Source organism: Pan paniscus, chromosome 13 (assembly GCF_029289425.2).
Source record: "Pan paniscus chromosome 13, NHGRI_mPanPan1-v2.0_pri, whole genome shotgun sequence".
Taxonomy (NCBI): domain Eukaryota; kingdom Metazoa; phylum Chordata; class Mammalia; order Primates; family Hominidae; genus Pan; species Pan paniscus.
The window spans coordinates 144,661,411-144,805,589 of NC_073262.2; the positions used below are offsets into that span (position 1 = coordinate 144,661,411).

General features: G+C 44.0%; 2 protein-coding genes, 2 long non-coding RNA genes and 2 pseudogenes across 6 annotated transcripts; 3 read left to right on the forward strand and 3 right to left on the reverse strand.

Annotated features, from left to right (window-relative positions):
- The first annotated feature begins 3,428 nt into the window (after window positions 1–3,428).
- Window positions 3,429–11,799, forward strand: LOC129397323 (putative uncharacterized protein FLJ45355; annotated as a pseudogene).
- A 420-nt stretch (window positions 11,800–12,219) lies between these two features.
- On the forward strand, window positions 12,220–19,823 carry LOC129397324 (uncharacterized). Of its 3 annotated transcripts, XR_008624630.2 has the most exons (6): window positions 12,613–13,298; window positions 14,167–14,390; window positions 15,392–17,121; window positions 17,966–18,076; window positions 18,276–18,344; window positions 19,513–19,823. It is a non-coding gene; the product is annotated as an uncharacterized LOC129397324 (long non-coding RNA). The 3 variants fall into 3 exon arrangements; XR_008624628.2 differs by having other exon boundaries at window positions 12,220–13,298; window positions 15,392–18,076; XR_008624627.2 differs by lacking the exon at window positions 14,167–14,390 and having other exon boundaries at window positions 12,765–13,298; window positions 17,016–17,121.
- Window positions 19,824–42,746: 22,923 nt separating this feature from the next.
- On the reverse strand, window positions 42,747–44,535 carry LOC117981438 (heterogeneous nuclear ribonucleoprotein A1-like; annotated as a pseudogene).
- A 1,506-nt stretch (window positions 44,536–46,041) lies between these two features.
- On the reverse strand, window positions 46,042–49,394 carry LOC134728770 (uncharacterized). Its single transcript, XR_010109567.1, has 2 exons — window positions 48,901–49,394; window positions 46,042–46,765 (listed from the first exon to the last, which is right to left on the reverse strand). It is a non-coding gene; the product is annotated as an uncharacterized LOC134728770 (long non-coding RNA).
- On the forward strand, window positions 48,189–108,749 carry LOC129397322 (tubulin beta-8 chain-like). The gene is given in 5 exon segments (XM_055109338.2): window positions 48,189–48,566; window positions 102,966–103,074; window positions 103,153–103,263; window positions 103,758–103,838; window positions 103,841–108,749. Coding segments are annotated over 3 exon segments (1,134 nt in total). The 5' UTR covers window positions 48,189–48,566; window positions 102,966–103,074; window positions 103,153–103,202; the 3' UTR covers window positions 104,833–108,749.
- On the reverse strand, window positions 63,826–65,627 carry LOC129397325 (histone-lysine N-methyltransferase PRDM7-like). The gene is made up of 2 exons (XM_063595671.1): window positions 65,000–65,627; window positions 63,826–64,598 (listed from the first exon to the last, which is right to left on the reverse strand). The coding sequence occupies exons 1-2, from the start codon at window positions 65,261–65,263 to the stop codon at window positions 64,527–64,529; spliced, it is 336 nt and encodes a 111-aa protein (XP_063451741.1). The 5' UTR covers window positions 65,264–65,627; the 3' UTR covers window positions 63,826–64,526.
- Window positions 108,750–144,179: the final 35,430 nt, after the last annotated feature.

Consider the following 144,179-nt stretch of genomic DNA (forward strand, 5'->3'; position numbering starts at 1 on the left):
ATATCAGCCTTTTCCCGCTGGATATTAGGAAGTATATCACAGGTGTGTGTGCACCTTCTGCGATATTGGGAGTAATATCAGCCTCTACCCCGCTGCATATTAGGAACAATATACGGGGGGCGTGGGGGTTACGCTCCCTGCGATATTGAGAGTAATGTTATTCTCTTCTCCCTGTACGTTAGGAACTATATCACGGGGTCTCTACACCTTCTGCCATGTTGGGATTAATGTAATCCTCTCCCCCCATTGAATATCAAAAACAATATCACAGAAGGGCGTACACCCTCTGCGATATGGCCAGTAATATCATCGTCTCTACCTTTGGATACCAGGAACAACATCACAGAGGGTGTGTACACCCCCTGCGATATTGGGCATAATGTTAGCCTCTCTTCCCCTGGATATGAGGAACAATATCCCTGGTCGGGGGAGGTGGAGTACATTAAGAACAATATCTGAAGGAGGTGGGTGTACACCCCCTGAGATATTGGGTGTAGTATCACCCTCTCTTTCCTAGGATATTAAGAACAATATCACAGGAGGGGTGTACAGCCCCTGCGATATTGGGAGTAATATCATCCCCTCCCCCTCTCTATATAAGGAACAATATCCCCGGGTGGGTGTACATTCCCTGCGATACTGGGCATAATGTCATCATCTCCCAACGTGGATATTGGGAATAATGTCCCAGGGGGGTGTACACCTTCTTCGATATTGGGAGTAGTATCATCCTCTCCCCTCGGGATTGTAGGCAAAATATGGAAGGGGTTTTACAGCTCATGCGATGTGGGCAGTAATATCATCCTCTCTCCACCTAGATATTAGGAACTATATCACAGGCGGCTGTACACTTGTTACGATATTGGGAGGAATATCATCCTCTCCCATCATGGATATTAAGAACAATATTACCAAAGAGGTGTACACCCCCTGCGATATTGACAGTAATATTTGGCTCTCCCCTTCGGGTTATTAGGAACAATGTCGCAGGAGGTGTGCACAACCCCTGCGATATTGGGAGTCATATCATCTTCTCCCCCTGAATATAAGAAACAATATCACAGTGGGTGCGTACAGCCGCTGCGACGTTGCCACCAGTATCATCCTCTCCCTCCCAGGATATAAGGAACAATGTCACAAGGGGGCGCACACCCCCTGCGATATTGGGGGTAATATCTTCCTCTGCCCCGCTGGCTATTAGGAACAATGTCACAGAAGGGGTGTCCACTCCCTGCTATATTGGGAGTGAGATCTTCCTCTCCATCCCTGAATATTAGGAACAATATCCCTAGGGAGTGTACACCTCCTGCAATAGTGAGACTAAGATCATCCTCTCGCCCCCTGGATATTAGGATCAATATCATAGGGGTGGTGTACACCCCCTGCGAAATTGGAAGAAATATCATCCTCTCCACCTTTGGACGTTAGGGACAGTATCACGGGGGAGGTCTACGCCCCCTGCGATATTGGGAGTCATATCATCCGCTCCCACCCAGGACATTAGGAACAAGATGACTGAACGGAGGTACACCCGCAGCGATATTTTCAATCATGTCATCCTCTACGCCCTGGCAATTAGGAGAAACATCATAGAGGGGTGTACACTTTCAGCGACATCGGGAGTAATATCCTCTCCCCCACAGATATCGGGAACAGTTATATTAATTATTAATATTAATAAATATATTAATTAATAGTAATCATCGATATTAATTATTGCAATAGAGATAGTAAAAGTTAATACGGATTAAAAATATTAACAATTACTATTAATAATAACAAATCACTATTAATAATAAAATAATGATATTAATCAATGTTACATAAATCAGTCATAAGTGATGTTGGTAATAAAACAATATTAAGATTAATAACTAATATTGAAAAATGACATTAATACAGATAATTTTAATCATGCAATCGTACATTTAAAATAATCATTAATGATTAATAACGTTATACTATTAATTAATATTACCATTGATAATTATTAAGACTGATGTTTAACAATTAATATTATTAAGATTGATGCTTAATAATTAATCATATTATTTCTCCTAATACCGCAGGGGGTGTACACCTACCCGAGATATTGTTCCTAATATCCAGGGATGGAGAGCATGATATTAGTTTTAATATCTCAGTAGGTGTACACTCACCCTGTGACACTGATCCTAATATCCAGGGAGTAGAGTATGACATGACTCCCAACATAGCAATGAATGTACAGCCACCCGGTGATATTGCTCCTAATATTCACGGAAGAAGCGTAGGATATTACTTCCAAAATCGCAGGGAGTGTACACCTCTTCTGTGACATTGTTCCTGGTATCCCGAGGGGGAGAGGATGATAATAATTCCAGTATCGCAGGCTGTGATCACCCACCCTGTGATATTGTTATTAACATCCTGAAAGGGAGAGGATGATATTACTCCCCGTAATAGATAGATATTACTCCCCATAACAGAGCAGGAGGTGTACACCTACCCTGTGATATTGTTCCTAATATTCAGAGGCCGAGAGGTCGATATTACTCCCAATATGGCAGGAAGTGTACACCCCCGTGTGAGATGGTCCTTAATAATATTCCAAGGCAGAGGGGGAGATATTACTCCCAATATCGCAGAAAGTGTACCCCCCCAGGGATATTGTTCTCATGATCCTGGAGGGAAGAGGATGATGTCACTTTAAATATCACAGAAAATGTGCACGCCCCCACTGATATCGGTTCTAATTTCAGTGTGGGAGAGGAGGATGTGACGCCCAATCACACCTGCAGTAGAAACACAGCTATGATACTGTTCTTAATATTCAGGGAGGAAGACAATGATATTACTCCCAAAACAGACGGCTGTACACCCTCTGCACACCGAGGGTGTACCCCCATCTGTGAAATAGTTTATAATTTCCAGAGGGGGAGATGATATCACTCCGAATACCGTAAACAGGCTGTGAGTCCACCGCGGATCCTAAAAACCAGGGAGGGAAGAGGGGCTGGCAATTACTCCCCGCATCGTGGGGGGTGTCTCACCCCCTTGCGATGGGGGTCCTAAGAGCCAGTGGGGGATGAGGGGCTGGCTCTCAGTCACTGCCTTGCGGGTGGTCCTTCCCCCCGCTGCGATGGGGGTCCTAAGAGCCAGGGGGGGAAGAGGGGCTGGCTCTTACACCCTGCATCAAGGGGGGTCCCGGCGATGGGGGTCCTAAGAGCCACGGGGGAAGAGGGGCTGCCTCTCAGTCCCCGCCTTGTGGGGGGTGCCTCCTCCCCCTGCGATGGGGGTCCTAAGAGCCAGGGGGGGAAAGGAGCTGGCTGTCAGTCCCTGTCTCGCGGGGGTGCCTCCCCGCTCCGGGATGGGGGTCCTAAGAGCCAGTGGGGGATGAGGGGCTGGTTCTCAGTCCCAGCCTCGCGGGGGTGCCTTCCCCCCAGGCGATGGGGATCCAAAGAGCCAGGGGGGTAAGAGGGGCAGGCTCTCATTCCCCGCCTCGCGGGGGGTGGCTACCTCCCCTGCGATGGGGGTCCTTAGAGCAAGGAAGGGAAGAGGGGCTGGCTCTCAGTCCCCACCTCGCCAGGGGTGCCTCTCCCCCCCTGCGATAGGTGTCCTAATAGCCAGGAGGGGAAGAGGGGCTGGCTCTCAGTCGCCGGCTGGCGGGGGATGCCTCCCCGTGCTGCAATGGGGGTCCTAAAAGCCAGGGGGTGAAGAGGGGCTGGCTCTCAGTCCCTGCCTCACGGGTGGTCCTTCCCCCCGCTGCGATGGGGGTCCTAAGAGCAAGGGGGGGAAGTGGGGCTGGCTCTCTGTCCCCGCCTCGCGGGGAGTGCCTCGCACCCTTGCGATGGGGGTCCTAAGAGCCAGGGGGGGAAGTGGGGCTGGCTCTCTGTCCCCGCCTCGCGGGGAGTGCCTCGCACCCTTGCGATGGGGGTCCTAAGAGCCAGGGGGGGAAGCGGGGCTGGCTCTCAGTCACCACAGCATGGGGGGCCTTTCTGTTCTGGTTTTGCCCAAGAGTAAGCTTATTTGCATCTGGTTCTAGCAGGGCAGTTGCTGCGAAGGCCCTCAAAAAGGGGGGCCATCCTTTAGAAACCCTGTCTAGCTGTTTAGAGAGGTAGGCCACCGGTCTCAGCCAGGGCCCCACAGTTTGGGTTTAAAGTCCAGCTGCCATCTTTTCTCTGACGCATACAGTGGAAAAGGCTTTGTGAGATCGGGTACCCCGTCGGCTGGGGCTTTCAGAAGTTTTTCCTTTAAGTCATGAAAGACTTGCTGTTGTTGGAATCCCCATTCCAAAAGTTCCCGGTCCCCGCCCCCTTTGTGACATCATACAAAGGCATGGCTAATACTGCAAAGTTGGGCTCCGCAGTCTACAAAACCCCACAGCTCCTAGGAATTCTCTCACCAGCCTTCTGCCCTTAGGCTCCGGAAGATTGCAAATGACCTGCTTTCTTTCGGATCCCGGGCTGCTTTCGCACACCTGTCGAATAGTAAATCCCAAGTAAGCTACCTGCGGTCGTCCGCAGATCTGAGTTTTCTTCTTGGACACCTAATACCCACAGCCCTCCAGGTCGGTCCTAAGGATCTTAGAATCCGCGATGGGGGTCCTAAGCCACGGGAGGAAGAGGGACTGGCTCTCAGTCCCCGCCTCGCAGGGTGTGCCTCCCCCGTGTGATGGGGATCCTCAGAGTTGGGCGAGGAAGAAGGGCTGGCTCTCAGTCACCGCCTCGCGGGGGGTGCCTCCTCCCCCTGCGACGGGGGTCCTAAAGGCCAGTGGGGGAAGAGGGGCTGGCTCTGAGACCACGCCTCACTGGGGGTGCCTCCCCCCACTGCGATGGGGGACCTAAGGGCCAGTGGGGGAAGAGGGGCTGGCTCTGAGACCCCGCCTCGCTGGGGGTGCCTCCTCCCCCTGCGATGGGGGTCCTAAGAGCCAGGGGGGGAAGAGGGGCTGGCTCTCAGTCCCCGCCTCGCGGGGGGTGCCTTCCCCCCTGCGATGGGGGTCCTCACAGCCAGAGGGGGAAGAGGGGTTGGCTCTCAGTCCCCGCCTCGCCGGGGGTGCCTCCTCCCCCTGCGATGGGGGTCCTAAGGGCCCAGGAGGAAGAGGGGCTGTTTCTCAGTCCCCCGCTTGCGGGGGGTGCCTCCCCTCCCTGCGATGGGGCTCCTAAGAGCCAGGGGGGAAAGAGCGGCTGGCTCTCAGTCCCCTCCTCGCGGGGGGTGCCTCGCCCTCCTGCGATGGGGATCCTGAGAGCCAGGGGCAAAAGAGCGGCTGGCTCTCAGTACACGCCTCGCGGGGGGTGCCTCCCCCTCCTGCGATGGGGGTCCTAAGAGTCTCCGGGGTAAGAGGGTCTGGATCTCAGTCACCGCCTCGCGGGGGGTGCCTCCCCTCCCTGCGATGGGGGTCCTAAGAGCCAGGGGGGAAAGAGCGGCTGGCCCTCAGTCCCCGCCTCGCAGGGGGTGCCTCCCCCTCCTGCGATGGGGGTCCTAAGAGTCTCGGGGGTAAGAGGGTCTGGATCTCAGTCCCCGCCTCGCGGGGAGAGCCATGCTACCCTGCGATGGGGGTCTTAAGAGCCAGGCAGGGAAGAGGAGTTGGCTCCCAGTCCCCGCCGCGCCGGGGGTGCCTCCCCCCCACAGCGATGGGGGTCCTAAGAGCCATGGGGGGAAGAGGGGCTGGCTTTCAGTCCGGGGTGCCTCCCCCCCCTCGCGATACGGATCCTAAGAGCCGGGGGGGAACAGGGGTTGGCTCAGTCCCCGCCTCGCGGGGGGTGGCTCGCTCCGCTGAGATGGGCATCCTAAGAGCCAGGGGAGGAAGAGGGGGAGAGGATGATGATAATTTCAGCATCGCAGGCTGTGTTCACCCAGCCTGTTAAATTGTTATTAGTATCCTGAAAGGGAGAGGATGATATTACTCCCCATAACAGACAGATATGACTCCCCATCGTAGAGCACGAGGTGTACACCCGCCCTGTGATTTTCTTCCTCATATTCAGAGACCGAGAGGTTGATGTCACTCCCAATATCGGAGGAAGTATACAGCCCCATGTGAGATGTTCCTTAATGATATTCCACGGCGGAGGGGGTGATATGACTACATACATGGCAGAAAGTGGAAACCCCCCAGGGATATTATTTCCACGATCCTGGAGGGAAGAAGATGATGTTACTTTCAATAAGACAGAAGGTGGATGAAGTGGTGGACTGCCCCTCCACACCTGTGAGTATTTCTAGTTGGGACGAGAGACTGAGAAAAGAAATAAGACACAGAGAGAAAGTGTAAAGATACAACAGTGGGTCCAGGGGACCGGCGCTCAGCACACCAAGGACCTGCACCGGCACCAGCCTCTGAGTTCCCTCAGTTGTTATTGATTATGATTTTCATGATTTTAGCAGAAAGGAATGTAGTAGGAGAGCAGGGTGATGATAAGGAGAGAGTCAGCAGAAGACATGTGAGCAAAAGAATCCATGTCATAATTAGGTTCAAGGGAAGGTACTATGACTGGACGTGCACGTAAGCCAGATTTGTTTCTCTGCACCCAAACATCTCAGTGGAGTAAAGAAGAACAAGGCAGTGTTACTGCAAACATGTCTCGCCTCCCGCCACAGGGCAGCTTTTCTCCTATCTCAGAGTTGAACGAATGTACAATCGGGTTTTACACCGAGACATTCAGTTCCCAGGGGCAAGCAGGAGATAGTGGCCTTCCTCCATCTCAGCTGCAAGAGGCTTTCCTCTTTCACTAATCCACCTCAGCACAGACCCATTACGGGTGTCGGGCTGGGGGACAGTCAGGTCTTTCTCATCCCATGAGGCTATATTTCAGACTATCAGATGGGGAGAGAGCTTGGACCATACCCTGCTTTCAAGGTCAGAGGTCCCTGCGGCTTTCCACAGTGCATTGTGTCCCCGGTTTATTGAGACTAGAGAATGGCGATGACTTTTACCAAGTATACTGCTGGTAAACATTTCGTTAACAAGGCACGTCCTGCACAGCCCTACATCCCTTGAACTTTGATTTTATACAACACATGTTTTTGTGAGCTCCAGGTTGGGTCAAAGTGGCTGGGGCCAAGCGGCTAGGGCAAAGCTACAAATTAACAACATCTCAGCAAAGCAATTGTTTAAAGGACAGGTCTTTTTCAAAATGGAGTCTCTTATGTCTTTCCTTTCTACATGGACACAGTGACAGTCTGATCTCTCTTTCTTTTCCCTACAGGTGGACACGCCCCCACTGATATTCCTTCTAATTGCAACGTGGGAGAGGAGGATATGACACGCGATATCGCAGGGAGTAGAAACACCCCTGTGATACTGTTCTTCATATTCAGGGAGGAAGAGGATGATATTACTCCCAATACAGAGGGGTGTACACCCTCTGTACACCGAGGGTGTACACCCGTCTGTGAAAGAGTTCTTAATCTCCAGAGGGGGAGATGATATTACTCACAATATGGTAAAGAGGCTGTGAGTCCACGGAGGATCCTCAGAGCCAGCGGGGGAAGAGGGGCTGGCTCTCAGTCCCCGCCTCGCGGGGGTGCCTCCCCCCACTGCGATGGGGGTCCTAAGAGCCAGTGGGGGAAGAGGGGCTGGCTCTGAGACCCCGCCTCGCGGGGGGTGCCTCCCCCCCCTGCGATGGGGGTCCTAAGGGCCAGTGGGGGAAGAGGGGCTGGCTCTGAGACCCCGCCTCGCGGGGGGTGCCTCCCCCCCCTGCGACGGGGGTCCTAAGAGCCAGCGGGGGAAGAGGGGCTGGCTCTGAGACCCCGCCTCGCGGGGGTGCCTCCCCCACCTGCGACGGGGGTCCTAAGAGCCAGCGGGGGAAGAGGGGCTGGCTCTGAGACCCCGCCTCGCGGGGGGTGCCTCCCCCCCTGCGACGGGGGTCCTAAGGGCCAGCGGGGGAAGAGGGGCTGGCTCTGAGACCCCGCCTCACGGGGGGTGCCTCCCCCCCCTGCGACGGGGGTCCTAAGGGCCAGTGGGGGAAGAGGGGCTGGCTCTGAGACCCCGCCTCACGGGGGGTGCCTCCCCCCCTGCGATGGGGGTCCTAAGGGCCAGTGGGGGAAGAGGGGCTGGCTCTGAGACCCTGCCTCACGGGGGGTGCCTCCCCCCCTGCGATGGGGGTCCTAAGGGCCAGTGGGGGAAGAGGGGCTGGCTCTGAGACCCCGCCTCGTGGGGGTTGCCTCCCCCCCCTGCGATGGGGGTCCTAAGGGCCAGTGGGGAAGAGGGGCTGGCTCTCTGTACCCGCCTCGCGGGGGGTGCCTCCCCCCCCGTGATGGGGGTCCTTAGAGCCAGGAGCAGAAGAGGGCCTGGCTCTCTGTACCCGCCTCGCGGGGGGTGCCTCCCCCCCCGCGATGGGGGTCCGAAGAGCCAGAAGGCTTAGAGGGGCTGGCTCTGAGTCCCCGCCTCGTGGGGGGTGCCTCCTCTCCCTGCGACGGGGTTCCTAAAGGCCAGTGGGGGAAGAGGGTCTGGCTCTGAGACCACGCCTCGCTGGGGTGCCTCCCCCCACTGCGATGGGGGTCCTAAGGGCCAGTGGTTGAAGAGGGGCTGGCTCTGAGACCCCGCCTCGCTGGGGGTGCCTCCTCCCCCTGCGACGGGGGTCCTAAGAGCCAGGGGGGGAAGAGGGGCTGGCTCTCAGTCCCCGCCTCGCGGGGAGTGCCTCCCCTTCCTGCGATGGGGGTCCTAAGAGCCAGGTGGGGAAGAGGGGCTGGCTTTCAGTCACCACAGCTTGGGGGGCCTTTATGTTCTGGTTTTACCCAAGAGTCAGCTGATTTGCTTCTTGTACTAGCAGGGCAGTTGCTGCCAAGGCCCTCAAACAGGGGGGCCATCCTTTAGAAACCCTGTCTAGCTGTTTAGAGAGGTAGGCCACCGGCCTCAGCCAGGGCCCCACAGTTTGGGTTTAAAGTCCAGCTGCCATCTTTTCTCTGACGCATACAGTGGAAAAGGCTTTGTGAGATCCGCTAGCCCCTGGGCTGGGGCTTTCAGAAGTTTTTCCTTTAAGTCATGAAAGACTTGCTGTTGTTGGAATCCCCATTCCAAAAGTTGCCGGTCCCCGCCCCCCTTTGTGACGTCATACAAAGGCGTGGCTAAGACTGCAAAGTTGGGCTCCGCAGTCTACAAAACCCCACAGCTCCTAGGAATTCTCTCACCAGCCTTCTGCCCTTAGGCTCCGGAAGATTGCAAATAACCTGCTTTCTTTCGGATCCCGGGCTGCTTTCGGACACCTGTCGAATAGTAAATCCCAAGTAAGCTACCTGCGGTCGTCGGCAGATCTGAGTTTTCTTCTTGGACACCTAATACCCACAGCCCTCCAGGTCAGTCCTAAGGATCTTAGAATCCTCGATGGGGGTCATAAGCCGGGGGGGAAGAGGGACTGGCTCTCAGTCCCCGCCTCACGGGGTGTGCCTCCCCCGTGTGATGGGGATCCTGAGAGTTGGGCGAGGAAGAAGGGCTGGCTGTCAGTCACCGCCTCGCGGGGGGTGCCTCCCCTCCCTGCGATGGGGGTCCTAAGAGCCAGGGGGGAAAGAGCGGCTGGCTCTCAGTCCCCGCCTCGCGGGGGGTGCCTCCCCCCCTGCGATGGGGGTCCTAAGAGAAATGGAGGGAAGAGGGGCTGGCTCTCAGTCCCCGCCACGAGGGGGTGCCTCCCCCCCTGCGATGGGGGTCCCAAGAGCCAGGGGGGGCAGAGCGGCTGGCTCTAAGTCCGCGCCTCGCCAAGGGTGCATCCCCCCACTGCGATGGGGTTCCTAAGAGCCAGGGGGGGAAGAAGGGCTGACTCTCAGTCCCCGCCTCGCGGGGCGTGCCTTGCTACCCTGAGATGGGGGTCCTAAGAGCCAGGCAGGGAAGAGGGGTTGGCTCCCAGTCCCCGCCGCGCGGGGGGTGCCTCCCCCCCTCGCGATACGGATCCTAAGGGCCAGGGGGGGAACAGGGGCTGGCTCAGTCCCCGCCTCGCGGGGGGTGGCTCGCTCCGCTGAGATGGGCATCCTAAGAGCCAGGGGAGGAAGAGGGGGAGAGGATGATAATAATTTCAGCATCGCAGGCTGTGTTCACCCAGCCTGTTAAACTGTTATTAGTATCCTGAAAGGGAGAGGATGATATTACTCCCCATAACAGACAGATATGACTCCCCATCGTAGAGCACGAGGTGTACACCCGCCCTGTGATTTTCTTCCTCATATTCAGAGACCGAGAGGTTGATGTCACTCCCAATATCGGAGGAAGTATACACCCCCGTGTGAGATGTTCCTTAATGATATTCCACGGCGGAGGGGGTGATATGACTACATACATGGCAGAAAGTGGAAACCCCCCAGGGATATTATTCCCACGATCCTGGAGGGAAGAAGATGATGTTACTTTCAATATGACAGAAGGTGGATGAAGTGGTGGACTGCCCCTCCACACCTGTGAGTATTTCTAGTTGGGTGGGACGAGAGACTGAGAAAAGAAATAAGACACAGAGAGAAAGTGTAAAGATACAACAGTGGGTCCAGGGGACCGGCGCTCAGCACACCAAGGACCTGCACCGGCACCAGCCTCTGAGTTCCCTCAGTTTTTACTGATTATGATTTTCATGATTTTAGCAGAAAGGAATGTAGTAGGAGAGCAGGGTGATGATAAGGAGAGAGTCAGCAGAAGACATGTGAGCAAAAGAATCCATGTCATAATTAGGTTCAAGGGAAGGTACTATGACTGGACGTGCACGTAAGCCAGATTTGTTTCTCTGCACCCAAACATCTCAGTGGAGTAAAGAAGAACAAGGCAGTGTTACTGCAAACATGTCTGGCCTCCCGCCACAGGGCAGCTTTTCTCCTATCTCAGAGTTGAACGAATGTACAATCGGGTTTTACACCGAGACATTCAGTTCCCAGGGGCAAGCAGGAGACAGTGGCCTTCCTCCATCTCAGCTGCAAGAGGCTTTCCTCTTTTACTAATCCACCTCAGCACAGACCCATTACGGGTGTCGGGCTGGGGGACAGTCAGGTCTTTCTCATCCCATGAGGCTATATTTCAGACTATCAGATGGGGAGAGAGCTTGGACCATACCCTGCTTTCAAGGGCAGAGGTCCCTGCGGCTTTCCACAGTGCATTGTGTCCCCGGTTTATTGAGACTAGAGAATGGCGATGACTTTTACCAAGTATACTGCTGGTAAACATTTCGTTAACAAGGCACGTCCTGCACAGCCCTACATCCCTTGAACTTTGATTTTATACAACACATGTTTTTGTGAGCTCCAGGTTGGGTCAAAGTGGCTGGGGCCAAGCGGCTAGGGCAAAGCTACAAATTAACAACATCTCAGCAAAGCAATTGTTTAAAGGACAGGTCTTTTTCAAAATGGAGTCTCTTATGTCTTTCCTTTCTACATGGACACAGTGACAGTCTGATCTCTCTGTCTTTTCCCTACAGGTGGACACGCCCCCACTGATATTCCTTCTAATTGCAACGTGGGAGAGGAGGATATGACACGCGATATCGCAGGGAGTAGAAACACCCCTGTGATACTGTTCTTCATATTCAGGGAGGAAGAGGATGATATTACTCCCAATACAGAGGGGTGTACACCCTCTGTACACCGAGGGTGTACACCCGTCTGTGAAAGAGTTCTTAATCTCCAGAGGGGGAGATGATATTACTCACAATATGGTAAAGAGGCTGTGAGTCCACGGAGGATCCTCAGAGCCAGCGGGGGAAGAGGGGCTGGCTCTCAGTCCCCGCCTCGCGGGGGTGCCTCCCCCCACTGCGATGGGGGTCCTAAGAGCCAGTGGGGGAAGAGGGGCTGGCTCTGAGACCCCGCCTCGCGGGGGGTGCCTCCCCCCCCTGCGATGGGGTTCCTAAGAGCCAGTGGGGGAAGAGGGGCTGGCTCTGAGACCCCGCCTCGCGGGGGGTGCCTCCCCCCCCTGCGATGGGGTTCCTAAGAGCCAGTGGGGGAAGAGGGGCTGGCTCTGAGACCCCGCCTCGCGGGGGGTGCCTCCCCCCCCTGCGAAGGGGTTCCTAAGAGCCAGTGGGGGAAGAGGGGCTGGCTCTGAGACCCCGCCTCGCTGGGGGTGCCTCCCCCCCCTTCGATGGGGGTCCTAAGGGCCAGTGGGGGAAGAGGGGCTGGCTCTGAGACCCCGCCTCGCGGGGGGTGCCTCCCCCCCTGCGATGGGGGTCCTAAGGGCCAGTGGGGGAAGAGGGGCTGGCTCTGAGACCCCGCCTCGCGGGGGGTGCCTCCCCCCTCGCGATGGGGTTCCTAAGGGCCAGTGGGGGAAGAGGGGCTGGCTCTGAGACCCTGCCTCGCGGGGGGTGCCTCCCCCCCCTGTGATGGGGGTCCTTAGAGCCAGGAGCAGAAGAGGGGCTGGCTCTCTGTACCCGCCTCGCGGGGGGTGCCTCCCCCCCCGCGATGGGGGTCCTAAGAGCCAGAAGGCTTAGAGGGGCTGGCTCTCAGTCCCCGCCTCGTGGGGGGTGCCTCCTCTCCCTGCGACGGGGGTCCTAAAGGCCAGTGGGGGAAGAGGGGCTGGCTCTGAGACCACGCCTCGCTGGGGTGCCTCCCCCCACTGCGATGGGGGTCCTAAGGGCCAGTGGGGGAAGAGGGGCTGGCTCTGAGACCCCGCCTCGCTGGGGGTGCCTCCTCCCCCTGCGACGGGGGTCCTAAGAGCCAGTGGGGGAAGAGGGGCTGGCTCTCAGTCCCCGCCTCGCGGGGAGTGCCTCCCCTTCCTGCGATGGGGGTCCTAAGAGCCAGGAGGGGAAGAGGGGCTGGCTTTCAGTCACCACAGCTTGGGGGGCCTTTATGTTCTGGTTTTACCCAAGAGTCAGCTGATTTGCTTCTTGTACTAGCAGGGCAGTTGCTGCCAAGGCCCTCAAACAGGGGGGCCATCCTTTAGAAACCCTGTCTAGCTGTTTAGAGAGGTAGGCCACCGGCCTCAGCCAGGGCCCCACAGTTTGGGTTTAAAGTCCAGCTGCCATCTTTTCTCTGACGCATACAGTGGAAAAGGCTTTGTGAGATCCGCTAGCCCCTGGGCTGGGGCTTTCAGAAGTTTTTCCTTTAAGTCATGAAAGACTTGCTGTTGTTGGAATCCCCATTCCAAATGTTGCCGGTCCCCGCCCCCTTTGTGACGTCATACAAAGGCGTGGCTAATACTGCAAAGTTGGGCTCCGCAGTCTACAAAACCCCACAGCTCCTAGGAATTCTCTCACCAGCCTTCTGCCCTTAGGCTCCGGAAGATTGCAAATGACCTGCTTTCTTTCGGATCCCGGGCTGCTTTCGGACACCTGTCGAATAGTAAATCCCAAGTAAGCTACCTGCGGTCGTCGGCAGATCTGAGTTTTCTTCTTGGACACCTAATACCCACAGCCCTCCAGGTCAGTCCTAAGGATCTTAGAATCCTCGATGGGGGTCATAAGCCAGTGGGGGAAGAGGGACTGGCTCTCAGTCCCCGCCTCACGGGGTGTGCCTCACCCGTGTGATGGGGATCCTCAGAGTTGGGCGAGGAAGAAGGGCTGGCTCTCAGTCACCGCCTCGCGGGGGGTGCCTCCCCCCCTGCGATGGGGGTCCTAAGAGAAATGGAGGGAAGAGGGGCTGGCTCTCAGTCCCCGCCACGAGGGGGTGCCTCCCCCCCTGCGATGGGGGTCCCAAGAGCCAGGGGGGGAAGAGCGGCTGGCTCTAAGTCCGCGCTTCGCCAGGGGTGCATCCCCCCACTGCGATGGGGTTCCTAAGAGCCAGGGGGGGGAAGAAGGGCTGACTCTCAGTCCCCGCCTCGCGGGGCGTGCCTTGCTACCCTGCGATGGGGGTCCTAAGAGCCAGGCAGGGAAGAGGGGTTGTCTCCCAGTCCCCGCCGCGCGGGGGGTGCCTCCCCCCCACAGCGATGGGGGTCCTAAGAGCCATGGGGGGAAGAGGGGCTGGCTCTCAGTCCCCGCCGCGCGGGGGGTGCCTCCCCCCCTCGCGATACGGATCCTAAGAGCCAGGGGGGGAACAGGGGCTGGCTCAGTCCCCGCCTCGCGGGGGGTGGCTCGCTCCGCTGAGATGGGCATCCTAAGAGCCAGGGGAGGAAGAGGGGGAGAGGATGATGATAATTTCAGCATCGCAGGCTGTGTTCACCCAGCCTGTTAAACTGTTATTAGTATCCTGAAAGGGAGAGGATGATATTACTCCCCATAACAGACAGATATGACTCCCCATCGTAGAGCACGAGGTGTACACCCGCCCTGTGATTTTCTTCCTCATATTCAGAGACCGAGAGGTTGATGTCACTCCCAATATCGGAGGAAGTATACAGCCCCGTGTGAGATGTTCCTTAATGATATTCCACGGCGGAGGGGGTGATATGACTACATACATGGCAGAAAGTGGAAACCCCCCAGGGATATTATTTCCACGATCCTGGAGGGAAGAAGATGATGTTACTTTCAATAAGACAGAAGGTGGATGAAGTGGTGGACTGCCCCTCCACACCTGTGAGTATTTCTAGTTGGGTGGGACGAGAGACTGAGAAAAGAAATAAGACACAGAGAGAAAGTGTAAAGATACAACAGTGGGTCCAGGGGACCGGCGCTCAGCACACCAAGGACCTGCACCGGCACCAGCCTCTGAGTTCCCTCAGTTGTTATTGATTATGATTTTCATGATTTTAGCAGAAAGGAATGTAGTAGGAGAGCAGGGTGATGATAAGGAGAGAGTCAGCAGAAGACATGTGAGCAAAAGAATCTATGTCATAATTAGGTTCAAGGGAAGGTACTATGACTGGACGTGCACGTAAGCCAGATTTGTTTCTCTGCACCCAAACATCTCAGTGGAGTAAAGAAGAACAAGGCAGTGTTACTGCAAACATGTCTCGCCTCCCGCCACAGGGCAGCTTTTCTCGTATCTCAGAGTTGAACGAATGTACAATCGGGTTTTACACCGAGACATTCAGTTCCCAGGGGCAAGCAGGAGATAGTGGCCTTCCTCCATCTCAGCTGCAAGAGGCTTTCCTCTTTTACTAATCCACCTCAGCACAGACCCATTACGGGTGTCGGGCTGGGGGACAGTCAGGTCTTTCTCATCCCATGAGGCTATATTTCAGACTATCAGATGGGGAGAGAGCTTGGACCATACCCTGCTTTCAAGGGCAGAGGTCCCTGCGGCTTTCCACAGTGCATTGTGTCCCCGGTTTATTGAGACTAGAGAATGGCGATGACTTTTACCAAGTATACTGCTGGTAAACATTTTGTTAACAAGGCACGTCCTGCACAGCCCTACATCCCTTAAACTTTGATTTTATACAACACATGTTTTTGTGAGCTCCAGGTTGGGTCAAAGTGGCTGGGGCCAAGCGGCTAGGGCAAAGATACAAATTAACAACATCTCAGCAAAGCAATTGTTTAAAGGACAGGTCTTTTTCAAAATGGAGTCTCTTATGTCTTTCCTTTCTACATGGACACAGTGACAGTCTGATCTCTCTCTCTTTTCCCTACAGGTGGACACGCCCCCACTGATATTCCTTCTAATTGCAACGTGGGAGAGGAGGATATGACACGCGATATCGCAGGGAGCAGAAACACCCCTGTGATACTGTTCTTCATATTCAGGGAGGAAGAGGATGATATTACTCCCAATACAGACGGGTGTACACCCTCTGTACACCGAGGGTGTACACCCGTCTGTGAAAGAGTTCGTAATCTCCAGAGGGGGAGATGATATTACTCACAATATGGTAAAGAGGCTGTGAGTCCACGGAGGATCCTCAGAGCCAGCGGGGGAAGAGGGGCTGGCTCTGAGACCCCGCCTCGCTGGGGGTGCCTCCCCCCACTGCGATGGGGGTCCTAAGAGCCAGTGGGGGAAGAGGGGCTGGCTCTGAGACCCCGCCTCGCTGGGGGTGCCTCCCCCCCCTGCGATGGGGGTCCTAAGGGCCAGTGGGGGAAGAGGGGCTGGCTCTGAGACCCCGCCTCGTGGGGGGTGCCTCCCCCCCCTGCGATGGGGGTCCTAAGGGCCAGTGGGGGAAGAGGGGCTGGCTCTGAGAACCCGCCTCACGGGGGGTGCCTCCCCCCCTGTGATGGGGTTCCTAAGGGCCAGTGGGGGAAGAGGGGCTGGCTCTCTGTACCCGCCTTGCGGGGGGTGCCTCCCCCCCTGTGATGGGGGTCCTAAGAGCCAGGAGCAGAAGAGGGGCTGGCTCTCTATACCCGCCTCACGGGGTGTGCCTCCGCCCCCGTGATGGGGGTCCTAAGAGCCAGAAGGCTTAGAGGGGCTGGCTCTCTGTATCCGCCTCGCGGGGGGTGCCTCCCCCCCCCGTGATGGGGGTCCTAAGAGCCAGAAGGCTTAGTTGGGCTGGCTCTCAGTCTCCGCCTCGTGGGGGGTGCCTCCCCCCCTGCGATGGGGTTCCTAAGGGCCAGTGGGGGAAGAGAGGCTGGCTCTGAGACCCCGCCTCATGGGGGGTGCCTCCCCCCCGCTGCGATGGGGGTCCTAAGAGCCAGTGGGACAAGAGTGGCTGTCTCTCAGTCACCGCCTCGTGGGGCGTGCCTCCTCCGCCTGCGATGCGGTTCCTAAGAGCCAGGGGGGGAAGAGAGGTTGGGTCTGAGTCCCCGCCTCACCGGGGGTGCCTCTCCCCCCTGCGATGGGTTTCCTAAGAGCCAGGATCAGAAGAGGGGCTGGCTCTCTGTGCCCGCCTCGCGGGGGGTGCCTCCGCCCCCTGTGATGGGGGTCCTAAGAGCCAGAAGTCTTAGAGGGGCTGGCTCTGAGACCACGCCTCGCGAGGTGCCTCCCCACCTTGCGATCGGGGTCCCAAGAGCCAGGGGGGAAGAGGGTCTGGATCTCTTTGTGCATGATTCTTTTCCATTCTCAGGCAGTTTTCTTTTTTCTTTCTTTTTTTTTTTTTTTTTGGGACTGAGTCTTGCTCTGTTGCCCATGCTTTCCTGGATCTCGGGTGACTGCAACCACTGCCTCCCAGGTTCAAGAGATTCTCCTGCCTCAGCCTCCTGAGTAGCTGGGACTAGAGGCGTGTGTCACCACACCCAGCTAATTTTTGTATTTTTAGTAGAGATGGGGTTTCACCATGTTTGCCAGGATGGTCTCTATCTCCTGACCTTGTGATCCACCCACCTCAGCCTCCCAAAGTGCTGGGATTGCAGGTGCGAGCCACCGGGTCCACCCTCTCAGGCGATTTTCATACCTGCATACTCTGATCACTACTCTGTTAAACAGTCAACGAGGGTAAGTATTATCTTCAGATTTCCAGAGCTCTGTCTCTGTACAGCCCTCTCCTCCTCAATATTCTGCCCTATGAATTCTAGCCACATTGGCCTTCCCAGACTCAGAGTTCTGTCCTCTCAACTCAGGAAGATCTCTGAGCTCCATCTGCATTCTTTCTTCCTGTGCTGTGGCCTGGAAAGTTTTCTAAGGTGTTTGGGAGGTCAATTGTGGGGCTAGCCTCATTTGTTTCTCATTTCTTGAGGATCACTGCCTTTTGATGCTTGATTCCAGTGATTGATTCCCTTTGCTGCTTGAGGGCCATAGTTTCATATATTTTGTCCAGTATTTTTGTTGTTTTAGGTCAGAAAGTAATTTTGGTCTCTGTTACTCCATCTTGGCCAGAAGTGTAAGACCTAAGCATTTACACATCAAAATACTGCACACATAATTTTAGTTTAAGCTACTTTAAAAAAAATCTCCTTCATTTTCCATTTAGCATTCTATTTAAGGTATTACATTGGTTTTTTTTGAAATTCTGTTATTGGCAGTTTCTATTGCCTATCAATCCCATTTAAAGATAGTGCATAGGGTATTCTAAAATAGCTGTTAAGCAGAGAGAAAATTGGGCCTGATAGGGTGAGAATCACAGCTCTAATACCTAGAGTGACCTTATAATGTATTGTCCAAAGGAGATATTTTTGACAGTGAAAGAGGGTGTTGTTAGTAATTATATCAGGACCATGGCCTAAACCAGGACTATCCCAGGCAGCCTGGGACATATTTGTACCCCATCTCTATTTAATGCCTTCATACAATTCTTTACTTAATTCTACCAGCCTTTATTGAGCCTGCTTTCTTTGTCTAGCTGAGTGCCACGTGCTGACATCACTAAGATCAATACAGCAAACTCTGAAAGATGGACAGAGAGACAGGAGATGGTCCTTTATAATGCAGTGTGATCTGTGCTGCAATAGAGGTGAGCACAAGGGCCTTACGAAGGCTCAATGAAGAGCATGCTTGACTGCAGGGGAGGGTACTTAGGTTAGAAAAGATGAGTCGAAGTATGTTCATAGGGAGCATGGGGTGAGAGGTGGTGGGAAAGGTGTTCCAGACAGTGTGTGTCAAGGCCAAGAGCCAGGGGAACACAGGTGGGGCTTCTTTTTTTTTCTTCTAAGATGGAAGAGTGTTCTGATCGGCTGGAAAACAACGCACATGGGAAGCTGTACAGAAATGAGTGGGGAAAGGTAATACTTAACAGCAACAGCAGTTAATATTTAGTGCCCACTTACGACATGCTGGACACAGTTCCGGGTACTCTGAACATATTCGCTCATTTAATCTTTACAACAACCCTATGAGGTAGGTACTATTATTATCCCCATTTTCAGGTGAGGAATCTGAGGCACAGAGAGAGTAAGTATGTTGCCCAGGGCCACGCACCAAGTATGTGGTAGGTCCTGGAGTTGAATGCAGAGCCCCTCCACTCTAAAGTCCTGAAAGCCAGATGCTACAAGGCATTGTTATTCCAAGTGGAGGAATGCTAAGGACAGCATCCTGCAGGTGACCAGGAAACCCTGAAGCATTCAAAGCAGGGGAATGGCTTAAAACAAGGTGGTATAAGAAAGTGCTCCCAGAGCAGCATGAAAGTCTGGTGTAGTGGAGGTCTCCGCTAGCCACAAGAGGTGGTAAGAGGCTGAGCTGAAGCAGCTGCAGCAGGGATGCAGAGGATACATTCCCCAAACCCTTATGGGCAGAGTCCTTTGGCTTCAGTGACCACGGCCAAGGGTGCAGAGGAGAAGCCCAAGAAGATGCCAGGTGTCTGGCTTATGCCCCTGTGTGAACGTGAAGCCTCTCATTGACATGCAGGTTACAGGAGGAAAAGCAGGTTTATTTGGGAAGGAGGCTTCTAGACCATGACTTCCATTTTAGCCATGTAGTTTTTGAAGTGCTTGTACAAGTTCTAGGTGGAAATGTCCAGGAGGCAGTAGGGAACTCAAAGTAGATCTCAGGAGAGAGGCTTAGGCCAGAGGGCTTGGGGAATCATCAGCATGGGGGTGGGAGGAGAGCTGGTATTTGGATGAGATTGCAGTGGAGCATGAACAGAGTGGGAAAAGGTGGTGATGAACCCAGGGACTCCAGTATGCGGTAGCTGGCTGTGAGATTAGGAAGCAATGAAGGAGGCCGAGAAGGATGTGGGGGAGAAGCATCAATAAGGAATAAATGAGTTGCACGTGCTCCAGAGAGGCCAAATAAAGACTGGATTTGGCTCTCGCAGGTCATACACGAAAGAATCTTGGAACCAAAAGGAAAACGGTGGTGGTTTAAAGGGTATATTCAGTTTCTAGGTCTGCTGTCACAAAATACCAGAAACTGGGTGTCTTGTTAAAACAACAGAAATTTTTTCTCTCACAGTTTTGGAAGCTAGAAGTTCAAAATGAGGTGTTGGCAGCACCATGCTCTCTCTGAAGATGCTAGGAAGAATCTGCTCCATGCCTTTCCATTCGCTTCTGGGGTTTCCTGCAAGCCCTGACATTCCTTGGCTTGTAGATGCATCACCCCAGTTTCCGCCCCCATCATCACATGGCCTCCTCTCTGTGTGTGCCTCTGCGTTCCCTCTATTCTTCTTCTAAGGACACCGACACCAGTCATAGTGGATTAAGGGTCCACTCCTAACTAATTACATCTGCAACAACCCTATTTCCAAATAAAGTCACATTCTAAGATTCCTAGGGAGAACATGAATTTTTGGGGGTGTGTGGATACTGTTCAACCTGGGACATGGAGTAAATAAATGGCAAGGAAGATTACAGATGACTTTAAGCTAAAGAGGGAGATAGGGTTAAATGTAGGACTTTTTTTTTTTTTTCCAGGATGGGAGAGGTTTAAACATGTTACTACATTGAACAAATGAAATAACCATGAACATGGAGTGGCTAAAGATTCTGAACTAAGTGCAAGTAATTGATAGCGCAAGCTCCCAAGGGGCTGGGGCCTGGAGCGCAGATGGATGGATCCACTGTGGGCAGAACTGGGGCGTGGGAGGGGTGTGCCGATGCAGATGTGTTTGAGTGTGGGAGGCCAGAAGCTGATTGGGGTGAAGCGTGACAGTGCAGCTCCAAGCCCGCTGGAGGTGTTCACCAAGCAACTCAAGAGCAGATGGCAGAACGAGCAGCTGAAATAACAGCTTGTGAAATCAACCCTACTTTGTGGGGAGAGGATTGGTTAAGGATTCTAGCCATGAGAACCAAGAAGAGGAGGACAATCTGTTCATGCCTATTATGGGGCTTTGGGGGAGCAGTTTCAGCCTCAACCTGGAGAATGTTTTAGAAGGCCAGAGAAAGGAACCCTGCAAATCACGTGAGCTGGCCCCTCACTTTGAGATGAAGTGTCCATACAGCAGTAACGCCACCCTCTGTAGTGGTTCTAGAGTGTGGCAATCTGGAGGGGTCATTATGGAAAAGGGCTGAAGCATAAGAATGTAGGCCCAATACTGAGATAGAGGATTCTCTGAGATGACTTAGGCAGGGTGATGGTGGTGGAGGTGGGTGTAAGAAGCCCTCTGCTGCCTCAGTCTGAGCATGGAATTCAATTGGTCAAGAGCAGAGCCAATCACCATTTAGGCCCCCTTGTTAGCCTTAATTTATTCCTCAGGTATGGAGAATACTCCTCAAGATGCATTCAGAGTGTAAGCTACCTCTTCCTCAGCAGAGGACTGCCCTGCAGGTTTGCAGTTCTGTCATTTGGAAACTCCCTGATGTGTCCCTTGGCTCTTCCCATTCTTTTGCTTCAACACGTTTCAAGACCAGGCACCTTAACTGCAGAAACAGCATGAAAAACAAGTAGGTTTCAGGAAAAATTATCCCAAGTGGAGTCTCTACTGTGCTCTGTTTATCAGATGTAAAGCTTAAAACAGTGTAAGAGTTTTTACAGAGTGTATTCATATCACACCAGTTTTGGGTCCATAGACAGGGGCTTTTTCTAGATCAAACCGTTCAATTGTCCTGTTGATCCTGGCCTAAAATCTGAGTGGATAAAAAATATTTTAGGAGAGATGAGATTCTAACCCTCAATGGCAAAAAGCAGGGCTGAGCCCTAAGCCCACGTTTTTACACATATTTTACAATTGAATGTGTTGCACTACCGCTAGAACACTAGTTCTCAACCAGGGGCGATTTTGCTTTCCAGGGGACATTGGCAATGTCTGGAGACATTTTTTTTTCCATTTTCAAAAATTGTGGCAAAGCACAAACATAAAATTAGCCATTTGAACCATTTTCATGTGTATAGTTCAGTGGCACTAAGCACCTTCACACTGATGTGCAACCATCACCACCATCCATCCATAGAACTCTTTTCATTTTGCAAAACTGCAACTCTGTACCCATTAAACACTAACTCGCCATTTCCCTCTTCTCCCAGCCCCTGACAACCATCATTTGACTTTCTGTCTCCATGATTTTGACTACTCTAGGTACCTCAAATAAGTAGAATCATACTGTTGAGGGATTTTTGATGGTCACAACTTGGGATGGGGTGCTGCTGGTGTCTAGTGGGTAAAGGCTAGGGAGGCCACTTAACATCCTGCAATGCACAGGATGGTCCCCACAAGAAAGCAATAACTAACCCCAAACGTCAATCCTACCAAAATTGAGAAACTCTGAGCTAGAAAAATCCCATGAGTAATCTTACACCATGGAGTATCAGTCAATAGAGACTAGTTATGTTGCAATAAGAAACCACCTCCAAATTTCTGTGGTTTAAAACAACTTATATTTTTGCTCTAACATGGAGCATCCTTAATCAGCAATCCAGGCTGGTGGGAGTTCCATCCTGACCTGGGCTTCTACGATGACTGAAGCAGAACAAGGATCAGTGATAAATTGTGCACTGGCTTTTAAAGCTCCCATTGGAAGTGTCCAGGTCATTTTCGGTCACACTTTCTTGGCCAGATCAAATCACAGGTCCACATCTCACTTCAAAGGGAGGAAGGAAGTGCATTTTTACTCTGAGGAAATACAACCACCACACCTAGCAATTAAAAATAAACCTCATAGTGTTAACACCTGCTTGAAGTGCTGATATCAGAGCAAGCCTACCAGTAGGAGTGGGGCAGGCTGCAGGTTTTTGGTTTTGTCTTGTTTTGTTTTGTTTTGTTTTTGGAGACTGCACTCCAGCCTTAGTCTGTCATGCAGGCTGGAGTACAGTGGTGTCATCACAGCTTATTGCAGCCTTGACCTCCCCACACAAGCGATCCTCCCACTTCAGCCTCCTGAATAGTTGAGACTACAGGCCCGTGCCACCACGCCCGGTTAATTTTTTGTATTTTTTTGTAGAGATGGGGTTTCACTATGTTGCCTAGACTGGTCTTGAACTCCTGAATGCAAGTGATCCACTTGCCTCGGCCTCCCAAAGTGCTGGGATTACAGGCGTGAGCCGCCATGCCTGGCCTAGAAGCTCATTCTTATTGGCCAGAAGCTAGAGAGTGATCTAAAGGCTCCAAGCCAGGCCAGACTGGTTTCAAGCCTTAGGGCTAGTGTATTAATGAATGAGGTTCGAGCTTCTATGGCATGGGAACTGAGGGGCACCACAACACTCAGCTTACTCAAGCGACCAATTCTAGCAGCCTTCGAAGGAGTCTGAAAAAGGTAGACTTGAATTAGTTTCCGGGTGAAAAATATTTGTCCCAATTGAAGCAAGTACTACTAGTGACTGCCTCTGCTATGGAAGCAGGGGTTACCTGCTTACCTGTGAGCAATAGGATTTCTTGGGGTTGATTTTGCAGGAACATGTACCTCCATGTGGCCAAACAAGCAGGCTTGCTTAGATTTGCACCACAGGATATTAAAGTGGAAAGGAATCTTAAACATCTAATTGAGGGATGGCAAATTGGGTTCATTGTAAGGGTCACCTCTGACCCTTTGGTTGTGGCTGCTAGGAGCACTGGGTGGGAAGAATTCTGTAGTTTTTTCCAGAGAGAGACAGCCACGCTTCATTAGAGAGTCTAGTGGGCATGGAAGGGAGGGGGTGAGTTGTTGTGCCTGTAACAGGATTTTGCCATCCCTAGTTCTAATCTAACACTTTGAGAGCTGAGGCTCAGCTCCACGAGTGATTTATAGAGGTCCTTCCTTTATTGCTTTTATGTCACCACATCTAGAATTAGGTCTTCTGCTTCCAAGAAAGTCAGCTGCCTCATTACCATGTAGCATAGTTAGATTCCCCATTTCACCTAGAAAATAAATATTTATTGAGGGCTGGCCAAGTGCGGTGGCTCACGCCTGTAATCCCCGCATTTTGGGAGGCCAAGGTGGATGGATCATTTGAGGTCAGGAGTTCGAGACCAGCCTGGCCAACATGGTGAAACCCTGTTTCTACTAAAAATACAAAAATTAGCCAGAAATCCCTTGAACCCAGGAGACGGAGGTTGCAGCGAGCCAAGATCGCACCACTGCACTCCAGCCTGGGTGGAAGAAAGAGATTCCGTCTCAAAAAATAAAATAAATAAATAAATAAATTCACAAAAATATTTATTGAGGGCCCACTTGGTTTTTAGCACTGAAATACGAGCCGAACATAGAGCAGTGAATGAATAGGCCAAGTCCCTGCTCTTCTTGGCCTTACATTTTGGGGGAGGAGACAGATTAGTAATTATTAGGAGAATTATTAGTAATTATTAGGAGAAAGCAGGAAATTTCTGCTTTCATGGGTGGGATACCAGAAGGTAAATCATTATGCAAGGATATTTTGGGACAAGTTTCTATAGCATAGATGTATTTTAGGATGATTGGGGCTGTGTGTTGTGAGCACGGGATCTCTGAGGCAGTCAAAGGGCACCAGGAACCTCATCTCTTAAGACATGCATGCACCGTAGGCTGCCGTTTGTGTCCCTCACTCTGGCCAAGCTCCCTTCTTCATCATGGCCTTTGCACTTGCTGTTCTCTGTCTGGGGAAGAATGCTCTTTCCCTAGAGATCCAAATGGCTCACTCCTTCAGTGTCTTCAAATCTCTGTCAAATATCACCTAAACAGAGAGGCTTTCCCTGGCCTCTAGAGGACAAAGTAGCACATTTTCTCACCCACGTACCCTGCTTATCCTTCTTTATAGCACCTCTCACCACCTGCTGTATTATTTGTTTATCGTTCAGCTTTCTCTCTAAAATGGAAGATCTATGAGAACAAGAACCTGTCTGCTCATTGAGGTGTTACTCTAGAAAAATGTCTGGCCCATAGCAGGTGCTTAATCAACAATTTTTGAAGGAAAAGTGGAGGAAAAAAGATAGGAGAAAGCAAACTCATGAAGAAGAGTGCTTGGGTGGGGTGGGAGGAGAAGAGGGCAATGGATCCAGGCCCTACAGGGATTCACTGTTCAAGCAGAAAGTCCAGGGAAAGCCACATGGCCTCCTTCAATCGGATGAGCTGGAGCTGCTGACATCCCCTGCAACCTGGGAGCCAGTGCATGCAATGCTCCAGCTGGGTCTAAGGACAGAAGGAGGCTAATGAACAGCCACCTTTGGAGCAACAGGGTCACTTCAGTCCTCCCTGTTTACTTCCAAGCTGCTGGGAGTCTTATGCACATTTCCTCTTCTCACTTGCCTCTTCACATCCCTAGCTGCCGCAGGAATTTATGGCTTAATTAAAGTGGGAAGCAGGGTTTATACATGTTTATATAAAGTTATATTTTCCTCCACCTCTTTGTTGGAAGAAAACTCAAATGTTAAAATTCTTAGGAGCCCAGGAGTTCGAGACTAGCCTGGGAAACATTGCAACCCCATGTCTACAAAGAATAAAAAAATTAGCTGGGAGTGGTGGTCCCAGCTACTTGGGAGGCTGAGGCAGGAGAATCATTTGAGCCCAGGAGGTTGAGGCTGCAGTGAGCCATGTTAGTGCCATTGCACTCCAGCCTGGGTGAGAGAGTGAGATCTTGTTTAAAAATAAATAAAGAAAGAAACACCTAGAAAGGACACTAGAGATAAATCTAGTTCATGCTCCTTGTTTTCTATGGGAGGACACTGAGGTCCAGGGTCACACAACTCACAAATGGCCAGCCTACGGAAACCCTGTAAGAGGCAGAGTGTGAGGAAAAGGCAGGCACTTGTGATAACCCCACTGGTGGGCAGGAGCTAAGCCTCCATAGGTGGGGAAGGGAATTAACCCCAGGACACAGGCTGCAGTCTGGGGGCTTGAGATGCTCAGGGGACACCAGTTAGAACTAAGGCAGGAGGCCAAGGCAGAAGCTGTGCTCCTCTGCCTGGATGTATGAGGGCAGCAGAGGAAGAAGAGTTGGCAAAGCAGCCCAGAAACACATGAAGAGGAGGAGTGAATGTAAGTAGAGCATGCCAGAGATGGCAGATCAAGGCAGGGAGTTAAATTGAAGGAGGAGGCGGCCGCAGCCAAGGGTGCACAGTGATTCAAAGTTACAGTTGGTTATGGGCTGAGGAAACAGCTTTCTGTTTCACTGCTGTGAGAGGCAACCAGGTTGCAAGGAAAGGAGGGGAAGAGGGAGGCGTTAACATGGAGGAGTGAATGTAGACAGAACCTTCCAGATGTTGGCTGAAGATAGAAAGGAGAGGGAGGAGGGGTTCTGGAGGGAGAAAGAAGTTAAAGAGTATTTTTTTATATGGGGAGATATGGGAGTTTTGGGTTTTATTTTTGGCTTGTGAGAATGAGCTAATCTTGTATAAAGGGATTAAAGATTTTTAAAAAAATTTATCTCTGAGCCTTAGGTCTTTCAACTTTAAAACGAAGATAAAAAATCTATGTCTTTAGCTTATGAGGATTAAAATGTGAAAACACATTACTCCAGTGCCTGGCACATTATAAACACATAATACATGGTAGCTATTTTAAACATTTGATTATAAACTTATGTAGTGCTCATCTGGAGGCCTAGGAAAGTGTTATTGAAAGTATTTTAAATCTTAGTATCTTATATTTATCATTTATAGGGTATAGCAAATTAAGAAATACTTCACGTATTTTGAAAGATTGGGCTGGAAACATACCCGAAGAAGCATTCTTTTTATCTCTCATGTACATGTGGACATTATACATTTTAATTAAGTGTTATTATATGAGCCAAATTCCCTCCTCATGGGTGTTAGTAGGAGTTGACCTCGAAGGAGGGAGGATTTGGTTGTGGATTTATGACTCACATCTGCGAAAGGAGTAAGGGCGAATAAGAACAGGAAACTCTCTGATAAGCAATTTTACTATGTTTTCATTTTTATCTGAAACTCTGTAATCCAAGACTGGGGTAACTTTTCATATTTTTTAAAAATACTTTTTCATAGGCTGGAGTGATCTTGTGTAAGCAAGGATAAATCATAGACGTTAGAGAGACGTTTTTCTCTGTGCTGTTTGGTGCAAATTCCATGAAAAAGAGCCAAGGCAGGGGGTGGGGGTGGTTGTCAGGAAACCAAGGGATGAGATGTTTTTCTTTTTCAAAGATGACACCTGTGATGCCAACTAGTGAGTATGGGCGAACAGAGCGGAAAGGAATTCGTTACAGTCCTAAAGAGGGATAAATGCATCTGGTGTCAGATTAACTCCAGCCAACAGCCTCACTCAGTCCTAAATACTGACTCAAAAGCATGTTGATTTCAGTGTGAGAAACAGATGTGTAAAGGTGACTTCTCATGAGGTAAAATATAAAGCAACATGCCTGGGTCTTAAAATCATGATGTTGAGTGCAACTATAAGAAAAAAATGGACTTACTGATATAATGTTATTATGTAATTTAAAGCCACATTTGCATATCAAACAACCTTGCCTATTTCTACAGAGATAGTTGTTTTTTCTTTTTTTTTTTCTTGTGACAGGGTCTCACTCTGTTGCCCAGCCTGGAGTGCAGTGGCGCCATCTCAGCTTACTGCAGTCTTGACCTCCCAGGCCCAAGTGATCCTCCCGCCTCAGCCTCCCGAGTAGCTAGGATTACAGGCACAGGCCACCATACCTGGCTAAATTTTTTTGTTTTTTATTTTTAGTAAAGATGAAATCTTACTATGTTGCCCAGGCTGATCTCAAACTCCTGGGCTCAAGTGATAGACCCCCCTCCATCTCCCAAAGTGCTGAGATTACAGCCACCGCGCCCCCGGCCAAGATAGAAAGTTTAAGGGCACATATCAAACATACTAGAGAGGTTGCTGATGGGATAGGGAGGATGAGTGTGAGCATCACAGATGAGGGAAAAAGCAAAATGAGATAGCGGCTTTGCCCAGATGGACAATGAAAATGTGCTATGAGTTAAAGAGCATGATTTTTAAAAGGAGAGAAATCTTTTAGTCATTGGTCTTCTCTTTGTTCTGGCTTAATGAATCTGCTGCAAAGGCCAATAGCTTTCAGGCACACTTGCTGTCCTAGTGGTAACATTGGCTTCAAGGACTCCTCGAGCGGTTTGGGATGGCTTCCTGAGGGTGACAAAGAGGAGCTGTGTTTTCAGCCAAATATCAGAACCAGGGCCACTGCCTGCCGCCAAACCCCAGCGGGCACCCCTACTTTGTGTTTATCTGTGGTGGCTACGCTTGCCCACCTGGGTGGGAACCCCGAGAATGACTCCAGACTTTTCCAGGGACTGCATGCCAGGGTATTTTTACAATTTATGTGTAGACTTTGTTCGGGTGGAAAAGTTATTTTATGAAGACGAAACAAGCAATTGGGGTACCTACCTTATGGCATTTTTTACATTGAGAGTGTTAAAAATACCCCTCCCCTAACCAAAACCCTGACAAATAGAGCCAGGGAAGGCCATGCAAAAAAGGATTCTTGGGCTTGTATGCCTGATAACAAAAACTTATCACAGAAGACTGCAAAAAACACAATCTTGCACAAAGCCCATTGCAACTTTGCACACAACAATGCTTCTGAAGGATATTTGCCCAACAACTGCCTGTCCAACCTGGGCCTGGCATCACCTTTGTTATTGATCTTTGTAGCCAAGGATAATCATTTCCAAATGATCATATAATCTTCCTCATTTTTTCTTTTGTCTTCCTTTACCTCCGTGAATATGCGTATAGTTTACTCTGGCTTGCCTATTTCTATTGCAAGGCTCTGTTTCCAAACGAATATCTTTTTCTTGTGGAGAGCCTCTCTCTGTTTGTTATTTAGGTTGATAAGAGAAATGTGAACATTTGAGAGATCAGGTAAAAGGCCTTAGTCTACAGTAAAACTTTTTTGCACCCTTAGATGCTTACTTCCACTACAACTTGCAGGTAGGCCTTGAAAAGTTCTTGGAATAAATTTGAGCTTTGATCTTGTCCGGTTCATTTAGCATAGATTCTCAAAATGTGGTCCCTGGACCCACAGCATCAGCATCGCCTGGAGATTGTTAGAAATGCAAATCATCGGGCCTCATTCCAGACCCTCAGCTGGAAACTCTAGGGGCATGGCCAGACCCTCTGTAGCTGAACAAGCCATCCAGGTGGTTTTGATGCAGCTAAAGTTCTGGAACAACTAATGTAGCCCCATTTGGAAAACTTGGCTGTACAGGCCTCCCTAGCTGGTAAGCTGCTAGCATTTTTTGTTTGTTTGTTTGTTTGTTTTGATACAGGGTCTTGCTCTGTTGACCAGACTGTTACCTCCTGGGTTCAAGCGAGGACTCAGCCTCCTGAGTAGCCGGGACTACAGGTATGTGCCACCACCAACTACTTTTTGTATTTTTTTTTTGTAGGGATGGGGTTTTAGCCCAGGCTAGTCTCAAACTCCTGGACTCAAGCAATCTGCCCACTTTGGCCCACGAAGTGCTGGGATTATAGGCATGAGCCACTGTGCCCGGCCCTGCCAGCTTTGTATAAGCTGAGGAGTTTTTAAAAATACCTAGACTCAGGGCAAACCCCAGACACTTAAATCAGATTCTCTGGGAGGTGAAGCCCAGGCACTGGTATTTTTAAAGTCTCTACAGATGGTTCTAATGTGCTGCTAAGTTAGAGAACTGCTGATCTAGACCAGGCCTTTTCAAACTTAATGTGCACGTGAATTGCCTGGACCTTGTTAAAATGCAGATTCAGTCTGCATAGGCCTGGGGTGGAGCCTGAGCTTCTGCATTTTTAACAAGTCTCTAGAGGATGCTGCTGCATCTGGGCTGCTAACTACACTTGGAGATAGGAAGTTCTGGAGAGCAGAGGAAAGAGCATGAACCATAACCTAGGGGCTGGTAGTCCTGACTTCTGAGCCAAGGTTTGCCTTTATGTGGCTGGCAACTTGCTTGGACTCCTACCTCAATTCTTTGGGCCCAAGGTTTGTCCTGCCTCAGAAGGATGTCAAGAAAATTGAGTGAGTAATGCAGAATTGTTTCTTAAAGTGTGTGCAGATGCTCCATGAATTTAGAGAGTATGTGGATGCACATTACTAAATTTTAATAGTTGTGAACATGTTGTTATGAGTACTTAGAACAAGTAATAATGGCTTTTGATGTATAGTAGTAAGAAAGCTTCCTTTTAAAAGGCATGTATTTAAGTTTCAAAAGTGGGGCTATTTAAAAATATATGAAATAAATAATAGTAGAGGTAATTGACAGAGCAAAATTATGAAGGCAGGATGAGAATGACTCAAGTTTGGGAAATACTGAGAAAGCAGATGCCCAAGGGCTATGAAAACTTAAAAAAATAGGTAGCACTTGATTTTGATTGGCTGAATGAGATGATGTGTTTGATCATTTATGGGGTTGGCATTTGGCAACATGCACTGGGTGGCTGGGATCACTGTTTATTAAAAAATATTTGAGTCTCTACTTTGCACTAGATACTCTTTTAGTCTCTTGGAAAAGGGATTGGGGGGGCAGGCAGGATAAAAACAAATCATTTATGCCCACAAGAAAATTGCAGGAAGATAAAAGTCATGAAATAAACTCTGTGCTTCTAATTTAATATTTTTTTATAGATTATGAGGAAAAAGTTTTGCTCACTATCAGCTAGGAAAGCTGTCTTAGCACAACCATTCATTCTTGCACAAATCAAAATCAAGATGAGCCAGATTTAATTTAATATTTTTTTACAGATTATGAGCAAAAAGTTCTAATTTAATTTTTTTATAGATTATGAGAAAAAAGTTTTGCTCACTATCAGCTAGGAAAGCTGTCTTAGCACAACCATTCATTCTTGCACAAATCAAAATCAAGATGAGCCAGAAGGCTCCATTCTGACAGCTTCTAATGGAGAAGCTACATTTACTGGACATGGGGAAAGTTGCTGGGCTCTAAGGACTGTGCTCATTTCTTGAACTAGATAAATGGTCTTGGTGTAGCATAATACCAAAACTTCTTGTCGCGGCCCGTAAGGACAGAACTCAATCAGCCTGAAAAGGAAGTCAGTGACTCCGACTCAACACAGGAATGTTCTGTGATTCCTAAAGAAGGATGTAGGAGTGTGGCACAATTCAACCACAGTCTGTGGCCCTGTGCCTCTGCCTTGACATGAGTGGGATTTCCCAGCTGGTCATTTTCTTCTTATCTAAGACATTGGGAACAAATTACTTGACCTCCTCTGGGCTTCAGTACTCCCACTCATCAAATTAGAGGACTGGGCAGTCGCTAGGCTCTCTTTAGGCATCATATTTTAGTTTCTGTGATTTTAAATTTGAGAAGGGGTGTCTAAGGGAGAATACATAGGGGAGGGGGAAAGGCTTATTAAAAGTGTAGTTAGACACTGCATTTTTAAGAATTGCATTTTGTAATAATACCTTTACCTAATCAGGACTGACAATCTTACCTGATGATAGCACCTGGAGGAATGGCTGCATTCAAAAATAAAAATGAAATAAAACAAGACCTTATTTGAACTTAGCAATAATGCTGATTCCTCTTTTTGATTTGAGGAGGTTATAGCTGTTGTAAATGCTTGAATTGGGTCTGCCCAGGCAAAACGGAGTCAAGAGTCCATGTCTGATGAATTTTAACAATGTAGACAATAGAAAGGGTTGCTTAAACTGCCCCTCTTTTACCAAAACACATTTACAAATGAAAGAACAACACTTCCATTTTTTAAAAACATTTTTTGAGATGAAGTCTTGCTTTGTCACCCAGAGTGGAGTGCAGTGGTGCGATCTTGGCTCATTGCAAACTTTGCCTCCCAGGTTCAAGTGATTCTCCTGCCTCATCCTCCCGAGTAGCTGGGACTACAGGCGCCCACCACCATTCCTAGCTAATTTTTGTATTTTTAGTAGAGACAGGGTTTCACCATGTTGGCCGGGCTGGTCTCGAACTCCTGACCCCAGGTGATCCGCCGACCTCGGCCTCCGAAAGTGCTGGGATTACAGGCGTGAGCCAACACGCGTGGCCAAAAAATTTCCATTTTTAATTGCAGGGTCTGGGGAATTAAAATGCATCCATAATTTCTTGCATCTCTCCGCTCGGGCTTGCATGAATGCAGAGGGATGGGGAGGACTTCTTGAGGCAAGCATCCCCCTCTTGTCGTCTGCCATCTGGAGAGAGAGGGCTGTGATTTATCTCACTTTAATCAGGAAGGACCCGATGGGTGGATGGAGAGGTCGGATGGCTTTGTTGCTCCATGTGGGAAAGAAACGGACAGAGTGAATTTGTGTATGATCCCTAAGGAGAAAGCGTCTTTGTGCTCTATTTCTTTTTGACCTGGAGCCCCTGAAAGCAAGCTAGTTACAAGTTGAAATAGGCCGTTTCTAAAGTGTGATTTTGTTTGTGTATGAGCCTTGATTACAAAGGGGAAAAAAACCCGCTTAATTTACATACAGCAGATGTAGTGCAGGATCCCCCGGGCTGTCTTTTCAGGTATCAGGAAACTTTGATGAAAGTCGCTTGTCTCATCTAGGAGTCATTTCATATTGTTTAGCAGAGCCTGGTATTAACATTTCCTTCCAACTGTTTACTGGAATCTGTGTGTTCCCTTCAAGTGATGCATACTAGGTGCACAGGCTTCCTGCCACTGTCATCCTAATCTTTCTGTGCAGACAGGAGCAGAGGGGACAGCGCTGAGCCAGGCCCCAGCTTGCTTTTCTTACCTGACTCAGCCTGGCTCCGCTGCACTTCTGAGCTCTTGCTGTAGGTGGTGCTGTTTGACCATTTTCCTCATGTGACCCTCCACTTGGTAATATAAATTCATTCGGAGGATGACCTGATATCAAAAAAAATTCCTTTTGATTAGTAGAATCAACTTGTTTCTTCACACGATACTCTTCCCACTGAGACACATGGAGACAATTCTGACTCCAGGTTTGCAACCTTGAGATTTCTCTCAGATGCAATAAAAAAAACAAAAAAGCATTTTGAGTGGCACAGTGATGCCTAGTGCATGATCATGTTTGTCTGCTCAAACATCAAAGGGAAACTGGTGGGTTTGAGGATGCCCAGCAGCACGACAGCTGCCAATGTAAATGAACGGTGTAGAGACAGAGGGGGCGGGAGGGGACTACAAACTTCAGAATATGAGCTGATCGTTTATAAGTTTAAAAAAAAAAAACAAGTCAAAAGGGAGCCCAGGATGGTGCAGGAAAAAGGAGAAAGGAAGATTTTCCTTGCAGCTAATCAGGAGAGTTCATAAGGGCTGATTACATGTGTGGAAGCCTTAAGTTCTTTTTTTTAAAAAATGTGAAAGTTTGCATGTATGTATGTATGTATGTATGTATAGCTTCGTGTATTACCATTATTATTGCAATCAGCAAATGGATTTACTTCCTTTATCTCATGGGCTCCTTCCCACTCACTTCTGGCAGCACATTTTCCTTTCTCCTTCATCCCAGAACACCAAAGAACAGATGCGCTTCCTAACCCTGGCTCCAGGGGACTTTATACAATGTAAACAGTGCACCTCTAACGTGGTTCACCGCTTAGAGAACGTGTGTCCCATTTTAAAACTGTGACTCCTGTATATTTTGCAGTGCTTATTTTAATAAGAGACATTGGACTTGTGACTTATTTTTCATGGAGGAGTGAGCTTAATGGTTGAAAGTAATCGATAAACTTGTTTTTCCTCTGATGCCATCAGCCAAGATCCTATGGCAATAGTAAGAGGATGACACTGGGCTGGCACCCCCTCCGTAACATATTTGGACCATTTTTTCCCCCCAGAATGCACATGCAATAGCTTTGGTTTGGTAAGAGAGAGATGGTGTACTTGGTTTCCTTCTGTCACACTTTTGGTGAAATGAATTAGACTTTTAAATCAGGAAATTCAGCGAGATGAGTTAGATTTTTACACAAGAGCAGTGGAGGACTTCCAGCTGGTTGGGGGAATGATACGGAAATATCTTGCTAAATCAGGGTCTGGTGGAATGCTGCTCCCCTGGCAGGCTCCTCTTCACAGGGAGCAATCTCTGGGTTGCTTATAGAACAGAGCGAGCAGGAGGCATAGCATGGTCTTGCTCGTGGGAAGACCTGGTGTTCAGATGTTTGTCATTAGGAACTGGGTGTGGGCTTTTTCAAGCTAAACTGAAGCAGCAGTTCTATTAGGAAGAGCCTCCCAGATCAGCATCTTCTGTTTCTGAATACTCTCCCTTTGAAAAGCCAGATTTCAGCAAAAAGCTTTGCTAATGGTGAAATTGCACAACTGAAACCCTATGGGAGCAATGGGAAAGATGGAGAAAGAGGTGGTTATATCATGTACTTCAACAGTTTATTTAGAGGCTGTTGATGTTAGAATAACAAGCCAAGACAAACAAAAATACTCATTTTGGATGAAAATATTGTCTTTTCATGTTATTATAGATAGCTGAGTCCTAAGACTTATACAGAAACACATTTTCCTAATGAGTGGCTGATTTTTCTGGTTGTGCAAGTAATATCCAAATTATTGTACAAATTTTTGGCTCAGGAGCAAACATTGTATTGCATAGTGAGCTAATCACTTGCCCTTTCTAAGGTAAGCCCTTACCTCTGCTTTCCCTTCATCTTGTCATTTCTGTTTGTTGGGTACAGGTTTCCTGTTGGTTCTTTCTGTTGGCTCTGATGTAACATGAATGAAGTTCTTAACATCCTTTCAGACATAAACACAACTTAGCTCATTGTTTCTGAGTTCCTATAGAGGTTTTCTTGCCCCTGAGACTTTCGTGTCAGACAGCTGGATGTTGCTGTGTTCAAGGCTCTATATGTTGATTTTGTATCCTACAACTTTACTGATTTCACCTATCAGTTCAGTTCTAACAGTTTTCAAATTTTATTTATTTGTTTTTGTTTTTTAAATATTGTATGTTTCATTTTAGAGTCAGGAGGGTAGATGTACAGGTTTCTTACACAGGTATATTGCATGGTGCTGAGGTTTGGGCTTCTAATGATCCCACCACCCAAGCAGTGAGCATAGTAATCGATAGGTAGTTTTTCAACCCTTGCTCCCACCATCCTTCCCTCCCACCTTTGGAGTCCCCCAGTGTCTATTGTTCCCTTCTTTGTGTTGAGTTCTAACCTTTTTTTAGTGAAGTTTGTAGGGTTTTCTATATATAACAAGATCATGCTGTCAGTAGAGACAATTTCACTTCTTCCTTTCCTATTAGGATGCCTTTTAATTCTTTCTATTGCCTAATTACCCTGAGAAGTGGTGTCTGTGGGCATCCTTGTCTTGTTCCTGATGGTAGAGGAAAAGTTTCAACTTTTCACCATTGATTATGGTGTTAGCTATGGGTTCGTCATATATGGCCTTTATTTTGTTGGGATACAGTCCCTCAATACGTGATCTGTTGGGTGTTTTTTTTTTTAACCATGAAAGGGTTTCGAATTTTGTCAAAAGCTTTTTCTATATCTATTGAGATGGCCATATAGTTTCTATCCTTTATTTTTCTAATATGGTATATTATATGTATTGATTTGCTTATGTTGAACCATGACATGATCATGGTGAATGGTTCTTTCAATGTGCTATTGAATTTGGTTTGCTAGGATTTTGTTGAGGATTTTTGCATCTATGTAGATCAAGGATATTGGCCTGTCATTTTCCTTTCTTGTAGTGTTCTTGTCTGGCTTTGGAATCAGGGTAATGCTGGCCCTGTAAGATGAGTTTGGAAGTATTCCCTCCACTTCAGCTTTTTGGAAGAGTTTGAGAAGGACTGGTATTAGTTCTTCTTAAAATATTTGGTAGAATTAATCTGGGAAGCCATCTGGTTTTGGGTTTTTCATTGATAGGAGACATTTTCTTACTGATTCAACCTCCTTGCTTGCTATTAGTCTGTTCAGATTTTTTAATTTCTTCATGAGTCAATCTTGGTAGGTTTTATGTGTCTGGGAATTTATCCATTTCTTCTAGATGATCCAGTTAGTTAGTGTGTAATTATACCTAGCAGTTTCTTAGGATCCTTTGTATTTCTGTGATATTGGCTATGATGTTTCATCTTTCATTTCTGATTTTATGCTATATTGAAAACATGAGGCATAGCAGGTAGGGGGCACTGGTCAGGACTTGGGGTATAAACTGGCAGATGTTAAGGTGGGTGATTCTGGTTAACTCAGAAACTCCGAAGTCCCGTGTGGAAGAATTAACTGCCTGTACTCACCTAGTAATGTATATCCTTGGTCAAAAAAAGATCCAGCTGAGAATGTTGGATGAAGGGACCAAATCAATATTCATCATTATATTGAAAACAAGTCAGATTGGCTGTGGTCTTTTGACAGCAGGTCAGTGGCTAAGTCTATTTGAACAAAGTTAGGGCAGGTTCAAGGGAGAATCCTGAGATCGGTATTCTTTGTTCCATACAACCTTGCCTTTCAGTTTCTTCTCCCCATGCCTCCAGGATGTCCCTGCACAGCCCGTAGGGGCCCCTCCTTCAGTACCTTGCCTTACAAAGGGGAGAAAATGAGTTTTCCAATGTTAGCATATATTTAGCCTTCCAAAATTTCTATTTCTATTTTAGGGGAGCTCTAGGAAAACAGCAGATTACTCTAAATCCCCAGGTAAAAATCTGAAATGGTGGAATTTCATATGACCAGGAGACATATTTTGGGGCAAGTGGGCTTTTCACAATCACTTGGACATGAAGGCATCTGCTTCTTCTATGCCTAAAATATTCCTTCAATTTAGTAGTTTAATTCCTCTTCCTCTTTTTCAAATTTCAAGACAATACATGTAGTGACTGAACAATTTGGATCCAAGTTTCACTATTTAACTGCCAGTGTGACCTTGGGTGAGTCACTTAATCTTTTCAAGGCTCAATTTCATCATGTAAAGTAGAAGTACAAACAATCCCTGACTTACAATATTTTGACTTATGATTTTTCAACTTTAAGATAGTTTGAAAGCAATATACATTCAGCAGAAGCTGTACTTTGAGTACCCATACAACCATTCTGTTTTCCACTTTCAGTACAGTATTCATTATATTACATGAGATATTCAAAGCCCACTTTATTATAAAATGGGCTTTCTGTTAGATGATTTTGCCTAACTGTAGGTTAATGTGAGTGTTTAAGGTAGGCCGAGCTAAGCTATGATGTTTAGTAGGTTAAGTGTATTAAATGCATTTTCAGCTTACAATATTTTCATAAGTTTATTGGAATATAACCCCATTGTAAATTGAGGGGTATTTGTAATAATGATATCTCTTCAAGGAGACTTTGTGAGCCTCTCATAGGAAAATGCATACACAGATGCATATAAATATATAATCTTTCTTTTCCATACATATGATATTCTTTAAGGATATTCAAAAATCTGGAAACAGTTGCCTCCAGGGAGATAAATGGTAGTGGGTTGGGAAACTTTTAACTGTATATGCTTTTGTACCTTTTGCATTTTGAATCAGATGAATGTATAATCTACATAAAATATTAAGATTAAAACATCACCGAATAACTTATCAGGAGTTTGGTGAACATAAGGGAAGGACACCTATGGTGGCTGTATTTTATTCAGTGTTGGTCACTGTTGGGCACTTCATAGAGCTTATTTCATTTCATCCTCACAAGCGCCGTAGGAGGAAGGGGCCCCAGAGGGATTCATGGTTAGAATAGCAGAGTAGGAGCATTTGGCAGCTATATTCTGTGTAGGTGATAACTTTAAAGATATTTTTGTTATAAAATGTTTCAAATATACAAAAATATAGAGAAGCAGTTTTCTATAGTTATTAAATATTCTTAATGGGTAGTCACAGAAATTATCATCCAAAGTGGGATATTCTTGAGAGAAAAAGGAGGTTCTATTTATAATTATGGTGGGATAACAAACTTAAGATGAACAGCTCTAGACAAACTGGGTTGTATGGTTCCTGGAAAACAAGGATTACTGTAAATGTGAGTCCCGCCTTGTGCTTCTCTCTGTCCCACCAAGAAAATATGATCTTGATACAGATGTTCATTGTGTCAAGGCAACCATGGCAACCATGATCTAGATACACTGTTTAAGTTTTATGCTGATCCTACCTATATATGTCTCAGGAACTTTCCAGAGTTTCCTTTGAGTGCTTCTAAATTTTGCATAAATGGTATGTTGTCCCTTGTCTCTTTTTAAAACCAGTAAGCCATTTTCCCTTATTTTCCTGGAAAATTAAAGGAACAAAGACCAGGAAATAACAATGTATTAGCTAAGGTTCTGTTGATTGAAAGCAACAGAACCTAATTCTGGCTAGCTTAAACCATGCTAGGATTTAATGAAGAATACTGCAGAATCTTAGATATCTTATGACTGGGAAAGAGGAGGTTCAGGCAGTTCCTGGGATGTCAGCAACAGGTAGCTGTCAATTAACTGCCCCCACACCACCCACTGCTGCTGTCATCAATATAGCACACCACAATGGCTCCCAGCCTCTGTACATCTGGGTTCTGGTGTTCAAATTCTAGAGACAGCAAGAGAAATCCCATTGAGTCAGGGATCCTTCCCTGGGTCACACTCCCTGCCTACGGTCAGAAATGCAGGATTATGTAGTAAAGACACAGCTAAAGAGGACCCACTTCACTGTTTTGGGACCATTTGCAGGGGAGGCAAAATTGTGAGCTACGCACTTAAAGAGGTGATAACCATAAGTTTGCAGGAAAAAAAATATTGGAGAAGAGAAGGATAACACTATGCTACAGTTTCTTCTGAAAATGGACGAAGGGAACAGCATCTCCATTTGGAAATTCTCTCCTGGCATTTCAATATTTATGGATTCTGAATTCTGAGAAAAATCAGTTGAGAAATTAGGAAAATGGGAAGGAACATTCTAATTTTCCTGTGAAAATTACAGCTTAATAGTCAGTATAGAGAACCTACTGGCTTGAAGAAATGCACTGACTTCAAGTGAAGAAAGATGAGGAAGCACTGACATGTGGAGATGAAAGTTAAGGTGAACAGGACAGGAGCAGTAAAGGAGCCTCAGTCAGACTTTCTTGTATCTGTTGCTGTGTTACAAGTGTGTGTTCATGGCCTTGTCCACTGCTAACAGTGAACCATTTCTGCAAATAAATATTAATGTGTTCATAGGCATAGTATATGTTTTACAAATCCTATGAGAGGTTTTCTAAGAAATGCCAAGTTTTAGAAACAAAATATGCCCTTAAATCGGCAATTTTGACAGTTGCTTCTTTCTAGTGCTGTTCATCTTGCCAGGAGATCAGAATGTTATGTTATTTAAATGGTATTGGAGGGGATGATTGATGCCTTGTTTAACAATGTCATGTAAACAATGATTAAAGCATTAAGTATTTGTGGTGTTACCTTTCAATCTTTAAAGGACTTTTCTTTAGCATTTATTTTGTGATAATATTCATTTCTTTTTAATGTTTTCTCTATTAATGCTATTGGATTTTATAATCTTGTTACAATATGTTGGCTCATAATAATAATAAATAATCATTTGTTATCATATCTTTTTAAAACAGAAGACTACTAAAACTTTTCATGTAATCCTGTTACAGAAAAAAATGACTATTTGCTTGTTATTATAGTCACTTATTATTTTTCAAAAACTTGTAAGTGAAGTGTTATGGAAATCATATGAATTTGGGAATTCCCAAGCATTCTCAGAAATTCTATTTCCTTGTTCCCAAATCCCAATGATTAATATCTGCCAGGAGTCGGAAAACAGTGAAAGGAAGTAACATCCTATGTTGGATACCTGGTAGGGTTAGTGAAGAAACGTTATTGCTGAGCTCTGTGTTACGCTCACGAATGATGCCATTGAGGAAGTCACACTTGTTGAAAGGAACGCAGATACACAAAGAGTTTTGCTGCTGTCTGTTGGATAAGAAACCCCTGGTCGATTTCAGCTCCTACTGCAAGTTACAAAAATCAATCCAATGATAAATGAAAAGTGACCAGTGTGCTGGGAAATAACTTATTTTTTGGCTTCAGAGGAAATTTTAGAAACAGTGCCAAGTGAAACGTAAAAACAAACTACGAAGACGTTCATGAATTTCCCTCTGAAGCTGACAGCCATATTTTAGCAGATGGAACTCCTACTATTAGCCCAACTCTTGGGTTGAAACAGTGTGTCCAGGAAACCCTATGTTAAAACGCAATGTGTTGGGGATATTGTTCCTCTATTTGCTTGAGTTAATTTTCAAATTAGTGTCCTCTTGCTTAGCTGTGCTCTGAGGGAATGAACAAAAGATTGGTAAACTCTGATGGAGAACACTGGTCAGGCAGGGCACATAGAATCCCTGGGGATGGTGGTTCCTGACAAATGGGGGAGGAGGACCTGAGCCAGGCTTGGGCTGGGCTGGAGGAACATGAAGATGGGATCTACTCACAACCCCCAAAACTGAGGGGTCCTGATAACACATTATTTCACCCTCAGCCATGCAAATTCATTATTTTTATGGATAAAATAGCTTTAAAAAAACTAATTTACATTGAAATGTTAAAATATTTATGTAGAGATTAGAAATATTTATATAGAGATTATTGGGAATCCCCTCCTAAAGCCCAAACATAAAAACTACCAAAAAAAAAAAAAAATTCCATGTAGGCTAAGATTGCAAATGACTGATGGAATGTAATTTAAATTAAACATGGAAAATATATTTCCTCTTTAATAAAGATCTAAATTCTATTCTTTTTAGGAGGCTTCAGAAATGAAATTCAACTATTAAAAAAAGTATAGAGAAGCCTTTAGAAAAGAAACTTTTCTTTTGCTGTATTATATAATAAAGAACTTTGATGAGAATAGTTCTAAAGTGTTTAATAATCGATTACACTGATGTTTCTAGGTATTGTGGGGAACACCTAGAAATTAAATCTTCATCTTTGGCAGATCAGAGGCCTATTATTTTTAGGTAAAACAATTAAAATCTGCTTTTAATAAATCACAAATTTTGCAAGTTAGCCATTAATAGTAAGTGCTTTTCAAAGTTGGGCCCAATACATGAAAAAGCCAGAAAAACATACCTGCATTAGTTTTGCCCATCACCTTCTTATGCTGGCCTCAGGAGATTTATTAACAGCATTCAATATTTTAGGTAGGCTGGATGTGGTGGCTCATGCATGTAATCCCAGCACTTTGGGAGACTGAGGTGGGAGGATGGCTTGAGGCCAGGAGTTCAAGACCAGCCTGGTCAACCTAGTGAGCCCCTCGGTCTCTCTGAAAAGAAAAAAAATTTAGGTATCCTGTGGCTACCTCCAAAAACAAACTCCAGAGGAACTGATTTTTTTTTTTATTTCATGTGTTGGGATAATGGCTTCTTTTGCAGTTACTTATGAAGAATTTAAGGGTCAGTAAAAATATTTTTTCATCCGTAATAACATGAATTCTCTAATTTGTATGTGATATAATGCTAGATATTGTGCCAAAACGGTTACATAGACATAATCCATGCCCATTTTCAAAGATAATACTAATATAGAGAATAAGAATCATTATTACTGTAGTAATTATTATTTTGGTAATAGTAGTAATAATCAAAACAATTACATCAAACACTTATTAAACCCTTATTATGTGACAGGTACTGTGTAAGCAATTTCCACATATTAGCTCCTTAAATGTGATCACTAACCCCATGAGGTAGGTAGCATTATGTCCATTTTATAGATGAAGAAACTGAGCTTTGAAGAGGGAAAGCAACTTGCCCAAGGCCATGCAGGCAGTCATTGATAAGGGTGGGGAGCGAGAAGTTGAAGTCTGAGATGTAAGTTCACAGACACGAGTACGCAAACATGTACAAGATACTCGTATGACATGTGGGGTTGCTTGAAATATGTAATTGACTTTCCCCAGCACGAGAAAGTGTTTGGACAGATTTCAAAGGGATCTAACACTTCCTTAGAGGACTGCCCTACGACATTTTTCCGTGTGCTTTTCTGCCTCTTGTCCTATACTTTTGGCATTTCTTCTGCTCTTAGAGGCAGTGAGTCAACAGCATATTTTTAGCACCTCCTGTGTGCATAGAAGTGGCCCCTGACTCAATGGGAGTGTATAACTACCATGGGCCAAATCAGTGTGCTTTCCTGTCAGCCAGGGGATTATAGAAGAACACGCTCCCCTGATTCCAACAGAACTTGCTGCCACTCTGATGTCTTCATTGTAAGACCTCTAAATGAATGTTCAAGAAATTCATGTTAAAGGCATGTGTCATATGTGTAACTTGTAAACATTTGTGTACTTGTCTCCGTGTCCTTACACCTCAGGCTTCAACTCTTGTTTTTACCTTTATCAATGACTACCTGTGTGCTGTGTGGCTTTGGACCAATTGCTCACCCCCTCTAAAGCTCAGTTTCTGCATCTGTAAAATGGATATAATGCCATATATACATAGATATAGATAGACATACACAAATATATATACACACATATATATGTGTGTATATACATATATATAATATACAAACTGAAATATATAGTTATATAAATATTTCAGTTTAAGTTTCAAAAATCACTGGAGGGTATTTTTATAATACCCTTCGGCAATTTTACCTGCTGCCTTTGCACATTCTGGTGAATTTCTAAATGGAAGTCTGATAGAGATTAATCTTTTAATGCATCATAAATAAAAAAGAAAATCACAGAATGATGTAGCTGGAGAGGACCCTGGGGATCTAAAGTGTTTCATGAAAGATTAATGTCCTTGATCTGTTTGTAAGTGTTTTGGAAAAATCTTCCATGGTCAAATAAAACTTGGCAATGTTGGATTAAAGTTAAATAGGTTTTTTTTCCTGCAGAACTTCATAGTCTTTAATATGCTAATGTGTTTTGTGAATCTACAAGGAATGAAGTGTTTCAATACTTATTTTACCCAGATTCTCATTTTGGGACAGGCTGGTCAAGCTGAGTCAGCTAGTATATTCTCTAGATGGAGATGATGGCTGATACCTTTTTGAGAGCAAGAGAGTCCCCAGGGGAAGCAAGGGTATATCAGTTGCTCCTATTTCATGCCAAGGATCCTCAGTCTTTAGAGGCTCAGAGAAGGCTGAAAGGCTACTCTAGGCTATCAGGGCTATCATTCATTGTGACCCATGCTACAGAGAACCTTTGAGCTCAGTGCAAAGGAGTGACCAGCCCTTGAGAATCAGGAAAATTTATTTATTCCTGACCTAGTCCACTGAGGACATACAAGGAATGGGGCAGGGGAGTGTCACCAGCTATGGTTACAAGCTAGTCTGATTCTCTTTCATTAAGAAAACTGGTCCCTGTGAGTTTAGATTGGGAAGCACCAGGTTAAAAAACTTTTAGGCCAGGAGTGGTGGCCACTGTACTCCAGCCTGGGTGACAGAGTGAGAATCTGTCTTAAAAAAAAAAAAAAGTTAAGTGATGTCTTCTGTTGAGGACCTCTCAGAACTTTTTTTTTTCAAGAGAATTAAATCGTTTATTGATTACACATGATAATGGATACACAAGCTTCATTCCCATCTATAATTTTATCTGGTACCATTATTCAATTTAGATATATTGCATAGGATGTGCCAACAATCACTTTTATAACCATTCCCTGATTTTGCTTGGGTAATCCCTTTTAATGGTGAACTTCAGGTCACAACAGTAACTATCAGTTCAACTACACCAAGGTTTCCGAAGACAATGGCTTCTCCACCCAAGCAGGTTGTATATAAATTCCAAATAGAACCTGGCATCACCCTGAAGGAATTCTAACTTCACACTGTTGGGGAAATTTACCAAGATGGCTTCAGAGTAGACTAACTTTACACAGCACATTAAAAAAAAAAGACATTTATTCAGCGTCACGATCAGACTATTACATTTAGCAATCAACAGCATGGGGTGCAAAAAAAAATCTACATTAAAACCCTTTGTTGGAATGCTTTACACTTTCCACAGAACAGAAACTAAAATAATCTGTTATACAATTAGTCACAAATACAGTCCTCGAGTTTTTTGCCCATACACATGAGTATTTGTCTAAAACATGTCTTCTTTGTAGCAGCTAGGCCCTGCCACCACTGTGCTTGGCTGAGTTCACAAATCTGTTGTAACCTGTAGCTTCCCTGTCACTTCTCTGGCTCTCCTCTCCTGCTAAGCTTTGTTTCCTAATTAAAATCTTCTGCCACTGCCATAGCTACTGCTGCTGCTGGAACCGCCATAGCCACCTTGGTTTCGCGGTTTTGCAAAGTATTGGCCTCCACCGCCATAGGGGCCAGAGCTTCTGCCTCCAAAATTTCCTCCCTTCATGGGTCCAAAATTTGAAGACTGATTGTTGTAATTGCCAAAATCATTGTAGCTTCCACCACCTCCAAAATTGCTTCCATCATTACCAAATCCATTATAGCCATCCCCACTGCCACCATATCCACCACCACCACGGCTGCCACCAAAGCCACCACGACCACTGAAGTTTCCTCCACGACCGAAGTTGTCATTCCCACCGAAACCACCTCCACGACCGCCACCAAAGTTTCCAGAACCACTTCGACCTCTTTGGCTGGATGAAGCACTAGCCATCTCTTGCTTTGACAGGGCTTTTCTAACTTCACAGTTGTGGCCATTCACAGTATGGTATTTCTGAATGACAATCTTATCCACGGAGTCATGGTCATCAAAGGTTACAAAGGCAAAGCCCCTTTTCTTGCCACTGCCTCGGTCAGTCATGATTTCAATCACTTCAATTTTTCCATACTGTTCAAAATAATCTCTTAGGTGATGTTCTTCAGTGTCTTCTTTAATGCCACCAACAAATATCTTTTTCACAGTTAAGTGGGCACCTGGTCTTTGAGAATCTTCTCTGGAGACACCTTATTTTGGTTCCACAACTCTTCCATCCACCTTGTGTGGCCTTGCATTCATAGCTGCATCCACCTCCTCCACAGTGGCATATGTGACAAACCCAAAGCCCCTGGAGCGCTTGGTGTTTGGATCTCTCATTACCACACAGTCCGTGAGCGTTCCCCATTGCTCAAAATGGCTCCTCAGGCTCTCATCAGTTGTTTCAAAGCTCAACCCTCCAATGAAGAGCTTCCTCAGCTGTTCGGGCTCTTTAGGAGACTCTGACTTAGATATGACGGCAGGGTGAAGAGAGACTTTAACGATGCTTCTTCGGCGGCGTCCACGGGCAGAAAGGAGCAAGTAGACAAACGTATCTCCTCTCAGAACTTTTAATATGAAAGTGTGCATTGTGAAGAATGGGAGTAGAATGTACAGGAGTTTTAAAAGCTACTTGGTCATGAAACTCTTGCTTTGTGCAGGATTCGAGGGGCACTTACATTCTGAGGAAAATATTTTGGGAAACATTGATCTAATCCAAACTTCTCATTTTACCAGCAAACAACTGTGGGGCCCTCTAAGTTTCCTTTCTCCATCATTGTGACAAATTCATTGGAATTAATTCAATTAAACCTGGGGTCAGCTTTGAAGAGATTTATTTAGCAGGTAAATCTGTTTTGTACATTTTGAGGGAGTTCTGAGTTTCCATAGTCAAAAACCACAGATCAATTTAACCAACCTTTATGGAATATCACCTATGGCCCAAAGACCCCTTAGCTACAGTGATGGTCTACAAAAATATAAACTGTAATTCTTGCAATACAGGAGATTAGTAATAATGGTAAATATAATGATGATGACACCATGAATAGCTAACATTTATTGAATGCCTTTCTATTAGTCAGGCACTTTACTAAGTATTTTAATCCTCCCAACAATTTATGAGGTAGGGATTATAATAATTCCCATCTTATAGTGAGGACACTGAGGTTAGGAAATTATCCTAGCCTAAATGTTAAGTATAAGCATGAATAGAAAGGTGTTATCAGCCTATAAGACAGTCCTTTATGAGTGATACAAAGTCCTATATAAATTCAGAGAAAAGAAAAGTGGTTTTAGAAATCCTTGATCAGTGAGTGTGAAGCACGTGGTGGCCCGGTTACTGTTTGGTTGCCCATCTGTCCTCCCTCTGGGGATCAGCACCCCCTTACTTTGGAAGAATTGTTTTCCTTTTCACTGTAAGGTTCTTTCTGGCTATGCGATGGGGCACATTGCCTCAAACTAGCCCTGTTCCAGTCTTTGAGAACCTTGAAATTGGAACCAAGGGAAGAGGATTGCCTCTTGAATGGTAATTCTCTAAAATCTAGTCTGAGGTTCTGGTGCCTAATCCCTGGGTCTGTGGAAGGAGCTGGGCTGTGAGAGGGGAGAATGATGTTGATGTCAAGAGAGAGGCAGGTGCTAGGAGCAGAGAGATGGAGGCCTGGAGGGTTTCTGGGCTTCTCTGAGGCTTAGGGTTTGGATCATTGTCTTCGTTACTGGAACAAAGGATTTACCATACCTGCTCTTCTGGGAATGAAACTGTCCTGCTTTGCAAAATGAAGTGTCATTAGAAAGAGATCTTAAAAACCCCACACCATAGACAGGTGCACAGATCCATAGAAGTGTTAAAGTTCTGTCTGTTGGATGCTAAGCCAAGACTCTTAAGTATGTTCTAAAGAGAAACTGGTGTGTGTAGGCTGTGCACTCCCAGGGAGATAAAAAGTTAGGAACTTTATGGGTTGGGCTTGGTGGCTCCCACCTGTAATCCCAGCACTGTGGGAGGCTAAAGTGGGCAGATTGATTGAGCTGAGGAGTTCGAGACCAGCCTAGGCAACATGGTGAAACCCCATGTCTACAAAAACTACAAAAATTAGCTGGGCGTGGTGGCATGTACCTGTAGGCGGGAGGATCGCTTGAGCCCAAGAGGGAGAGGGTGCAGTGAGCCATGATTGTGCCACTGCACTCCACCTGGGTGACAGGAACTTTATGGGGAATGGGATCTTGGAGACTGAGTAGAGACTAGAGGAAAAAAAAAAAACCTACCTCCCCGACTGGCCACACTATTCTTTTAAAAAAATGTTAATTGACAAATTAAAATTCTATGTATTTACGGAGGTATAATGTGATGTTATGATATATGTGTACATTGTGGAATAATTAAATCCAGAGAATTAATAGATTCATCACCTCAAAACCTATCTTTTTTGTGGTGAGAACATTTGAAATTTATTGTCTTAGCAATTTTGAAATACACAATACTTTATTGTTAACTACAGTCACCATGCTGTGCTGTAGATCTCAACAAAATGTATTCTTCCTGTCTCAACTAAAACATTGTACTCTTTGACAACATTTCCCCATTCCTCTCACCCCCTCCAAAAACACCCATTCTTTATGTTGAAGAGAATGGCTAAAAAGTCCCAGCAGGTTTCAACTGACGGCTTCAGTGGTTTTCCCATCACACTTCAATGTTATTAATAGAAAGGGGAGGGGCAATACATAATTCGGACAGGCGGAAAGTACCATTGTAACCACTTTCTTGACTTCACAGAAAAAGTCCTCTTGTTTTCATCTGTAAAATGGGAACTGCGTGAATACCATTCTTCTTTTCTTCAGCCTCCAAAGAAAAAACAGATGCAAAGCCTTTTATCAATTGCAAAACACAGTATACAATGTGTGTTATTACTCACAGTTGTCTTACTGTGACCAAACACTTTATAAGCCTGCGGCAAGTCAGCCTTACTCTCAGGAAGTGGACAATATATGGGGAAGGAGAAGCAGCAGGATCTTTCAGGACAGTAGCCTTGGTGGGTCCAAAAATTCCTTGAGAGAAATGGGAGACAGAACTTTCTTCCTGCTTTGGGTTTTATCCTGTTAGTCTTTTCTCTCTTCACTCCTATTTTCTATGGAGAATTTCCTGGTTTTGGAGTTTGGGTGCGTTTTATGGAGAGGAGGCCGAACATCTTTAGCTCCAGCAGAATGAAAGGATCCATGCAAAGGAAACTAGCACAGCATCTGGTACCCAGTTCTCCTTTAACTTGGCTTTATTCATTCACTCCTGGTAGGGCATTAATAAGGGATTTAGCCCCCTCCTATTGAAAACGATTAATTCAGGGAAGAGTTCAGACAGTGTGGACAGATACAGTGTAGGCCAAGCCTGTTTCTAAGGCAGGAGCTGGGTAGGGAGGGTGAGAAGGGCGAGAAGAATAGGGAAATATGTGTCGTCTGTGTTGCTGCTGTTGCAACCACCACAACAAACAAATAAGTGAAAAAAAAAAAAAAAGAATCGTCCATACCGGAAAGTGTGCTGTTTTGGAGGAGGCTGGGGAAAGTGTGGATGGCTCGAGTGGGTCCTGTTGGATTGGAGTCTGACAGTGGTGATTCCCTTCAACAAATGGTCGGGGTGGGAGGGTACACACACACACACACACACACACACACACACACACACACCCCACACGCAGCGCCCAGCCTCCGATTTCAGCGCTGGCAGGAGATAACCATTCTTAGCTCGCCTTTCCAGGGTTATTTTTGGCTGAGGCTGTTTGCTGATGGCAAAAGGTTTCAGCCCCCTCCCAAATCCCTCCCCGTCCTTGTTCTAAAGAGAAACTGGTGCGCGTAGGCTGCGCACTCCCAGGGAGACAGGGAGACGGGCCTGGCGCCGGAGAGGAACCCGGACTCTGCCCAAAGTCTCGCCGCCCGCCGGCTGTTTTCTGGCGGAGGGTGTGCCCCGGAGGGCGGCGATCGCGCGTGAAGGCTGGGGCCAGGCGCGGGTGCAGGCGTCACCGGGGTCGGGCTAGCAGGCCCTGGAATCAGGCTTTTGGGACACCCCGAAAGTGAGTCCAACTTGGGGAGAAACTGAGGGCACCTCGGGCGGTCTGGCCGCGGAGAAGGTGGGCGGGAGAAAACTTTACAGGAAGGCAGAAGCAATCTCCGCCGAGGGAGTCAGCGAGCGGCCGCGCGGAGAGGAGGGGCGGGCGGTCCCCAGGCGGGCGGTCCCCAGGCGGGCGGGCGCAGGGCGCAGGGCGCGGCCCTGCTGGCGAGGGGGCCCGGGCGCAGGCGGAGTCCCGGCGCGCGGCCAGGCTGGTGGAGGCCCCCGGCAGGCTGCAGATTCCCTCCGGCCCCGGGAGCCGCAGCAGGACCGGCCAGGAGGCGCCACGGAGGGGAGCCCCATCCCGGTGCTGACAGTGCCCACCGCGCCCTACGAGGACCGGCGGCCGGCCGGCGGCGGGGGTCTGCGGCGACCTACCGGCCTCTTCGAGGGCCAGCGCAACTACCTGCCCGACTTTATCCAGAGCGTGCTGTCGTCCATCGACCTGCGCGACCGTCGGGGCTGCACCACGGTGGTGGGCAGCGACGGCAGGTACTTTAGCAGGACGGCCCTCGAGATCGTGGTGCTGATTGCCGCGGCCAACGGGGTGAGTGTCCGGATGCCCCTCGCTTCCCGCCGCGCCGCCGCCACGCCCTCTCCTAGCCCTTGTCCCCCTGCTGCCTCCGGGCCCAGCTGGGAGGCCCCTGCCCGGCCCCAGCTTTGCTACCTCACTCCCGCGTCCTCACCCTCCAGCGCCCCACTCCCGCCGCGCTCGCAGCCTCCCCGGCGCACCCCGGACACTGGGTTCTATTAGTACCCACCGCCCCCAAAAGCCTTGAGGGGTTTCCGTCGTTCCTGGAGCCACTCCGGGCGCCCTGGACTCTTCTCCGACTCTGCGCACATCCCGCACCTGCTCATTTTTCTTTCGGACATTCTCTTACCCGGCCCTGTGGATTCCAAGGCAGCTCCCAGTTTTCCATATTGTTCCCAACGCGTTCACTGCCCACAGTCCCCACACAAACTTCTTTCGCAGGCTCACAACATAGTCCCTCTGCCCCGTGCCCTTTTTGCAATAATCTGCCAGTCCCCTAAGTCTTAGCTCTGCCTATTTAACAGTAGTGGTGTCTCAGAACACACACACACACACATACACACACACACACACACACACACACACACGCACACACGATCCCTGACATATTTGGCAAGAGTAGGCCCTGAAGGTTTTTAATATTTTGGTTCTTTAACCCAGTGGAATTACTGAATGATTTATTTAATTAGGGTAGGGATGGAGTGGATCCATTTGTTTGATGCTAAACAGCCTGAGCTCGCAGTTCCCAGGGGGCATATCTCTAAATGGTCTGAAATGAGATTTGCAGTGGTTTTCTTAATGCAATTCCCAACTTCTCTCCAAATGCCTTTTGACATTTAACAACATTTCATGCCTCTTCCCCTTTCGGTTTTCATCCTTGTTTTCTCTCCCTTCTCCCACGACCTCGGTAGTCTTCTGCAATCTAGATTCTCAGACTTCGGGTTTTTCTCCCTCTGCCCCTTTCCTCTCTGTCCTATAACTAGAAGCACCTTTTGGCATAGACCCGTATCCCAGTTTCCTCTTTCCCAGGTCCAGCAGCATCTCAAGGACATCTACAAGAGGGATACCTAATTTCAGGGGTCTCTGAATTATATGTGGGAAACATCGTCTAAAAAAGTAATTTTATCCTTATTCATGCAACCAGACCCACACTCATAGAACTTTTCTTTAAGGGGAGTGTCTTGCAGATGTATAAATGAGTGTTAACATCTTTAAAAGCGAAACTGAACAATTCCCTGGCATTTGAATTCCCTCCTTCCTTCCCAACCCTCTCCTTTTCATTTTCTCATTTATTATTAAAAACATTTTTAAAGGATCTCCGTGCTTCATATTTATCTACTATAATTCCTCCTTCTCGGTGTTGCAGGGATGGGGAAAGAGGATTTTTAAAAAAACACAATAAAAAGCAATTGGGAGAAACAGGGCCAGTGGTGTTGGGGTGGGTAGTGGAATTGTGATTTTTGACTCCAATAGACAATGATGCTGGATATATGGGGTTTGATTTCTCTCTGGCTCCTCACTTGGGATTGATGAAGTTTGGCTAGAATCAGGGAGTTGAAGAGAGGTTGACAAATGGTCTTTCACTCTTCTCTGACAGGCTGTTCCTGTGGAGTGATGGAGAATAATGAGCCTTGGGAGAGCTATGGGAGCTCTCATACTCCTTCCCGAGCCAATTTTTTAGGGAGTGAGAGAAACATGGCCTGTCCAATACTTGTTGTGGGTCAGGATATTTTTGAAGCTACGGTTGTTGATTTGCATGGGAAAATTATTATGTCTTATTATTTCTTGTCCCACTTTACCATAAGGGCTCCTCAGCTTCTTACTTCAATGGGTCTTCCATGACAAACACACTTTATTAACTCTAAGAGTGGAATTTATTTTAACAGATAATTAGCATAGGTCAATATATGCTTAAAATAGAGTCAAATTAAACCTACTAGCTGTTATAAAGGACAGATGACAAAATCCACATAGAAGCATCGACTTTTAAATAATCTGAAAGTACTACTTCTAAGAGGGGTGGGCATGGGTGAAGGGAATGGTGGACATGTTTCAGAATTTCAAACAGCCAACTTTAACCAATCTTTTCCTCATTTTGTTCACCTTCTTGGGGGCTTATGCTAAAGTGAAGTGAACAGCCATAAGGCTGGCTTCAGGAGAAAGGCGGTCTAAAAGAACTGAATAATTATAAGCAAAATTGGTCTTGAATGATTGAAAATTGATGAGAATGTGCTTGTCTCCTGATTTGGCATACTGAGTTAGACTCAGGAATACTGAACTTGGATCCCAAAGGCTTTGGTCTTTTTTGATATCCTATTGGATAATCATAAGCAGGCTAGAAAAATAGGAAACTAGAATTTATTCTCTTTGAACTGACAAATCTGACCAGTGGGCTGCATTCTCTATATCTGAAAAATCTTGGTTTTGATTGAAAAAGTTAATTTTACAAAGCAATTTTCTTTTTTTAAATTAAATTTCATTTTTTTTTTTTTGAGACAGGGTCTCACTTTGTTGCCCAGGCTGGAGTGCAATGGCACAGTCTTGGCTCACTGTAGCCTTGACCTCCCCAGATTCAGGTGATCTTCCCACCTCAGCCTCCTGAGTAGCTGGGGCTATAGGTGCATGCCACTACGCACAGCTGATTTTTGTGTTTTTACTACTCATAGGGTTTCTCTGTGTTGCCCAGTCTAGTCTCAAACTCCTGATCTCAAGAGATCTGCCTGCCTTGGCCTCCTAAAGTGTCATGAACCACCATGCCCAGCCTACAAAGCAATGTTCTAGGAAAAACTACAGTTACTCTTTGATTATGTAATTGCTGGAGAAGAAAAGCATGGCATTTCTAAAGTGATGAACTATATTACTTATATTTTAATATCTCATAAAGTTTGAAATAGACATTTCAAACATAAACATGTATAAAAATTTTTATAAATTAAAAATATAAAATCAAAAACATAAAATTATTTTATTATAAAATTATTATAGAATCAAAAACATTATAAATTTAAACAACTTTTTAAAAAATTTATTTTGGGATTTCCCATGGAGTGATGGAGAATAATGAGCCTTGGGAGAGCTATGGCAGCTCTCATATTCCTTCCTGGGCCAACTTTTTTAGGAAATGGGAGAAATATACCCTGTTCAATGTTTATTGTGGGTCAGGATATTTTTGAAGCTATAGTTGTTGATTTGCTTCAAACTTTAAAAAATTTATTATAAAATTATGGGATGTAAACAAATTTATTATAAAACTTTGAAATTTTCAAACTTTCAGAAAAGCAGAGAGATGAGATTAATGGCACTCATAGGCAAACATAGAACATAGATTGTAAACATTTTGCTATATTTGTGTCATGATTATTTTTTGCTTGTGTTTGAAAGTATATTAAAGAAAATGATATTTTACCCCTAAATTCTTTAGTGCAGATTTCTAAAAAATAAGAACATTTTCCTGTATAGTTACAAAATCATCTTTTCAAACAAAATAAAAAATAGTTTTTTTATATCATTTATTACCCAGTCCACATTCAGATTTCCTCAAGTATTATGAAATGTCCTTTTATTTTTTGAGACAAAGTCTTGCTCTTTCACACAGCCTGAAGTGCAGTGAAACAATCATAGCTCATTGCAGCCTCAAACTCCTGGGCTCAAGTGATCTTCCTGCCTCAGCTTCCTGAGTAGCTAGGACTATAGGTGCACACCACTATGCCCAGCTAATTTATTGTTTTTGTAGAGATGGAGGTCTTACTACGTTGCCCAGGCTGGTCTCAAACTCCTGGCCTCAAGTGATCCTTCCAGCTTGGTCTCCCTGAAATATCTTTTGTGGCTGGTTTGTTCAAATTAGTTTCTTCTAATCAAGGGACACACATTGCATTTGATTATTTAGCTCAAGACTTTTTTAACCTGGAAAATACCCTCACTCTTTGTTTATGTATTTATTTAATGAAATTGACTTGTTGAAAAACTAGTCAGTGGTCCTGTAGAATATTTCCCCTTCTGGAATTTTCTGGTTGCTTTTTATGGTGTCATTTAACTTTTCAGTCTGTTTTTTTCCTGGTTAACTGGAAGTTAGTTCTAAAGGCTTTTAGGCCTGCTATAACAAAATACCAAAAACTGGATGACTTATAAAGAACAGAAATTTATTTCTCACAGTTCTAGAGACTAGCAAGTTTAAGATCAAGGAGCATGCGGTTTTGATATCTGGTTAGGACCAGCTTTCTGGTTCATAGATTGGCCTTCTTGCTGGGCCCTCACATAGTGGGAGAGACTAGCTAGCTCTCTGGGGCCTCTTTTATAAGGGCACTAATTCCAATCATGAAGGCTCTGTCCTTATGATCTAATGACCCCCTAAAGGCCCCACCTTTTAATACCAGCACCTTTGGGGTTAGGATGTCAACATATTAATTTTGGGAAGACATACACGTTCAGCCCATTGCAAGGTTTAGTTAGATTCAGGTTCAACTTCTTTTTTTAAAGACTATTTCATAGGCAATAATGTGTATTCACATCCCATCATTAGTGATGGTGAGATGATCGTAAGGTTAGGGTGATCACTGCCTATCTCCTCTGCTATATTCCCCCTTGGGTCAAGCCAGTAGTCTGTGACGTGAACTTTGTACCATGTGTATATTCAGTTATATTCTGTATCAATAGTTACTTGATTGTTTTAGCATTTATTAATGATCCTTGCTTGAGTTGATTATTTCATTAGGGGTTTCAAAATGGTGAATTTCTAATTCTCTAATTCTATCTACATGTTTTAGCTGGCATTTTTCTATAAGCAGACCATTTTTTCACAACTGGGTTATTTGGCTACCCTGAAACATAGTTCCTTCTGGGAAGGCAGAACATATGTTTATTTCTGTCTTTTAAAAATTACTGGTGTTTGGAGTGAAGATTAGGTGAGGTAACTACCTCCACAGGTGACAAATGAATTTTGTTTTGTCTCACTTTTGCTTTTTTGAATATCACTGTGGATGCTTGGATTTTTATATTTAATTTGAATGGATTAGGGAATAAATGAGAAGATAGGTTTTATCTGTTTCTGTAGTTTTTATGTGGCTGTGTGAACTTACTTTTAAAAATTCCCAGAAATATTTTAATTCCCCTTGAAAGATATAAAGTATGTCATACTATAAAGCAAAAGAAAAACCAATCATGTGAAGAGTAAATAGTATCGTTTAAACGAATTGTGGTTAAGCTTAGTTTGTAACTAATTAGTTTTTTATTTTCTTTCTACTTTTATCTGCTTCAGAGCCTCTTCAGTGGTTTAGATCTTCTATGTGTCAAATTATTCTAATCTCTTAAAAAGTTTAAGAGCTAAAATACAACACAATGACTACAAGAATGCCTTTGTCCTTTTCTGGGTAGGTACACCTAAGGCAACTTCTTTTTCTCTTCTTTGTTCTCTTCTTCTTTCTTATTCTTAAATCATCTTCAATATTGGACAGATGACAGCACTGTGCCTGCCTCAAGATGTTTCTGACTTTTTCTTTTTCTTTTTTTTTTTTTGAGATGGAGTCTTGCTCTGTCACCCAGGCTAGAGTGCAGTGGCACAATCTTGGCTCACTACAACTTCTGCCTCCTGGGTTCCAGTGATTCTCCCAACTCAGCCTCCTGAGTAGCTGGGGTTACAGGCATGCACCACCACGCCTAGCTAATTTTTTGTATTTTTACTAGAGACGGGGTTTCACCATGTCAGCCAGACTGGTCTTGAACTCCTGACCTCAAGGGATCTGCCTGCCTTGGCCTCCCAAAGTGCTGGGATTACACGTGTGAGCCATTGCGCCCGGCCGTTTCTGACTTTTTCTAAAGTCTTCTTTCTCTGGAGATGACATTATATAATAGCACTGTTCAATAGAAGTTTCTTTGATGATGGAACTGTTCTATAATCTGCATTGTCCCAGCCACTAGCCATATGTGACTACTGTAACACTTGAAATGTGGCTAGAGCAACTGAAGAACTGAATTTTGCATTTTACTTAATTTTAATTAATTAAAATAGAAATGCAAATAACCATAAGTGGTTAGTAGCTACCATACTGGACAGCAAAGATCTATAATTCAGCATTTAAAATCGATTTTGTTTTGTTTTCAAAAATGGAGTCAGACTGTTACAACCCAAAAGAACTGTAGGTTAAATTAAGGTAAATCACCAAATACTACATACACATTTGGGAAATCCAAACCAGATTTTTTCATGTGATAACCACACCCTCTTTTGACTTTAGCCTTGGAGGTAATGGAGTATGGCAGAAAAAACCCTATATCAGCAGCTGGAAGACTCACCTTCTTTTCCTAGCTCTGCCATATATTGACCAAAAGAGTCAAAGTCCATTCAGATGGTTGAGGGGCCTTGGAATTTTGTTTTTGGTTTTCACATACAAGTTGGAGGGCAGATGCGTTAGCCTCTTGAAATACCCAGAAACCACTTGTTTCCTCATCTAAAAATCAAGTATGACAGGATAATTTAATTATCCTGGAAATCAGATGAAGCACTGCATATGAAAGCACTTTGTAACATCGATAGCACTGGGAAATGTAAAGACCTTTTACTGAAATATAAAGGTGTATGGTCAACTGAATACATCTCAGATAATTATGATTTGACTGTATGTATTGAATATAACCTGTAGTGGGCCCCTTGGTAAACAGCTTACAGTTTTGTTGTAAGTTTTAGCCAAGAGAAAATTTATTTGTTGACTAGTCATGCCCTTTATTGGCCACATGATGAGCAGCAATGATATTAACACACAGTGCACCTTGCAGAATTCAAGAATGTCTCAGTGTCTTGTGAACTAGGAAGCTGAAATGCAGTGGTATGCAGAAGGCTGGCTCAGTAGGAGCCTTGGGAGTGTCCTCCAGATAGATGTTTGTGCAGGTTGTATTTGATTCCAGTTGGCCATGAAAAGCTGGTTGCTCTAAAGAATGAGAATATACTTGGTTTTGCATTTACTAGAACTATCTGGGGAACAAATCTTGGGGTGGAAGAAAGAAGGGAGGGAGGGAAAGCTGTGCTTCAATACCTAGGGCTTCTTTCCTGGAATGGATCTGAGAATCTGGGATTGGGTGGCTAATATCTCATCTCTAGAAGGGAGAAAGAACTGGGTGGTGATGGCTTTGTATTTTCTACTGGAGTTCACTACAGAACAGGTGAATGGAATGGGCTGCTATGATCCAGACATTAGGGAGGACAGGTTTGTGATACATTAGAAAACTTGAATGAGCCCTTCTATGATTCTCTCTTCCCTCTTTCTGCTTCCCTTTCTGAATCACCATCCGCAGGTTGTGGAATTAGCAAATCTATTATGTGAGCAATAGCAAACTTACAGGAGCCCTTGGCTCCATCTATCTCCCTGTTTGTGTCAGTTCATTCTGGATGCTTTTAGTCTGTGGTCTTCATTCACTCTTTTTATGGGGAAGTAAAAGGAGTGGGACAGATTATGAGAACAGCTGGGTCCTCCCAGTTGCTGGGGTGGTTATTTTAAGCTTTGTTTAATGTGTCCAGAGACCCAGATGGCATTTTTAACTAAGCTGCTTTATTAAATCTTGTGATAAAGCATAGTGATGTTTATTGAAAAGGCAGACACACATCAGCAACATTATGCGTGAAACTTGCTCTAAGAATTTTCTATAAAACATCTGTTCTCTTTGAGCCTTTTGTGAACTCTGGAAGTTTGCTAGTTTCTATATAGACTTGAGGACAAGAAGCTGGAACCCAATTTTGGAGATGTCCAAGCATAGGTATTGGAATCATTAATCCTAACCCTCTCAGTTTTAAGGCCCCAGATACCCTTCTGTTAGACAACAGTAACATGAGCAAGCACTGTAATAACATTTAAACAAGATTATTTGGAAATAATGGACAAGAAAAATTAGTATAAATTGTTTGGGGATTTTAAAATTAAAGATAAAAAGCTAGGGCTTCAATGACCTGTGCCAGCCTATAGCCTTAAGAGTCAATTTGCAAACACTCAAGATTTGGCCAATATGCCTCTACTACTTCTACTTAACACAGTCAAAGGGAAATTTTTAGATTCTTTCATCTGATTTGACTCTCTTAGTTACGAATAAGAGGATATCTAGAATATATATGTGACTTGTTAAAATGAAAATCCACCTTCTCTGAGTCTTCAAATATCTTTCATATCTTACATTTTTAGTAACATCAACTTTTGAAGTCATGTCCGTAGTTGTATGAAAAGAAAAATTTCAGGAACATTCAACCTCAAAAGTTCTTTTTCTTAGTCTGAAGTCGTAGAAGCATTTGACTTTTACTTTCTCTTTTTAAGTTTGTACTAGTAGGTATTTTGTATAAATATAATATTTAATTATTGCCTTTGTATTCCTTTTCTCTAGTAAACATCCTGGTTTTTAGCTATCAATATGTAGTTTTACATTTAGGGATTTCTAATGGAAAGACAAAGGAATCTGAAATCAGAGGACAAGAGTTTATTCTACTTGACTAAACACATACAAAATACTGGAAGGAGAGTTTTACAACAAATATTTAATATCTATGACATGTAAAAAGGTTTTCGAAATCAAGAAAATTCAAACAATTCAATACAAATATCATCAATAATAACACATGAACAGGTGGCCAACCTTATTAATAACCAGAGAAATATAAATTAAAACAATCCATCAACTTGTAAAAAAGATGAAATTTCCCAGAGTTGGTGTAGGTGATGTAAAATTGTCATGTTTGTATACTGTTCATAGAAGTTAAATTGACATAACTTTTTGGTCAGGCAATTTGGAAGTATATATCTAAATTAATAGAGTAGTTTTCTAATAACCTGGGAATCTCTTAATCTAAGAATCTTTACTGTAGATTTTTCTAGAACAAATGTACAAACATCTATGTGCAAGGGTACTCACTGCAGCATTTTGCTAAGGAAAAACTCAGAAAAAATCTATATGTTCAACAGAGAACAGGTACATAATTTATGACACAACTGCACAATATACACCACTAAAATAAAGGATATAAATTTATATGTAGTATGAAAAAGATGTGAATGATAGCTTGTTGGTGAAAAACAGCAATGACTGGAATATTGTGTGTAACGTAATCCTGCTTTTCTGTATATAATGTAGGCATAGAAAATAGGATTGAAAGGACATACTCTAGTCAACAGTGTATATAGCTTGGGTGGAGGGGCTGTATAATGGGGAAGGAGAGTCCCTTTTCCTATCTATTCCATATACATCTCTGGATTTAAAAGATCATACATGCATATGCATTACCTTCAAAATTAAAATGATAAAGACAAAAGGAGAAGCTTTGGATTTGAATCATGATACTACTGTTTGCAAGTTATATGACCGTGGGGAAGTTGCCTAGCCTTCTGGGGTTTATTTCCTCATTTATAAAAATAGGGAAAGTAATAATACTTGTCTACGTATCTTCTAGGGTTGTTAGGAGGATTGAATGTGATAATGGGTTACAGCATTATGAATTATTTATTCATATAACACAATTATTATAAAAATATTTTGCTCTGATTAAAATAAAAGAAGGATGAGATCATGTGTGTTTTTCAGTCCCGGTAGTTTTACTAACCAGAAAGCCCCTGCTGATGTGGTGATCACAGTTGCTTTGGTGCAGCTTCCTCTTGACTTTTGGCATTTCTCCATGCTGCTAGCTAAGGCTGAGGTGGCGACTGTGGAAGGTGTGATCTCCTCCCCCTCCCAGCACACATTTGTGTGCATACTCACACTCATGCACACACAAACACACACATGCACACTCTATCACAGTACATGAGGTGGCAGCAGCTGCTCCAGCATAGACTTTCACACAACATAAAGGACTTTTTTGGTGTGGTCTGTGCATTATTTCCTGTTAAGCATGAGCTGAGTCAGTGCCATGCTTTTCCATCTGAAAACTTTCTGAGGCTCAGGCTGTGTTAAGAGCAAACCCTCTCCCCTCCATGCCCACCCCATGGCCCTCTACTGAAGCCAGATCATAATCTGCTCATTTCATGAGGATTTTCAAACCGAATGGACTGGGCCATGTGAGAGATCACTGAAAGGAACAGACCAAGCAGAGGCTAAGAGACTCCATGCTAATCTGCTGAGTCGTCTGAAAATGCACAGCTGTGGGAGCTCACGGTGCTTTAAAGTACTTTGGCAGGATGTTTGTTCAGGGGTCTGTTCCTGCAGCCCTGCTGAATGTTTGGTTAGGAGGCATAATCTTTTTTTGGACAGGATCTCCCAAATGTAAAGTGATAGATGCTAATGTGGAATATAATACAGAGGATCCAGCTTGGATGTCATAAATAACAATAAATTGTTTAATCTTGCTGAGCTGTAAATCTATGATTGCCAGAGGTCTTTAGTTCACTGGAACATAGTATGGGGGCAGGGGCACTTAGCAAATAGGCAGTTATTATTTTCCAACCAGACAGAAACTGGTCTGATGGAATTTATCTAAAAAGGCATACACATGTATTTTAATTAATTGTGACAATTACTCAGAGAAAACACATGGCCCTAAAGAGGCTGAGGGGTTTTTTTGTTCTACCTATAAATGTATATGTATATTCACCTATATTCTACCTTTGTATAAGTAAGAGAATGAGTTTTTGTTTTGGGGATATATATTTATACGTATCTATACAGATAGATATACACATACTTAATTTCTGTCTACCTATTAAGGTGTGGTGCCAGATGGAAAGTATTTTTAAGCATTTAGATAGCTTATTCTATAGCATATGTGTGCATATAGCCCCCCCATAAAGCTTTGTCTCTTTTATTTAACAAGAGGCTAGAACAGAGTCCAAAATGTCAGAAATGTTTGAACATTCCATAGAAATGAAGGAGGTGTTTCCAAATGACCTATGTTTCTATGGCAATAAATAGAACTTGTGCTGCGTTGGATGGGTCAGGAGTAAGGAATATAAACAGTGTAAGTATGACTATTCCAGGCAGAAATCTACCTTGTAAGAACAGCTTTGTGCAGTGAGCTCAACAACATTGATCAGTTAGCAGTCCGGTTCAGTACAACATTGATCAGGTAGCAAGCCAGTTCGGCAGTGCCAGTCGGAGACACAGATGGGGACAATCAAAGAAGATGCAGGTCAGGACAAGGAAGCAGACATGTACCTGTCACTACCATGGACTTCAGCAGCTTCTTAGTGAGCAGGTTTATGATTAAAGAAGAAAGACATCGTTGATATGTCAGCATGTTACAATTAATTTGCTGTTTAGTTATTAGCAAACGACATCCAGTTTTTAGTTTTTAGGTTTTTTTTTCTTTTTTCTTTTTTCTTTTTTGAAACAGGTTCTTGTTCTGTCATCCAGGCTGGAGTGCAGTCGTTATCCAAGCTCAATGCAGCCTTAAACTCCTGGGCTCCGTGGATCCTCCCACCTCAGCCTCCCAGGAAGCTGGGACTACAGGTGCACGCCACCATGGCCAGCTAATTTTTCTTATTTTTTTGTAGAGATGAGGTCTTGCTGTATTGCCCAGGCTGCTCTTGAGCTCCTGGCTTCAAGCCATCCTCCTGTCTTGGTTTCCCAAAGTGCTGGGACTATAGGTGTGACTCACCATGCCTGGCCTACATCCAGTTTAATTTATACTACAGTGTGGGTTTAGTCCTCAAACATGTTTTTGTTTTACATATAAAAATTTGAGGTAAAAGAACATTTTTACATTGGTCAATAATGGTACATTTAAACAATGGACGACTATATCCATTAAAATCATGTTGTGGAAGAATATTCAGTGACATGGAAAGATTGACTCAAGGGCAAGTGAAACGTGTCAAGAGTCTGTTAGGTACTAGACACTGTAAACTGGGTCTTAGCTGTGTTACTTGCTTACATCCTCCATCATGTGATCTTTTAGATAACAAAATCGAGATACATAGGGATTTGGGATCTTGCGCAAAGTCACTCAGGCAGTAGGTGGCAAAGTCAATTCTTACATTCTTTCCCATTGAACACCAAAATCTCAGCTTACCTCAGGGCACTCAACTCTGCTTTCTTGACCCACACCCAGGTAGACCCAATGGACACTTGTAGCTCTTATCCAGCTGGGGTGGTCACCTCATAAAATGGCAACAAGTGGAGCCCTTTCTTGTTCTAGTGAGTCAGACTGTATACCTTAAAGATTTCAGAGCACTTCCTATGTACTGAAATTGCCTCATTACCAGGAAGGACATACTTCCAATTTTCACCACCTCCATTTTGCATCCAAGGAAGATTAGATTTCTTGATCTTCTCAATGAAATCTTGAGAAATGGGTGGGCCGATTGAAGAACAGGACTTGGGCCACATTTCTAGATGCCTGTGACTTTTCTGCACTTATTCAGATATTAGGAATTGATTATGAAATCCATGGTGGTTTGATGCTAATGAACTCTCATCTATCTCTCCAGCATGTGTGTAAAGACTTCCAGAGGTACAGGAAGTTGAGGATGAGCTCTCTTACTTCCATCTGGTCTCCATGTAACAAATCATATAACTGCACAATTATCCAAATGCAAATGAAGGAGTCCCTTGATGTTTGGATAACCATATTCATGCCTTGAGTTTGTTATTTCTTGAAATTGCCCTTTTCCGTCTCCTGTTTACCCATGGACAACACTACTTAAGTGCTGGCACTCTGCAACCCATGGCAGCTTGGCTTTGGGGTACCTTCCAGTGTTTTGTTTTTGTTTTTAACCGAGAAGACAGGAAACAGGCATCTTTGTGTATATGGCTTGCCACAGCCCTTCATAGATGGACATGGTGGAGGCTGTGTGGTCCTGGAGAACACTTCCTCTGTGAAGCATCAGGGAAGTTTCTGTTCATTGTGTCTTCACTCTCTCCAATTCACTTGGGGAGTGATAGGGATTATAACACAGTGAGCAGAGGATATTGGAGAATGTCATGCTTAATTTTCTTTTCTTTTTTTTTTTCTTAAATGACATTTATAGCTAAAAGAGAATCACAAAGGGTAAGTTTGATTTAAGACATTTCACACATGAAGGAAATCCTGCTTTCATGAGTGTTATGTCACAGGAAAAACTCATTTAGAGTCAACATTCTGCACCTACTCCGAAATTTTAGCCTGAGGGTTTAAATATTACCTCGCTGCTCTCTAGGACTTTAATTTGAGCTAATTAGAAATGGAACTCATACTAAAACTAATTTAGGAAAGAAGCTGTTGATGTTCTGAAGAAAAACAGCTGTCAGAAATAAGATCATTAGAAAACCATAGTTGTATATGGGACAAAATGTAAAGGAATAGAAATGCTGGGAGAAAGCTTTTATAGAATAACATTTTATCTTTCTTTGGACACTGGTCTAAGGCATGTGAAAGGGCATATTGATTCCCTTGGCACCTGGTATGCTCATTTATGGATGAAAAAGCCCAATGACATAATTTAGGTGAGGTTTAAGGCTTGATGGGAGGCATTGGTGCCATTAGAAGGACGGACACAAAGAGTTCTTAAGTAACGGCATCATGGGAAATGATAATTGCACACTCCTTTCTACTATGTCTTGGTTTCCCCAAGCATTTAGAAGTCACGGCTGGGTAGGAACAAATTTATCATGAGTCTGTCTGTGTGTTTGGGAATGCATATGCCTCACAGATGTGTCTGCAGGGGTCTGTGTGATAATGTTCATATATGTGATAGGTGTGGACCCTGGGATCTGTATCTGTGTGGACCCTGGGATCTGTACATGTGTGTGAGTGACAGGCTAGGCTAGGCTGAATTTGAGTATCCTCATTCAAAAGGTCATATTTAATTGAGGACTGTTATGTGCCTGGTTCTCCATCAGGAAGTGTGATTCAGGTTGGCCAACACAGAGTGGTCCAGGTCCCACTGACTAAAGGACTGTGGGTCCTGCTGCGCCAACTAGGTGCATGGACTGCTTCTATTTCAGATTCCACAAATCATAAAATGAGAATATGCTCTTTGTCAGGCTGCACATCAAGTATTCATGTTTGAGTTATTTCATTCAGTCTGAACCCATTTTAAATATAATAGGAAGTCTTGTTTCAAAATATATCCCTACTCAGGCTTACCGCCATGCTCCCCACCTTCATCCTGCCCACCATTTTCTCTCACTTGGAAACTGGAGCAGCTCTGAAGGGATGACCCATGGCAGCCTATTTTCCAAAAATGAACCAAAGCTGAACTCTTTCTGGCCTCAGGACCATTGCATTAGCTGCGCCCTGTGCCTGGAATCCTTGGCCCACAGGCACTTGCACTTCTCAAATGCTGTCTCCTAAGAGAAACCTTCCCTGACAATCCCCTGCAACACTCTACTCTCACCTCACACTGACCCCCAGGTCTCACACTGAACTCAGGTCTCACACTGACCCCCAGGTCTCACACTGACCTCAGCTCTCACACTGATCCCAGGTCTCACACTGATCCCAGGTATTCTTTCTGGATTCATTTTCTTCAAAGCACTAATCGCCGTCTGATATTACACATATGTCTGTGTGTATTCATATGGTTCCCTAATTCACAAGTCATCTGTTCAAGAGCAGTTTTTTTGATTGTCTTGATCAGTCTGTATTTACACTTCCTGCAACATCGTCTGGCACAGAGTAGGAATTCACATGACAGCTAATTGAGATAATGAATGAATAACAACATATGCATATCATTAAGAAATATCAAGGAAATGCCAGAAGAAACTACCTTGTTGGGAGAGCTGGTAGGTGTTTGAGAACTTGATTTTTGTCTTTAAGTCTTTGAGCACTGTATGCTGTTATATACTTTGTGCATGAAGTACTTTGAATATAAAATCGGAACAAAGATTTAAAAATATAAAAACTGTTCCAAAGAGGCAAAGGCACATAACATGAATCTTTAATTTTGGAGCCACTGATGTAAAATTTTACTGACTTTAGACGGCGTTTTAGTCTATTTAAGTGTTCAATCATGAAAATTCTCTAGGATAATTCTTTCTTTCCTGTCCTTTTAAAAGAGTAATAGTGATGCCTACCTCTCCCTGCCATGAGCTCTTTCTTCCACTTGATGCCCCACTTGATGCCCAGTTCCTGGCCATACTCATCCCCATACCAGACCAGCAGTTCACAGCCTGGCCTAATGAATCGGCAGGTTCTATAGAAGCTCTGCCTGTGGTACTGGAAGGCCACCAGGTTCTGCTCTTCATCATCCCGGGCACAGTTCTCATACCTGGGGTCAAGGCAGGCAAAGGGAAAGAAAAGAGGCAGTGAGTTCCCTCTAGGCAGGATGACTACAGTGCTCATCCTGCCTAGAATGCTTCCCTGCTGTGCCTAATCAGCCATTTTTTCAAAGCCCAACTCCAGACTTACCTCCACCTTGATTGGCCATAAAACACATTGACCTCTAGCTTCTCTAAACTCTAAATTAATTCGTTTTATACCACAGAACTTGGTGCTTGATCACGTGCTCTGCTTCTAGATTAGCTCACATCATTCTACACTCAGCTCAAGTCCATCTTTCTTTGACAGGCCTTCCTCTAATCACCCTACAGTTCACTCAGCTGCCATTCACCTGACTTCTTCAGATTCCTAGAGAAACTCAGAAGCCTCTTTCTCTTGGCCCAATAACATAGAACAGTAATAGTTGATTCATTTTTCTATTCTCTGATAGAACGACAGCCCATTGTGGAAAGGGGCTGGGTCATCCTGCAGCTCACTTCTGTTCAAGTAGTGAACTTCACTTCCTAACCTGGAACATACTAAGTGTTTAACAAATGTGGATTACATAAATTAAAGCATGAATTAACCTTGTCAAGGTTTATCTTGGTGCCTCAATTTTGTCTAGCATACATATTTGTGTTTTGATACCAATAAATCATAATATCTATATTTTTATTTTTTATTTCTAAAAGTTGATGGTATAAAACAGCACTGTATGGAGAAAAATAGAAATAGGGGATGTGAAAATCATTGAGGGAGGCATAATGAGAAGGAAGGAAGTCCGGGTTTGTGAGAGATGGAGGTTCTCTCTGAAACTAAGAGAGCTAGTGGCCTTACCTCATCCAGTTGGCCCAGGATTTATCTTTTCCATCCACATACTCATAGCAGTTTCTCCCCTTGGTGATCTGAGTTTCAAAAAATAAGGTAAAGACTTTTTAGAGGGTAAAAATCTGAAGAATTATTTTACTCCACGGTCATCAATGGCCTTTGGACCTGCAGAGCTTCAACTGCCAACTGAGACCACATGGCATGCACCTTAGTCATCATCTACACATCTGAGTTGGTTTGTCCAATCAGAGCAGAAGCTCCAAAAGGGAGGATGCACTTCTTTGTCTTTGTACCACTCTGCTCCCACGTACCCTGTGATCTCTAAATAGGAGTTCCATGTTCATGCAAAGACCCTTGAGTACACAGAGCTAACCATGTTATCCCTACCTATATCCTAACATGTAGAAGGTGATGTCCCACCAAAGGCACAGAAGGGATGTGGGAAGACAGAACAGGGGAAACAGCAGGCTCTTCTTACTAGCCAGGAATATCCACTGTTGGCTGCCTCTTCGTCTTCTGTAATTCGGCCCTCACAGGGGCCAGAGTGCAGACCCAGTGGCAGATCAGATGCCTCGTTCCATACTCCAAGCCCAGCCTGAGGGATGCCTGATGGCCCAATTCTCAGCCCTGGGGGCAGACTGAGGGCTGAATGGTTGGGATGCCCCTTGTCCACTGCACTGTCCTTTACAAATGTAGGGGGCCCATGAGCAGCACAGCTGTCAATGAAGAAGTTCTGACACATCTCACAATCTGGAAGTGAGGGAAGCAGGGATTAGGAAAGTTGTAATGCATGTTCCTTGATATAAGAGCTTCAGAAAGAGCTTGGCACTCACATTATTTAGCCCCAATCCTGTACTTTAATTCATTCGAGTAAGGGAATGATTTGTGGGCCAAATGATGAAATTATTGTGCCAGGACATAACAGCAAGCTGTGTGAGTGGCTGAAAGGGTCACTCACAGAGGTAGTCATCATCCTGTGGCTCGCTGATCTCTTTGTATGCATGACCCTTTCTTTCTCGCAGGCTATACATCTTTCCTACGGTCTCCTTCCTCCTGAGTTCTAGGTTGGAGAAGAGTAGATGGGTAAAATTGGGAGTCTGGGGTGTTTGTCCTTGTTTCATAAGAAAATGTGAAATCTCCTACCATCAAATTAGCATCTACCTTTCTACATACTCTAGTCTCCCCCTCTTTACTGCTTCAGAGAGACTTAGACCCCACACCCACACTGACTGTAGATGCCTATTCAATTTTAGTTTCTAGCTGTTCTCATTATCCCATTAACCTCCCAGCCTTTCTGCTTACAAAATGGTTCATTCATGCATTTATTTATTCAGAAAATATTTTTTGAGAGTTCATTACATCTTAGGCATTGAACAAAGGCCTGGACATACAACACTAAGAAAGTATAGTCTCTATAGGGGATCTTCTATGTACTAGTTGACATGTGATGGAAAAGGAAATGTAGAAACGCACAAAAGAATATATATTATCAGAGAGGTACTTATTAGACACCTCACATGTATCAATTCATTTATATTTAATTTAATGATTTCAAACAATACATGAGCTCTATATACTTGGTCTCATTTTACAGATTACCATTCAGGAGCCCATGGAATTTATAAGATTTGCCCAAGGCCCCAATGCTTCTGTGTGGATTATAACCCAAGTGAGTGACTTCAAAGTTAATGTTCTTACATGCTATTCAATACTGTATCCAAGGCTAGGTATGGTGGCTCAAGCCTGTAATCCCAGCATTTCGGGAGGCTGAGCTGAGCAGATCACTTGAGGCCAGGAGTTTGAGACCGGCCTGGTCAACATGGTGAAACTCTGTCTCTACTAAAAATCAGCCGGGCACGGTGGTGCACACCTATAATCCCAGCTACTCGGGTGACTGAGGCATGCAAATCGCTATTTTCGTGGAGGCAGAGGTTGCAGTGAACCGAGATCTCAGCATTGCACTCCAGCCTGGGTGACAGAGTAAGACTCTGTCTCAGTGAACAAATAAATAAATAATTTTAACAAAATACTGCATCTAACTTCTGGTCTCACAGTTGAGTCCAGCTTAAGCCCAGGCCTATCCAAAGTCCACCCCACATAGGTATACCATACTCACCAACCTTTCTAGAGGACATAGCGGGACTAAATTCCCCTCAAATTTTTTCTTACCCAGTTTTAGTCTAGAGTGCTGTCCAGAGGTACTTGCTTCTCCAGGAGGGGACAGTGGTTTCTGAGCCTGCTCTGAGCCATTTGTATTCAGTAAATTTGGCGTTCCTGACAATTCTTTCAAACTAGATTCATTATTGAATGACGCCTTGGGCATTCCCTTTAATGTGAGAATCACATATTAAAAGACAACGTGCATTTATTTAGTTCTTTACGGCTTGCAACATGTTTTCATATGACTGTAGTTAATGTTCAAACCTTGGAAATACCTAGAGTGTCTAAATACTAGAGGGAAAAGACAAGGTCTAAGTGGGTAGTGAATCTGGGACTCTAACCCATGTCTTAAGGCTCTTTCCTTCAACTTTCTCTCAAAACGTTCTATGTAAGTTAAAGGGAAGGAGGAAGAATACTTGGGAAGACTAGCTGGAGAATCAGCAAGATCTGTGAAAGAAGGGGATAAGGGCTTACAGAGAGAAGGAGGGAATCTTCCATAAACTAGTAGACTTTTGATGGAAGGGGAAATGTAGAAAAGCACAGAGGGACAAAGCACATCTGGAAAATGAGGTAATAGGGCAGTAAGGTTCGGAACAGAACAAAGAGATGATTGGCAAAAATATATCTAGACAACTAAGAAAGTGAAGTCAAAGTTGCATGTTGCCATATCCTGGAAAGAATATTTGGCTTTTGAATTAGATTAGTTAGTTCCTGTACCAATTCTGCTTGTCTGCTTGAATAAGGGTGTATTGTTAGCTAATTTCTCTTTAGTTTCCCGATCCAGAAGTTGGCATACATGGTTTTTTTGTTTTGTTTTGTTTTGTTTTGTTTTGAAAAGGAGTCTTGCTCTGTTGCCTAGGCTAGAATGCAGTGGCATGATTTCAGCTCACTGCAGCCTTCACCTCCCAGGTTCAAGAGATTTTCCTACCTCAGCCTCCCAAGAAGCTAGGATTACAGGCACGTGCCACCACACCCAGCTAATTTTTGTATATTTATTAGAGACGGGGTTTCGCTAGGTTGGCCAGGCTGGTCTAGAACTCCTCACCTCAAGTGATCCACCCACCTCAGCCTCCCAAAGTGCAGAGATTATATGTAAGAGCCCCCGCACCCAGCCCATGCTAATTCTTTTTTTTTTTTTTTGAGAGGGAGTCTCACTCTGTTGCCTAAGCTAGAGTGCAGTGGCATGATCTCAGCTAACTGCAGCCTCCATCTCCCAGGTTCAAGCGATTCTCCTGCTTCAGCCTCCCGAGTAGTTGGGATTACAGGTGTCCACCACCATGCCCAGCTGATTTTTGTAGTTTTAGTAGAGATGGGGTTTCACCATGTTGGCCAAGCTGGTCTCGAACTCCTGACCTCAGGTAATCTGCCCACCTCTGGCTCCCAAAGTGCTGGGATTACAGGTGTGAGCCACTGCCCCCGGCACTAATTCTTAATATTGTAGTGAACATGAAAGATAATAATGTTCACCAAAGTGTTTTTTGAGCTACTTAATACAGTATGAATGTGAGATTAATAATTATTCTCGCCAGGCACAGTGGTTCACACCTGTAATCCCAGCACTTTGGGAGGCCAAGGCAGGCAGATCACCTGAGGTCAGGAATTTGAGACCAGTCTGGCCAACCCTGTCTCTACAAAAAATACAAAAAACTAGCCGGGTGTGGTGGCGGGCACCTGTAATCCCAGCTACTCGGGAGGCTGAGGCAGGAGAACAACTTGAACCCAGGAGGTGGAGGTTGCAGTGAGCCGAGATCGCGCCACTGCACTCCAGCCTGGGTAACAAGAGTGAAACTGTCTGAAAAAAAAAAAAAGAAAGAAAGAAAAGAAAAGAAAAGAAAAAAATAATTTTTCTCACAGACTGGGTGCGGTGGCTCACATCTGTAATCCCAGCACTTTGGGAGGCCAAGGTAGTAGGATGGCTTGAGCCCAGGAGTTCAAGACCAGCCTGAGCTACATGGCAAAACCCTGCCTGTACAAAACACATAAAAATTAGCCGGGCATGGTGGTGCATGCCTGTGGTCCCAGCTACTCAGGAGGCTGAGGCAGGAGGATCACACTAACCTAGGAGATGGAGGCTGCAGTAAGCCGAGATTGAGCCGTTGTACTCCAGCCTTGGCGCAAGAGCCAGACTCTGTCTCAAACCACCCCCTGCCCCTGTAGAAAAATAACAAACGAAAATTATCTCATAGTCCTGATATATCTCTACAGTTGAAATCTAACTCAAAGATATTTTCAGCATTCCTTGACCCTGTTACTTATAGTTTAATTCATAAGCTTGGAATCAATCATTCAGAAAACACTCAGGAGGCTCTCAGAGGCCCTGAGCTGGGCTTGGGAGTTCTGAGAAGAATCAGGAAGGGACTAGACTCCTGAAGAGCTCACAATGAAGAGGCAGCAGGCAGGCTAAACAAATAATTCCAAATAACATGAGAGTTCCCTAATTGGAGCCCAGAGGAAGGAGCCGTTACTGCCTTCTACAGGAATGAGCATTTGAAATTGGTTCCAGAAGAATATATTTTTACTTAATAGGGTGTAACCTATATGAAGTCCTAAACCATTTTCTTATTTGTTGTTTCTCAATCTTCGAACCTGAAACTCCTCAGGGCTGGAAGCTGCTTCCTCTGATCAGAATGGGTCCCTTATGAGGGTAGGGACCCTATCTTCTTCTGGTACCATCCACAGTATGAATTGTCTATTTACTTGGAAGCTTCACTTAATCAGAGTGTTTTAGTGCAAATCTGACTTTACTACAACAGAGAAAAACTGAGGTTGAAAAATCAATTGGACGAATGATGTAAAGACATATGGGTAAGACAGCATAAACTTTATAAAACTATGAAACTTTTAATGATCTTGTAAGTGCTTTAGAGAAGGAGTTTTGGATTAGACTGCACCAACACTGAATGTGATCCCAGGGATATAACTGAACATTTTTATACCTCAGTTTCCTAACCTGTAAAATGGCTATAGTTATAGTACCTACTTAATAGGTACTATATGTGAAGTTGAATAGGTACTATACGTAAAGTTTATTCGTGTAAAATGCTTAAAATAAAGTCTGAAAATACTGAGAAAATAACCCATGGTAGCGATTATTGTTGCTGTTCTTATTAACTCTTAAAATAATGATGATGTCAGACACTGCGCTAAAGAGATCAGGAGAGGAAGGCAGTAGTTCCTAGGATAGTCTGTACATTCTCCTTCTCTTACCTGTATTTGGATCTATGAGGAAGGTTTCTTGTCAACAGGATTTGGGAGATACTTACCTTCTGGTGTTTACTCTGTTCTCCTCTGAAGGCCATCCAAGGAGGTTTGACTAAAAGGTGATGAGAAATCAGTGGTTTGGTTGGTAAATGTTTCCAAACTCTAGAGATTTTTTTTTTCTTTTTGATATGGAGTCTCCCTCTGTCGCCCAGGCTGGAGTGCAGTGGCACAATCTCCCCTCACTGCAATCTCCGCCTCCCAGATTCAAGCAATTCTCCTGCCTCAGCCTTGTGAGTTGTTGGGAACTACAGGTGTGCACCACCACACCCAGCTAATTTTTGCATTTTTAGTAGAGATGGGGTTTCTCCATGTTGGCGATGCTGGTCTCGAACTCCTGACCTTAGGTGATCCACCTGCCTCGGACTCCCAAAGTGCTGAGATTACAGGCATGAGCCACTATGCTCGGCCTAACTCTGGAGTTTCTCATTAGAGACAGAGAATTCTGAATCAGAGAGTGATGATTCCAAGTATTATCCAAGGGCAATTTGGAAATGTTTTCTGAAGTATCATTAAGGCCTATGCTTCTATTGGGGGCATTGCTAATTTTCTTAAGATTTAAAAAAATAGATAAAACTTCATCTTTGTTCCAGCCTATCTGTAAAGGTATACCTAATAAGGTGTTTATTACATTAATTTTTAAAATGTAAATTGACCTTTCATGACAAACACACTGAACAAACTAGGAATAGAAGGAAATCACCTCAATGTAAAAAGGTCATATAAGAAAAGCCCTTTTTTTTTTTTTTTTTTTTTTTTTTGAGATGGAGTCTCGCTCTGTCACCCAGGCTGGAGTGAAGGGGCACGAGGTCGGCTCACTGCAAGCTCTCCCTCCTGGGTTCAGGCCATTCTCCTGCCTTAGCCTCCCGAGTAGCTGGGACTGCAGGTGCCTGCCACCACGCCCAGCTAATTTTTTGTATTTTTAGTAGAGATGGGGTTTCACCGTGTTAGCCAGGATGGTCTCGGTCTCCTGACCTTGTGATCCTCCCACCTCGGCCTCCCAAAGTGCTGGGATTACAGGCATGAGCCACCGCGCCCAGCCGAAAAGCCCATTTTTTAACATCATAGTCGATGATGAAAAACTGAAAGCCTTCCTTCTAAGGTCATAAACAAGGTAAGGATTTCCAGTCTTGCTATTTCTATTCAACATAGTCCTGTAAGTCGTAGCCTGAGCAATTAGGCCAGTAAAATAAATAAAAGGCATCCAAATGGAAAGGAAGAAGTAAAATTATCTCTGTTTGCAGATGACATGATCTTACATGCAGAAAACTATAATGATTCATTAGCTGGGCATGGTGGCGGGCACCTATAGTCCCAGCTACTCGGGAGGCTGAGGCAGGAGAATCACTTGAATCTGGGAGGCAGAGGTTGCAGTGAACCGAGATCATGCCACTGCACTCCAGCTTGGGCGACAGAGCGAGACTCCATCTAAAAAAATAAATAAAAATAAAACTATAAAGATTTTACCAAAAAATTGTTAGAAGTAATACACGAATTTGGGCTGGGCATGGTGGCTCAAGCCTATAATCCCCGCACTTTAGGAGGCCGTGGTGGGGGGATCACGAGGTCAGGAGATCGAGACCATCCTGGCTAACATGGTGAAACCCCATCTCTACTAAAAATACAAAAAATTAGCTGGGCGTGGTGACGGGCACCTGTAGTCCCAGCTACTCAGGAGGCTGAGGCAGGAGAATGGCATGAACCTTGGAAGTGGAGCTTGTAGTGAGCCGATATCATGCCACTGCATCCCAGCCTGGATGACAGAGCGAGACTCCGTCTCAAAAAAAAAAAAAAAAAAAAAAAAAAAAGAAGTAATACATGAATTCAGCATACAAAAGCAACACCCCAAATCAGTTGTGTTTCTATTTAGTAAAAATGAGCAATCCAAAAAGGAAATTAAGAAAAAAATCCCAATCACAGTAGCATCAAAAAGAATAGAATAATTAGGAATAAACTTAACCAAGGAGGCAAAAACTTGAACACTGAAAACTACAAAACAGTGCCGACAGAAATTTAAGGAGACACAAATAAATGGAAGACATCCTGTGTTCGTGGATTTGAAGACTTAATATTGTTAACATGTTCATACTATCAAAATGATCTATAGATTCAATGCCCTGTCTATCAAAATGCCAATGCTATTATTTTCAGAAATGGAAAAATATCCAAAAAATCATATAGAATCTCTAAGGACCCAGAATAGCTGAAACAATCTTGAAAAAGAAGGATAAAGTTGAAGGCCTCACACTTCCTGATTTCAAAGCATATTACAAAGCTACAGTAATCAGAAAAGTATGGTACTGGTATAAAGACAGACATATAGACCAATGGAACAGAATAGAGAGGCCAGAAATAAACCCTTGTGTATATGGTCAAATGATCTTCAGCAATGATGCCAAGACTACACAATGGAGGAAAGGACAGTCTGCAAGAAATTGTATTGGGAAAACTGGATATACATATGCAAAAGAGAAGACAGACTCTTACCACATATCTCATATAAAAATTAACTCAAAATAGATTAAAGACTGAAATGTAAGGTCTATAAGTACAGAACTTCAAGAAGAAAACACAGAGGAAAAGCTTCATGACATTGAAATGAACAATAACTTCTTGTATATGACACCAAAAGCATAAGCAATAAAAGCAAAAATAGACAAGTACGACTACATCAAACTTAAAAACTTCTGTGTAGCAAAGAAAACAATCAACACAGTGTCAAGGCATCCTACAGACTGGAAGAAAATATATGCAAACCATGTATCTGATAAAGGGTTAATGTTGCTGAGTGCAGTGGCACATGACTATAGTTCAGCTATTCAGAGGCTGAGGTGGGAGGATCACTTGAACCCAGGAGTTCGAGACCAGCCAGGGCAACATAGTGAGACCTCTGTCTCAAAAAAAAGAAGATAAAGAGTTAATATCCAGGCCAGGCACTGTGGCTCATGGGTGTAATCCCAGCACTTTGGGAGGCCGAGGCAGATGGATCACTTGAGGTCAGGAGTTCATGACCAGCCTGGCCAACATGGTGAAACCCTGTCTCTACTAAAAATACAGAAGATTAGCTGGGCGTGGTGGTGTGTGCCTGTAATCCCAGCTACCCGGGAGGCTGAGGCAGAATAATCGCTGCAACCTGGGAGGGGGAGGTTGCAGTGAGCTGAGATCGCGCCATTGCACTCCAGCCGGGGTGACAAGAGTGAAACTCTGTCTAAAAAAAAAAAAAAAAAAAAAAAAAACCGAAGAAAGAGTTAATATCCAGAATATATGAAGAACTCCTATAATACAACAACAAAACAAATAATTAAATAATGGGTGCTATGGGCTGAATTTTGTTTCCCCCAAATTCATATGCTGAAGCATATTTAATACCTCAATATGATGGTATTTAAAGATGGAGCCACTGGTAGGTAATTAGGGCTAGGTGATGTCATGAGGGTGGAACCCTTAGGATGACATTAGTGCTTTTGGTCGGGTGCGGTGTCTCATGCCTGTAATCCCAGCACTTTGGGAGGCTGAGGTGGGCAGATCACTTGAAGCCAGGAGTTTGAGACCAGCCTGGTCAACATGGTAAAACCCCATCTCTACTGAAAATACAAAAATTAGCTGATGTGCCCCTGTAGTCCCAGCTACGTGGGGGGCTGAGGCAGGAGAATTGCTTGAACCCGGGAGGTGGAGTTTGCAGTGAGCTGAGATTGCACCACTGAACTCCAGCCTGTGGCAACAGAATGAGGCTGTCTAAAAAAAAATCTTCTAGTAGGTATTATTGCTTTTATAAGAAGAGGAAGAGAGAAATTCCTTCTCCTTCCTGCTGTTGGTACACAAATAATTCATGTAAATACACAGTGAGCTGGAGGCTGACTACAAGTCAGGAAGAGAGCCCTCACCGGAACCCAACCATGCTGGCACTCTGATTTTTTACTACCAGGCTTCAGAAATGTCAGAAAACAAATTTCTGTTGTTTAAGCCACTCAATGTGTGGTATTTTCTTGTGGCAGCCTGGGCTGACTAATACAATGGGCAAAAAGCTTGAATAGACATTTCTCAAAAGAAGATACATAAATGGCCAAGAAGCATATGAAAATATGCTTAACATCACTAATCATCAGGGAAATGAAAATTAAAACCACAATGAGATATCACCTTATCCTGTTATGATAGCCTCTGTCAAAAAACCAGAAAATAGCAATATTGGCGAAGATGTGGAGAAATTAGAACACTTGCTTATTGTTGGTGGGTAGCTTAGTCTGTTTTCTGCTGCTTTCCTAGAATGCAAGAGAGTGGGAAATTTATGTGTTTGTTTGTTTTTTTGAGATGGAGTCTCGTTCTGTTGCCCAGGCTGGAGTGCAGTGGTGTGATCTCGGCTCACTGCAACCTCTGTCTCCTGGGTTCAAGTGATTCTTCTACCTCAACCTCCCAAGTAGCTGGTAATACAGGTGCATGCCACCATGCCTGGCTAATTTTGTATTTTTAGTAGAGATGGGGTTTTGCCAAGCTGGCGAGGCTGGTCTCGAACTCCTGACCTTGTGATCTGCCTGCCTTGGCCTACCAAAGTGCTGGGATTACAGGCGTGAGCCACTGTGCCTGGCCCAGAGTGGGTAATTTATAAAGAAAATAATTATTTGGCTTGTGGTTCTGGAGGCTGGGAAGTTGAAGAGCATGGCACTGGCATCTTGCAAGGGTCTTCAAGCTGCATCATGACATGGTAGAAGGGTAAGTGTGCATGTGAGACAGAGAGAAAGACAGGGAAGGGCCCAACTCATCCTTTTCATCAGGAACCCACTCCTGCAATAACTAACCCACTCCTGTGATAATGGCATTAATCCATTCATGAGGTTGGAGCTATCATTACCGAATCACCTCTTAAAGGCTCCACCTCTTAATACTGTTACAATGGCAATTAAGTTTCCAATACATGAACTTCCACACATTCAAACCATAGTAGTGGGAATGTAAAATGGTGCAGACACTGTAAAAAAACAGTATTGCGCTTCCACAAAAAATTAAAACCAGAACTACCTTCTGATCCAGAAATTCCACTTCTGGGTATATAATATATTAAAAAGAATTAAAGGCTGGGCGCGGTGGCTCATGCCTGTAATCCCAGCGCTTCGCGAGGCCGAGGCAGGCGGATCATGAGGTCAGGAGATCGAGCCCATGAGGCAGGCGGATCATGAGGTCAGGAGATCGAGACCATCCTGGCTAACATGGTGAAACCCCATCTCTACTAAAAATACAAAAAAATTAGCCTGGCGTTGTGGCAGGCGCTTGTAGTCCCAGCTACTTGGGATGCTGAGGCGGGAGAATGGCGTGAACCCGGGAGTCAGAGCTTGCAGTGAGCCGAGATTGCGCCACTGCACTCCAGCCTGGGCGACAGAGCGAGACTCCGTCTCAAAAAAAAAAAAAAAGAATTAAAAACGATCTCAAAGAGATATTTGCACACTGATAGTTATTACAGCATTATTCACAATAGACAAGAGTTGAAGCAACCTAATATCCATTGACAAATGAATGGATTTTCAAAATGTGGTATATACATGCAGTAGAATATTATTCAGCCTTAAAAAAGAAGAAAATCTTGTCACATGCTGTGACATGGGTGAATCTTGGGAACATTCTGCTAAGTGATTAAATAAGCCAGTCACAAAAAGACAAATGTTTCATGGCTGATTCCACGTATATGAGGTATCTAAAGTAACCAAATTCATAGAAACAGAATTGCAGTTGCCAGGAGCTGGAGGGAGGAAGCAATGGAGTGTTATTGTTCAATGGGTTAGGGTTTTAGTCATGCAAGATAAAGAGTTCTAGGGATCTATTGCACAACAGTGTGCATATAGTTAATAAAGTTGTACGCTTAAAAATTGTTAGAAGAGTAAATATATGTTGTTTGATTTCCACAATAGAAAATAAATTGATTTAAATTGGGGATTTTAACTGAGTTCAGATAAAGATGTATAGATGTGTGGTAAACCAGGGGAGATAGATTCCCTCTAAAGAGACATTCTTTTCATGTCAAAACATTTGCAGAAAAGCAAACGCTGGCCTTTCATTCCTCTTACATTACATTAAGGTCTTAAGGAATCTCAAATCCACAGATGGGGAAATCGTAGACCCAATCCAAGTTGCTTTCTCCAGTTTGGGCAGATTGACTGTTTTTACTTCTAAACTCTCCTAACCAAGCAGTAGAAGAGGAAATGAGCTTTGCACTTCTATTTTATAATTATGGTACGTTATTTTATCTACTTGATGCTGTCTCTGGTCAGTGACTTATGGGAAAGATCAGGGCAACTAAACAGATCTCTCAAACCCGCTGCAGAATCGAGATGAAGAAGTAGATACATTTTGATATAAGAGGATCATATAGTATGATTAAATGTACATAAATGATGTATCTTTACTTAATATTATTTCTTCTAAGACATTTAACTCAATAACTATTATGAGATTGGTGTTAGAAAGCTTTTTTGTGGATTTGCAGTTTAATTGTTTTCTTTAATTGTTCTGTGATTTATTAACATTGTTTAGCAAAAACAATGTTTTCTTTTTTTTAAAAAAAGAATGACAATTTTTTTTTTTTTTTTAAGATGGAGTCTTGCTCTTTCGCCCAGGCCGGAGTGCAGTGGTGCTATCTCGGCTCACTGCAAGCTCCGCCTCCTGGGTTCATGCCATTCTCCTGCCTCAGCCTCCTGAGTAGCTGGGACTATAGGCGCCCGCCACCACGCCCGGCTAATTTTTTGTATTTTTAGTAGAGATGGGGTTTCACCGTGTTAGCCAGGATGGTCTTGATCTCCTGACCTCATGATTCGCCCGCCTCGGCCTCCCAAAGTGCTGGGATTACATTGTGCTGGTTTGTTGAACATTTATGTTTTTGAGGGAAGACTCTTTTTCCTTTGTTAAATTCTGAAATGTAGCTGAGACCTAAACCGAGGCCAGTTTCAGGAGGTCACTTTTTTTCCCCCCTGAGACGGAGTCTTCTCATTCTGTTGCCCAGGCTGGAGGGTGGTGGCACGATTTCGGCTCACTGCCACCTCCACCTCCTGGGTTCAAGCTATTTCCCAGCTTCAGCCTCCTGAGTAGCTGGGATTATAGGCACCCATCACCATGCCCAGCTATCTTTTTTTGCATTTTTAATAGAGATGGGGTTTCACCATGTTGGCTAGGCTTGTCTCAAACTCCAGACTTCAAGTGACATGGTTGCCTCAGCCTCCCAAAGTGCTGGGATTACAGGTGTGAGCCACCATGCCTGGCCAGGAGGTCACTTCTAAATCTTACTGGGGGCTATGCACGGTGGCTCATGCCTGTAATCCCAGCACTTTGGGAAGCTGAGGTGGGAGGAACACTTGAGCCCAGGAGTTTGAGGCTGCAGTGAGTTATGATTGTGCCACTGCACTCCAGCCTGGGTGACAGAGTGAGACCTTGTCTGTAATAATAGTAACCATCATCATCATCATCATCATCATCATCATCATCATCATCATCATCCCAGCATTTTGGGAGGCCAAGGCAGGCAGATCACTTGAGGCCAGGAATTCGAGGCCAGCCTGGCCAACACGGTGAAACCCCATCTCTACAAAAAATACAAAAATTAGCTGGGCAAGGTGGTGCACATCTGCAGTCCCAGCTACTCGAGAAGCTGAGGTGGGAGAATTGTTGAACCTGGGAGGTGGAGGCTGCAGTGAGCCGAGATTGTACCACTGTACTCCAGCCTGGATGACAGAGCAAGACTCTGTCTTAAAAAAAATAAAAATAGGCCAGGTGTGGTGGCTCATGGCTGTAATCCCAGCACTTTGGAAGGCCAAGGTGGGTAGATCATCTGAGGTCAGGAGTTCGAGACCAGCCTGACCAACATGGAGAAATCCCATATCTACTAAACAAAATTACAAAAAATTAGCTGAGTGTGGTGGCGCATGCCTGTAATCCCAGTTGTTTGGGAGGCTGAGGCAGGAGAATCGCTTGAACCTGGGAGGCAGAGGTTGCCGTGAGTCAAGATCACGCCATTGCACTCCAGCCTGGGCAACAAGAGCGAAACTCTGTCTTTAAAAAAAAAAAATCCTCCTTCCCTTCCCTCTTACCTTGCTGCCTAGGTGTCCATTCTTCATCGGAATCTTCTGTGTCATCCACCTGGAGTTTGATGGCCTGCCTTCGGTGACACATGAAAGCTGGTCGAGTGGCTCTGAGACCTGAAAAGAAGCAAAAAATTTTGCTCTGAAACGGAAGAGCTGGGAGGAGGAACAAAGGGCAGTGGCAATGGAAAGCACCACAAAGCCGGTGCTGCTCAGTCTGATGAGCTGGGAGAGTCTTGAACAAGGTCAAGATGTGACCTCTGCATGGTCAGTATCCACACACAACCCTGCACTGATGCAAAAGAACAATATTTCCCTCCAGATTTGTCTCCGTGCAAAAGGGAATTGTGGGTAGATGCCGCCACCTGATAATTAAAATAATATAGGGACCAAAGACCTGTTTTATATTGCCCAGGCTGGTCTGTGCCCAGCACTTCCTGTTACCTATAGTAATCAGTGCATTATAGTTCATTTTCACATTCCTATAGTGAGTTTTCCCCCAGTCTCCCATTTCTGCCCATTCTTCCTTGGTGAAGTATATGGAAATGTCTTTGAAGGCATCTTTGACCTAGAGGAAGTAACAGATTCCATCAGTGATTTACTAATACACATCGAGCTGGTCCTTTTCCTCTACCCTGTGTGTAGGGCATAGCCTGGGGCCTCTGGGAGTCTCTGTGAAACATAAAGACCTTCCCTCCTTCTCCAGATTGTGTCCTGTTTAACTGAGCAGACACTGAGCATTTTCCTAGCTCTCTGCTGACACAGAGCAGTCGCTGATGCTAGTGTTCTTTTCTCCCCCATGTCCTGGCCAGGACCAGCTTCCCCCATTCCATGCACATTCAGACAGAGTCACCCAAGGGTACAGGCCAGGAGTCTGCAGCACTCCAGAGATCAGCTCCTGCTGGGAGTCTGGCTTTGCCTCCCCGACTTCTCACCATGGGCTTCCGCTCTGTTCTCTCTGTGTCTCCTTCTGGGCTCTCCTCTTGGGACCTTTCAGGGCTCATGGTGCTGGGATTGTCTAGAAGGCCCTGCTCCAATCCTGCGTGTGGGAAAGGCCCCTGAGTCTCCCAGCTCCTAGGCCAAAGGCTCCTGTGGAAGGAGAAGGTGCTGAGATGGGGCAACAGCCCTGAGCACTACCCAGAACCAGGCTCTGTCTTCTCCATCTGGCTGGGGTGTTCAGAGCAGGAAGACTGGGTTCCTGGTGAGGTCTCGAGCACCCCAGGGAGGTCTGGGGGTACTGATGGGATGGGAAGGCCTCCACTGGCCATGAGCTGCCACCTAATGTAAGCTGGATTTTGTTCTTTTAGTTCCCCTGCAGCTTGGCTCATTTGGAGAAGGGTGGCACAGGTGCCTGGAGGGTTGTAGCTACCGGTGTTTGAGGGGAGTCCTGAGGTGTGAGAGCCAGAGGAGTCCCAAGGAGACCTTGAGGCCCCCTGACTGCTGGGACTTGGGTCACACTGAGGAGCAGGGTTCTGTTTTAGCGAGGCAAAATGAACATTTTGCATAAACAGGATTTGGGGATCTCTACCTGGGGATTCTAGAAAAATCCAGGAGTAAAGCAGTCTGCATCTCTAAGGGGAAGCTATCTCTCAGGTTGAGATTTGGGGTCCCTCAGGCTGAGGGGATTTGAGATGTCTTAGACTGAAGAAATTGGGGTTTCTCAGGTTGAGGGAATTTGGGGTATCTCGAGCTGAGGAGCTTTGGTATCCCTCAGACTGATAGTATTTGTGGTTTTTCAGGATGAGTTTAGGGGTGTTTTAGGCTGAAGAGATTTGGGGTGCTCTAGTTGACAGGATTTGAGATTCATCAGGTTAAGGGGATTTGGGGTTCCTCGGGATGAAAGGATTTGGGATATTTGAAGCTGAGGAAATTCTGGGTCTCGGGTAAAGGATATTTGGGTCTCTCATTAATGGGTTTTAGGGTGTTTGACACTGAGGTTATTTGGTCCTTGAAGCTGACGGGATTGAGTTGTCAGGCTATTTAGGTTATCTGTGGTTGGGGAAATTTGGTCTCTCTGAGATATTTAGGGTTCCTCAGGCTGAGGTATTTGGGGTGCCTTAGGGTGAGGGAAATTGTGGCTCCTCAGGCTCAGAATATTTGGGGATCTAAGCATTAGGAGATTCGATGTTCCTCTGGGCGAAGGGATTTGGGGTGTCTGAAGCTGAGGTACTTTGGGGGTTTCATGCTGAGGGGATTTTAAATCCCTCAAGGTGGCAGGATTTGGGGTCTTTTGAGGCTGAGAGGATTTGGAGCTTCTCAGGGTGAGGGGATCTGGGGTCTCCTAGGCTAAAATTTGAAGGTCTTGGGATGAGGGTTTACAAGGGTTTCACGCTGCACGACAAAGGCTCCCCATGCTCTTCACAGTCTCCCGTTTTCTCCTGCCGCGGTGTTCACCCTGGCCGGGCGTCTTCTCGGAGCCGCTCAGGAGGTGAGACGCGGTGGGCGCCAGCCTGTAGTGCTGCCAGCCAATCAGCGTTGAGACCAAGGCGAGCCCGCCAATCGGCAGTCAGGAGGTGCTAAAGGGAAGGGGAGTAGGGCGGAGCCTTGCCTGTCAGTCATGGGCACAACCCGGTTTTGGGCTCAGGAGGTCGGGGAGGGGCCTGGCTTTTCCCGCCCCTGGGGAAGGTCCCGCCCCTGGGGAAGGTCCTGCCCCACCCCGCTGGGATTGCGTGCAACCATCTGGAATCCTCCCGCGCACAGGCGCAGTTTCGCGGTTTTATTACTTGGTTTTCCCCAACGCCGGTGTTTGCGACTGAGCCGGGAGTCGGGGCTGCTCCTCACGTCCCTCCTCAGGCCTGGGTCTTCTGAGGGGACACTGTGTCTTTTTGAATTGCCAGAGTTCTTGCACTGACTCTCATCTGGGAGGGTTGGTGTTCCTTTAACTGTGGTGTAAGTTGGGTATTGTCAACTGGCTTCGTTTCTGGATGCTTCAGAGGGCCAGGGTTCTGTACAGGACCCTTACGGGTGGGTGAATTGTGCTTGGTTTCACAGATGTTGTATTAGCTGGCCAATTTTGGTGTTGTAGTTAGGGCTGTGATCCAATAGATGGTGCTTAAGAGGAACGGCTGCTATCTCCAGCAGCAAGGTTCTTTTGTACTTCACGTTCGCAGGTGTGCTTTGCATTGAGACGGGAGAGCGATAGCCCCTCATCAGCTCCTGGACCTTGAGGGGAGCCTCCTGTGATCACTGGCGCCTGTCTGCGTTTCTTTTGTTAGGTGTTCTGAGCTGCGGGGCTCCCTAGGGCAGAGGCTGCATAGGTCGCCCCCTTTCTGGACTGGCCCTCTGGAGGGAGGCATACCTCGCTCCCTCGTTGCCCAGGATCCCACATGTCTCACCTCTCTCAGTGCTCTGAGAGTGGGGGTTCCTCCTCCGTTCGAGTGCTGGCCACAGATCTCCCCCTCGGTATCCCTAGCTACGTGCCACAGCCCTGGGGACACCAGGAAGTCCTATGGCTTGGGGTTGGGCTCTCGCTGCGCTGGGGAATCCAATGTGCTCCTGGGTCACGGGGAAGGTACTCAGGTGGAGCAATGCACTCAGGCTGGGCTGCAGAGGCTGCACTGTGCACCTACTCTTGCAGAGTGGCTAGGCATGGGCCCTGGGAGGGGCCAGTGGACAGGAGGACTTGCAGAACGGAGGCACCCAAGTCCCACAGGGAAGCTGCCACTGCTGTCTCCTGGCTCAGACGTCAGCTGCTGCCAGAGTCTCCTCCAATTAAAATTGATTTAATTAGCTTATTGTTCTGCGGGCTGTACAGGAAGCATGATGCTGGCACCTGCTTGGCTTCTTGGGAAACTTACACTCATGGCTGAAGGTGAAAGGGGAGTCAGCACTTGACATGGCCAGAGCAGGAGGAAGAGAGAAAGATGGGGAGGTGTTATACACTTTTAAACAACCAGATCTCACTGTACAGTTCCAAAGACGGATGGTGCTAAACCATTCATAAGAAGTTTGTCCTGTGATCCAATCACCTCCCACCAGGCCCGACCTCCAACACTGGGGATTACATTTCAACTAAGTTTTGGACACAGATCCCAACCAGATCATTCCATTCTATGGAATGCTACCGTGTAATGCATCATCTATTATCATTAATTCAAAATAAATTAAAGACTGAAATGTAAGACCTAAAAGTACAGAACTCCACGAAGAAAAAAAATAAAATCTTTATAACATTGTAATGAACAATTACTTCCTGGATATGACACCAAAAGTATAAGCAACCAAAGCAAAATTAGATAGATGGGAGTACATCAAACTTAAAAACTTCTGTGTAGCAAAGGAAACAATCAACAGAGTGACAAGGCAACCTATATAGAAAGGGAGAAAATATTTGCAAATCATATAACTGGTACGGAGTTAATATCCAGAAACTTATAAAAAAAGTCTTATAACTCAACAACAAACAATAACTTGACTAAAAAATCAGGTGGGGTGCAGTGGCTTATGCCTGTAATCGCAGCACTTGGGAGGCCAAGGAGGGAGGATTGTTTGAGGCCAGGAGTTTCACGTTAGCCTGAGCAACATTTTGAGGCCTATCTCTACCAAATTATGTTTTTTTAATTAGCTGGGTGTAGTGGTCCATGCCTTAAGTCCAAGTTACATGGGAGGCTGAGGTGGGAGGTTAACTTGAGCCCAGGAGTTCAAGACTAGCCTGGGCAACATAGGGAGATCCCAACTGTACAAAAAAATTAAAAAATTAGCTGGGTGTGGCGGCACTTGCCTGGAGTCCTAGCTACTTGGGAGGCTGAGGTGGGAGGATTGCTTGAGCCCAGGAGTTTGAGCCTAAAACGAGTTATGGTCACACTTTTCTGTAATGTCACAGAAATGGGATCACACATTATGTGATCTTTTCAGAGTGGCTTCTTTCACTTAGCGATGTGCATGTCAGATTCATCAATGTCTTTGCATGGCTTCATAGATCACCCCTGTTTCTCACTGAATAGCATTCTATTGCATGGATGTACCCAACTTGGTTATTCATTCACCTATTGAAGGTCATCCTGACCCCTTAAAGTATTTGGCCATTATGAAGAGATCAACTGTACATAACAGCATATTGGCTTTTGTTTGGACTTAAGTTTATAAAGTTGTTATCTAAATACCTAGTAGTTGGCCATGCGCAGTGGTTCACACCTGTAATCCTAGCACTTTTGGAAGCCGAGGTGGGTGGATTGCCTGAGCTCAGGAGTTTGAGACCAGCCTGGGCAACACGGTGAAACACCTTCTCTACTAAAATACAAAAAATTAGCCAGGCGTGGTGGTGTGTGCCTGTAGTCTCAGCTACTTGGGAGGCTGAGGCAGGAGAATGGCGTGAACCCAGGAGGTGGAGGTTGCAGTGAGCCAAGGTCGCACCACTGTACTTCAGCCTGGGTGACAGAGCGAGACTCCATCTCAAAAAAACAAAGAAAAAAACAAAATCAAATAAACAACAACCAAAAAAAAAAAAAAAAACCAAAAAAACCCCCCAAAACCTAGGAGTGCTTCTATGGTGAAGCATGTTTAACTTTAATATAAACTGCTGTATTGTTTTCTGAAGTTGCTGTATCATTATGCATTCCACTATCATTGAATGAGAGTTCCTGTTGCAACTTATTTTAATTTTATTTATTTATTTGTTTTGTTGAGAGAGAGTCTTGCTCTGTAGCCCAATCTGAGTGCAGTGGCATGAACATTGCTCACTGCTGCCTCTACCTCCCAGGCTCAAGCAATTCTCCCACCTCAGCTGGGATTACAGGCATGTGCCACCAGGGCTGGCTAATTTTTTTAAATTTTTGTTAAAGATGGTCTCACTATGTTGCCCAGGCTGGTCTTGAACTCCTGGTTTCAGTTGGTCCTCCTGACTTTGCTTCCCAAACTGATGGGATTACAGGCATGAGCCACTGTGCCCCGCCTCCTGTTGTAATTTTTATTGCATTAAAAAAAGATTTTAGTCAGTTTAGTAGATGCTCAGTGGTATACCATTGTTGCATTAATTTGCTTTTCCCTCGTGACAAGTGCCATAAGCGTTCTTTTGGATGCTTGTTTGCTGTCTTATATCATTTTTAGTGAGGTGTCAACCTTTTAGTTGTGTTGTTTTCTTGTTGAGCATTAGAATTTCTTTGTATATTTTGCATATAAGTCCTTTTCAGGTTTGTTTTATAAATATTTTCTCTCAGTCAGTGGCTTTGTTTTTGATTCTTGTAACAGGATGTTTCACAGAGTAGACATTTCAAATTTTAATAAAGTCCACATTATCAATTTCTTTTTCTTTTATGGACTAGCTTTTGCTATTGTATCTAAAAATTTATCACCAACCCAAATCCATGTAGGTTTTCTTCCATAACTTTTACTATTTTATATTTGGAAATTTAAGTCTATAGATTATCTTGAGTGATTTTTTGGTTGACCCGTGAAGTTTGTGTCTTTGTTCATTCCCCCACTATGGTTTCTGTTGTGCTGTCACCACTTGTGGAACAGACTTTTCTTTCCCCATTGAATTGCGTTTGCCCCATGACAAAATCAGTTAACTGTATTTATTCGGGTCTTTTGGGTTCTCTATTGCGTTCCATTTATCTTTTTGCTTATTCCGTCACCAATATCACCCTTCATTACTTTAGCTTTGTGGTAAAGATAACAATAGTAAGTTATTGTTTCTAAACGAGGACTATCTTCATTTATTTATATATTTTTTATTCCTCTCAACCATGATTCAGTTTCCTGAATGCATATTTGTTTGTCTTTTGTTAGATTTATACTCAATGAATTGAAATTTTAAAGAGTATCATTTACAATAGCACACCCAAAATTTAATTCATTAAGTTCAAATTATTCCTATACATTATTTGTGATATAAAAAAAATCAGCCAGGGCTGGGCGCGGAGGTTCTCGCCTGTAATCCCAGCGCTTGGGTGGCTGAGGCGGGAGGATTGCTTGATCCTTGGAGGCGGAGGCTGCAGTGAGCCAAGGTCATGCCACTGCCTCTCCAGCCTGGGCTACAGAGCAAGCCTCCGTCTCTAAAATAAGAAAGAGAAAAAGAAAAAGAAAATCCATTGACATTTGTCTACTGGCCATCTTCTTTACTTGTTAAAAATCTCCATGCGTTCTGATCAAGGCATGTGATGGTGGGCTCGATGTCAGTTGAAATTTCCAAAATCATGGCCCGGAGTAATCTGGAGGCTGAATTTCAGAGATTCCCGAGGGCTGCCGCGAGGGGGCGCCCAGCCCCTGCTAAACCCGAGCGCTGCGCGCTTGAGCCGTCTCTGATCCGCAAGGCGGCGTTGCGGGGCGTTTACCGTGAGGACAGAGCTTCCTCCCCTCAGGACGCGGCTGGGAGAGGCTGCGGCCTCGGGAGACATGGGGACACTTGGGGCCGCGTCCACAGTGAGACAGGGAGACGCTGCTGCAGCTTCGGGACACCTGGGGCCGCCCAGGCGAAGATGAGGAAAAAGCTTCCTGTTGCCGTTGAGTGTAGCGGCGGGAGCGCGGCCGTGTTTCCCTGTCCGCCGTTTGTAGCAGGACCTCACTTTATATTAATAAAAGCGTCCCCTCATGAGGGCTTGGGCTGGTCACCCCCAGCGCAGGCCAAGATGCAGGTTATGGATGTGAGTTTGTTTCTGGGGAGAGACCCTGGTACCAGGAGAGGAGACGCGGTCAGTAGGTTGGGGACGGGAAGGCGCCACAGCCTGAGGCCAAGAAAACAGGCGCCCCCGGATCAGTGCTCGTTTTTTTTTGTTTGTTTGGGGTGTGTGTGTGTGTGTGTGTGTGTGTGTGTGTGTGTGTGTGTGTGTGTGTGTGTGTTTTGAGACCGAGTTTCGCTCTTGTTGCCCAGGCTGGAGTGCAGTGGCGCCATCTCAGCTCACTGCAACCTCCGCCTCCCAGGTTCAAGCGAGTCTACTGCCTCAGCCTCCCGAATAGCTGGAATTACAGGGACCCGCCACCACGCCCAGCTAAGTTTTTGTATTTTTAGTAGAGATGGGGTTTCACTATGTTGGCCAGGCTGGTGTCAAACTCCTGACCTCAAGTGATCCACCTGCCTTGGCTTCCCAAAGTGCTGGGATTGCAGGCAGGCCTGAGCCACCATGCCCGGCTGCTTTTTTTTTTCTAAATTAAAAAAAATTTTAGGCTGTCTTTGCTTTGATAAAATACATAGGAGTATTTTGTGTGAAGTTGCTGTAACTGCTGGGGAATCCAAGAGAAGGGATAAGTTAAACTTTGCTATTGCAATATTCCTAGAAGAAGGAAATTATTGTAAACTATAAACAACCACATTAATACCTTGTCAGTAAAGCAGAGACATCAAACTTCATTATAGAGGCCAAACCAATCCAAATCCAGGTCAGTGGAAGCTGTATACCAAGCGCCCTGCTGTCATGTCAGTATTGCGGCTGTCATATCAGTATTACAGGTGTCATATGAGTCTTAGGGGTGTCATAGTACTCTTGTGGGTGTCATCAGTATTGCGGGTGTCATGTCTGTATCGTGGGCGTCATATCACTGTTGCAGGTGTCCCATCAGTCTTATGGGCATCATATCAGCCTTATGGGTGTCATATCATTATTAAGGGTGTCATATGAGTCTTAGGAGTGTCATGAATCTTGCGGGCTTCACATCAGTTTTAAGGGTGCCATAGCAGTCTTGCAGGTATCATCTGCATTGTGAACGTCACAGCAGTGTTGTGGGTGGGTATTACGATATGCCATGATATGTTATACCAGTATGACACCTCTTCTGAAAACAGTTATACCTAGACATAGTGCTTTGTTTGTTTGTTTGTTTGTTTGTTTTGAGACGGAGTCTCACTGTGTCGCCCAGGCTGGAGTGCAGTGGTGTGGTGGAATGGTGTGATCTCTGCTCACTGCAAGCTCCACCTCCCGGGTTCACGCCATTCTCCTGCCTCAGCCTCCTGAGTAGCTGAGACTGTAGTCTCAGCCACCATGCCCGGCTAATTTTTTTGCATTTTTAGTAGAGACGGGGTTTCACTGTGTGAGCCGGGATTGTCTTGATCTCCTGACCTCATGATCCGCCCGCCTCGGCCTCCCAAAGTGCTGGGATTACAGGCCCGGAGGCGGAGGTTGCAGTGAGCCGAGATTGCACCACTGCACTGCACCCTGGGTGACAGAGCGAGACTCTGTTTTGGGGGGAAAAAATAAACTCATACATGGAAAATTCTAAAACATTGCTGAAATAAATTCAAGAAAACTTTTGGCGGAAATTCACAAGCTGATCCTATCATTTATATGAAATTTCAAGGGATGCAGAATAGCCAACATAGTGTCAAAGAAACCAACTCAGAGGCTCACATTTCCAAATTTCAAATCTTACTAGAAAGCAACATTAACAAAAACAACATGATTTTGGCATCATCAATGGAATAGATCAATGGAACTGTATTCTGAGTCCAGATAAACCCATACTCCTATGAGCAATTGTTTTATTTTTTGAGGCAGGGCCTCACTCTGTCTCCCAGGCTGGAGTGCAGTGGCACAATCATGACTCACTACAACCTCTATTTCCTGGGCTCAAGTGATCCTCCCACCTCAAACCTCCCAAGTAGCTGGGACTAGAGGTGTGCACCACCAGAGCTGGCTAATTTTTTTTTATTTTTTTCAGGTAGGGTCTTTCTCTCCTGCCCAGGCTGGCCTCAAACTCCTGGCCTCAAGTGATACTCCTCTCTTTGTCTCCCAAAGCATTGGGATTACAGGTGTTAGCTACCATGTCCAGCCTGCTGATTTTTAAAAATGGAATTTCTTTTTCCTTTCTTTTTTTCTCTGGGCATGGTTTTGCTCTGTTGCCCAGATTGGAGTGCAGTGGTGTGAACGCAGCTTATTGCAGCCTCAACCTCCTGGGCTCAAGCAATCCTCCCTCCTCCGTCTCCTGAGTAACTAGGACTACAGACGTGCACCACCACACCTAGCTAATTTTTAAGTAATTTGTAGAGAGAGGGTTTCCCTGTGTTGCTCAGACTGGCCTGAAACTCCTGGGTTCAAAAGATCCTCCCACCTCAGCCTCTCAAAGTGCTGGGATTACAGGTGTGAGCCACCACCCCTAGACTGGAATTTTTTCATAATTACATTCTCACGTTGTTTGTTTCTAGTGTCTAGAAATATAGCAGATTACTGTGTATTGAGATTTTGTGTTGTAACTTTGCTTACTTTACTAGTTTTAATAATATTTTGGGGGTTCTTCATGATTTTCTGTATGTAAGATAGATCATGTGATCTGTGAGTAGACAGTTTTGCTGTCCCCTTTCACATATGAGTGCTCTTTACTTCTTTTTCTCTCCTATTTGTTGTGGATGGAACTTCCCATACAGTGTTGAATACAGTGATGAAAATGAGCATTGATGCCTTGGTGGTGATCTTAGGAGTAAAGCACTGGGCCCTGACAATGGAGATGGTGCTGGAGGCCAATTGTTGTGTTTAGAAAATTCCTATCTCAAGGTCAGGGGTCAGGGTCAGTGGTCAGGGTCAGGGGTCAGGGTCGGGTTAGGGTCAGGGTCAGGGTCAGGGTTAGGGGTTAGGGTCAGGGTCAGGGTCAGGGTTAGGGTTAGGGTTAGGGTTAGAGTTTAGGGTTAGGGTTAGGGTTAGGGTTAGGGCTTTGAATAAACTTATATGGTAGCCAAGTTGTGGTTACAGTGGTCCTTGGGTGAGACCAAGTTCTATGCCTACTTCAAGTGTGAACCAGCACAGTCTCAGTGGTGATGGCCTCAGGGGTGCTTATGTTACCCTAACTCCAGCTCCACATGCCTCAGAACAGAAAGAGAGACTGCTGGTTTCAGAGAAAGAAAGGGAAGAGAACAAGAATCTCTACTTGATAAATCAAGAGAATTTTTCTTAATGTTAATCCAAGGCCACCAAAGCAGTACCTCTACGTGTTTGCTACTGTGTTTTTGGGCTTGGGACCTAAGTGTCTTTGAACACCTGGAAAATGTTCCCAAAACTAATGGGCACAAAGAAGCCCAGACTGTGAAGACTACAATAAAGACTGAACTCTTCAATGCCCAGATATGGATGAACATCTACAAGTATCAAAGCCATCCAGGAAAACATGACCTCACTAAACAAGCTAAATAAGGCACCAGGGGCAAATCCTGGAAAAATAGAGATATGTGACCTTTCATACAGGAAATCCGAAATAGCTGGTTGAGGTAATTCAAAGAAATTCAATATAATGCAGAGAAGGAATTCAAAATTCTATCAGATAAATTTAACAATGAGATTGAAACAAAGAGAATAAAGCAGAAATCCTGAAGTTAAAATGCAATTATCATACTGAAGAATGCATCAGAGTTACTTAGAAAAATTGATCAAGGAGAAGATAGATTTAGTGAACTTGAAGTCAGACTATTTGAAAAGACAAAGTCAGAGGAGACAAAAAAGAATGAAAAATAAAGCATGCCTACAGAATCTAAAAAATAGCCTCAAAATAGGAATCTAAGAGTTATTGACCTTAAAGAGGTGGTAGAAAAAGAGATAAGAGCTAAACATTTATTGGCCCGGTGCAGTGGCTCACGCCTGTAATCCCAGCACTTTGGGAGGCTGAGGCGGGTGGATCACAAGTTCAGGAGATCAAGGCCATCCTGGCTAACACGGTGAAACCCCATTTCTACTAAAAATACAAAAAGAAATTAACTGGGCGTGGTGGGGGTGCCTGTAGTCCCAGCTCCTTGGGAGGCTGAGGCAGGAGAATGGCGTGAACCCAGGAGGCGGAGCTTCCAGTGAGCCGAGATCGCGCCATTGCACTCCAGCCTGGGCTACAGAGCGAGACTCTGTCAAAAAAAAAAAAAAAATTAAACATTTATTTAAAGAAATAATATTAAAAACAATTCCCCAACATTTGATATCAACATTCAAGTACAAGAAAGTTACAGAACATCAAGCAGATTTAACCCAAAGAAGACCACCTCAAGGCGCTTAACTGAACACCCAAAGGTTAAGGATAAAGAAATGATTCTAAAAGCAGCAAGAGAAGAGACACAAATAACATTCAATTGAACTCCAATACATCTGACAGCAGACTTTTCAGGGGAAAATTTACAGGCTGAGAGAGTGGCATGACATATTAAAAAAGCTGAAGGAAAAAAAAAGACTTTTACTTTAGAATAATGTATCTGGCAAAAAGTCCTTTAAACTTGACAGAGAAATAAGAACTTTTCCGACAAACAAAAACTGAGGTATTTCATTAACACCAGACCTGTCCTACAAGAAATGCGAAAGGGAGTTCTGAGCCTGAAAGAAAAAAAGTGAGTGAGCAATAAGAAGTCATCTGAAGGTACAGAACTCAGTAGTAATAGCACATGGAAAAACACAGAATATTATAACATGGTAATTATGGTGTGCAAAAGTCTCAAATAGAGTAAACAATAAACCAATAAAAAATAACTACAACATATTTCCAAGACATAGACAGTAAAATAGGGAAGGAAGAGAAACAACAAAAAGTTTAAAAGAATGGCAATGGAGTTAAAGTGTAGAGTTTTTATTAGTTGCTTTGCTTGTTTCTTTGTTTATGCAATCAATGTTAAATTGTCCAGTCTAAAATGATGTGTTATAAGATATTATATTCAAGCCTCATGGTAATTTTAAATCAAAAAGCATACCACAGATGTACAAAAAGTAAAAAGCAATAAATTAGATAATATTAAAAGATAAATCACCTTCACTAAAAGGAAGACAGGAAGAAAGAAAAGAACAATGAGAGGACAAAAATCAATCAGAAAACAAGTAACAAAATGGCAGGAGTAAGTGCTTATCAATAATAACATTGAATGTACATGAACTAAATACTCCAATCAAAAGACAAATAGTGGATGAATGGATAGAGAAGCAAGACAATAATCTATGACCTACAAAAAAATACTTTACCTGTAAAGATACATTTAGACTGAAAATAAAACAATGGAAATAGTTATTCCATGCTGATAGAAACCAAAAAAGAGCAGAAATAGCTTTACTTATACCATACAAAAATAGGTTTCAACAAAAGACTGTAGGAAGATATTAAGAAAGTCATTATATAATAATAAAGAGATCAATTCTTCCAGAGGATATAATAAGAAATATATATGCACCCAACACTAAAGCACCTAGATAAATGAAGCAAATATTATAAGAGCTAAAGAGACCTCAATACAATAATGGCTGAACACTTTGACACCCTACTTTAGTCATTGGATAGACCTTCCAGACAGAAAATCAACAAAGAAACATCAGACTTAATCTGCACTGCATAACAAATGAACCTAATAGATATTTACAGAAAATTTCATTCAACAGCTGCAGAATACACATTGTTCTTCTCTGCACATGGGTTATTTTCAAGGATAGACCATATATTAAGTAACAAGTCTAAAAACATTAAAAAAAATTGAAGTAATATCAAGCATTTTCTCTGACCACCATGGAACAAACTAGAAATCAATTAAAAAATGAATTTCAGAAACTATACAAGCACTTGGACATTAAACAATATGCTCTTTAATGATCAGTAGGTCAATAAAAATGTTAAAAAGAAAATGGAAAAATTTCTTGAAACAAATAATAGAAACATAGCATAGCAAAACCTGTGGAATATGGTAAAAGAGGTACTATTATAAAAGGAAAATTTATAACTGTAAGTGCCTATATAAAAATCAGAAAAGCTGCAAATAAATAACCTAACAATACATCTTAATTCACTAGAATAAAAAGGCCAAACAAAACTCAAAATTAGAAGAAAAGAAAGAATAAAAATTAGAGCAGAAATAAAATGAAGAAAACAGTGCAAAAGATCAATGAAACAAGAAGTTGGTTTTTTGAAAAGTAAAACAATTAATGAATATTTAGACAGCTAGCTAAAAAACAGAGATGATACAAATTAATAAAATCAAAGGTGAAAAAGGAGACATTACAAGTAACATTTCAGAAAATCAAAGGATCATTAGGGCTACTATAAGTAATTGTATGCCAACAAATTAGAAAACCTAGAGGAAATTAATTCTTAGACACACATAACTTACCAAGAGTGAACTAGGAAAAAATCCAAAACCTGAATAGACCAATAACGAGTAACAAAATTAAAGCCATAATAAAAAAATGTCTGTAGGACCAGACTGAAAAATAGAGAAGGAAAGAACATTTCCAAACTCATTCTTTGAGGCTAGTATTACACTGATATCAAAACAAGACAAAGACACATTTAAAAAGCAAACTACAGGCCCATATTTGAGAATATTGATGCAAAAATTTGCAAAAAACCTAGCAAACTCAATTAAACAATACATAAATAGGTAATTCATAATGACCAAGTGGAATTTATCCCAGAGGTACAAGGATGGTTCGACATGCAAATCAGTCAATGTGATATATCATATAAATAGAATGAAGGGGCCAGGTGCAGTGGCTCACACCTGTAATCCCAGCACTTTTGGAAGCCGAGATAGGCGGATCTCCTGAGTTCAGGAGTTCAAAACCAGCCTGGCCAACTTGGCAAAACCCCATGTCTACTAAAAATACAAAAATTAGCCTGGTGGAGTGGTGGGCACCTGTAATCCCAGTTACTTGGAAGGCTGAGGCAGGAGAATCGCTTGAACCCGGGAGGCAGAGGTTGCAGTGAGCTGAGATCATGCCATTGCACTCCAGCCTGGGTGACAGAGGAAGACTTCATCTCAAAAAAAAAAAAAAATGAAGGACGAAATCCATATAATCATTTCCATTATGCTAAAAAAGTATTTGATAAAATTTAATATTCTTTAATAATAAACCCTTTGAAAACTGGGTATGGAATGAACATATCTCAACATAATAAAAGTCATATATGACAGACCCCCAGCTAGTATCATACTAAGTGGGGAAAAACTAAAAGCCTTTCCTGTAAAATCTGGAAGATGACAAGAATATCCACTTTTACCACTGTTATTCAACATAATTCTGAAATTCCTATCTGGAGCAATCAGACAAGAGAAAGCAATAAAAGGCATCCCAATTGGAAAAGAAGTCAAATTATTGTTTTTGCCAGTGATATAATCTTATATTTGGAAAAACGTAAAAACTCCTCTGATAGGGTTTGAATGTGTGTCCCCTCCCAAATTTAATTCTCAATGTTGGAGGTGGGCCAGGTGAAAGGTGATTTAACCATTGGGGTGGATTACTCATAAATGGCTTAGCACCATCCCACTTGGTACTATCTTCATGATAGTGAGTGAGTTCCCATAAGACCTGGTTATTTAAAAGTGTGTAACAACTCGCCCCTCTGTTTTTTTGCTCCTGCTTTTTGCCCTATGATGTGGAAGATTCTGCTTCAACTTTTGCCATGACTGTAAACTTCCAGAGGCCTTCCCAGAAGTGCATACCAGTGCTGTGTCTTCTCTACAGCCTGTAGAATCATGAGCCACTTAAACCTCCTTTCTAAAAAATAAATTACCCAGTCTCAGGTATTTATAGTGATGGGAAAAAAGCTTAATACAGAAAATTGGCACAAAGGAGTGGAAAATTGTTATAAGAATACCTGAAAATGTAGAATCAGCTTTGTAATTGGGTAAACAGGCAGAGGTTGGAAGAGTTTTTAGGATTCAGAAGAAGACAGAAAAATGAGGGAAAGTTGAGATTTTCTTAACTTTGGCTTTGACGAAAATGCTGATAGTGATCTGGACGGTGAAGGCTGAGCTGAGGAGGTCTCAGATGAAAATTAGAAACTTATTAGGATCGAAGCAAAGGTCATTCATTGTTGTCTTAGCAAAGTGCTTGGCTGAATTTCTGTCATGCCCTAGGGATATATAAAAGTTTGAATTTAAAAGTGATGATTTAGGGTTTCTGTTGAAAAAATGTCTAAGCACTAAAGCATTGAAGATGTGGCCTGGCTGCTTCTAACAACCTATGCTCACATGTTGGAGCAAAAAAAAGTAAGTTGTAATCTATTTTTACTTGCAAGGGAAGCATAGCGTAAAAGCTTAAAAACTTTGCAGCCCAGTCATGTGGCAGAAAAATAAAAAGCTTTTACAAGAGAGGAACTTGAGCAGGCTGTGGAGCAATCACTTGTTAGAGATATTTGTATAACTTAAAAAAAAAAAGCAAGTGTTGATAGCCAAGACAATGGGGAAGAGGAATTGAAGGCATTTTAGAAATCTAAAAGGCAGCCCCCCATCACAGACCCTGAGGCCTAAAAGAAGAGAATAGTTTCTGGGATCAGGCCCAGGAACTGCTGCCTTGGGTAGCCTTAGAACATGGCTCCCTGCATCCTGGCCACTGCTCCAGCTCCAGGTGTAGCACAAATTGGCCCAGTTACAACTCCAGTCACTGCTTCAGAGGGTGCAAGCTATAAGCCTTGGTAGCTTTCATATGTTGTTAGGCCTGTGAGTGTACAAAATGCAAGAGCTGAGACTTGGGAGCCTCCACCTTTACTTCAAATAATGTATAAAAAAGCTAGGGTGTGCAGGCAGAAGCATGCTGCAAGGGTGGAGCCCTCATGGAGAACCTCTACTAAAACAATGCAGCAAAGAAATGTAGGGTTACAATCCCCATGTGGGTTCCCCACTGGGGCATGGCCTAGTAGATCTGTGAGGAGAGGATCACTGTCCTCCAGATCCCAGAATGGTAGATCTAGCTACAGCTTGCACTTTGCACCTGGAAAAGCCAGAAGCACACAAAACCAGCCAGAGGCACACAATACCAGCCCATGAGAGCAGCTGTGGGGGCTGAACCATGCAAAGCCACAAGGTCTAAATGTCCCAAGGCATTAGTGTGCCCTGGAAATGGGACATAGAGTCAAAAATAATTATTTTGGAGCCTTAAAATTCAATAACTCCCCTTCTGGGCTTCAGACTTGTATGGGTCCTGTGGCCTCTTTTTTTTAGCTGATTTCTTCCTTTTAGAATGGGAGTATTTACCCAATGCCTATGCCCCATTTGTGTCTTGGAAGCACTTAATTTGTTTTTTATTTTACAGGCTTATAGGAAGAATAAACTAGCTTTGTCTTAGATGAGACTTTTGACTTTTGAGTTAAGGCTGAAATGAGTGAAGACTTTGGGGATTATTGGGATGTCATGATTGTATTTTGAAATATGAGAAGGATATGAGATTTGGAATGGCCAGGGGCAAAATGATACAGTTTAGGTATGTGTTCCCACCAAAATCTTATATTAAAATGTAATCCTCAATGTTGGAAGTGGGCCTAGTCGGGAGGTGATTGAATCATGAGGGCAGGATTTCCATGAACAATTTGGCATCATTTCCTTGGGTGCCATTCTCACAATAGTAAGTTTTCATGAGAGCTGGTTATCTACAAGTGTGTAGCACTTCCCCCCTGCCCTCACACTTACCATGTGATGTGCAAGCACCGGATTTATTTTTCACCTTGATTGTCAGTTGTCAGAGGCTTCACCAGAAGCAGACGCCAGTGCTATGCTTTCTGTACAGCCTGTAGAACCATGAGCCAATTAAACCTATTTCCTTTATAAATTAACCAGTCACCGATTGTTTTTACAGCAATGTGAGAATGGCGTAATATTTCCATCAAAAAACTATTAGAAGTAATAACTTGAGTAAATTTGCAGAATACAAAATTAACATATACAAATCAGTAGGATTTCTATATGCCAACAGTCAACAAACTGAAAAAGAATTCAAAAAAGTAATCCTATTTGAAATAGCCACAAATAAAACAAAATGTGTGGGAATTTACCAAAGAAATAAAAGTTCTCAACAATTAAAAATGTAAAACACTGATAAAAGAAATGAAAGAGAAGACAAAAAAATGGAAAGTTATTTCTATGTTCACAGATTGGAAGAATCAGTATTTTAAAAAATGTCCATATGATCCAAAGCAATCTATACATTTCATGCCATCTCTATCAAAATAACAATGACATTCCTCACAGAAATAGAAAAAAAATCTGAAATATATATGGAACCACAAAACACCATAATAGTCAAAACTATTCTGAGTATATAAACCAAAACTGTCGGAATCCCATTACATGGTTTTAAATTGTACTATCAAGCTATAGTAATTAAAACAGCATGACACTAGAATAAAAAGACATAAAGACAAATGGAATGAAATAGAGAACTTAGAAACAAACTCATACAGCTAAACTAATTTTCAACAAAAGTGTCAATAACATACAACAAAAAACAAGACAGTTTCTGTAATAAATAGGGCTGGGAAAACTGGCAAGCCATAGGCAGAAGAATGAAACTAGAACCCTATTTCTTGCAAAATACAAAAATCAAATTAAAATGAATTAAGGACTTAAACCTAACACCTCAAACTATCAAAATTTTACAAGAAAACACTGGGAAAACTCTTTAGGGCATTGGTTTGGACAAAAATTTCTTAAATAATGCCCCATAAGCACAGACAACCAAAGCAAACATGGACAAATGGAATTACAGCAAGTCAGAAAGCTTTTTTAAAGTGAAGGAAACAATAAACAAAGTGAAGAGAAAACCCACAGAATGGAAAAAAATATTTGTAAATTACCCATCTGAAAAGCAATTAATAGCTACATGATATGGTTAGGCTTTGTGTCCCCACCCAAATCTCATATTGAATTGTAATCCCCAGGTGTTGAAGGAGAGACCTGGTAGAAGGTGATTGGATCATGGGGTTGGTTTCCCCCAGGCTGTTCTTCTGATAATGAGTGAGTTCTCATGAGATCTGATGGTTTTATAAGGGGCTCTTCCCCCTTTGCTTCACATACATGCTCTCTCGCCTGCCATCATGGAAGAGGTGCCTGCTTCCCGTCTGCCATGATTGTAAGTTTCCTGAGGCCTCCCCAGCCATGTGGAACTGTGACTCAGTTAAACCTATTTCCTTTATAAATTACCCAGTCTCGCCAGGCGCAGTGGCGCATGCCTGTAATCCCAGCACGTTGGGAGGCTGCGGCGGGTGGATCACGAGGTCAGGAGTTCAAGACCAGCCTGGCCAAGATGGTGAAACCCCGTCTCTACTAAAAATACAAAACTTAGCTGGGCATGGTGTCAGGTGCCTGTAATCCCGGCTTCTCAAGAGGCTGAGGCAGAGAATTGCTTGAACCCAGGAGGTGGAGGTTGCAGTGAACCGAGATCATACCAGTGCACTCCAGCCTGGGCGACAGAGCAAGACTTCATCTCAATACATAAATAGATAAATAACCCAGTCTCAGTTTTTTTATAGCAGTGCAGAAACAGACTAATACACTACAATGTATTGAGTTCAAAACATTCTATAGAAAAAATATAATCAATTAAAGAGTGGACAAAAATTTAAATGGACATTTATGAAAAGAAGACATACAAATGGCAAATAGGCAAGTGAAAAGGTGCTCCACATTACTGATCATTATAGAAATGCAAATCAAACCCAAAATGAGATATCATTTCACCTCAGTTAAGGTGGCTTTTATCCAGAAGTCAGTCAAAAACAAATGTTACTAATAGCCAAGATTTGGAAGAAACCTAAATGTCCATCAACAGATGACTGGATAGAGAAAATGTGGTACATATACACAATGGAGTACTATTCAGCTATAAGAAAGAATGAGAGTCTGTCATTTGCAGTAACAGAAATGGAACTGAAAGTCTTTATGTTAAGTGAAATAAGTCAGGCACAGAAAGACAAATGTCACATGTCCTCACTTATTTGTGGGTGCTAAAATTTGAAATAATTGATGTCATAGAGAGTATAAGGGTGGTTACCAGAGGCTGGGAAGGGCAGTGGGGGAACAGGGGGTTAGTGGGGATGTGAAATGGGTACAAAAAATTGTTAGAAAGAATGAATAAGACAGTATTTGATAGCACAACAGGGTGATTATGGTAAAAAAATTTTAATTATATATTTTATAAAAACTAAAATAGTATAATTGGATTGTTTATAACACAAGCTATAAATGCTTGAGGGGATGGATACCCTGTTTTTTATTATATATTACTCGTTACATGCCTGTATCAAAGTATGTCATGTACCCCCATAAATATATACACCAACTATGTACCCATAAAAATTAATTAAAAATTACAATTAAAACCAAAGGGAGGAGAGTCTAATGAGGCAGGTGTGACCCATGGCTTGAACTAGCTTTTCAGGGTAACTTTGGAATGTCCTTATCCAAGAAGAGGGGTCCATTTAGTCAATAGGGGCTTAGAAATTAATTTTTAGTTTGTAAGTGGAAAAAAGAGAATTTTTAATCCTGAGCCATAGCTCTCAGTCAGTCAGTCCCTGCAGGGAACCCTGTTCTTTACTCTGGAGATAAACACTATTTTTATTTTCCACTGAATAGCACCACATTTCAAAATGAGGGGAAACATCTTGAAACTAAGAGGTATGGCCTTATTAAATTTGATTTGGTTTCTATTGTAATTAATTTAATCACATGTGTTCTAGAGTTTGTCCTCAGTCTTCTCCTACTTTAGGCTCATGATCTGTTGAATTTGCTCAGCTCCCTGCTCAACAGCAGGAAATCAGAATTATTTAAAAGCCTCATTGTGGCTGGGAGCAGTAGCTCATGCCTGTAATCCCAGCAATTTGGGAGGCCAAGGTGGGCAGATCACTTGTTGTCAGGGGTTTGAGACCAGCCTGGCCAACAGAGTGAAACCCCATTGCTACTAAAGATACAAAAATTAGCTGGGTGTGGTGATTCATGCCTGTAATCCCAGCTACTTGGGACGCTGAGGCAGGAGAATCACTTGAACCTGGGAGGCAGAGGTTTCAGTAAGGCAAGATGGTGCACTGCACTCCAGCCTGGGCAGTAGAGCAAGACTCTGTCTCAAAATAATAATAATAAATAAAAATAAAAATCTCATTGTGTTTCAAACAAAATTTCTTTTGCGTATCAACTGTGTCAAGTTGCATATTAACTATAATCATTTTGTTTACTTTATATCCAATCTTGAGAAATCTTTGAGGACTAATTTCACTCTTTTCTGCCATTTTGGTAAACATACCAAATGCCACCATACAAAATGCACAAAATTCCTGAGAAATACATTTTCTCCTTGAGGAGTAGACTTGCTGTGTTAGAGGAACTCATGGTTATCAAGCTTCTAGTTTAGTAAACATGACTAGAATTCTCTATCTTAATATGAGTAGCTAGGTACTCACAAGGCATCTAGAAGATTAATACCTATGGTCTGGAAATAGCCACATTTTTTTACTGGCCACAGATTACAATTGCAGAATATTTATGGCCATACAAGACACTTCCACCAAGCCTGAAAAATGTATAAATGTCCTAGGAGTGCAGCATTTTTTGTTAAAGATAATATTAATGAGCTAGCTTAGGTCAACGGGTTAATGGTCATCATTAAAACGAATAGCCCCGACTTTAATGAGTACATCTGCACCTTCCAAGTTTAATTATAACTCTTTCTCTTTATAGTTAGAGTACAGACACTAACAAAAGACAGTGCATTCCTGCTCTTGTTTTCTGAGGATGTCCAACTCTGTAATGGAGTCATTTCTAATAAACTTGCTTCTTTCACTGTGCTCTCTGACTCACCTCAAATTTCTTCCTGCACAAGATCTAAGAATCCTACTTTGTGGTCTGTATCAGGAACCTCTTTTCCAGCAACATCTTTCAGCAACACCATGAAGGGACACCAAGACAAGACCCCCACTCCAAGGAAAACAATCCACATAGAATTAATCAGCTGGCAAGTGGGCTGTCTTTTAGAGTCGCGAAGCCATTCAGGTTGGCAAGAATGATTACCCACTATTACTTAAGTGAGAGGCCCTAGGGTATAATATTAGGGTGAGAGACTCAGCCCAAAGTTAGAGACCTGGGGGTGTCATAATCAGATTAGAGGCCAAGCCCACAGGGTTAGAGGCCCTGGGGAACATTGAGAAGAATGGATTTGGCTAAACAAGATGTTTGCCACTTTCTCTTTTTGGACTGTCCACCTTGTGCTTTGTCCCTCACCTGAGTGCTCTGCATATTGTTGCCTTTCTGCCCACCGCCTCCGTTTTGCAGTAGCCTGGAGGCTGCCCCAGGAAAGAGGCCCCAAACAGTTTAGCTTTTATTTTCCTCAGCGATCCTCTGACTTTTAGCCTTGATGTCTTAGAGCTATTGCTGCTACCACTTTTCTAGTTGGCAAAGCTAATAAACTAACATTAGAACAGTACCTACAGGTTTTTGACCCCACACCAAGGGAAGGGGGTCCTAGAAGCTAAAGGGCACCAGTGGATAATAGGAGAATATTTATGAAAGTGTGAGGCCTTATTGCTAGACCGACCCTCCAGACATAACCCTTAAAGCCTGGCAAACCATAAACCCAGCTACTTACCTGTCAGAGTCCACAGGTGCTCCCAGCCTTTCTGGCATATAGGTTGTATCAGTCTGTTCTCATGCTGCTAATAAAGACATATCTGAGGCTGGGTAATTTATAAAAAAAGAGGTTTAATTGACTCACAGTTGCACATGGTCGGAGAGGCCTCACACTCATGGCAGAAGGCAGGTGAGGAACAAAGTCACATCTCTTACATGGCAGCAGGCAAAAGGGCTTGTGTAGGGAAACTCCCCTTTATAAAACCATCAGCTGTAATCCCAGCACTTTGGGAGTCCAAGGCAGTGGATGACCTGAGGTGAGGAGATCGAGGCCAGCCTGGCCAACATGGTGAAACTCCGTCTATACTAAAAGTACAAAAATTAGACAGGCATGGTGGTGGGCGCCTGTAATCCCAGCTACTCGGGAGGCTGAGACAGGAGAATCGCTTGAACCCGGGAATCAGAGGTTGCAGTGAGCCAAGATCATGATAATGCACTCCAGCCTGAGCAACAGAGCAAGACTCTGTCTCAAAAATAAATAAATAAATAAATAAACCATCACATCTCATGAGGCTTATTCACTGTCACGAGAACAGCATGGGAAAGACCCATCCCCCGATTCAATTACCTCCCACTGGGCCCCTCCCACGATATATAGGAATTATGGGAGCTATAATTCAAGATAAGATTTGACTGGGGACACAGCCAAAGCATGTCACAGGTTATGAAACAAATTTATTCTAGCAGGCCAGACGTAGGAGAGATGAGCCCCTTGACCATCCCAAGGAAGAGTGGTTAACAGATGCAAGTTGTTTTATGCATCAGGAAAACAGGAGGGCTAGATATGCTATTAGTAGTCAGCACAAGAGAATCAAGGCACAAGCCTTGCTGGCCTCGACCTCAGCTCAAAAAGCTGAGTTAATTGAACTTACTAGGCCCCTGCAGTTGGAAAGGATTTAAAAGTTAACATTTACACTGATTCCAAGTATGATTTTTTAGTGCTTCATGCTTATGCTGCAATTTGGAATGGGTGGGGACTCCTGACCCCAAAGGGCTTTTCCATACAACATCATTCAGATTTTGAGCTTGTTAGAATGCTGCTTTGCTGCCAAAAAGTGACTATAATTAATTGCAGAGGACATCAAAAGAGAGACTGACCATGTAAAAGGAAATGCCCTTGTAGATGCCACAGCCAAGTACCCTGCACTGAAAGGGCCAATGAAGCTTGTGGGCGTGCTGGTCAGCATACATAGAACTGGGCCGGAATACCCTGAAGAAGAACAAAAATGGGCCAGGGATTGCATTTCAGTCCAGGGCCTCTCAGGCTGAATGATGGTAATAAATTACTAATGCCAAGTACCAATCACAGGAGTATAACTCAGCCCTTTCGTGATTCTTTTCACCCTAGAAGGGATTCTTTGTTTCTGTTGATGTCTCATTTGTTTATAGGGGTAAATCTTTTCAAGACACTAAAACAGGTGACTCAGCCCTGTGAGCTCTGTGCCTGACATGACCCAAACGGCCAGCAATTTTCTCCTTCTCCAGTTAAACCTGTCCAAAATTGAGGACCCTATCTACATGAGAACTGGCAACTCTAATTTACCCTGAAGCCTTTCTGCAGGAGATTCAAATATTTGCTAATGCTTACTGATACCTTCACTGGTTAGATCGAGGCATTCCCCACCCCATCTGAAAAATGTTTACCAGAAGAAATAACTCCTCAGTTTGGGTAATCCAAAAGCCTGCAAAGTGACAATGGCCCATCTTTCACAGCAGGCGTAACCCAACACCTATCCTCAGCTTTAAGAATCCAATATTACCTTCACTCTGCTGGAGACCGCAGTCCTCTGGAAAGGTGAAAGGGCTAATCCTAAAGAAGACTAGCTAAATCAGAGGCCTGACTATCTCTAACACCCATAGCTTACTGCGGGTTTGAACTGCTCCAAAGTAAAACGTATAATTAAGTCCTGTTGAGTTCACATACGGAAGGCCTTTCCTAACCACAGATCTCCTAATAGATGAAAAGACTCATCAATTACAAAAAATATGTCATCAATCTGGGACAGGTGCAAAGGCACTCTGTGAATATGGAAACAAGAGTCTTCCCCTCCCACATGGGAGGAAAATTCAGTTTCAGCTAAGCTAGGAATTTAGTCTTACTAAAGACGTGGGAGGAAGTTCTCCAGCTGAGCAGCTTTCCCCAACGTGGAAGGGACCATAGCAAGGACACCTGAGTTCTCCAACAGACGTTCAACGCCAAGGGATTCACAGGTGGGTGCACCTGTGTGGAAGTAAAGCTGTTGCTTATTCTGGGAGCCAATCGGAGGCGGAGGGAGGTGGATGCGGGGCTATTTAAGCATTAGCGGAGGGCGGGCTGGGTCGCTGCGCCTCTGCTGCTCCTTCTCGCGCTTCTGTTGCTGCCCTAATCCTGCTTTGGCCATGAGGGAGATCGTGCTCACGCAGATCGGGCAGTACGGGAACCAGATCAGGGCCAAGGTTGGCAGCCGGGGCTCTGAGGGCCCAGCCCGGGCCTGCCGGGTGGCCGGGGAAGATGTTGGCAGTGGCGGGAGCGGTGCCCCTGCATTGCGGCCCCTGGGCTCCTTGCCGGGGATGGTGGAACTGGGTGGCTGGCGAGGCGGCTGGGGTGGACCCCAGGGACAGGGCGGCCTAGGGATGGGGGTGCGGATGAGGGTGGGGGTGGGAGAGGGAGAGGGGCTGGGGCGCCTCCGTGACTCAGCCCCGGCCTGTCTGGCCCCTCCTGTCTCTTGCAGTTCTGGGAGGTGATCTCTGATGAACATGCCATCGACTCCGCTGGCACCTACCACGGGGACAGCCACTTGCAGCTGGAGCGCATCAACGTGTACTACAACGAGGCCAGCGGTGAGACCCTCGTCCTTCCCCCACCGCCCTCCTGGGAACGTGGCTCTCCCCTCGCTCATGCCCTCCCGCCCCACGCAGGTGGCAGGTACGTGCCCCGCGCTGTGCTCGTGGATCTGGAGCCGGGCACCATGGACTCTGTACGCTCGGGTCCCTTCGGGCAGGTCTTCAGGCCAGACAACTTCATTTCCGGTGAGCTGCGGGCAAGGACTGGGGTGTGGCTCCTTAGCCAGGGCAGCTCAAAATCTAGGAACACCCCAAGGTCATCCTGTGGGAACTGTGGCGCCAGGGCCCATGAACACCCTCCTATCCGCCGAGTCGAGTCGCTCAATCTGCCTGTCCTAAACGGGCTTCGGGAGGAAGGCCCGGGTGTCTCCTCAAGGTGAGGAGCTACTGATGTCCTTGCCGGGAGCTGAGCTGGGGCTGTGGCTACTGCCTTTCCTGAGAATGGGCAGGAGCCACCTGCAGCGAGGTCTGTGAGCCCGTCTCAGGTTTGACTCCTGTCTTAATTTCTAACAGGGGAAGCTGCTGTCCTGTAACTCTGGGGGAGCGGGTTTCATTTGCTCCACCTGCAGGGCGAATGGTGCTTTCACCTCACATGTGACACTGGTGCTTTCTGCATTATGGTGGTGACCACTGATGACCGTATACCTGGCCGTCGAGTGACTGGCTGTACTGTCTTACAGGTCAGTGTGGGGCCGGAAACAACTGGGCCAAGGGACACTACACCGAAGGCGCGGAGCTGATGGAGTCAGTGATGGACGTTGTCAGGAGGCTGAGAGCTGTGACTGCCTGCAGGGTTTCCAGCTGACCCACTCCCTGGGTGGGGGGACTGGGTCTGGGATGGGTACCCTTCTCATTAGTAAGATCCGGGAGGAGTACCCAGACAGGATCATAAACACATTGAGCGTCCTGCCCTCGCCCAAGGTGTCAGACACCGTGGTGGAGCCCTACAACGCCACCCTCTCAGTCCACCAGCTCATGGAAAACACGGATGAGACCTTCTGTATAGATAACGAAGCGCTATATGACATATGTTCCAAGACCCTAAAACTGCCCACACCCACCTATGGTGACCTGAACCACCTGGTGTCTGCTACCATGAGTGGGGTCACCATGTGCCTGCGCTTCCCGGGCCAGCTGAATGCTGACCTGCGGAAGCTGGCCGTGAACATGGTTCCGTTTCCCCGGCTGCATTTCTTCATGCCCGGCTTTGCCCCACTGACCAGCCGGGGCAGCCAGCAGTACCGGGCCTTGACTGTGGCTGAGCTCACCCAGCAGATGTTTGATGCTAAGAACATGATGGCTGCCTGTGACCCCCATCACGGCCGCTACCTAACGGCGGCTGCCATTTTCAGGGGTCGCATGCCCATGAGGGAGGTGGATGAACAGATGTTCAACATTCAAGATAAGAACAGCAGCTACTTTGCTGACTGGTTCCCTGACAACGTAAAAACAGCCGTCTGTGACATCCCACCCCGGGTGCTAAAAATGTCGGCCACCTTCATTGGGAATAATACGGCCATCCAGGAACTCTTCACGTGTGTCTCAGAGCAGTTTACAGCAATGTTCAGGCGCAAGGCCTTCCTCCACTGGTACACAGGCGAGGGCATGGATGAGATGGAATTCACCGAGGCCGAGAGCAACATGAACGACCTGGTGCCTGAATATCAGCAATATCAGGATGCCACGGCAGAGGAGGAGGAGGATGAGGAGTATGCCGAGGGAGGAGGTGGCCTAGAACTCTCCTTTTCTAGGTAAAGGGGGGAAGCAGTGTGGATTCTTTACTGTGTTCTGACAGCCATGTGTCACTATGCGCTTGTTCATTTGTGTCTTCACATCTCCTGCTGCTTTTTAAAGCATTTCTATAGTATGCAGTTTTGACTAATAAAGTGTTCTCACAGCATCTGGTTTCACCTCCATCTTCCATGGGCCCTCTGGCTACTGCTGCCAGATGCACACAGTTGTCCTGCAAGGCGGAAGCTGTCTGGGCTTATCACATGCCCAGGAACAAGCATTCCAGTGGCTCCAGGAGGGCTCGGCATGGGCTGTGGACATGGCAGGCAGGCTTCACGCAAACTTGGGGATGCCGTGGGCCTTGGGCAGCGACGTGGTGGAAAACCTGTTCCTGAAGACAAGCCTTGGCTTCTCCCATGTACCAAACTTCTAGGGGACCAGCTGGCCATGTTTCTGGAACTTTAAAAGGGGTCAGTGAACCCTGGTGGACAATGTCCCCAAAGTCCCTCTCGGGGTAGGAATGTGGTCAGACCGCTGGCTCTGAACCAGCAATGAAGGGTGTGCAAGTTGGACCCCAGCCACTCCATCACCACGATGGCCTGGGTGTGATTGTGTGGCCTCATTCTCTTAATGAGGTGGGCATGGGACATCTGGCAGGGACTAGGCAGGAATCGAGCCCAGGGTTTGCTAACATGCACTGAACCCTATGTAGAAGGGGATTAGGTCCTGGGGGCTGCAGATGTGGTTGCTGGGCCTGTGACATGCACTGAACCCTATGTAGAACCCTATGCAGCCCCTTGAAACTTCCCAGGATGGCTGGTTTTGGGGGTTTATCACCTTATTTTTCTCCCTCTGGTTTTAGCCACTGTAGGCCAGTTTGTTCACAGATTTTTACCAACTTTGGCTCATTTCATTACCTTATCAGAGGTGGGAATTCTGAGGTCCCTAAGCCAGAGGCTTTCAGGGATGTGGCTCCCTCTGCCGCCCTGGCAGGGAGGGCGCAGGGGTCCCAGGTGGAGCCTCTGACCTGGAGCCTTACCGCAAGGCTGCCTGTGGGTTTGGCGTCAGGAAACAACCCAGCCTGGAGCCCAGGCTGCTGGTTATCTGGAGACAGCCTCCCCGTAAGATTTCTCTGAGACAAGAAACAATTATGCAAATTATCCTAATTCTGTTTTAAAGAATAGAGAGATTGATTGCAGAGACAAACCATTTAGGCAGGCAATGTAGAAGGTGTTTCCACGGCTAATCTGCCTTCAAAGGAGAGGGATTTTGTTTGTAAACTTCAGACCCAGAAAATTGATTGTTCTGTCAAGTTTAGATAATTATCTGTCCTCCCTGAGGCCCTAAGCTTAGCAGAAATGTTCTTTCTCTGAATCAGTACTCAGCTTTGGATCTCTGTTGGGTTCCCTGTGGAGTGCTAAATCAGAGATTCCCCCAAAGCAGTGGATCAGGAGCCTTCCTCCAGCCACAGTGCCCATCCTGCCTGCAGAAGAATGGACAGAGGGATGGGAGGGCTGCAGAGCTGGCACTGTGTCCCTGGAGGGGCTGGTGGGGACTCACTGTTCGGGGGACAGGGGAGGCAGAGTCCACACTCAACTGCTGCGTGGAGATGGGCATGAAGGGCAGGCAGGTCTGGCCTTGGCCTTGCGGTTTGTTTCCATTAAAGACCTTCAAGACCAGAAGGGACCAATAGGGCCGGACTATGCAGGGAGAGAAGAGGTTCTAGGGAACTGAGTTCCGAAGTCTTCGTCTTCTCACTGTGCAATGGGGTTAGCCTATAAAGCAGGCTGCTTGTCCTCGGGAGAGCTCATTGTGGAGAAACATCACTGGACAGGGCCCCTCCTTATCTGCATCAGACTCCTCTGATCTCCCCGGTTGCCTTTTTCTCTGCCCCTAAGGGCACCTGTCCCTGGAGAGGCTCTCAGGACAGTATCCTGGACACCCCCTGCCTGGACACCCCTTGCCTGGCACCCCTCCTCTCCACAATGTCGTCAGAGAGCTCCACCTGCCCTTCTAGCCCCCTGGTCCAGCACTGCTGGTCATGAGGTTTGGGCCCTGTGACCTGCCCAGATCCAAGCTGTGGGGAAAGTTTGCTGAGGCCAGTTTGGGGAACAGAGGGGCCTTGTTGTACCATTTGTTCTGGGCACAGGGGACCTCCTGCATCGTCTATCTCCTCCATGAGATGCTAGTTTCAGGGATTCCTTGGGGACACTGGAGAGCAGGGCTGGCTCAGGCAGGGGCCTGACCATAGTCCAGACAGTGCAGACCCTACCTGAGGTGCCACACGGGCCCTCATCAGTCTTCTCTTCACACAGTGGAGTCACTCCTGTGCCTCCCCTGTCTGCACTCCATTGAGCCGGGAAAGGCCTGCAGTAGCCAATGCCCACATTTGAGTTTCAAATGTGAATATACCCAGGGATTGCAGTTTACCAAAAGATGAAGGAAAAGGCCTCTCCCAGTACTTGGTCAATATTATTCTGTGGTATTTTTCAGATGAAATTAGCATTTAAGCCAGTATACTTTTAGTAAAGCAGATTATGCTCCATAATGTGGGTGGGTCTCATCCAATCAGTTGAAGGCCTTAAAGGAAGAAATACTGACCTCCTAGGGGAAGAGGGAATTCTGCCCCTGGACTCAAGCCACTCTTCCTTGGATTCTAGCCTCTGTAATCACACGAGACAATTCTGGACATCTCCTCCTCTCTTTTCTGTTTCTCTGGAAAACCCTGACTAATGCAATTCTTGTTAAGCTGCTTTTAAGAAGTGTGAAGAAAATATTAAAAAGATGTAACTAAGAATTTTGAGTGGATGATCTAATTATTTCACACTGGCTGAGATCTCCCTGATGTTGACATTGCAATGACACTGTGCACGTCTTGGGGTAAGAAAAAGTGCAGTCTCAGTATCCCTCCCACTAAATGGTAAGGCAAATTGCCATTTCCCGAAAAGTCCAGAATAGTAAGTAGGTTGACGCATAACTCTTGAAGTTACATAAGACAAATCAGCTGCAACAGAGGATCATAAACCCCTCGTGTACGGAAGGAAAACAAGTTTGTCAATGTGCAAACTGTAAGTCTAAGTTCCTACTTCTGTAAAAAGTAGAGTTTCCTCTTCAAAGACTTTCCTTCCCATCTCATTAGAAATAAATAGTAACTTCTCTTAGAAGCAAAATTTATTCAAAGACCTGTGCTAACATTCTTAAATATCTGCTAGCCCTAATAAAGAAATCAACGTACTTTATGTTCTTAGCTCCCACAATTTAGCCTAAATATCTGCCCTGGCATGCTTATACTAGTCCAAGCAAGCTGTAGGTCATTGCCTGTTCCTCTTCTTTATTCGAAGGTGTTTTTACTTTTTTCAGCATTCCACAAGTTACTTCCTCCTTCCTTTGTTCTCCTCTGCCTTTTCCTCTCTAAAAAAGTTCTAAGTTGCTAGCCAATCGGGACAAATACAGAATGTGAGGTCCCATTCCAGCCACTGGAAACTGGACACAGCAGTAGGGTGGATGCGTCAGGTTATAAATGACCCTGTCTCCTTTGCTCAGTATACTCTTGTGGCAAAACTGCTGGTGAGTGTACCCTTTCTGCAGAAATTAAAAAAAAATAAAAATGGCCTTGCTGAGGAAATTAAATTTACATTCAAGTGCTATTTCTTTACCGCACTGGGAACAAGCATGTCAAACAATTTCAACCCTGCTGGACCGCATCAAGTGAGGGCCGGGATGGAAAAGCGGCCATGCCGAGGTGCCCCGGAAGCAGCCTCCGGAGTGTGCGTCAGAGTTTCTGGCCATTTCAGCTAAGACTTTTCTTCTGACAGACTAGAAGTGAAAAAAAGAATTATTTACGTTGTTGGGAAATGTGACAAAAGGTTAAAATTCTACTAGTTCATAAAATATTTGAAGCTAACTTTGTTTTTATAAATAAAATTGTATTTACAATTTAAGTTTTAGTTCTCATCCTTGCTGTTATAAAAGTTATTCTAAGTTATGTCAGTCTTTGAGGGTAAATGTACAGTATTTAAAATAGCCTATATTTGGAAAACTGAACAGTGTTTGTTGTCATGATTTTACTTTGTTCTTGACCACATTGGTCCCAGAGAAAGTCAAGGTCTTCACCCACGGATTCAAGATTCTTGTGGCAGCTGCTGAATTCTTTTCCAACAATGCTTGGGCCTCATCAGCGTCATGTTTGTGCACTACCCCAGCCCCAACCACAGACATGGGCAGGAGGAACAGAGCTCTACTGTGTAGCATCACTGCCAGTAAGAGTCTGGCTCTCCCATGAAGCATTACTCTTCCTCTGCATGTATCTTAGAATTTCAAAAGCCATTTGGCCTCCATTTCTTTAGATTGTGGATAAGATCCATAAACTTGTACTGGGGTCACTGTTCCTCCAGCCTCTTTAGCACGTATCTGCAGTCTCATTTCCAGGCTGTTTCCTCTATGGGCCACTGCCTGCAGAATTCCCAGATGAATCCATTGCCCATTCCCTGTAGCCACATCTCCAAATCCACAGCCGTTCTCAGCAGCTGCCTGCACACTCACATCCCAGAGGTCAAGTTGCCACAGCTGGTGTGTGTTTCCAGCCACTAGGCAACCCCAGGTCTTCATCTGAGCACCCAGGGCCAGAAGTCTCACCCTGTCCCCCATACCATCCCTTCCCAACCAGCCACAGTTTCCTTCCTTCTGTTGCTCACACAGTGCTCTCAGCCCCAGATGCCCTTCCTGACATTTCCTCCCAAGGAAACCCAAGTCCTCCGTCAGGGTCCACCCAAATGTCCACACTCTCTGGTAGCCTGCCCAGCCCCAGAGGCTCCCTTGAGCTCCCTTCCCCCATTAGAGCCTACAGAGGCAGTGCTGCCCAGCAGACATCTCGGCTGGGAGTCAAACAGAGCAAGTCTATTTTGGTCCCTCTCTCCACTCTATGTGACCCTGAAATGTGCCCTGGCCTTAGGAAACATTCAGCTACATCAGAGAACGTGAGTATGCATGTGGTTTGTATAACACAGGCAAGACATGGTTTTTAGATATGTTCAGAATAGATAGTTACAAAGAACAGGTATGTTACATGTGGGAAGGAAGAGACACAAGGGCCAAGAGATACTTAATATGCATGAGGCTCCTGGGCACTAAATGTTCAATTCACAATGTGCCTTTATACAAGAGACACCTAAACATGCAGAACCATGGGGCCTTCGTTCACCACCATTCCTGGTGCCCATCCTGGTCGCATGCGTCCTCTGCCCAAGAAACACGTAGAACCCATGGCAGTGCGACAGCTGCTTCTTGGCAACTCCACCATGATCAGGCACACTTGTCCCATGTCTGTCCCATTGAGCTGGTGTGTGTCATAAGCCCTTCAGCTGTGAGCACTCTTGCCCAGACCTCGGCTCTGGTCCTCGTGGTCACACCTGAGGGGGTGAGGTTGACTAGCAGAGAAAGAAGAGAACCGATGAATGTTGACAGCACAGGAATCAGGTCATACGGCCCTCCCATCTCCTTCCCTCAGCTGCTTGCTGTGTTTTACGAATGGATTTTATAAACCTGTGATTCAAGCATCCTCAGTTGCTTCTCGAGCCTTTCCGCTCCATGAACTCTGGGACAGCTTGCCTGGTACTGCAACTGGAGGACATCATTGCATCCAGAGAGCTTCCCACATGACAGTCTGTGAGCAAGGGACTTCGCCTCCCTGGATGGTGGTTTTCTTTTATGTAAAAGATGTGATCGTAGTCTCTATTTCTCAAGGGTGCTGTGAGAAACACACAGAATAAGTCACGTGAAACTGTGTGGCAGGTAGCGGATGCTCAGTAAAGTGAAGCCTGCCCTTCCCGTAGCCTTTCTCTTCCTCCACTGGGTCTAGACTTCACATTGTCCCATGGTTCGAGATCCTTGGTTCATCCCGAGTCTTATCATCATACCAGAAGCTTGGAGGGAGCTCCTGGGGAAATCCAGCTTCACAGTCCCACACTGATCACTTTCCCTGGGCATGGCCTGGTAAATGCAGCTCAGATCCGCTCCCCAGGCAAGTCAAGGAAGTTGCTGCCCAGAAACCAAGTGAGGACATTTACAAGAACCGGCAGCAGCAGCAGCAGCAGCAGAAGAAGAAGAAGAAGAAGAAGAAGAAGAAACTGGATTTGCTTTTTCACCAGAGGATCCAGATTTCCCTGTGACCTCGCAAACAAAAAAGAAGGAAGACGGAGCAGCACAGTCATCCCTTTGTGAAAAAGGCATTCAGGTAACTGAGTGACTCAGCAAGCCTGGGTCTTGGGGAAATTACGAATACCTGGTTGAAGGGCAGTCCTCAGGCAGAGCCCCTGAGACCTGTTGAACTCTAGAGTGTGGGAGCAGAGGAGATTCAGGGCCTGCCCAGGGGCAGTGTCCACAGGGGCAGAGTGCCCCCAGGACTCGCCCTGGCTCAGTTAAGGACTCCCCTCAGGATCTGCAGAGGTGCAAGGCAGGGTGCAGCTCTGCCTGGACTGAGCTGGAAATGCAGCCGTGTGGCTGAAGTGGCCACTTCCTGCTTTCTGTAAAGCAGCCACAGGGACCTGTGAACAGATAAGACCCTTACTCTTGATTACTGAAGAACTAGAACCCAGGCTCCCTTGACCTTCTCTCCGAAAACCCAGATGACACGAGGACCCTCTCCCAGCTGAAGGGCAGATTCATGCTTTAGAGTGTGGGGAGTCAGCGTGGGGGCACGTGAGTGTTTAGCTTAGGTGTGGGCCTCACAAAAGAGTCAAAACAAGTCAGCCAGGACTCCAGCAGCCTTCATTGTGTGAGAGATGCCAGCACTGTGGCCACAGCCTGACAGCTGCACAGGTCACATAATGTGTGGGGCCGAGTGGAAAACATGGGTTTTTTTTTGTTGTTGTTGTTCAAAATCATGAGCTTCCAGGGGCGGCAGCAGAACTTTAAACTACTCTGAGGCCCTTCTGAGCACAGGACTTGGTATGACTGCACAGGGATACCCGGCAGGCCAAGTGCAGGGACAGAGCGGTCTGCCCAGAGGCCAGCAGGTCCCCAGTCAGTGTCTGGCACCAGCTCCCTTCATGACCTGGGCTGGCTCAGTTCCACGGGACTCCCAAGGCTGGACGCTTCCCCAGAACATCATCCTCAGGGATTTCCCAACAGGAGCAGCCTCTGGCTTCAGATCTGTCCTTGTTTGACTCATAAATTATCACTCAGACTGAGAAAATTAACACTCAGTGATTCCTGAAAGGGTGCCCAGTGCAATAGATAATTTTCAAAGTGAGTTCATCGGGGGATTTAATAGCCAGGCAATGTCCATTAAAACAGCGACAAACATGGGGAGAAAAGGAAAAGTTCCAACTGGAAACTCATGCTGGCTTGACAGTTGTTCTCAGGGAGCAGAACAGAAGTGGGCATTTTCATTCTGGTTACACCATCAGCGATACCTCCACGGAGCCTTTCAGCTGGTTCCTCCTGGGTCTGGGCCACAGGCCTCCCAGTATTGCCGGTCTCGGAAGACATCTGTGGGCAGGTTCTGTAGAGGGAATCTGAGGCTGTGTGGGATGAGCTGCAGGACCCCATGTGGGGAAAGGCAGGAGGCAGCACCAGCTCCTTCACCAGGACCTGAGGGTACTGTGGCTCATCGGGGGCCATCGAGGACATGGAGACCCTGCACAGTGTTTGAGGAGTCCTGCTACATCAGTTTATTCTGGTTTAGGTGGTTGAGGGGAGACTCAGTGAAGTCTTGGGGGTTCAGGGCTACACTGCCAGCCTCTGGGACAGCAGCCCCAGTGTCCCCCGACCCAGGCCTTGCTCCTCCCTGCTGATGAATGCCCACTCTGCTCCCAGATGCACACCTGTCCTGAAGACACCCAGTTCTCATGCTCTTCTCTGCAGCACCTGAATTGGGCATTCCTGGGTAAAGTAGTTTAAGTTACTTTCACTTTTATCCACCTTGTTTCCGTTATTTCAACCATGCATGTCCCTTGTGTATGTAGGATAAAGGTGTCTAAGAATAAAGGTCCATGATTTAAAGTTTTTTCCTCTTCTTTCCCTGTCCTGACCACCTGATCATAAACTTGTAGAAATAAAGTGGATCTCATGTTGTGTATCTTTCGATGCATCTAGAGAGATGGTTATATTCATATAAATAAACGGGCACATCCAGCACACTATTTCTAGTTGTCGTCTGCTAATAAGTTTACATCTGGTAAATGCCAGTGTTTCATCAAATGGCTGCATTGCACATGAGTCAATCTGTGTGACAAAGAATATGGCAGGCTTTGTACAGCCTTTGTAAAGACATTCTTCAATGCTGCCTTTTAAAATAGAAATGTTAAATCCTGTAACTAATCAACCTATGCCTTGTTAGAGGGCTGACATTTTCAATAATTCCTTTACAAAGGGTAGTGAGATGCATCAGATCCCCCAGTGGCCCCCAAGTAGGGACAGTGACAGTCAGCAGTTCTTTACGGACCTCTGCTCCATGGCAGGTTCTCCGCCGGCCCTGGCTGCGGGCGGCCGTCATCTAACAAGATGCTTCGGTCCATGGGTGGAGGACAAAGGCCTGTGGGCTTGGGGAGCGAGTTCTTTCGTCTCCTACATGACCTTCATCTGCTCGCGTTTCCCACGAAGTGCATCTGGGTTGGAAGGAGATGGTGGTTTCCCACGGAAGTCTGGTCCCTAAGTGACGCCTCTGCTGCCTACATCAGAATCTCCCAGGCTTGCTCCACAATGGTCCCGTCACGTGGTGCAGACTCAGGCGCGGTCTTGTGTGTGCAGAGGCAGGCTTGGTCTTGTGTGCTCTTGATCATGCACCTAGTCACATCTGTTCTACAGTGTTGCATTCTTCTAATTTCCATGCACATCTTTGCATAGGCGTGTTCCCATTGTTCCCATGCCAATAAGTGGTGTGCAAGGTTCCAGAGTGCGCCAGTATTTCTTTAGTCGGTGTCATGCTGTTGGATATTCAGGTTTTTTAACCTAGTGTAAATAACATTCACATTTCTAAAAACCAGAAGAGTGTTTGTGATTAAGATATCATCTTAGTGGATATTAAATTGCTGCATCTGATTTCATTTCTCTTTCCCAAATAGTCAGTTGTGTGAGCTAGTCTCACTCTGAAACTGCACACTCCCATCCCAGAGGTAGAAAGCGAGATCTCCTGCCTGCATTTCATGGAGCATGTGATTATGGAGGTGTCCAGTCCCAGCAAACAGACCCTACATTCTTTTCCTTCAGTGACTCAGACGCAATATGTGGACAGTCCCAGACAGTATCGCTCCCTCACGTTCATTAACCTCCAGAGATTAAACATCACCTGATACACAGAACTGTGGGCTCCCCATTTGGCTAAGCATCAGGTGCAGCCAGGTTCTTACCTAGGTGCACTTGACAAGGTGCTGCCAGATGCCACCAGCGCAGACAGTCAGCGAGCCCACCTCATAAGAGGGCACATGAGATCCCCAAATGAGAAAGAACTCTAAGGAGCCAAAATCTGCCAAGATGGGTACATTAAAGCTTGCAACTTTGCACGTGAGTGCACCCTCAGACTCAGCCAGTTTATTCTCCTTTGCAGTCCGTTCTGAAAAGTCCAGCCAGATGATGGCTAAAGAGTAGAGAATGGAAGGTGGAAGGCGGTTGCTGCTTGCAGAAGAGGCACGCTGGCAGCATTGGCAGGGAGGAAGAGACTGGAAACTGAGTAGCAGATCCGAGAAACCAAAATGTTCAGCAAATGAGGGCAGGTGGCATGGAGCTACTTCCCTGGGTCCAAGAGCCTAATTACGTTATTGTTCCATAAGTTCATGGCCTGCGGTCATCAGGGAAAATAAAACACTGACTGGGGGTCGGTCTTTTCTGTTTAGAGGAGGCTCCCTGAAACCTCCCCCTCCCGGGTTCAAGCGATTCTCCTGCCTCAGCCTCCCGAGTAACTGGAACTATAGGCGCCCGCCACCACTCCCGGCTAATTTTTTATTTATTTATTTTTTTGTAGAGACGGGGTTTCACCGTGTTAGCCAGGATGGTCTCGATCTGCTGACCTCGCGATCCACCCGCCTCGACCTCCCAAAGTGCTGGGATTACAGGCGTCAGCCACCGCGCCCGGCCTCAGCTGGTTTTTCAAAAGTCATGGCAAGTAATTGTCAGAACAGTGAACTTCGGAGATTCACCGGAGGGGCGAGGCCACAGCTCGACCGCGAGCACCTGAGCATCCTGCACCGCCTGCGACGGCCGTCAGGGGGCGCGATGCCGCCTCACAAAACCTCAAGAGGCGCCCGGGTTCCGGCACAGACGCCCTGCGGCTCCAGGGGGCGGAGCCGAGCCGCCTCCTCAGGACCTACGCAGGAGACGCCTCCATCCCTACAGGGACACCTGAGAGGACCCAGGCTCCTCCTCCTCAGGACCCACTCGGGAGACGCCGCTGGCTCTATAGGAACACCTGGGGACCGTGGCCAGGGACGACCCAGCCTCCTTCTCCTCAGCTCCTCAGGAACGACTGGGGAAGCTGTGGCTTCATGGTCCCCGAGGCTGCCCGAGGAAAGGTGAGGAAAAAGCTTTCTGTCCCGGCTCAGTGTTGAGGAGGCCGCGCTGCCTCGCGCTCCACTTTCTCAAGTTGTATTTATTTTATTTTACAAAGTGGCCCATCATTAAGTGGCTTTGTTATTCATTATTACAGCATACCTGAGTTGTTTCATTTTTTAATTTTTGACCAATTTGGGTTTGTTTGGGGTGGATCCGGGACAGAGAAGGGAGAAAACCTGAGGGCAACATGGAGAGCCCCAGGGAGACGCGCACCCCACGACTTGCTTTTATTTGCGCTGCAGTGGCTCGTTTTTCTTAGAGTGTTAAAGTACTTGAAAAATATTGAAGAGCAGATGTAGATGTGAGTTTTCACAACCGTATTTTAAGTGTAAATACTGGACTTTGTCTGTTAAAAGGATTTTAGGTAAAATAAATTTAAGCGGAGTTTATTTCAGCAAAGGAATGGTTCATGAATCACGCAGGAAGCACCAGAACGGAAATCGGCTTGGGGCTTTGAGCTCTTAGGGTGGCCCCTAAGTGAGGCTCCTCAGTGGCTCCAGCTAGGCGACCGCCTGTTGTGGGGATGGTTCCCTCAGCGTCCCTAGTCATACAGCCAACTGGCTGCTGAGCTTTTTGGCATTGACTGTGGTTGGTTTGTTAATTTTTTTAAGTCAGTTCAAATGCCTCCAAGTTCGGTTTCTGTTTGCTTAGGGAAGGCCTCAGGCTAACCCCCGCCTTATTTGCTTTAACATGTCAAAACCATAATTTATTTTTCATTTTACTTTCCTGGCATTAATAGAAGTAAATTCACATTTGTGTGTTATTCAGAAAGTCGGTTTAATTGGCAACCTATTTGTGATGGTGCATAAAATAATGTTTTTTAATTATTGGCATCTTAGATTAGATGAACTATGTTAACTCTCTTAAGCTTTGTTATTAACCCATAACAAGAGTTAAGTTTCTTTTTTTCTCCTAGGCTTTGACCATTTAAAGTACACTCAGGCATCTCGTAACGATGTTATACTTTCTGAGAAATCTATCCTTAGGTGATTTCATCTTTGTGTGAACACTGTAGAGTGTCCTTATAAAACTTAAATGGTGTAGCCCACTCCACACCTAAGTTACATAGTATAGCCTATTGCTCCCAGGCTACGAACCTGTACAGCATGTCTCTGTACTGAATGCTGCAGTCAACTATAACACCATGGTGATTGTAGATTGTGATCCCAGAATATCTGAGACAGGTCTCAGTCAATTTTGAAAGCTTATTTTGCCAAGATTAAGGACACACCCTTGACACAGCCTCAGGAGGTCCTGACGACATGTGTCCAAGGTGGCCAGGGTAGAGCTTGCTTTTGTACATTTTAGGAATAGATGAGACGTGTAAGATATACAGTCATTTGGCCCAGTAAGGCGGGACAACTGGAAGCAGGAAGTGGGGGTGCTTCCAGGTCAGAAGTAGGTTGGAGACAAAAGGTTGCATTCTTTTGAATCCTTGATCAGCCTTCCACTGAATACACAATTTAGTCTGGCTCAATGAATCTGCATTTTTACATAAATAATAGGGCAGAGGAAGCAATCAGATATGCATCTGTCTCAGGTGAGGGATGACTTTGAGTGCTGTCTGTCCTTTGTCCAAAAGGAAATTCTTTGTGGGCAAATTGTGAGTGAGGTATGTAGCTTTTTATCTTTGTAGCTATCTTAGTTAGGAATAGAATGAGGGCAGGTTTGCCTGACCGAGCTCCCAGCTTGACTTTTCCCTTGGCTTAGTGATTTGGGGGTCCTGAGATTTATTTTCCTTTCATGGTATCAAAACAGAGAAAAGGTAATGCTTTGAGCCATGAGTTTATGACAAGATGGCCAGGAAGGAATTTTTCAGCTCCATTTTTATCTCATGGGACCACCATCATATGTATGCAATGCATGAGTGTAAAATCACATTTAGTTAAGTCAGCTTACACTAAGCTATGGACCCAGATGGTCCTGGGGCCTTTTTCCACTGGGAGATCTTTAAGGACCTTTCTTAGCTTTTCTATGCTAATTGGTATATTCATAGTTGCCTTATTTCAGTGCCCATTTTGTTAATGTGTATTTTTACTAGGAAATCACCCATTTTTTCTAGGTTTCCAGTTTGATGCAATTATTTGACTTTTAATTTCTCCTCTGTTTTTAGTTTTGTACATAATTTTCCTACCTACTTTTGCACTCTTTTTTCCATCAACAATATTTTTAAAAAATACTTTTTAGCTTTTTTTGAAGAATTGTTATGTTTGACAATTTTTTATGACCTAATCATGACCGTAAATGATTTTTGATTAATTTCAGCTTAATGTCTTTTGTAGGGCACATCTGTTAAAATACAAAATTACAACAAATGTGCGTTTGCAGATCTTAATTGGCTTCTTTTTTGTGGTTCTAGAATCAGGCAGCAGTCCAGACCAAAAATGGTTCAGAATGATCTGCCACACAATATGTGCAGGTTAAATTTATAGCCAGAGAAAAAAAGTGACATACAGAAAACAGAAGTGAGGTATAGAGGTGGCTGGATTGGTTACAGACCTGGTTACAGCCCGGATTTGCCTTCTTGGAACTTGTTTTGAACAGCTGGCTGCCGGCCATTGACTGACACTCGGCTGATGTGATTGGCTGAACCGCCGCTATTTGTTACAATGATACATTCCCAAGTCAGGTTTTCAGTTTGTTTCTATAGTAAATTAGGTTGCGATTCTTCTTCTTCTTTTTTTTTTTTTTTTAGGCGGAGTCTCGCTCTGGAGTGCAGTGGCGCGATCTCAGCTCACAGCCAGCTCCGCCTCCCGGGTTCATGCCATTCTCCTGTCCCGGCCTCCCGAGTAGCTGGGACTGCAGGCTGCCGCCACCAAGTCCCGCTAATTTTTTTGTATTTTTTTTTTTTAGTAGAGACTGGGTTTCACCTTGTAAGCCATGATGGTCTCGATTTCCTGACCTCATGAGCCACCCGTCTCGGCCTCCCAAAGTGCCGGGATTACAGGCGTGAGCCACGGTGCCCAGCCGCGACTCTTTACAAGGACTCCTTGGGAGGCTTCTAAAGCCCAAATGTTGTTTGATGTAAGAATTCCTCCCTTTTGGTCAGCCTCTCAATTTTGAGATATTGATCAAAACTTTGGGCATTGGTGTCACTCTTTGTTATCGTTGTAAGTTGAGTTATTAGGACTTATTTGCTTTCAGTGTGGCATTTTCAACTTTTATTTGGTCTCAGTGCCCTCTGGGCAATAGCAGAACACTGTGTTGTGTAAGGCGGAAATAGAGCAATAGAAAATAACAACTGATTTGTTAATATCAGATTACTTCAAGTTACTTGTTTTGGTAAGAATTAAAGCAGAGGGGACTTCTTTATGCTGACTCAGGTAGACTGGAATCTCTTCAAGGAAAAAGGGAGCTCTTTTGGGATCTATCTACTTCCTTAAAGTTTCAGCTTCGTTGTGTGTCATTCAGCGTGAGTGTCTCCATTCTGGTTTTGCCTGCTCAGTGTGGCCTAATGCAGGAGTTGTGACCAAAACAATGACCTCCCGTAATTTGTTCAACAGTTCTCCCCTTTTGGTTAGGTTCCTACCTAGGTGAGGGTGTGACTAAAAACTTAGGGCATTAGCACTATTCTCAGTAACTATCATTTTAGGTTTCCGGTCTCAACACATCATTTAAGAAGTCAGTAAAGCTTTCTTCTATTGTGACAGCATATTTAATACTGAGAAGGAAAAGAAAATTTTTATCTTGCAAATGTGAGCTTCCTCTAAATTATCAGGTCCAGAGAGGCGTGGGAATGAGGCAGCAGTCACGTCCCATTTCCCGCTTAGCTAAATAATCATATCTTGAAGCTGCTTGCTATGTAGACTAGACTGACTGTCATCAGCTATAGATTAACCTAAGAGTGTCTTTGAATATTTTTTCCAGTGGCAAATATTTGCTTCTGTTGTATCGTAGCTGAAAGAAATGCTGGGAAACAAAATAAAGGCAAGCATTCATTAGAATAAGTGATCCAGTCACAAGGAATCAATTTGAACTTTTTTTTTTTTTCACAAAGTCATACTTTGAAAACATCCAGCCGTAAATTGAAATAGTCTCCAAAATGTGAATTTTTTTCCCTGGTTCTAAGATGACCAGCTTTCTTAGAGAGTGAACTACACCATAAGAAAAATGATACGACCATGTTTACACATATATGTTATCTTAACATAAAACATGTAAAAGGGGCATTTCTTTGAAAGTATGTATTAGTCTGTATAATTTACTTTGCAGTATCATGAATGCTCTTGTTTTTAAAAGTAGGAGTAGTTACTGCCAATTAATAATTTTTAGTAGAAATAATTTAGCAGATATCTGAAAAAATTACAATTTTTAAATAGAGGTTTTATTTTAAATTAGTTTTAGATTCACACAGAAATTGGGAAGAAAATGCAGATTTCCCATGTAGACGCAACCTAGTTTCCCCTCTTTTTAACATATCAACATGTATCAGATAGGTTTAACATCTTTTTTTTTTTTTTTTTTTTTTTTTTTCAGACAGAGTCTCAACCAGGCTGGAGTGCAGTGGCATGATCTCGGCTCACTGCAACCTCCGCCTCCCAGGTTCAAGCAATTCTCCTGCCTCAGCCTCCTGAGTAGCTGGTATTACAGGCGCCTGCCATCACGCCCGGCTAATTTTTGTATTTTTAGTAGAGATGAGGTTTCACCACGTTGGCCAGGCTGGTCTTGAACTCCTGATCTTAGGTGATCTGCCCGCCTCAGCCTCCCAAAGTGCTGGGATTACAGGCATGAGCCACCACTCCTGACCAACATCTTATATCATTTCTTGTCATAGTTAATGACTGGATATTACTATATTATTAAATAAGCTCACATCTTATTTGGTTTCCCTTAGTTCTGCCTTTTTCTCTCCCAGGATCCTATCTAAGATCCCATAGGACATTTAGTCATCATGTCAGGCTCTTCTTGGCTGTGGCAGTCTCTCAGACTTTACTTCTGAGGACCTGAAACAGTGTTAGGAGGATTGGTGAGGTATTGTGTAGAATGTCCTCCATTGTGGTTTACTTGGGGTTTTTCTCATAATCAGGCTGGGTTTAGGGGTTTGGGGGAAGCAGAGCAGATGTGTAGTGTGTCCGCAAAAAGAGTCAAAGACTGTAAAATATTTGAAGAGATGTATTCTGAGCCAAATATGAGTGACCATTGCCCATGACACAGCCCTCAGGAGACCCTGAGAACATGTGCCCAAGGTCGTTGGGGTGCAGGTTGGTTCTATACATTTTAGGGAGATAGGAGACATCAATCAAGTGTATTTAAGATATATATTGGTTCGGTCCAGAAAGGTGGGACAACCCAAAGGATTAGGGTGGGGTGGGGCTTCCAGGTTATAGGTACCTTTAAAATTTTTCTGATTGGCAGTTTGTTGAAATACTTACTATCAATAGAAAGGAGTATCTGGGTTATGATAAGGGGTTATGGAGACCAAGGTTTTATCATGGAGATGAAGCTTCCAGGTAGCAGGCTTCAGAGAGAATAGATTGTAAATGTTTCTTATCAGATTTAAGGTCGTGTTGATGTTAAATGCTGATTGGCTGTTCCTGAATTCCAAAAGGGAGGAGGGCATACTGAGGCATGTCTGACCACCTCTTTCCCATCATAGCCTGAACCAGTCTTCCAGGTTAACTTTGGTGTCCCCTGGTGGAGAGGTGGTTGTGGGAAAGATCTTTGAATTTTATTTTTGGTTTGCAAGTGCTAGTCTAGTCACTTCATGCTCTCAAGATGTGTTATCACCATTAATGTTAACTTTTATCACTTGGTTGAGGCAGTGTTTTCAGGTTTTTCACCGTGAAGTTACTTTTTTCCCATGTCTATATTGTATGTATGCTTTTGGAGGAAGTCATCATGAAGAGCTCATACTTAAGGAATGGGGAGTTAGCCCCACCTCCTTGATGGCTGAGTGTCTATATCAGGTATTTGGAATTCTTCTGTATAAGAGATTTCTATTCAGCCCATTTGCATATCTGTTTAATCATTTATTTATACCAGTATGGATCCACAGATAGTTACTTTAATCTTTTGGTTGTTATCTAATTCTACAGTATTTTGTTGCTCTTTGTTCATACCTGTGGCCATTGGTAGCTCTTTCCACTGGCTCCTTTTACATAATTTCATGGTTTTTTAATAATGTATTTCTGTTACTTCAAAAGTACCCTGGCTCATATATTTTCTGTCCCAGTCCCAGTTTCAGCTATTTCTTCTAATAGCCCTGATTTATTTTGTTAGAGAATGGTATGAAAAACTTACATCTGGACACTAAATGTGGTCATTGCATCATGACACTTACAGCTGACAGTGCAAAGAAATATATGTGTGTCTTCTAACTTATATGTACCCACTTAATTATAAAGGTTTCTATGTGGAACCATCTGTGTATATGTTAAGCTAAATGTGAGTTTATACTTATGTTGTATATATATATTCTGACTCATTATGACAGAGATCATTCTAGGCTTCCCTATTTTTTATCTGTAACTTCTCACTGTAATAGTGAGGAACCTGGCTCCTACTATCTATCTGCCATTTATTTCATCCCTTGTACCATTGGGAACAAGGAATTCATTCTTGATCAAGATTCCAGGTTGGGACTTAATAAGAAATATATGTTTGGTCTGTGTCTGCAGTTCTTGGTACAGAGCTCCTAAAACTATTACAATTTCCTGAACAGTAGGAGCATCTTGTGTTCTAATATTTGGTCTTTGGCCCTGGTTCCTGACGCAGAGTTCCTAAATCTCTTGGAATCTCCTGGATAATAGGAATGGCTTCTGTTCTAATAAGGACACTCTGTGGGTTCCTGGATGGTTTCAGGATGGGGATGGTCACCACGAAGACCAAGCCATGATAAGAAGGTTGTAACTTTTAGCTTAACATGCAATCCTTTGAGGGTGTGAAGGGACTGGAAATTGAGTTAATAATCTGTCATGTCTACATGATGAAGCTTCCATAAAAATTCCTAAAATATGGAATTTGGAAAGTTCCAGATAAAGGCTGACAGATTTGATGTCTAGTGAGGGCTCATCTATCATAGATAGTGCCTTCTAGCATGTCGTGACATGGCAGAATGGGGAAACGGGCTCCTAGACGCTTTTATAAGGGCACTGGTTTCATTCATGAGGACAGCACCCTCATGATCCGATCACCTCTCGGTTATCTCTGAATACCATCCCTTTGGGGATTACATTTCAAAATAGGAATTTGGGGTGGGGGTGTACACACATTGAGACCATAATAACTGGTAAACATAAGTAAGTATTTCCTAGTTCCATAAGCCATCATAGCAAATTGTCAAACCTGAAGAGGGGGTGTAGGAATGCCTAGTTTCTAGCCAAGTCATATAGAAGTTTGGGTAAACTGGGGATTCATTACTTGTGATTGGCATCTGAGGTTGTGGACAGTCTGGTGTTACTAAGCCCTTAACCTGTAGGGTGTATACTAACTCCAGGTAATCAGTGTCACAGTTGAATTACAGGATACCCAATTGTTTTCCAGAGAGTTGGAAAATTGGTTGGTGTGGGAAACACCCACCCCCCCCACAATTTGCTGTTAAAAGTGGAATGTTCATAGTATAGAGGAAAATCATGGTTATTTTTCTTTTTACAGATATAGTGGTTTCAAAATTAACTATTATCCCTATGGGAAATAACTTTATAAAATAGAGTCCACTGTTCATGTATATAGTACATTTTGTTTTTAGTCTATGGATTCGACTCATTTCCAGCTCAGCACCTTTGGCCCACCACTTGCAACATACATTGGTAATACAGTTAGATTCTTGGTTGCACTCTGTATTTTATCCTTAGATACTTCCACATCCTAAATAATTTAATTTGTGTAGATTGTGATTTGTTCTTTGTGCATTAAAATTCTGTGGGTTTTATCAAATGCATACTGTCAGATATCCACTACTGAAGTAGCATACAGAATACTTCAGATCCCCACCCCAGACAGTCACTGATCTGACTATCATCTCTTTGGTTGTGCTTTTTCCAGAATGTCATATGAATGGAGTCATATAATGTATAGCATCTTCATACTGCCACCCTTTACTTAGCAACATAGATGCAAGATTCATTCATTTCTTTTCATGGATTGACAGTTCATTCCTTTCTGTTGGTGAATGGCATTCCATTGCATGGTTGTACTTCAAATTGATTATGCATTCAGCTATTGAAGAATGTTCTGATTACTTCAAGTTTTGGCCATGATGAGTAGAGTGGCTCGTATATAATTACATGCTAGTTTTTGTTTGAACATAATTTTTCAAAGCAGCTGTCTAAACATACACAATTTAGGGGTGCATTTGTTGGATTGTAAGGTAAGACTTGTTTATCTTTGGGAAAAACTGTCAAACTGTTTCCCAAAGTGGCTGTACCCATTCATGCATTCTGCCAGTAATGAATGGCCGTACCTATTGTTCTTCAACCTCCAATTGTTACTGTTGAGCTTTTTTAAGAGTCCCACAGTTGTACTAGGTGTGCAGTGATATCTCAGCATTATTTTAATTTCCAGTCTCCTAATGAGATATATTGAGCATCCTTTTGTGTGATTATGTGCTATCTGTATATTTTCTTTTTTTTCTTTTTTCTTTTTTTTTTTATTGAGATAGAGTCTCGTTCTGTCACTCAGGCTGGAGTGCAGTGGCGTGATCTTGGCTCACTGCAACCTCCACCTCCGATGTTCAAGCAATTCTCTTGCATCAGCCTCCCAAGTAGCTGGGATTACAGGCACCCACCACCATGCCTGGCTAATTTTTTTGTATTTTTAGTAGAGAGGGGGTATCACTGTGTTGGCCGGGCTGATCTCAAATTCCTGACCTCAGGTGACTCACCCGCCTCAGCCTCCCAAAGTGCTGGGGTTATAGGCATGAGCCAACACACCTGGCCTGCTATCTATATATTTTATTTGGCTGGATGTCTGTTCAGATATTTACCCAGTTTTATTTGGGCCTTTAGTTTTCTTAGTGTTCGTTTGAAGAGTTGTTTGTGTATTTTCAATACAGTTTTTAAAATCACGTTTGTATGTTGTAAATATCTTCTCACAGTGTGTCTTGTCTTTTTGTTCTCTGAATAGGGTTTTTCATAGTAGAAAATTTAGTTTTATAAAGTCTGTTCTCAGTATTTTCACGAATTGGCACTTGACGCTGTGTGTTAAAACTCAACACCAAATCCAATGTCTCATAGGTTTTCTTTTAGATTATTTATAGTTTTGCATTTCAAGTTGTAGTCTCTGGACTATTTTGAGTAGGTTTTTGTGTTTTAATTTGTGTATAGAGTCACTTCATTCTATATGGCTTCCAAATAATTCTTCCATCACCATTTATGGGAAAGGTATGGATATAGTGGCCTTTATTTCGGTTTGAATTTTCAAAATTATGAAACTGAATAAACTGAATATTGAATTTTATAGGTATTTCAGGACAGCCAGGAGGGGGCGCACATCCGCCGAGAAACTGTGAGCAAGAGCGTCTGTGCTGAACCATGGCTCCACCAGAGGGCGCGCGATCCCGCCCCAACCAACTTCCCGCTGAGGTGCCAGAAGCAGCCAGGAGCTTCAACTTCCTCAGGGCAGCACGAGGGTCATGTTAATTTGGTGTACTTCATTGGTGGGCAAAAAGCTCCTGTCCACGGCCCTGAGTGCCAAGGAGTGAGTCTTTAGAGTACTCAGCAGAGGAAGAAATTAATCTAGAAAAATAAAACCCCCAAATCTCACTGTTTGGAGTATACCCTAGTATCATGGTCAACGTCCAAGACACAGTGGCTGCAAATATATATTCTTACAGTGGCCTCTAATATACTAATCACACTGTGCTCTACATTACTATGATATCCACACCGTGCCCTAACACCCATATAATATTCGCACCATGCCCTAACACTGATGTAATCCACAACATCGCTTCCAATACTAATGTAATAATATCCACACCATGCCCTATCACTGATCTAGTCCACACCATCGCTTCCAATACTAATGTAATAATATCCACACCATGCCCTATCACTGATCTAGTCCACACCATCGCTTCCAATACTAATGTAATAATATCCACACCATGCCCTATCACTGATCTAGTCCACACCATCGCTTCCAATACTAATGTAATAATATCCACACCATGCCCTATCACTGATCTAATCCAAACCATCACTTCCAATACTAATGTAATAATATCCACACCATGCCCTACCAGTCATCTAATCCACACCATCCCTTCCAATACTAATGTAATAATATCCACACCATGCCCTATCACTGATCTAATGCACACCATCGCTTCTAATACTAATGTAAAAATATCCACATCATGCCCTACCACTAATCTAACGCACAGCATCGCTTCTAATACTAATGTAATAATATCCGCACCATGCCCTAACACTCATCTAATCCACACCATCGCTTCTAATACTAATGTAATAATATCCACACCATGCCCTAACACTCATCTAATCCACACCATCCCTTCTAATACTAATGTAATAATATCCACACCATGCCCTATCACTGATCTAATGCACACCATCGCTGCTAATACTAATGTAATAATATCCACACCATGCCCTAACACTGATCTAATCCACACCATCGCTTCTAATACTAATGTAGTAATATCCACACCATGACCTACCACTCATCTAATCCACACCATCCCTTCTAATACTAATGAAATAATATCCACACCATGACCTATCACCGATCTAATGCACACCATCGCTTATACTACTAATGTAATAATATCCACATCATGCCCTATCACTGATCTAATCCACACCATCACTTCCAATACTAATGTAATAATATCCACACCTTGCGCTATCACTGATCTAATCAACACCATCGGTTCCAATGCTAATGTAATAATATCCACACCATGCCCTAACACTCATCTAATCCACACCATCGCTTCTAATACTAACGTAATAATATCCACACCATGCCCTAACACTGAGGTAATCCACACCATCGCTTCCAATACTAATGTAATAATATCCACACCATGCCCTATCACTGATCTAATCCACACCACCGCTTCCAATACTAATGTAATAATATCCACACCAGGCCTTAACACTCATCTAATCCACACCATCGCTTCCAATACTACTGTAATCATACCCACAACATGCCCTATCACTGATCTAATCCACACCATCACTTCCAATAGTAATGTAATAATATCCACACCATGCCCTGCACCTCATCTAATCCACACCATCGCTTCTAATACTAATGTAATAATATCCACACCATGCCCTATCACTGATCTAATGCACACCATACCTTCTAATACTAATGTAATAATATCCACACCATGCCGTAACACTCATCTAATCCACACCATCGCTTCCAATACTAATGTAATAATATCCACGCCATGCCCTATCACTGATCTAGTCCACACCATCGCTTCCAATACTAATGTAGTAATATCCACATCATGCCCTATCACTGATCCAGACCACACCATCGCTTCCAATACTAATGTAGTAATATCCACACCATGCCCTATCACTGATCTAGTCCCCACCATTGCTTCTAATACTAAAGTAATAATATCCACACCATGCCCTATCACTGATCTAATGCACACCATCGCTTCTAATACTAATGTTATAATATCCACACCATGCCCTAACACTCATCTAATCCACACTATCGCCTCTAATACTAACGTAGTGATATCCACACCATGCCCTACCACTCATCTAATCCACACCATCCCTTCTAATACTAATGTAATAATATCCACACCATGACCTATCACTGATCTAATGCACACCATCGCTTCAAATACTAATGTAATAATATCCACACGATGCCCTATCACTCATCTAATCCACACCATCACTTCCAATACTAATGTAATAATATCCACACCTTGCGCTATCACTGATCTAATCAACACCATCGCTTCCAATACTGATGTAATAATATCCACGCCATGCCCTATCACTGATCTAGTCCACACCATCGCTTCCAATACTAATGTAGTAATATCCACACCATGACCTATCACTGATCAAGTCCATACCATCGTTTTTAATACTAATGTATTAATATCCGCAACATGCCATAACACTCATCTAATCCACACCATCGCTTCTAATACTAACATAATAATATCCACACCATGTTCTAACACTAATCTAATCCACACCATCGCTTCCAATACTAATGTAATAATACCCACACCATGCCCTATCACTGATCTCGTCCACACCATCGCTTTCAATACTAATGTAATAATATCCACACCATGCCTTATCACTGATCTAGTCCACATCATTGTTTCTAATACTAATGTAATAATATCCACAGCATGCCCTAAGACTCATCTAATCCACACCATCACTTCTAATACTAACGTAATAATATTCACACCATGCCCTAACACTCATCTAATTCACACCATAGCTTCCAATACTAATGTAATAATATCCACACCATGCCCTATCACTGATCTAATCAACACCATCGCTTCCAATACTAATGTAATAATATCCACACCATCGCTTCCAATACTAATGTAATAATATTCACATCATGCCCTATCACAGATCTAGTCCACACCATCGCTTCCAATACTAATGTAATAATATCCACAGCATGCCCTATCACTGATCTAGTCCACATCATCGCTTGTAATACTAATGAAATAATATCCACAGCATACCCTATCTGATCTAGTCCACACCATCCCTTCTAATACTTATGTGATAATATCCACACCATGCCCTATCACTGATCTAATCCACACCATCGCTTCCAATACTAATGTAATAATATCCACACCATGCCCTATCACTGATCTAATCCACACCATCACTTCCAATACTAATGTAGTAATATCCACATCATGCCCTATCACTGATCTAGTCCACACCATCGCTTCCAATACTACTGTAATAATATCCACACCATGCCCTAACACTGATCTAATCCACACCATCACTTCCAATACTAATGTAATAATATCCAAACCATGCCCTACCACTCATCTAATCCACACCATCCCTTCTAATACTAATGTAATAATATCCGCACCATGCCCTATCACTGATCTAATGCACACCATCGCTTCTAATACTAATGTAATAATATCCACATCATGCCCTACCACTAATGTAATTCACAGCATCGCTTCTAATACTAATGTAATAATATCCGCACCATGCCCTAACACTCATCTAATCCACACCATCGCTTCTAATACTAATGTAATAATATCCACACCATGCCCTACCACTCATCTAATCCACCCCATCCCTTCTAATACTAATGTAATCATATCCACACCATGCGCCATCACTGATCTAATGCACACCATCGCTTCTAATACTAATGTAATAATATCCACACCATGCCCTAATACTGATATAATTCACACCGTCGCTTCTAATACTAATGTAGTAATATCCCCACCATGCCCTACCACTCATCTAATCCACACCATCCCTTCTAATACTAATGTAACAATATCCACACCATGCCCTATCACTGATCTAATCCACACCATCACTTCCAATACTAATGTAATAATATCCACACCTTGCGCTATCACTGATCTAATCAACACCATCGCTTCCAATACTAATGTAATAATATCCACACCATGCCCTCACACTCATCTAATCCACACCATCGCTTCTAATACTAACGTAATAATATCCACACCCTGCCCTAACACTGATGTAATCCACACCATCGCTTCCAATACCAATGTAATAATATCCACACCATGCCCTATCACTGATCTAATCAACACCATCGCTTCCAATATTAATGTAATAATATCCACACCGTGCCCTAACACTCATCTAATCCACAACATCGCTTCCAATACTAATGTAATAATATCCACATCATGCCCCATCACTGATCTAGTCCACACCATCGCTTCCAATAATAATGTAATCATATCCACAACATGCCCTATCACTGACCTAATCTACACCATCACTTCCAATAGTAATGTAATAATATCAACACCATGCCCTACCACTCATCTAATCCACACCATCCCTTCTAATACTAATGTAATAATATCCACACCATGCCCTATCACTGATCTAATGCACACCATCGCTTCTAATACTAACATAATAATATCCACATCATGCCCTATCACTGATCTAATGCACACCATCGCTTCTAATACTAATGTTATAATATCCACACCATGCCCTAACACTCATCTAATCCACACCATCGCTTCCAATACTAATGTAATAATATCCACACCATGCCCTAACACTCATCTAATCCATACCATCGCTTCTAATACTAATGTAATAATATCCACACCATGCCCTATCACTGATCTAATGCACACCATCGCTTCTAATATTAATGTAATAATATCCACACCATGCCCTAACACTGATCTAATCCACACTATCGCCTCTAATACTAACGTAGTGATATCCACACCATGCCCTATCACTCATCTAATCCACACCATCACTTCCAATACTAATGTAATAATATCCACACCTTGCGCTATCACTGATCTAATCAACACCATCGCTTCCAATACTGATGTAATAATATCCACGCCATGTCCTATCACTGATCTAGTCCACACCATCGCTTCCAATACTAATGTAGTAATATCCACACCATGCCCTATCACTGATCTAGTCCATACCATCGTTTTTAATACTAATGTATTAATATCCGCAACATGCCATAACACTCATCTAATCCACACCATCGCTTCTAATACTAACATAATAATATCCACACCATGTCCTAACACTAATCTAATCCACACCATTGCTTCCAATACTAATGTAATAATACCCACACCATGCCCTACCACTGATCTAGTCCACACCATCGCTTTCAATACTAATGTAATAATATCCACACCATGCCTTATCACTGATCTAGTCCACATCATTGTTTCTAATACTAATGTAATAATATCCACAGCATGCCCTAAGACTCATCTAATCCACACCATCACTTCTAATACTAACGTAATAATATCCACACCACGCCCTAACAGTCATCTAATTCACACCATAGCTTCCAATACTAATGTAATAATATCCACACCATGCCCTATCACTGATCTAATCAACACCATCGCTTACAATACTAATGTAATAATATCCACACCATGCCCTAACACTCATCTAATCCACACCATCGCTTCCAATACTAATGTAATAATATCCACATCATGTCCTATCACTGATCTAGTCCACACCATTGCTTCCAATACTAATGTAATAATATCCACAGCATGCCCTATCACTGATCTAGTCCACACCATCGCTTGTAATACTAATGTAATAATATCCACTGCATGACCTATCACTGGTCTAGTCCACACCATCGCTTCTAATACTAATGTAATAATATCTACACCATGCCCTATCACTGATCTTGTCCACACCATCGCTTCTAATACTAATGTAATAATTTCTACACCATGCCCTATCACTGATCTAGTCCACACCATCGCTTCCAATACTAATGTAATAATATCCACATCATGCCCTATCACTGATCTAGTCCACACCATCGCTTCTAATACTAATGTAATAATATCCACACCATGCCCTATCAGTGATCTAATCCACAGCATCATTTCCACTACTAATGTAATAATATCCACACCATGCCCTAACACTCATCTAATCCACACCATCCCTTCTAATACTAATGTAATTATATCCACACCATGCCCTATCACTGATCTAATGCACACCATCGCTTCCAATACTAGTGTAATAATATCCACACCATGCCCTATCACTGATCTAATCCACACCATCACTTCAAATACTAATGTAGTAATATCCACATCATGCCCTATCACTGATCCAGTCCACACCATCGCTTCCAATACTACTGTAATAATATCCACACCATGCCCTAACACTGATCTAATCCACACCATCACTTCCAATACTAATGTAATAATATCCACACCATGCCCTACCACTCATCTAATCCACACCATCCCTTCTAATACTAATGTAATAATATCCACACCATGCCCTATCACTGATCTAATGCACACCATCGCTTCTAATACTAATGTAATAATATCCACATCATGCCCTACCACTAATGTAATGCACAGCATCGCTTCTAATACTAATGTAATAATATCAGCACCATGCCCTAACACTCATCTAATCCACACCATCACTTCTAATACTAATGTAATAATATCCACACCATGCCCTACCACTCATCTAATCCACCCCATCCCTTCTAATACTAATGTAATCATATCCACACCATGCCCTATCACTGATCTAATGCACACCATCGCTTCTAATACTAATGTAATAATATCCACACCATGCCCTAACACTGATCTAATCCACACCATCGCTTCTAATACTAATGTAGTAATATCCCCACCATGCCCTACCACTCATCTAATCCACACCATCCCTTCTAATACTAATGTAATAATATCCACACCATGCCCTCTCACTGATCTAATCCACACCATCACTTCCAATACTAATGTAATAATATCCACACCTTGCGCTATCACTGATCTAATCAACACCATCGCTTCCAATACTCATGTAATAATATCCACACCATGCCCTGACCCTCATCTAATCCACACCATCGCTTCTAATACTAACGTAATAATATCCACACCATGCCCTAACACTGATGTAATCCACACCATCGCTTCCAATACCAATGTAATAATATCCACACCATGCCCTATCACTGATCTAATCAACACCATCGCTTCCAATATTAATGTAATAATATCTACACCATGCCCTAACACTCATCTAATCCACAACATCGCTTCCAATAGTAATGTAATAATATCCACATCATGCCCTATCACTGATCTAGTCCACACCATCGCTTCCAATACTAATGTAATCATATCCACAACATGCCCTATCACTGATCTAATCCACACCATCACTTCCAATAGTAATGTAATAATATCCACACCATGCCCTACCACTCATCTAATCCACACCATCCCTTCTAATAATAATGTAATAATATCCACACCATGCCCTATCACTGATCTAATGCACACCATAGCTTCTAATACTAACGTAATAATATCCACATCATGCCCTATCACTGATCTAATGCACACCATCGCTTCTAATACTAATGTTATAATATCCACACCATGCCCTAACACTCATCTAATCCACACCATCGCTTCCAATACTAATGTAATAATATCCACACCATGCCCTAACACTCATCTAATGCACACCATCGCTTCTAATACTAATGTAATAATATCCACACCATGCCCTATCACTGATCTAATGCACACCATCGCTTCTAATACTAATGTAATAATATCCACACCATGCCCTAACACTGATCTAATCCACACTATCGCCTCTAATACTAATGTAGTGATATCCACACCATGCCCTACCACTCATCTAATCCACACCATCCCTTCTAATACTAATGTAATAATATCCACACCATGACCTATTACTGATCTAATGCACACCATCGCTTCTAATACTAATGTAATAATATCCACACCATGCCCTATCACTCATCTAATCCACACCATCACTTCCAATACTAATGTAATAATATCCACACCTTGCGCTATCACTGATCTAATCAACACCATCGCTTCCAATACTGATGTAATAATATCCACACCATGCCCTAACACTCATCTAATCCACACCATCGCTTCCAATACTAATGTAATAATATCCACGCCATGCCGTATCACTGATCTAGTCCACACCATCGCTTCCAATACTAATGTAGTAATATCCACATCATGCCCTATCACTGATCTAGTCCACACCATCGCTTGCAATACTAATGTAGTAATATCCACACCATGCCCTATCACTGATCTAGTCCATATCATCGTTTTTAATACTAATGTATTAATATCCGCAACATGCCATAACACTCATCTAATCCACACCATCGCTTGTAATACTAACATAATAATATCCACACCATGTCCTAACACTGATCTAATCCACACCATCGCTTCCAATACTAATGCAATAATACCCACACCATGCCCTATCACTGATCTAGTCCACACCATCGCTTCCAATACTAATGTAATAATATCCACACCATGCCTTATCACTGATCTAGTCCACATCATTGTTTCTAATACTAATGTAATAATATCCACAGCATGCCCTAAGACTCATCTAATCCACACCATCACTTCTAATACTAACGTAATAATATCCACACCATGCCCTAACACTCATCTAATTCACACCATAGCTTCCAATACTAATGTAATAATATCCACACCATGCCCTATCACTGATCTAATCAACACCATCGCTTCCAATACTAATGTAATAATATCCACACCATGCCCTAACACTCATCTAATCCACACCATCGCTTCCAATACTAATGTAATAATATCCACATCATGTCCTATCACTGATCTAGTCCACACCATCGCTTCCAATACTAATGTAATAAAATCCACAGCATGCCCTATCACTGATATAGTCCACACCATCACTTGTAATACTAATGTAATAATATCCACAGCATGACCTATCACTGATCTAGTCCACACCATCGCTTCTAATACTAATGTAATAATATCTACACCATGCCCTATCACTGATCTAGTCCACACCATCGCTTCTAATACTAATGTAATAATATCTACACCATGCCCTATCACTGATCTAGTCCACACCATCGCTTCCAATACTAATGTAATGATATCTACACCATGCCCTATCACTGATCTAGTCCACACCATCGCTTCCAATACTAATGTAATAATATCCACACCATGCCCTAGCAGTGATCTAATCCACACTATCGCCTCTAATACTAATGTAGTGATATCCACACCATGCCCTACCACTCATCTAATCCACACCATCCCTTCTAATACTAATGTAATAATATCCACACCATGCCCTATCACTGATCTAATGCACACCATCGCTTCTAATACTAATGTAATAATATCCACACCATGCCCTATCACTCATCTAATCCACACCATCACTTCCAATACTAATGTAATAATATCCACACCTTGGGCTATCACTGATCTAATCAACACCATCGCTTCCAATACTGATGTAATAATATCCACACCATGCCCTAACACTCATCTAATCCACACCATCGCTTCCAATACTAATGTAATAATATCCAAGCCATGCCGTATCACTGATCTAGTCCACACCATCGCTTCCAATACTAATGTAGTAATATCCACATCATGCCCTATCACTGATCTAGTCCACACCATCGCTTCCAATACTAATGTAGTAATATCCACACCATGCCCTATCACTGATCTAGTCCATACCATCGTTTTTAATACTAATGTATTAATATCCGCAACATGCCATAACACTCATCTAATCCACACCATCGCTTGTAATACTAACATAATAATATCCACACCATGTCCTAACACTGATCTAATCCACACCATCGCTTCCAATACTAATGTAATAATACCCACACCATGCCCTATCACTGATCTAGTCCACACCATCGCTTCCAATACTAATGTAATAATATCCACACCATGCCTTATCACTGATCTAGTCCACATCATTGTTTCTAATACTAATGTAATAATATCCACAGCATGCCCTAAGACTCATCTAATCCACACCATCACTTCTAATACTAACGTAATAATATCCACACCATGCCCTAACACTCATCTAATTCACACCATAGCTTCCAATACTAATGTAATAATATCCACACCATGCCCTATCACTGATCTAATCAACACCATCGCTTCCAATACTAATGTAATAATATCCACACCATGCCCTAACACTCATCTAATCCACACCATCGCTTCCAATACTAATGTAATAATATCCACATCATGTCCTATCACTGATCTAGTCCACACCATCGCTTCCAATACTAATGTAATAATATCCACAGCATGCCCTATCACTGATCTAGTCCACACCATCGCTTGTAATACTAATGTAATAATATCCACAGCATGACCTATCAGTGATCTAGTCCACACCATCGCTTCTAATACTAATGTAATAATATCTACACCATGCCCTATCACTGATCTAGTCCACACCATCGCTTCTAATACTAATGTAATAATATCTACACCATGCCCTATCACTGATCTAGTCCACACCATCGCTTCCAATACTAATGTAATAATATCCACATCATGCCCTATCAGTGATCTAATCCACACCATCGCTTCCAATACTAATGTAATAATATCCACAGCATGCCCTATCACTGATATAGTCCACACCATCGCTTGTAATACTAATGTAATAATATCCACAGCATGACCTATCACTGATCTAGTCCACACCATCGCTTCTAATACTAATGTAATAATATCTACACCATGCCCTATCACTGATCTAGTCCACACCATCGCTTCTAATACTAATGTAATAATATCTACACCATGCCCTATCACTGATCTAGTCCACACCATCGCTTCCAATACTAATGTAATGATATCTACACCATGCCCTATCACTGATCTAGTCCACACCATCGCTTCCAATACTAATGTAATAATATCCACATCATGCCCTATCAGTGATCTAATCCACACCATCGTTTCCACTACTAATGTAATAATATCCACACCATGCCCTAACACTCATCTAATCCACACCATCCTTTCTAATACTAATGTAATAATATCCACACCATGCCCTATCACTGATCTAATCCACACCATCGCTTCCAATACTAATGTAGTAATATCCACATCATGCCCTATCACTGATCTAGTCCACACCAACCCTTCCAATACTAATGTAATAATATCCACACCATGCCCTATCACTGATCTAATCCACACCATCACTTCCAGTAGTAATGTAATAATATCCACACCATGCCCTACCACTCATCTAATCCACACCATCCCTTCTAATACTAATGTAATAATAACCACACCATGCCCTATCACTGATCTAATGCACACCATCGCTTCTAATACTAATGTAATAATATCCACATCATGCCCTATCACTGATCTAATGCACACCATCTCTTCCAATACTAATGTAATAATATCCACACCATGCCCTACCACTCATCTAATCCACACCATCCCTTCTAATACTAATGTAATAATGTCCATACCATACCCTATCACTGATCTAATGCACACCATCCCTTCTAATACTAATGTAATAATATCCACACCATGCCCTTACACTGATCTAATCCACACCGTCGCTTCTAATACTAATGTAGTAATATCCACATCATGCCCTACCACTCATCTTATCCACACCATCCCTTCTAATACTAATGTAATAATATCCACACCATGACCTATCACTGATCTAATGCACACCATCGCTTCTAATACTAATGTAATAATATCCACACCATGCCCTATCGCTGATCTAATCCACACCATCCCTTCCAGTACTAATGTAGTAATATCCACATCATGCCCTATCACTGATCTAGTCCACACCATCGCTTCCAATACTAATGTAATAATATCCACAGCATGCCCTGGCACTCATCTAATCCACACCATCCCTTCTAATACTAATGTAATAATATCCACACCATGCCCTAATACTCATCTAATCCACACCATCTCTTCTAATACTAATGTAATAATATCCACACCATGCCCTAACACTAATGTAATATCTGCACCATTTCCCAACACCAATACAATATCCACACCATTCCCTAACACTAATCTAAATGTCCATACCATGCCCTAACACTAATATATTGACACAATGGCCTCTAATACTAATAAATAGAATAATATCTAGTAAGTGGACCCTGTTGACATTGAGACTTTTTTAAGGGTTTTACAGCTTTGGCTGAACTATAGCCTCTGTAATGGATTTTGATGATGTGTCTGCTTTGCTGGCATGGTATTGACATGCTTGTTTTAAAAATAACTTACTTTCCAATAATGTCATATTTCTAAGCAACTTCCAGTAGTAGTACAAAATACAACTTGTTTCTTCCCTTAGATTCCCCAACAGTTATTGCCATACCAGATTTGCAGTGTCACACAAAATACTCTGGTATATTGCACTGAAAGCATGGACACTCTCCCAGGTAACTACCACATAACCCCTAGATCAGGAAATCAGCATTGTTCCTACATGATAATTCGGTCCACAAACTCACTTCACTTTTACCTCGTGCCACACTTGGGAGTATAATGTGTTTTTTTTTTTTCATTCGGATCCAGTTTTCTTTTCCTGGAACTGTTCCCCAGACTTTCCTGCATATTTATGACCTTGACACATTTAAAGAGCACACAGGTTTTTGTTTGAACAGCTGTTTTCATGTCTTTGGGGTATATACCTAGGAATGGAATCATTGAGTCATATGGTAAATCTATTTGTAACTTTATGAAGAAACATCAAATTATTTTACACGTAGGCTGCACCATTTTGTCACATATTGTCACAAGCAGTGTTTAAGAGTTCAAGTTTCTGCACATCTTTGTCAACACTTGTTATTTTTTAGTATAACTATTCTTGTGTGAGTTAAGGGTTATCTCTTCATGGTTTTAATTATGGTAATGATGTTAAGCATCTTTTCATGTGCTTGTTGGTGAAGTGTGTATTAAAGTCTTTTGTCAATTTTTAGATTGGGTTGTCTTTGCTGTGGAGTTGTAAAAGTTCTTTATACATTCTGGATAACAGACACTAATGAAGTATCTAAGGTGCCGACATTTTCTTCCATTTTATAGGTTGTTGGAACGTAATAAGAGTTAATGTGTGGTCTCTGCTGCAGTGTCCTGAAACAGAGCGCTAAGCCTTGGGAATGTATGAAGTAATGTGTCTTTCGTATGCTAATGAAATGATTGATGGCTGGGGGCACCTGGATAGCCTCAGTGGGGCTGGCTGCCAAGGGAAGCAACCTTGTCATTAGAGGATTTGAAATTTCTTCCCCCGTCCCGTCTCTGTGAAGGGGAGAGGTGCTGATGGTTGAGTTGATCACCTATGGCCACAGACGTAACCAATTTGCCTGTGTAATAAAGGACAGGGTTGGGAGAGCATCTGTGTTGCTCTCCCAACACAGGAGATACTGGGAGGATCATGTCTGGTGAGGGCATGGGAGGCCTGCATTCCTTCCACATACGTCACCTTGTGCATCTCTTCGTCTGGCTTTTCATTTGTAGCATTTAAAAGATCCTTGGTAATAAGTCAGGAATAGTAAGTACACTGCGTTCATGGGTTGTGCAATGTAATGTAGCAAATTGCTGAACCCAATAAGGGTGTTGTGGGAGCCTCCAATCTGTAGCAAAGTCAGACAGAAGGTAACCTGGGAACCTACTGTTTGTGGTTGGCACCTTAAGTGGTTACAGTCTTGTAACGGAGTACCCATATTTTCTTACAGAAGAAATGAATTAGTTTTACCATTTTGCTGTTCCTGCACTTAGCTCTTTAGGAATGCAATTATAAGCTTTACTGTCTCTCCACCAGACACTTCCTATACTGCAAACTTTTCCAACTGTGTGATAACTTAAAAGTTCCAGGGGGCAAACCTTGAAACAAACTGGCACTTCCATATCTCTCCCCCACCAGGAGATTGGCAGCAGACAACAGTCAATTTACAACCTGGTCTGCCCATGGTGGTGCTAGCAAGATCACCTAATGGAGAAAACATCAGAGCATGTCCCATAGACCCTGCACCTCCTCACCTCATCCCCTGCATGCCATTCTGGCAAGTCTGAAAGCCCTGCTTTCTGCCCAGAAAGTGGAAGGGCTTCCCTTAAGGCAAGAGCCTGTATGTTCCCTTCAGCTAAGCTCTGGCATAAAGTCACTTTCTTTTTACCATCCTTGTGTTTGTCATTTAAATTTGCAAGCAACAAGGGGCATGACGTGTATTCCTAGGACTGAGTCCTTAGCCTGTGGGGTCTGATGCTTTCTCCATTTACTGTCACAATTGGGTTGCACTGTAGGACACCCAGCTGGTACCCAAGATTTGGTCTGTGTGGGAAAAAAACCGATGTATCTGGTAACAGAAGTGTTCTGTGTTGAGTGTTGAGAGTATACTATAAGACAGTTGTTTTTCCTATTATAACATTTTGTCTTTCAACTTTTTTCTTCATGTCTTCTGAGACGTAAAAGTTGTAAATTTTGAGGAAATAAATTGATTTATTTTTCCTTTTGTGGTCTGTGCTTTTGGTGTCAGATGTAAGAAAATATTGCTACATGTAAGGTCATGAATGCTTAACTGTATGTTTTCTTCCAGAGTTTTTAGTTTTCACCTATTTTGGTCTTTGAGCCATTGTAGGTTAATTTTTTATGTGGTATGAGGTAAGGATACAATTTCATTTCCCTTTATGTGGATAGCAAGTTGCCTTACATCACTTGTTGAGGACAGGATTCTTTCCCCAATTTACTGGTAATGGACCTTGTCTAAAATCAGTTGAGCATAGAGGTATTGTTTTCTGTCTGGACTCCCAATTCAATTCAGTTGATCTTTCTGTTTATTCCTGTGCGAGGATCCCACTGTTTTTATTACTGTTCCTTTGTAATAAAATTTGAAATTGGGATGTGATCAGGATCAGCTTATCCACTTCTGTCCCAAGGCCTTTGGGATTTTTGTAGGAATAACATTGAATCCACGGATTGCTTCGTGTACTTTGGGAAACTTAACAATGTGGTCTACAAATCCACAAATAAGATAAGTTTTTACATTTATTGGGAGTTTAATTTCCTTAAGTAATGTCTTATAATTTCCCTCATCTAAGTCTTGTCATTTCATTCCATTTATTCCTAAGTATAATATTGCTATTGGTATTTTTTAAGGTAGAATTTTCATAATTTGGTTTAGAGATTATTCATTCCTAGCATATGCATATAAAATGGAATGTTTGGCCAGGCACCGGGGCTCATACCTGTAACCCAAGCAGGTTGAGAGGCTGAGGAAGGGTTAGGGTTAGGGTTGGGGTTGGGGTTGGGGTTGGGGTTGGGGTTAGGCTTAGGGCTTAGGGCTTAGGGATTAGGGCTAGGGCTAGGGTTAGGGTTATGGTTAGGGTTGGGTTAGGGTTGGGTTAGGGTAGGGTTAGGGTTAGGGGTTAGGGGTTCGGGTTCAGGTTAGGGTTCGGGTTCGGGTTTGGGTTTAGGGTCCATGTGTTCTTTTGGAGCAAGTCACTATGCAGAGCCCACAGTTATGGAGTGAGGAGTTGGCTCCACCTTCTTGGTGGCTGAGTGTCTACATCAATTATTTGGAATTCTTTTGCAAAGGAGATTTCTATGCAACTCCATTTGCTTATTCACCTAGGTATACAAATACAGACACCTAGATAATGACTTTAAGCTTTAGTTATTATTCAACACTACAGTATTATGTTGCACAATTCATTCCTGTGTTGGCCATCAGTAGCTGTTTTTATTGGCTCTTATTTTTCTTTGATATATTTTAAATTTTTTAGTACTTACTTACTTTCTGATACTTCCAGATTATCCTGGCTCCTATATTTACTGTCCCAGTTCTAGTATCAGACATTTCTTCAAAGAGCCTGATTCCTTTCAGAATGGTAGGAAAACTTACATCTGGCTGCTGAATGAGCACATTGTATCTTGTCCCTCATTGGCAATGCTAGGAAGTATATGTGTGTGTCTAACCTACCTATACACACCTAATTATAAAGTTTTCTATGTAGAACTGTGTGTATCTATATTAAACTAAACATAAGTTTACGTTGATGTCTCCACCTCTGATCTACTATCACATGAATCATTCTAGCCTTCTTGCCTTGCTAATTTGTAATCTCCCACTTCAACAGTGAGAAACCTGGTTCCCACCATCTGTGACTTATGTAAGTCATTGTTTTATTCCAGATACAGACACTGTGGTTTTACAATTGTTCACAATTGCTTTTGTTGGAAAGAACTTTATCAAGTGGAATCCAATGATGAAGTGTAGTTCATGTGCCTTCAGCCTACAGATTCTGTTCCTTTTCAAAGTGACTTAGGTCAACACCATTTTCCCTACACCTTCAGTGAGTTTTTACCTACATTTGTGTCTTAGTCCATTTCGTGGTTCTGTAACAGAATACCTGAGGCTGCGTAATTTATAAGTAAAAAAGGTTCATTTGGTTCACAATACTGGTGGCTGGAATGTCTGAGATTGGGCAGTTGCATCTGGCGGGGCCTCAGTCTTTTTCACCTCATGGTGGAAAGTGGAAGGGGAGCAAGGGGTGCCCCAGAGATCACATAGCAGAAGTGAAAGCAAGAGGGAAGCCAAGGAAGCCAGACTCTTTTTAATTACCTACTCCTGCAGGAATTATCTATTCCTGTGAGAACAGAACTCACTCACCCCCATGGAGGACATTAATGTATTCATGAGGGATCCGTCCCCACGACCCCACACTGACACAGTGGGAGTCAAATTTCAACATGAGTTTTTGTGGGGACAAACCACATCCAAACCATAGTAATTTGTAGCATAAATTCTTTTTCACATGATGTATTCTGTCCTGGGATACTCCACATCCTGAGTAATTGTATTTAATTTGAATAGAGTTTGCTTTAACCATTTGGCTGTAAAATTCTGCATATTTCGACAAATGCATTGTGGCAGATATCCCACTATTAAAGTATCATATGGAATGCTTCAAACCCCCACCCCATGGAGCCAATGGCTTCCCATCTGTATAGTTTGCCTTCTCCAGTGTCTCATTAAATGAGATCACATTGTGTGTATCCTCCTCAGACTGTCTTCTTCCATTTAGCAATGTGCATGCAAGATTCACTCATGTCTTTGTGTCAGTTGATAGCTTGTTCCTTTCTATGGCTAAATAGTATTCCATTACATGAATGTACCACAATTTGGTTATGCATTTTGGGGAGCAGAACCTTCCTCTTCTAACTTTGTTCCAGGGTTGGAGACCTTCAAATTAACTGACAATAGATACATTAGTAGGAGAGACAATACTTGGCTTCTTGTTCCCCAAGTATCATTGTGGGACAAAATTCATCAGATGGCAGGATCCAGTTTACAAAGGGGTAAAAATAGCCCAGAAACAAGAAACAAGACTAGAATCTGATAAGCTATAATGGCTATAGTTTTCCTTTAAAAAATTTTTTTTTGAGACAGGGTCTGGCTCTGTCATCCAGGCTGCAGTGCAAAGGTGCAATCTCAGCTCATGGCAACCTCTACCTCCTGGGTGCAAATGATCCTCCCTCCTCAGCCTCCTGATTACCTGGGACTACAGGCAGATGCCGTCATGCCCATCTAATTTTTGTATTTTTGGTAGAGACGGGGTTTCATGGTAGGTTTTGATTGGAAATAACATCAAAGTAGTTGTCAAAATACTTAGGAATGTTATTTTTGGATTGTAAGGTGAGACTTGTTTAGCTTTGGAAAAAATGCCCAATTTGTAATAGGGGAGGAAAAATAATTTTTTGTTTTCGGAATTCTTAGATGGGATGCTCTGTAAAAACTGACAGATTAAAATGAGCAAAACAGAAAAGTTTAAAAACATGTATACCTTATGGTTACATGGGAGATACTCAGGGAAAAATGAGTAAATCTCCAACAGGTGGCTTTCAGTTCAAGCATAAATACTGTCTTCAACTTAAAGAAAGAAGATTTGAGGTGCATTAGTGGGGAGTTAACTAGCAAAAGCACATTAGACAAGGGTAAGTTTCGTTATACAGACTTAAGTCCATGCATTCTCCATTGATAAGACTCTTTAGTGATTTAGTTATCGTTCTCTTCTTGGTGTCAAGAGAGGTAGCTCAAAAACCTGCAGACAAATGTTTATAGTAGCCAAAGGGGATCAGACTATGTCAGCCCAAAATATGCCACTTTGGCATAAGTATTCATGGCAACCTCTACCTCCTGGGTGCAAACGATCCTCCCTCCTCAGCCTCCTGATTACCTGGGACTACAGGCAGATGCCGTCATGCCCATCTAATTTTTGTATTTTTGGTAGAGACGGGGTTTCATGGTAGGTTTTGATTGGAAATAACATCAAAGTAGTTGTCAAAATACTTAGGAATGTTATTTTTGGATTGTAAGGTTATTACAATGGTTTATTACAAAGGTTATTACAAAGGTTATTAAATGGTTATTTCCTTTATAGATGTAAATTTTCCTTACACAAGTAATTTCTACTGTGTTTTCACAACTTCCTTTGTTAGCTTTTTTTTTTTTCAAAATAATTAGCTTGGAATAATTCTTAAGCCAAAGGGACATATTTTGGGGTTGCATATTCTGGTTTCCTACCATTATATTTTGGGGTGGCATATTTTGGTCTTATATTTGGTCTTATATATAGACCAGCTGTGCCTTTTATGGTTTTCAGGTCTCTAGTATGTTGAGCATCTTTTTGTAAGTGTGCTTGCCATCTGTAGATCTTCTTTGTTGAGGTGTCTGTTCAGATCTGTGTGCATTTTTAATTGGGCTGTTTAACTTATTGTTTAGTTTTAACAATTTTTAATATATTTTGAATACAAATTCTCAGATCTGTATTTTGTAAATATTTTCTTCCATATGTGGCTTGTCTTTTGGTTCTCTTAACAAGGTCTCTTCCAGAGTATAAACTGTAAATATTAAGAAATCCACATTGTCATTTCTTCTGTGTATATCAACCTTGTGTGTCATTTGTTAAAATTCATTACCAGACGCAAAGGCACATAGCTTTTCTTCTGTAGTTTCTTCTAGAAATTGTATAGTTTTGCATTTTTAGTGTAAGGATGATTTTGAGTGATTATTTGTGTAAGTTGTAAAGTTTTCATCTACATGCATATCATTTCTTATGGTTTCCAATTAATCATTCCCTGACTATTTTTGGGAAAGACACAGGATAGTGGGCTCTGTTAGAGTAGATAGCTAGCTAGACATGAACAGGAGGGGGA

Excerpts from the sequence above, each read along its gene's own strand:
- LOC129397325 (XM_063595671.1), bottom strand. The coding sequence starts at position 65,263 with ATGTGTCAGAACTTCTTCATTGACAGCTGTGCTGCTCATGGGCCCCCT. Across the intron at positions 64,599-64,999 it reads ACAGTGGATATTCCTGGCTA|ATCACCAAGGGGAGAAACTG; the intron begins GTAAGAAGAGCC and ends TTTGAAACTCAG.